The sequence below is a fragment of the Salmo salar genome, chromosome 13, assembly GCF_965601325.2.
Source record: "Salmo salar chromosome 13, fSalSal1, whole genome shotgun sequence".
In the NCBI taxonomy this organism is placed as follows: Eukaryota; Metazoa; Chordata; class Actinopteri; order Salmoniformes; family Salmonidae; genus Salmo; species Salmo salar.
The window spans coordinates 71,870,133-72,014,311 of NC_138303.1; the positions used below are offsets into that span (position 1 = coordinate 71,870,133).

Here is a 144,179-nt window from a genome sequence, read left to right on the forward strand (position 1 = left end):
CATTAACATTATTTTGATTATTTTATTCATAATATTTCATCCTTCCACAAGATATAGACCCGACATAAGTCTAGGGTTGCTACCAAAGCCGGCTGGTCATTTGTTCTATTGGTTCTGTTGCTAGAGACGCGACCCAGTCGTTCAGTCTTTTTATTCTGTATCTATGGACACGACCCAGTCGTTCGTTCTAAATATTCCATTGCCATACTGGCTGGCAACGTTCTTATCCCTTGCTTGCTAGCTAGCTGTAATATTCACATGTGAATACATACTGAATTATAATTGGATGCATTTTACCGCCGTATCATACTGTGCGTGATTGGTTAAGACCACCCAGACTGTTAGGTCATGGCCAGTTGATCGTGGTTGGAGATAGGCGAACATGCAGTTGTAGCTAGTTAATAAAGAGTTATGTTAAGAAACATCCTGTAGTTCTGCGTTTTATTATTTTGTACAAAATAAGACATGGTGTCAGAGTAAATGGTCTTAAAATATGGATTTTTCTGGAGTAACTTCACCTCGAATGGACTGGGAGTCTACAAACTTACCCGATGCATGGCGTAAGTACAAACAGCATGTGGAGCTAATTTTCACGGGTCCTCTGAAGGCAAGAGGAGAAGAGGAAAAATGCAGCTACCTGCTCCTCTGGATCGGTGAAAAAGGGAGAGATATTTACCACACGTGGACACTTACCGAGGCTGAATCAAAGGTACTGAAAACATACTACGATCGTTTTGAAGCATATGTTGTGCCGAAGACTAATACAATTTTCGCTAGGTACAAATTCCATGAGAAAGTACAGGGAGCTAGCGAGTCTTTTGAACCGTTTGTGACTGAGCTGCGTCTGCTTGTGAAAGACTGTGATTATGCAAACAAGGATGAGATGATGGTCAGGGACCGTATTGTATTTGGAATACACTCACCGCGAGTGAGAGAGAAACTTTTGAATGTTGGGTCTGAGCTAACGCTGGACAAAGCTATCGACATAACCAGATCTCACGAGCTAGCACAGGCTCAGATGAAAACCATTTCGCGCCGCAGCACGAGCGCATCACGTGAACAAGCAGTGCACGCAGTCAGGCAGACATCAAAGCACACCTCTGGTGCCCAGAGAGCGCGTTTCAGAACGGAGAGAGACATAACTCCAAAACAGAGCGACACAGACTCAAAACGCCCCAAAACATGTGGATATTGTGGATACAAAGTGCATGGCGAACAAGGAAATTGCCCAGCTAAAGGCAAACAGTGTACTAAATGTGGTAAATGGAATTACTTTGCAAACGTGTGCAGAGCTTACCGAGTGAAGATGAAATGTCAATCAAAGAGTCAAATGATGATGAACTGTTTATTGATTCAGTGACACAGAAAAGTCACATATCAGAGACAGAGCAAGCCTTTGCTGACATTGAGATAGGAACACAAGGCACAAAGCTAAAGTTCAAACTAGACACTGGTGCACAAGTAAACATTATTCCTCTGAATAAGTACCGCAGCTTGACATCTGAGTGTGAGCTACAGCCCACCATGCGCAGACTGACTGGTTATGGTGGTGAACAGCTCCCAGTAAAAGGCACATGCACTTTCAAATGCAAATACAAGGAAAGTGACATGATGTTGGACTTTTACCTTGTTGACACTAGAGCACCTGCAGTGCTAGGTCTTAACCTCTATGGGCTAGGTGGGACACTTGCGTCCCACCTACTCAACAGCCAGTGTAATCCCGTGGCGCGATATTCAAATACCTAAAAAATGCAAAAACTTCAATTTTTCAAACATATGACTATTTTACACCATTTTAAAGACAAGACTCTCGTTAATCTAACCACACTGTCCGATTTCAAAAAGGCTTTACAACGAAAGCAAAACATTAGATTATGTCAGCAGAGTACCCAGCCAGAAATAATCAGACACCCATTTTTCAAGCTAGCATATAATGTCACATAAACCCAAACCACAGCTAAATGCAGCACTAACCTTTGATGATCTTCATCAGATGACAACCCTAGGACATTATGTTATACGATACATGCATGTTTTGTTCAATCAAGTTCATATTTATATCAAAAACCAGCTTTTTACATTAGCATGTGACTAGCATTCCGACCGAACACTGCCGGTGAATTTACTAAATTACTCACGATAAACGTTCACAAAAAACATAACAAATATTTGAAGAATTATAGATACAGAACTCCTCTATGCACTCGATATGTCCGATTTTAAAATAGCTTTTCGGTGAAAGCACATTTTGCAATATTCTAAGTAGATAGCCCGGCATCACAGGGCTAGCTATTTAGACACCCAGCAAGTTTAGCACTCACCAAAGTCAGATTTACTATAAGAAAAATATTAATACCTTTGCTGTTCTTCGTCAGAATGCACTCCCAGGACTTCTACTTCAATAACAAATGTTGGTTTGGTCCCAAATAATCCATAGTTATATCCAAACAGCGGCGTTTTGTTCGTGCGTTCAAGACACTATCCGAAAGGGTAAATAAGGGTGACGAGCATGGCGCATTTCGTGACAAAAAATGTCTAAATATTCCATTACCGTACTTCGAAGCATGTCAACCGCTGTTTAAAATCAATTTTTATGCCATTTTTCTCGTAAAAAAGCGATAATATTCCGACCGGGAAAGCGTGTGTACGTACAAAGAGAGAGAAAATAAAAACATCTCGTGCACGAGCCTGAGTCTCAGAGTACTCTGACCAGCCACTATCCAAACGCGATAATGTGTTTCAGCCTGGGGCTGCCTCGATATCATTCAGCTTTTTCCCGGGCTCTGAGAGCCTATGGGAGCCGTAGGAAGTGTCACGTTACAGCAAAGATCCTCAGTCTTCAATAAAAAGAGCCAAGATGAACAACAACTTGTCAGACAGGCCACTTCCTGTTCAGAATCTTCTCAGGTTTTTGCCTGCCATATGAGTTCTGTTATACTCACAGACACCATTCAAACAGTTTTAGAAACTTTAGGGTGTTTTCTATCCAAAGCCAATAATTATATGCATATTCTAGTTACTGGGCAGGAGTAGTAACCAGATTAAATTGGGTACGTTTTTTATCCGGCCGTGTCAATACTGCCCCCTAGCCCTAACAGGTTAAAGCATGTTTAGACATGGACCTCATCAAGCTAGTTTTATCAGTAACAGCACCAGTAGAGACAGGAAATGTACTGGAGGAGTTTGCTGATGTCTTTACAGGAATAGGATTATTCCCAGGAGAATGTACCATTCACCTTGACCCAGACGCAACCCCTGTGGTCTACCCACCGAGAAAGATTCCCCTTGCTCTCCGTGCCCGTCTGAAGAAAGAGTTGGAGAGCATGGAGCAATCTGACATAGTCACCAAGGTTACAGAACCGACTGACTGGGTAAACGCGTTAGTGGTGGTGGAGAAACCACGCACAGGCAAGCTCCGAGTATGCCTCGACCCAAGAGACTTGAACAAGGCTATCAAACGGCCCCATTACCCTTTACCGACGCTAGATGGTATCACACACAAGCTAGCGGGAGCACACTACTAAAGTGTCATGGACGCTAGATCAGGCTACTGGGCTATCAAGCTCACAGAAGAGTCATCTAAGCTCACAACATTCAACACACCGTTTTGACGCTACAGGTTCCGTCGCCTGCCTTTTGGGATTATCTCAGCCCAAGACGAGTTTCAGCGAAAGATCGACGAAGTGTACGAAGGCCTCGACGGAGTTGTGGCAATTGTGGATGACGTCCTTGTCTATGGTCGAACCAAAGAGGAGCACGACCGAAACCTCCGCGCGATGCTGCAAAGATCCCGCGAGAGAGGAGTCCGGCTCAACCCAGAGAAGAGCAGTTGGCGCTACAGAGGTCAGCTACTTCGGACATCTTCTCACAGCGAATGGAATCAAGCCAGATCCACAGAAGATCTCAGCCATAAAAGAAATGGAGCCACCAAAAAACCGTGCAGAGCTGGAAACAGTGCTTGGCATGGTCAACTACTTATCCAAGTTCGCACCCAGCCTCTCCAATGCTAATGCACCCCTGCGTCAACTGCTAAAGCAGTCCAGTGAGTTTCTTTGGGACAAGCAACACGACATTGCTTTCCAGAATGTGAAAGACTTGATCACGAGAGAACCAGGACCAATCCTTGCCTACTACGACCCCAACAAAGAGCTCAGACTCCAAGTGGACGCGTCGAAGTATGGACTAGGTGCAGTGCTACTGCAAGAAGGAAAGCCCATCGGCTACGCTTCCAAATCTCTTCTCTGAGATTGGTAGGAATAATGATATTCTCTCACAGACTGTGAAATCAACTACGCTCAAATCGAAAAGGAGCTCTATGCCATTCTGTTCGGATGTAAACGTTTCCATCAGTACGTATATGGACGACAAGTCATTGTGGAATCCAACCACAAGCCCCTTGAGTCAATCATGAGGAAACCACTAGCTGCAGCCCCGCCAAGTCTACAGAGAATGATCCTTCAACTACAAAAATACGACTTCACAGTCACTCACCGTCCAGGCAAAGACATCCCTGTCGCAGACACACTCTCCAGGAAGTTTCTTACCTACAAGGACAGCAGCCTCAGTGAAGGCATGGACATGCAAGTACACACTGTGTACAGCAACTTACCAGTTAGTGACAGAAAACTGAAGGAGATCCAAGCAGAAACAGAAAAGGACTCTCAACTCACACAGCTGAGGGAAGTCATACAGGATGGATGGCCTGAGGAGAGGAGAAAATGCCCTCAGAGCGTCTCAGAATTCTGGAACCATGGTGATGAACTATCACAGATCAACGGAATCATTTTCAAAGGAGAGAAAATCATTATTCCTACCAGTCTCAGAGAAGAGATTTTGACAAAGATCCATGCTGGACACATGGGCATGGAAAAGTGCAAACAGAGAGCACGGGACATTTTGTTTTGGCCTGGAATGTGCAAACAAATAGAGGACATTGTTGGTAGATGCACCATCTGTCTTGAACGACGCCCCTCAAACACCAAAGAGCCAATGTTACCTCACTGTATCCCAGACCGACCCTGGCAGGTCGTGGCAACCGATCTGTTCACCTGGAACAACGAGGACTACATCATAACAGTGGACTACTACAGCAGATACTTCGAACTCGACAAGCTTCACAGCACCACATCTGCAGCTGTGATACACAAGCTGAAAGCAGCCTTTGCCAGGCATGGCATTGTAGAGACTTTAATATCTGACAATGGGCCCTGTTACAAATCAAATGAGTTTGAATCCTTCACAAAAGCATGGGAGTTCACACATGTCACCACAAGCCCACATTACCCTCAAAGTAATGGCCTTGCTGAAAAATCTGTGCAGATTGCTAAATCACTCATGGACAAAGCAAAAGCAGACAAAAGAGACCTCTATCTCAGTCTCCTTGAATACCGCAACACTCCAGTTGACAACTTTAAATCACCAGCACAACTGTTGATGAGCCGCAGACTTCGCTCAACCCTTCCCAGCACCAACCAGCAGCTGCAACCTGAGGTCGTCAGCTACAAGGAAATGCATGGAAAACGTGCACAGAGACAACAACAACAAAAGCGATACTACGTCAGGTCAGCTAGACCACTGCCACCACTGATCGACGGAGAGTCAGTTAGAATCCAGGAGCATGGCCTCTGGAAACCAGCAGTCGTCATCCAGCCAGCTGACACTGAACGTTCATATCATGTCCGCACAGCAGAAGGAGCGGTGTACCGCCGCAATCGTCGTCACCTACTGAACACAAAAGAATAACACACTGATGAGATGAACTGTTCCCCTGAAAGAGAACGTGATGGACTAAACACACATACAGCACAACATACACCACACTTACCTGCAACACCACAAGAACAGTTGACTGACACAGAAGCATGCGCAGCATCATATCGCACAAGGTCAGGAAGAGAGGTCAAGCCCAGAGCTGTCCTAGACCTGTGAAATGTCAAAGGGTGTAGGCGGATCGCTGCCCTAAAAAAGTTCCAGACTGTAAACTTGTTATTGAAAGTTAATTTGACATGCTTTGGTATTGTATTTATTTGAAATGTTAAGATGTCATTTATACAGTGAAAGCTGAGTTGCTGAGAATCCCTTGTTTGAAAAGTAACAGTATGTTGGATCATTGTTTCAGAGTCTATGTTGATTCAGTTGGTGTATTATGCAATATAAATGGTTACTTACCTTGAGTTCAAACTACAGAGCATGTATCCAAAAGAAAAGCTTAGAATATGTAAAACATTTGTATTTTGTTTAAAAGAAAGGGGATGTAATATTCATATGTGAATACATACTGAATTATAATTGGATGCATTTTACCGCCGTATCATACTGTGGGGTGATTGGTTAAGACCACCCAGACGGTTAGGTCATGGCCAGTTGATCGTGGTTGGAGATAGGCGAACATGCAGTTGTAGCTAGTTAATAAAGAGTTATGTTAAGAAACATCCTGTAGTTCTGCGTTTTTATTATTTTGTACAAAGCGTACAAAACAAGACACTAGCCAACTACGGCTAACTTACAGTCACGTCAAAAAGAATAACAATAGCTGTATTTGCATTTGTTTAATCAGTTTTCTAGTGACATGTATTTGGATACATCCATAACAATGCGCTAATGAGGCGCGATTTCGCCTGGCATAGAAAATGTGATCACGGGGTCTCCTGAGTGGTGCAGTGGTCTAAGGCACTGCATCACAGTGCTAGCTGTGCCACTAGAGATCTTGGTTCAGGTCCAGGTTCTGTCGCAGCCGGTCGCGAACGGAAGACCCATGGGGCGGCGCACAATTGGCCCAGCGTCATCCAGGTTAGATGAGGGTTTGGCCGGGAGGGATGTTCTTGTCCCATCGCGCACTAGTGACTCTTGACGGGCCGGACGCAATGCACGCTGACACGTTCGCCAGGTGTACAGTGTTTCCTCCTACACATTGGTGCGGCTGGCTTCCGGGTTAAGCGGGCGTTGTCAAGAAGCAGTGCAGCTTGGCTGGGTTGTGTTTCGGAGGACTCACGGCTCTCGACCTTCGTCTCTCCTGAGTCCGTACGGGAGTTGCAACGATGGGACAAGACTAACTACCAATTGGCTACCACGAAATTGGGGAGAAAAAGGGGTAAATTAAAATTAAATTTAAAAAATAAAGAAAATGTGCTTACTCGTCAGGAGTGACACTGTTGTTCAGAGGCGCTAACCAACAACACTTCACTTCAAACTGAAGCTGGAAAGACTGCAAACTAGCTGCACTTCATTTCGTTTTACCTTTTTTTAAAGTAAATTTCTTTGTGTGTGTATATATATATTTTATTATTATTTATTTATTTCAAAAATATATTTTTATTTTGGGGGGGATATATCCATAAAAATGATGCCAGCTGATTCATGATTTCGACTGGCTGAAAAACGCTGCCTGACCTCCTGTCTGTCTCCTCCCGACCCCTACACGTTCATTACTATTGGACAGCTGGAGATCGAATTTGAATATTAAAACAATGTTGCAAATGTCAGAGAGACAGGTGGCAAGGTTTATACAAAGTTCTGCTGTTGAAAATGAAATGTTAGTCTAAAAGAAATGTGAGATAATGTCTAGATGCTTTTTATAGTGGAGATCAAATTTATAAAGTGCCTGGCTGGGCTGATGAGACAGTGTATTGCGCAGTCAGATGGAACGGAGTAAATAGGTATTTTAACGTCATAGATTTAGCCGGTGGTAATTTGTGGAATAGACACTGGCTGGAATGCGCTTTTAACCAATCAGCATTCAGGATTAGACCCACCCGTTATATAATTCGCAACAAAACTGAAGTGTGCGCAACTTTGGGGCCAAACAGATGGGTTTGGTTTAGATTGTTGACAACATGTAAACTATATTTCGTCAACAATGTTTATTGAAAACAAATACATTTGCACAATGAGCACTTGTCTATCAAATGCATCGTTACAGTTGTTGGTTAGCTAACTAGCAAATTTTTGCCATATTAGCATTGACATGAAATCAGTCAAAACAAAGCATGGTATCAAGAACAAGATGAAACGAGCCACTTACGTTTCCCCACGTCAGTTTATTGTCATTCTTGCTCGCAATCTGGCCATCCAGAATCACAACACAGCAGACTTCTGCCCCATGGAAGCCTGCACATTGTTTTTGTGAGGTTGTCAGCTAAACCATGTATGGGACTTGTGCTTTACTGTTCTAGTGTGTGTGGTTGTGAACTAGACAATTTGAATTAGCTATTCAAGAGCAATTCTCCTAAAAGGAAATGTGTGCCATGTGTTACAGAGTACATATGGGTGCCATTCTGTTCAATAGCAATTATGTAGCTTGCCAGTACCTGGTCCATAACAGGTTGGAAAACACTGTTGTAAATGTCTGATTATTTGTTCTCCCTGAAAGGAGCCCAGAACAAAGAGAGGAGGGTAAGGATCTATAAGTTCCAGCTGCAGCACTTCAGACACCTAGTGCTTTAACATCACCATCAAGATCACCTAGAACATCCTAGGTAAGAGCAACAACTGTGGTACATTGCAGGGTTCTCCCCGAAGAATGTAAGAGGGGCGCTGTTACACCTTGTGGACTGGCTGCATCACTATGTAAATACAAATACATATATATTGCATTTTTTTAACTTGATTTGTTATCATTTAAGGACATTTTGTTTACTCTACATTGCAGGAAATGTCAGTTAGTTGCAACATCTGAGTTCAAATGTATGCTTTGTGGATGGGGAGCTGCCCCTGGAATGTGATGGGGCGGCGGTGCTAGCTGAGACCTTTTGGGATCCTCAGCCTCAAGGAGATCAAGCCGTCAGCGCTGAGTGGGGCGGCAGGGGCTGGTGGCAAACGAGTAGATTGCCATGACCAAGGTGGACCAGAAGAAGGTGGTTTCATAGGTACGTTAAACTTTGAATATTGGTACTAGTAAAAATAGATTATGATATTTGTACTAGTAAATAATACAAAAGGGTACTATTTGGTTGCAATTGAAGCTTTGTTTAATTATTTACTTTTACAAGCAACATGTCTTAATAGTACACACACTGTTGTATTATTAAAAAAAATTGTAGTAGTGATAATATTGATGATATCACTCTTTATGTCATTTATATCCAGTTGTTGTAGTAGTGATAATATTGATGATATCACTCTTTATGTTATTTATATCCTGTGACTTACAATAAACATGCATTTGTCCCACACAGTACTTAAAACCACAACTTGTGTTCCAAGCCACTAGAGGGCGCCAATGGCTAACTGACAAACCCCCATCCATCCTTTCATCCACCCACATCCAGAAGAAAGATTTCATCGATAACATGATTCCCATCATCATCAATCTGAAGAGCATGCTGAAACAGAAGCGCTGGCCAGTTCTGAAGGACATCATGGGCTCCCTCCAGGTAAGGCAGAGAGAGAGGACAGCCATCATCATGACATGGAGTCCATTGTCAAGGATAATGTCCCTCATAACGACCTTAGAAATTATACTGAACAAAAATATAAACGCAACATGCATCAATTCATATAAGTTACAATTCATATAAGGAAATCAGTCAATTGAAATAAATAAATTAGGCTCTAATCTATGGATTTCATTCACATGACTGGGAGTACAGATATGCATCTGTTGGTCACAGATGCCTTCAAAAGAAAAGGTAGGGAGACATCGGTGGCATTGTGTTGTGTGACAACTACATATTTTAGTGGCCTTTTGTCCCCAGCACAAGATGCACCTGTATAATGATCATGCTCTTTAATCAGCTTCTTGATATGCTACACCCATCAGGTGTATGGATTATCTTGATAAAGTAGAAGTGCTCACTAACAGGTATTTAAACACATTTGAGAGAAATAAGCTTTTTTGTGTGTATGGAAAATGTATTGTATGTTATTTCAGCTCATTTACATTTATTTAACTTTTTTTGTTCAGTGTAGAAACATAAAGTCAATTTAAACTTCAATGTTTAAAACACATTTTGAAGAGTAAAACTTAAGACTACGCATGGTTTGCCATACAAAATGTATTCCGGACTACCGCAGCAACACAGGGACATAATAGCCTACACACAGTCCGGAGTCCCACTCTTGATAATACCGTCATAGAACCCCAACCCCACCCCACTTTGAGCTATGCATTCTGCAATCCCCATTCTGTACTCCCATCCAAGTCTCCAACCACTACCTTGTATCCTTTTCCCTCTCGCTCTCCTCCAACACTTCTCACTCTGCCCCTACTCGGATGGTATTGCGCCGTCGCAACCTTCGCTCTCTCTCTCCCGCTACTCTCTCCTCTTCCATCCTATCATCTCTTCCCTCTGCTCAAACCTTCTCCAACCTATCTCCTGATTCTGCCTCCTCAACCCTCCTCTCCTCCCTTTCTGCATCCTTTGACTCTATGTCGCCTATCCTCTAGGCCGGCTCGGTCCTCCCCTCCTGCTCCGTGGCTCGACGACTCATAGCGAGCTCACAGAACAGGGCTCCGGGCAGCCAAGCGGAAATGGAGGAAAACTCGCCTCCCTGCGGACCTGGCATCCTTTCACTCCCTCCTCTCTACATTTTTCTCTTCTGTTTCTGCTGCTAAAGCCACTTTCTACCACTAAATTCCAAGCATCTGCCTCTAACCCTAGGAAGCTCTTTGCCACCTTCTCCTCCCTCCTGAATCCTCCTCCCCCTCCCCCCCCTCCTCCCTCTCTGCGGATGACTTCGTCAACCATTTTGAAAAGAAGGTCGACGACATCCGATCATCGTTTGTCAAGTCAAACGACACCGCTGGTCCTGCTCACACTGCCCTACCCTGTGCTTTGACCTCTTTCTCCCCCCTCTCTCCAGATGAAATATCGCGTCTTGTGACGGCCGGCCGCCCAACAACCTGCCCGCTTGACCCTATCCCCTCCTCTCTTCTCCAGACCATTTCCGGAGACCTTCTCCCTTACCTCACCTCGCTCATCAACTCATCCTTGACCGCTGGCTACGTCCCTTCCGTCTTCAAGAGAGCGAGAGTTGCACCCCTTCTGAAAAAACCTACACTCGATCCCTCCGATGTCAACAACTACAGACCAGTATCCCTTCTTTCTTTTCTCTCCAAAACTCTTGAACGTGCCGTCCTTGGCCAGCTCTCTTGCCATCTCTCTCAGAATGACCTTCTTGACCCAAATCAGTCAGGTTTCAAGACTGGTCATTCAACTGAGACTGCTCTTCTCTGTGTCACGGAGGCTCTCCGCACTGCTAAAGCTAACTCTCTCTCCTCTGCTCTCATCCTTCTAGACCTATCTGCTGCCTTTGATACTGTGAACCACCAGATCCTCCTCTCCACCCTCTCCGAGCTGGACATCTCCGGTGCGGCCCACGCTTGGATTGCGTCCTACCTGACAGGTCGCTCCTACCAGGTGGCGTGGCGAGAATCTGTCTCCGCACCACGTGCTCTCACCACTGGTGTCCCCCAGGGCTCAGTTCTAGGCCCTCTCCTATTCTCGCTATACACCAAGTCACTTGGCTCTGTCATATCCTCACATGGTCTCTCCTATCATTGCTATGCAGACGACACTCAATTAATCTTCTCCTTTCCCCCTTCTGATAACCAGGTGGCGAATCGCATCTCTGCATGTCTGGCAGACATATCAGTGTGGATGACGGATCACCACCTCAAGCTGAACCCCGGCAAGACGGAGCTGCTTTTCCTCCCGGGGAAGGACTGCCCGTTCCATGATCTCGCCATCACGGTTGACAACTCCATTGTGTCCTCCTCCCAGAGTGCTAAGAACCTTGGCGTGACCCTGGACAACACCCTGCCGTTCTCCACTAACATCAAGGCGGTGACCCGATCCTGTAGGTTCATGCTCTACAACATTCGCAGAGTACGACCCTGCCTCACACAGGAAGCGGCGCAGGTCCTAATCCAGGCACTTGTCATCTCCCGTCTGGATTACTGCAACTCGCTGTTGGCTGGGCTCCCTGCCTGTGCCATTAAACCCCTACAACTCATCCAGAACGCCGCAGCCCATCTGGTGTACAACCTTCCCAAGTTCTCTCACGTCACCCCGCTCCTCCGCTCTCTCCACTGGCTTCCAGTTGAAGCTCGCATCCGCTACAAGACCATGGTGCTTGCCTACGGAGCCGTGAGGGGAACGGCACCTCCGTACCTTCAGGCTCTGATCAGTCCCTACACCCAAACGAGGGCACTGCGCTCATCCACCTCTGGCCTGCTGGCCCCCCTACCTCTGAGGAAGCACAGTTCCCGCTCAGCCCAGTCAAAACTGTTCACTGCTCTGGCACCCCTATGGTGGAACAAGCTCCCTCACGACGCCAGGACAGCGGAGTCAATCACCACCTTCCGGAGACACCTGAAACCCCACCTTTTTAAGGAATACCTGGGATAGGACAAAGTAATCCTTCTAACCCCCCCCCCCAAAAAAAGATTTAGATGTACTATTGTAAAGTGGTTGTTCCACTGGATATCATAAGGTGAATGCACCAATTTGTAAGTCTCTCTGGATAAGAGCGTCTGCTAAATTACTTAAATGTAAATGTAAAAATGTTCCCCTCACATAACCCACGCTGTATTTTAAAAGCTATACATTCTAAAAACATTTAACAAGACGAGCTAGGCCAACGAAAGAGGACATGGACGTTAACATTTTAAATGTAACATTTTAAGAATATTTAGCTCTCCCAGCTGACGGACCTCCACATGGGGTCTGTACACCACCGTTGGGTTCGCGTGGCAGAACAGCAGTGGATACCTCTCATAGAAACTGGACCGGAACATCAACTAGGCTATACTCGGATTCAGGTTGATCGCTGTAGGTTTTAGCCTGATTCATTACGTAGAATAGAGGAGCACGCTGTGTTTACACACACTGATAAAGCTTAGCTAATCAATTTGCATGTCCAAGAACACGCTACAACGCGCAGCGCGATCTGTTCATAAATGCCGGGGAGAAGGCTCGCACTCCTAGCAACCCCACTATCTTGGTTACCCAAATTCCTCCGCACTACCTGTTTTTGTCGCCGGCTGCTTTACCCAGCAGCGAACAGCAACCTCCCCCCGTTGAGGTGAGTGCAATGCGGATACTTGCGAAGGCTATATGCCTAACATTCATCAGGAACTGCCTGAGCGCTCTGCTGTGCCTTATCAGTTTCAGAGTCTTGCAAGCAAAAAGTTCATGATTTAGTGACATCATCCCTTACAAGCTGTCACACAGCTTCACCACAATATGTTGGTTGTTTTTATGTTTTCTAAACCCAGAGGCACAACATCGCGATACTTCCAGGAACGCTTTCGAAATAGACCAAACAGACCAGGCCAAGGTTTTAGGTTTGAGAAGTCAGTGAGAGAAGTGAAAGGTTCTTCCTTAGTTGTTCATTTTCTCAATCTAAAGGCACAACCTAGATTCAAGCCAATGTCTGAAGTAGTTGAACATGTTACTACTCCAACCTCGTGAAAGTGACAAACTGACACGTTTTCATTTGTCAAAAACAATACATTTATGGATTCTTTCAACCCGACTGCCACCCACCCGCCCTTCATCCACACAAGGTTTCAATCCACACAACGTTTCATGACCCTAAACCCGTCCGGGGACAACAGGTTATGAGTCAACCTGTGCATCACTAATACATCTAAACAGGGCTGAAAAGTGGCTGGTAGCAGGAATATATAACTACTTATGGTAATATATACATGTGAACAGGAGTAATATTGACCAGTAGCAGGATAAATACTAATGTTAATGGAAATCAATTAATGTGTAATGGAGTAATACATCTAATCAATTACCATTTTAGCAGCAGCATAGGTTGTGTCTGAGTGGGTAGAGACCTGTGGATGGGCATAGAATCCGTGTGGATAGTCTGAGGGAGAGCAGTAGTTTCGATCCATTTAAGTCTGTTTGTCTAGCTGAGCCTTGATGCACCGGTACCGCCTGCTGGACGGGAGTATGGAGAACATCGTTTCATGATGAGCATATGGACACATGTAGCCCACATGGAGGGTTTTTTACGTACGTCCAAAACGGAAGCTGGCGAAAATAATGTAGGCCTACACAATACCTAGATAAAAAGGCGATGTCCGTTCACTGTTTTGCTGCTTCCAAACTCGATCTTTTGAATTTTGAATTTTCAAAGCAGTCTCAAGAATCATAACCTTTATTGCTAGGCCTCTCTACTTGGCGAACGCAAGTAGCCTTCATTGAGGGAGGGGTTTTTAATGAAATGAGAGCAAATGGTAAAAAACATGATTTTTTTCCCTGTTTATTAATACGAGGGTTATAGACACACAAAAAAACACCTCTCTTGTTCCATGAGCATAAGGGCACTGTGTCACGGCTGTATAGGTTGTGCTTCCGGCTCACAATCAATTTTTGCCAACCATGTTACCGCTAAGATCTGCTTTTCATTGGTCTAAAATATCCCAATATGCACTGCATGGAAATGTCACCTTTGCACTTGTTTCAAAGACACACCTTATTAAATATTGCCATCCCTCCCACCTCAGCACAAGCGAGCTGATATTAGACAGGTAAATTGCTGAACCTGGCGCATAGGGCGGAAAACACCAAAGTACAATTTTTTTACATGCTGAAATTGCAAAGTAATGTGTGTTTGGCACTTGTGCCACTGTAGCGGCAGCTGAAAATAAAGCCCTAAGTGAAAATGAAATAGAAGTTATGATTAGCTCCCAACAACAGCTCAAACGGCTTCCTATTTCGCAACAAAGAATCCTTCACTCATGCTGCCAAACATACCCTCGTAAAACTGACCATCCTACCGATCCTCGACTTCGGCGATGTCATTTATAAAATAGCCTCCAACACTCTACTCAACAAATTGGATGCAGTCTCTCACAGTGCCATCCGTTTTGTCACCAAAGCCCCATTTACTACCCACCACTGCGACCTGTATGCTCTTGTTGGCTGGCCCTCGCTTCATACTCGTCGCTAAACCCACTGGCTTCAGGTCATCTACAAGTCTCTGCTAGGTAAAGCCCCGCCTTATCTCAGCTCACTGGTCACCATAGCAGCACCCACTTGTAGCACGCCCTCCAGCAGGTATATTTCACTGTCATCCCCAAAGCCAATTCCTCCTTTGGCCGCTTTTCCTTCCAGTTCTCTGCTGCCAATGACTGGAACAAACTGCAAAAATCACTGAAGCTGGAGACTCATATCTCCCTCACTAGCTTTAAGCACCAGTTGTCTGAGCAGCTCACAGATCACTGCACCTGTACATTGCCCATCTGTAAACAGCCCATTCAACTACCTCATCCCATACTGTATTTATTTATCTTGCTCCTTTGCACCCCAGTGTCTCTACTTGCACATTAATCTTCTTCACATTCCAGTGTTTAATTGCTATATTGTAATTACTTCGCCACCATGGCCTATTTATTGCCTTAACTCCCTTATTTTACCTAATTTGCACTCACTGTATATAGACTTTTTGTTTTCTTTTTATCTACTGTATTATTGACTATGTTTTGTTTATTCCATGTGTAACTCTGTGTTGTATGTTTCGAACTGCTATGCTTTATCTTGGCCAGGTCGCAGTTGCAAACGAGAACTTGTTCTCAACTAGCCTACCTGGTTAAATAAAGGTGAAATTAAAAAAATGCAGTTTATTTTTTCTTCAAATATAGAAGTATCTATCCCTGTCAATCCTGGTATTACAAATGAATTTTGAAAGATATCTGTCTGTAAAAGAGAGAATATGAAGAAATGTCTGAATCAGAATTTCAATTGTCTACAAGCTACATATTTAATTTGTCACATGCGCCGAATACAACAGGTGTAGGCCTTACAGTGAAATGCTTACTTACAAGCCCTTAACCAACAATGCAGTTTTAATCTCTCTGGGCCAGTGGGATGTTAGCGTCCCACTCTATTCAACAGCCAGTGGAATCGCGTGGCGCGAAATACAAATACCTCAAAAATGCTATAACTTCAATTTCTCAAACATATGACTATTTTACACCATTCTACACAACAAGTTGGACATAAGTGGTTTGGAAGGAATCAGTGGCAAACTGCAAGCTTTGCAGCTTTGTCCACAAGAAGGACTGCCGTACCACCTTCCTGTTCAAGTGACCACAGCAAAGTAAGGTGAGTTCAAAAATGTATTGTATGCTGCTGCATAAATTATGCCAGGGAGATATGTATACTGTAGCTAAGAAAGTAATACTAAGTGTATGTTGTGTAGTAAGCTGTTAGTAGCCCATGTAATAATAACTTGGTCCCCTTCCCCTCTCATAACTTAGCCTACTGTTCTGACTGGGTGGTGCACATGTAGCCTACAGCCTGTTTGAGAAATGCAATCATCGAATATTGTAAGATTTTTAATTGTCTGCTTATATGCCCCTTATATGCAGTAAATTAGTCTGAATGAACTGTTTCGCTGCCAGACGAGGCTCCGCTGATAGCCAGGTGTAGCGGTGGTAAGTATTCACTCCATGGTGCTGAAAAGAAAGCTCTGCTGTTGAGACAGCTTTATGTAGGCCCTAACAGTTTGTGGACACCGTTTGTCACCATTATAGCGCAATTAATGTATAGTCTTGTGGCTTTGCTGGCATGCATTGGTGATGAAATAAAAGTTTGCCTCACCGAGATTTACATAGTAAAATCACCACTGGTGGTGTTTTCAGGTACTGTCAACAATTTACTGACTAAATGAAAGGTCCTTAATGTAGAGAGAAAAGTGCTGCCATTGAGTTACAAGTCAATGGCTGGCAGCCCCATGATAAATCCCACCAAGAACAGTGTCCGGAGGTGGCCATTTCCCAGTCACTAAAGTCATCAGTTGGCACTAAGCTGCAAAGCTAGAAGTTCTATCTTAAAAGCTGCTAACCTTATGTCTAACGTTAAAGACCAAAAAGCTAATTTCCCAACATAATATCCTTGTTACATGTTACATTCGGGAAAGGAGTCAGCACCATCTTCAGTGACCGGAGAACAGGTTTGCTACATTTTGTCTTTCGACAGATGCCATTTGATCATAAGAACATTGTGATAATGTGTTTGGTTTGACTTTTTTTTCTTCACAGGTTCAAAGACTGGAGAAGATGTCACCTGATCAGCAGTAAGTAAAAATTGTAAAGCGATAAACCATTAATGGGCCGAATGTTTCACCTGATTATTCTCTTGTATTTTCAGAACTCGTGTCAAGGCAATGGAACTTGCTCAATAATAGTCCCCACTATTATTGATATAATAGTCCCCACTCAATAATAAAACAAGACAAATCCAGCAATAGTTGTTTATTTTTCTGTCTTTTTCATGTTCTCTTCTGTCCATACTGAACACACTACACTCAATGTCCTATCGAATATTTTCTGTGTTTATTTTTGTAAAATAAAATCCACCGCACATGTCAGAATATTAGAAGTGAGTTTTATTATTCATAGACATACGGTTTAAGAATTCTCAGAGGATTTGTACCTGGCCTGAGATGGGTGTTACATGAGTTTGGTTCAGAAAATGTAATCCATGAATTAAACATGTGAACACATGAAAAGCTTGAACCTTTACATGACCTCAATGCCAACCTCCAGCATTGGAGAAATTAGAGGAAGATTTTCAACACTGGATAGATGCAACCTCGATCTTTGGATTGGAGGAAACATAATTGGCAGTTAGTATTTGGCTTAGCTAGCCCCAACCACAGAACATGTATTGGAATACATCTTTCACTGTGTAGTTACAACTAAATTGTAGGTTTTAAAGAAAGGGCTTGTAAATAACATCTATTTTAAATGCCATGGAAGTTGCAGGTGTTTTCTGGCTTTATGGTAAATGTAGGCCACATGCTTTTGTGTTTCTCCATCTATTTAGTCTGTTAAACTTTGTGTATATGTTCTTCTGTTTGTGTACTAGTGCTGTGTCTTTACTCTTTACCAAAAATAATTCCCACTATATTTAGGCACTAATACATCTCTATTTCTACTCCAATGGAAAAAAGTTGAATCCTTTAAAGAATGTAAAACGAAAATCTATTTACAAAGCAAAGCAGATATGTACAAATTATTTGGGTGGGAAAATGTTACACTATTCTTGTCTTAAGAATAGGTGGCAATGTCATCATTCCTCTCAAACGCTGTTTGTAGAGTTAAAAATTGTATTAAAGTTTTTGTTAAAAGAAAATTATGTTGAAGCTGATCTATTGTTGTAATGGCAGAAGGCACTTAAAAGGAATGATCTTTATCAATGTACAAATGAAAACCTTCAGTACCTGTTTTGTGAAAAACAGTATCAGGCAATTGTTGTGTATGTATCTTAATGTTTTGTAACGCTTGGAAATGTCTGAAATAAATTAACTTGGGAAAATGTCAAATACCATTTGTCTAAGTCGTTTCCTTCAATTTTCTATTTCAAATTCAGTTATTTTTGCCTGGGGTAGAGATGATTGAACAGTATTGATATCTTCCTATGAGCAAACATTTGGCAGATCAGCTCTACCATTACCATGTCTTTTTCAAGCCATGGAAAGAGTTTCATATTGCCTCCTTTTGTTAGTTTTACATCTGCTTATTCTCCAATGTTTTTCACCATAGTCTTGATTGGTGGGGGTGGGAGGGAACAAACAATTATCTATATACAATCAGTACAATTTTTAGCCAACATCAACCCTGTATTATTACAAATACTGAACATATTCCTGACATACAGCAAAAACCCCAACCTGGACAATATATTCAAAATATACAGGATAAACAGAAAGCACAGAAGGACACTTAAAATCAAGGATATGCAGCACTAATTGTGTAGTGTTTCCTAGCTTTTGGCTGGTACTCTTTGAAGCCTCCTACTGTCTAAGACTATATCTACAATACAAACATCAACATGTAACTTTCTTTCAATATTAACATGGAAATCCCAGCAGTAAATAAAATATCTAAGACCATTCTAGAGGAAAACCTTGATATGCTAGGTTTTGTAATTAGATTTTTTTCATGATCAGGAAAAGTGACTGTTTACAGCTGAATACTGAGTGGTTGAAACGCATATATTTTTCCCAAAACCAAATAAAAAAAAAACGGTTAGTATTTTACAAATATTTAAAAAAGTAAACCTTTATCTATAGACGTTTCAAAATATATTCCATCAAAAATAGACTGACATTTCGCTGGTAGAAAAAAAAAAGGTTTTTGAAGCAAATGTTTACAGTAGAAATGTGTTATGTTAGATTTACTTCAGAACGTAGCTAAATACTTTTTTTTCCTCCTGGCAGAACATCTTACATAAATGTTTTTTTTCCCAGCAGATGTTAAAAACCTTTTAAAACATGCAATAACTGTAACTTAACTCCATAATTTAGCAAAATAAGTTGATAGGTGATGAAAACGGTCAACAAGTTGGTTTCAAAACTTGTCTGGATCTAACAATGGTTAACAGTTCTATATAGATGTGAAAACTTGTCACCTTTGGCAAACTTCAATCGTTTCAGACATGCTGAGAGCTCAAGGCACGTACTGTGGCAGCTCACTGGTCATCTCACACACTTAATGAGTTCAGTCCAAAGTACCACACCTTTCACTTCCATGCCCTTCGTCTTCCTCTTCAGATGACAAACGAAGATTTGTGTCGGAAGTCGCCCTGGAATACAAAGGGAAGAGCAAGTAAGCTAAAGTTAAAGGACTGCCTAGTTGAACTTTTTTGAGTTTAAAAAATCTTCGTTTTTCTTTACGCACCTCGTCCTCGGTTCTGACGTAGTCCACCCCTTCTCCTTTGGCTGGTGCTTTGTAACTGAAACACAATGGAGACATGATCAGAAGGCATTTATGCTGTTGCAAAAACAAAACATTTCTAGAAAGAATTGTTCCATGCATGTTATAATACCTTGGGCCGTAAGTTAACCAGGTCAAGTTGTGAAGTCAAGCTTGTTCATAAAGTCTAAATTGGCAAATGTTAAACCTCAATGAGCCATAACCCATCCCTATTGCCGCTCAAGTTTCACTCACTTGTTTCCAGTCTGTTTCTGGCTGGCGAAGTAGCCACGCTTGTACGCAAAGCAGAGGCCCACTGTTATGCACAATAGCACCACCACCAGCACTCCCAGGATGATCCTGGCAATATTGATATCATCTGGGGAAAAACAACAGGAAGAATGAAGAATTGAAGTTGAGATACCTTCAACTGGCTCTTTATGAATTGAATACAGGACTACTGGAATGACATGCTTCAACAAACAACATGCGTCTTGTGTACAACTTTGTCAGCTGTCAGACAGACTTACAGATTTCCATTGTCTGCGGTCCACACTCTGAGTGGCCCGCGTCGTTCTTTGCTCGGCAGAAGTACTCTGCTGAGTCGTTCATTCTGACAGCACTGAATTTCTGCAGGGGAAAAACCAACAACAGCAAGTCTCAATTACATTCCATATAACCGGAGTCCTTTCATTCTGGTGTATTTACTGCATGTGGGAAAGTGCGGGCTTATAACGAGGTTCAATTTGAATTACATTGGGGGTGGAACTGTCCCCAAAATGAGTAGCTTTACTCTTCAACAGATATCCCTTCAGTTCTCGTTGTATGCTGTCTCCCATCGGATTTTAACCCACATTAATGACGGTCTCGTCCTCTAATTATAGTCCTGTTAATAATTAGTTGGCTTTCAGTTGGATATGAAAAGCAGATTTGGCAGCATGTGCTGGTGGTCTTCAAGGACAAGCGGCCAATATGAACAGTAGTAGGGTGTGACTCCCTGGAAGTAAAGTATGTCAGTGACAGCCAGGCCAACCTTTAGAAGCCAGTGTAAAGGTTGAGTGGAGTGAAGGGGCCGAGCCACTGACTATCTAGGGGAGAGGGAGTTCAGGAATGTGCCAATGATGACAGCAGATTCCCCTAATGGCTCAAGCCCCCTCACACCGTCACCCCAAAATATCTGCCCCTACCGCTGGGGGCATGGCCACCACCCCCACAGCCTCGCCCTGCACTACAGTGTCCCCTTCCCTCCCAGTCACCGTACACAAACACACACTCACCAGGGTGCCTGTTTCGGCGTTGAGCGTGTAGGAGGAGTTGATGAACTTAGAGCTGGTCTTGGGGTCATCTGGGATTTCCTCCTTGTTGCGGAACCATTGGTACTGAGACTTGGGGAAACCCTGATCCTCCACGCATCGCAGCTCTGCCGCCGTCCCTACAGGCACCGATTTGGGGACAGCACATTTCGGCACCACTGGCTTCACTGTGGACACAATCACACATTTAGCAATGGCAACACTCAGCATCTGATTGTGTCAAAAACAGCATAGCCCATAATACACACTGAATTATAGTTACTAGGCCAATGAATGATCTCGGAGGGTGGGTATGTGTTTTTTGCCCCGTGCCAAACCCTGCCAACACTTTCCATCTTTAGCACTGCGATTTAGCGGGGATGCAGTTTCAGTGGTTTCCCCATATAGCCCAGAACACGCCTTTGGAGCAGAGCTGCCCCACAGTCAAAAAGCATCCTCATACAGTACGTGTGCCAAAAGGTTGGCGTGACCTAAAACACGGTTTCAGCTTACAGCATCGATAGTTATCACTATTGCAGCTCGGTTTTAGTAAAACAGAGGAAAAACGAGTTCCTGTAAACTGATATGGCTGTTTTAGGTACAAAGACTACATGTTCATTGTGTTTTGTATGTTATGTTTCATAGCAACTTTCAAAGCTTCAAGGTTAAAGAATAAGGGCAAACATTTTAGCAGTGAAATGAGATGCATTAAAGAATTGCAACGCAAATGACTGATGGCAAACATGCAATTTCACAGAGGTAGCGGCAATGCTCCCTTCCCCAAACATTTCAGTCATAGCCACAAGGTGATGCATCTTCGTGTGGGTGTACAGTCTTGAATTTCTTCTGGTTTCAATATTATACCACAGTTTACTGTAGTAACACAACTAATGATGTGCTTCTGGTGCAAAAAGCTGGTGATTATGTGTTGAGCAGATATGAAGAAATGCGGCTGGGTGGGATGATAGACCTACCTCTTATGACAAGGTTGATCAAAATCTCATCAAAGGATTTAAGGTCAGTCTGGGCGCTGACCTCGCAACGATAACTGGCTGAGTCTGATCTTGTGGCGTTGGTTATCACCAGTGTTGCAGGCTCTCTGATCCTTGCTCTGCCCTCCAAATCTCCTGCAGGAGTAAAAAACATGCTTTAAGTTCCCATTGATTTAATACAGGCATAATTGATGAGTATAAAACGGAATGTCATTCCTTCATTAGTCCAAGTTGTTTGTGTCTGTAAGAGGATTTGAATTTTTTGGGGGGGTTTTGTCACTTTGATATTGATGTTGGAGATATTAGTGAAGACGCCATTACGACAAAGCACTCCGTTGAATCTGCGTTACCTGAGATTTTCTTCTCAAAGTAGACATAGCTGGGCTCCCCATCCTTAATTTTCTTCCATTCGATTCTTGGGTTTTTTGTGGAGATGGACTCTATCAAACAGGACAATTCGATAGCTGCCAGAGGAGACAAGAGGGAATTAGATGTACGTTTTTTTTTTAAAGGAAGAAGCAAAGGATAGATGTTATCTAGTTCTGGTTCCTTAGTGTCATGTCAAGGTCAAGCAGGAAATGTCTGTAACTGATTGTCGTGTTGGTGTATACATTACGACATCTCTATTGGCTCTTACATTCAAACTCGTTGGCCCATGGTGCATCATTCGTTGTTTTCAGTATTACTGCCAATACGTTGAAGTAGCCTGCAAAACAGGAAAGGAAGAAACATGAGCCTTACTGCCAAACTTTGCCATTACACACACGTGCAATGTCCATTGGTGGCTGTTTGCAGGGCTGTGGTTTGTCAGCTGGCTGTTATGCCTGCATTAGGGATGTTTCTAACCAGTCAGTTCATCCAAAATTCCAGAAACTCAATTAACATCAAACCCCTCCATCCCCTTGCTCCCAGTCTACCACCCCACCCAGACGCATTCTTCATTCTTTCCAGCGTACCATGACCTGGATCTGTTACCTTCCATTTTTAGTCTGGCGCGGCAAACCAATGCGGGCATACGCAAGGCGAGCTCAGTTTCTGCGCACGGTGGGTAATTGTGCAGGGAGACACGTGCCCTTCTCGGTGCGAGCTCTCCCGTGCCAGTGGCAGCCTAGCCGCTGGCTGACACGTGTGCCCATGTAGCAGTAATGGGCCTTGAGTGCCCTGGAAACACACCCGCTTTGGTTTGTGACAGAGGGATGTACTGTAAAAAGTTAAATCTAAGCAATCTTAAATATCTTATATTAGTGATAATTTACTAGTATTAGTGTTTTCTTCTGACCAAACTAAATTATCGAACATCAATGGCATATAATTTCACTTGTTTTAACGAAAAAAAAAAAAAACTTAATACAAGTAATTTATCTTACATGTATTTCAAGATATTTTACCTTAAATCGTCTTATCTTTAAATAAGATAAATTAATTGCAACTCCATCACTTTTCAACCTCATATTCATTATTTCCAGCACCAAACCAGTGTCTACATATGTGAAAACGGTGTGTTTCTATGATCTGTGGTTAAAAAGATAAGTGTCCAACAAAATGCTTCTCTATGACATCACAGGGTGGGATTAAAAGTTTTTATAAAAAGATTTTCAAAACCTGCAACAACTTTCTAGCCAGAGGGAGGGTATTTTCTTGCTCCCTACATCACCGTGAATCTCATAGTGTTTCAAAATCACAGTTTTCAAAATGTTTTAACTTACGATGATATAGAACTTAACATTATTGTTTTCTACCAAACGTACAAACGTAGAGACACTGGTTTGGTGCTGGCCTTTTTTAGGTTCAAATAAGCACAATTATCTGCCAATGATAGTAGATAATTTAGCTTGGTATGAAAACCCCCCACTAATTTTAATAAATGAATTATCACTCTATAAGATATTTAGTCACGATTAGATTTCACATTTTGTAGTGTGCACTGCAGAATCACACAGAAAGGCCATGCTCCCACACATGCATCCCAACCCAGTCATACACCCATGAATAGTCTCCCTGAGACTAAAGCTTAGGCTCAAGTAGCTGCTAGAGGCCTAAGCCCCCCAATCCATTAAAAAGACAGGAGCACATTTAGAGCCTTTTACTGTTTTAGAGTTCACCGGGCCTCTGCTGACAGTGAATTAGCAAAGCACCACACAGTTCTTTCACACAGTAAGGCGAGTCGGTGACCTGAAGAGACAAGTCTGTCTGAAAGCGTAAGGTCACGGATCCTTTGGTAGACCATTCCCCAGGAAATTCTACTCACACCCAGGCATTAAAGTAGGTGTATTTTCTGTGACACTCACCCACTTCCTACTAAGTCAAGGTCAGCTTGCTTTGGTATCATACCAGTTCCCTGCTATCCAATACACTATCCAATGCACGCATGGTTGAGGGAGCTGTCTGGGGTTGCCTTCTAAAGCAGACAGGGTAAGCTGCTTACCCTAATGTCTCTGAGATCATTACTAGATCACAGCTTGTTTACCTTATGTCGTCAGTTTAAACACCATGCTATACATTGTCCCACATGCTGAAAAAGGTGATTATCCGCCCTCTTACATCAATATAAGATTAAACAATTAATCAGATGTAGTAAGGGAGTGATCTGTTTACCCTCACTACTTGGACAGACCAGAGCCTTAGATATGCAGTTTTAGAAACTGTTCTTCGTCCTGTCAGCATTACATGGCAACACAGGAATTTTGATAGCGCACAGGGCTGCGGGCCCGAAGGTTGTGGGTTGGCATACCACTGTGGACAAGAGTAGGGGTAGAAAGATCACCTTTATGGTAAAAACATTGCATGAATCTATCATCGTATTTGCAGGTCAGAGAAAAAAAAAAGCCTTTTAGAAACATTTCACACAATTGTACTTCATTTTACATATTAGGAGAATATTTTTTAATACCACACAAATTACTGAAATTGCAGGCTAAGGATGGACAGAGAAATAGGCCTGTGTGTTTATCTTACCATATTTCTGCAATGCCAAATCAGTGTGTCTTGTTTGCAACGAACCTGTCCCTGTTTGTAAACATTTTTATCTGAGCATGGTACTTTCAAAAGTTAGGCCTACCTTTCCACCCTAGGCCGACCAACGCAGAAAAATGTAAGCTTTAACTGCTGGCTACTCTTCTTCTGTGGCTTAACCCAACAAAAAAAAGGTCACAAGTGTTTACCGAAAAGCTGTCTGGGTTTAAACAACAACATTATATTGTACAGAAAGTGAATAGCTTAATCAATTGACAGTGACAGAATTAGATTACTTCCCAAGAAAAGTACATTTTTTGTCTCCTCGGTTAAAGGTTGTAGCTCAGCCTCTGAATGTCAAAGAAAATTAAACAATGAAAACCCCATATCCGTCAGAGTCACATCTTTCCCAGTATTTTACAACTTGTTTGTAGCGTAAAGCATCGCCGACCAAAGCACTGTTATAGATCACTTTATATAAATCGGAACCATTTTATTTTCTTCAAAATGTTTAGCTAACAAGGGGTAGGGCTGTGCTTTTTGCCATTTTATTTATAAAAAGGTAGGCCTATGGCATACCCTCTCATACCCCCTCAATTCAAGTCTTGGTTTTAACTTAACAGCCCGTCACTAACACAGAGGTAAGCTATTTGAAGAGTGCGAGGTGAGTGTAGCATTGACCTACAAATCTATGGATATAGCAGCTTATAGCCTCATTTCACCTGTCAAACAGGTAAGCCTACCTCTTATTTTTTAAATAGGAAGAAATAGGCTCCAACACAAAGTCCTCTTGCTGTTAGTAAAGTCTAATTAAAATGAATTATGCCTACTCGAATTTGCCTACTTTCAGCACCATGAGCTGTCCATTTCCGATTGATTTTGCTGCGGCTGCTGCTTCAAGTTTCTGCACCACAATGCAAGTTAGGCTACTCGGATCTGGCTTATTGTGAGGTCAATAACTCTGATAAATACATCTTGAGCAAGAAACAAATTATTTTGAATAAAATCAACTAAATTAGTAAGTTATCAAAGTTCACCTCCAGTCCTCATCTTCGTGCTCTCTTTCTCAAACTGAACAGAAAATAGGCTAGTCCCTGCGCAAGATAGTGCATTTTTTGGACTAGACCTAATCAACAACAAAAACATTGTAAGAAGCCTTTGACTCTCCTTCTGAAGTCCCACCCTAGGCCTACACAGCACAGCCATTGGTTAGACAGGACACACATTTATTTTTTTATCAGCAAGATCAGAGCAGGTCGAGGCTCAGGGTTGGAATATTCATTGCCGTGTTAAATGCAGCCTAGTTGTATTTACACCGTCACAGCATCTATGTTAGAAATGTAACTTTGCTCTGTGCTTCTCCGAGCATGGACTTCGTAAACTATAGCCTATAGGCTATTTGATTGAGAACACACCAAATAGCCTATAGGTGCACATGATATTGCGTGCCCAGTGGAGAATCAGAGATGAGGGGTGGCATCGGGCACACATCGATATATAGCCGAATGTGGCAGGGGCTACAGTCCATTACGGATTACAAAGAAATCCAACCGTGATCTGCCCAACGATGCCTCTCTACCAGACAAACACACATCAATATATGGCCTAATATAGCCACGTGGCAGGGGCTACAGTCCATTACGGATTACCAAGGAATACCCAACCATGATCTGCCCAACGATGCCTCTCTACCAGATGAACTCAATGCATTGTAGGCATGCTTTGACAACAACTATTGAGCCAGGTGTGAGGGCTGTCAACGACCCAAAGGATTGGGTGATCTTGCCATCTCTGAGACCGACATGAGAAGAGTCTTTAAATCAGGTCAACACCCGCAAGGCCGGGGACCCCGACGGTATTCCAGGGAGCGTTCTCAGGGCATGCGTAGAATAGCTGGCAGGCATATTCACAGTCATTTCTAACCTCTCCTGGTCCCAGTCTGTAATCTCCACATGTTTTAAGATGACCACCATCATTCCTGTTCCTAAAAACTCTAAAGCTTCATGCCACAATCACTTCTGTAATCATGAAGTGCTTTGAGAGGCTGGTTATGGCACACATCAACTCAATCATCCCAGACACCCTAGACCCACTCCAATTTGCATACTGCCCCAACAGGGCCATAAACGATGCGATCTCAATTGCTTTCCACACTGCCCTCACACACTTAGATACGAGGAATACCTGTGAGAATGCTGTTCATTGATTACACCATTGTCCCCTCCAAGCTCATCACCAAGCTTAGGACTCTGGATCTTAACACCGCCTTCTGCAACTGGATCCTGGACTTCCTGACGGGCCGACGCCAGAAGGTGAGGGTAGACAACGTCACCTCCGTCACACTGACCCTTAACACAGGGGCCGCTTAGTCCCCTTCACCCACGATTGTGTGGCCAAGCACGACTCCATTATCAAGTTCACTGATGAAACGACGGTGGTAGGCCTGATCACCGGCGACGATGAGTCAGCCTACAGGGAGGAGGTCAGTGACCTGGCAGTGTGGTGCCGGAGCAACAACCTCTCCATCAACGTCAACAAGACCAAAGAGTTTGATTGTGGGCGGGGCGATGGGGCAGCAGTGGAGCAGGTAGTCAGCTTCAAGTTCCTCTGTGTCAAAAACACTAAAAACTTAAAATGGTCCAAACACACACGCACAGTCGTTAAGGCGCGACAGTGCCTCTTCCCCCTCAGGAGGTTTGAGGGTTGTGCGGACAGCCCATAACATCACTGGGGCCGCGCTCCCTGCCATCCAGGACCTCTATATCATGCGGTGTGAAAAGATGGCCCGAAAAATTGTCAAAGAAACCCACCACCCAAGCCATAGACTATGATTTCTGCTGCAGCATGGCAAGAGGTACTGGTAGATCAAGTTTGACACCAACTGGCTCTTGAACAGCTTCTGTCCCCAAGCAATATGACTGATAATTTCATAACAAAATAGCTACACGGACCATCAGAGTTAACCATGCATCTTTTATTTCAATCTTTTCACTGTCTCTATGCACACTCACAGACACACACTGTCACTACAAAACACACACACATACACACACCATAATGTTCTCACTCACACATAATATGTACATACGTTTATACTGACTCCACATACGCACACCCACTCACATACAAGCTACTGGTACTCTGTTTCTCTTCTATCTTGTTGCCTAATCCCCTTACCCCTATACATATCTATCTCCATCACTCCAGTATCCCTGCACATGTAAATATGGTATTGGACCTGACTTTTTAAATATTTCCTGTATATAGTATGCTTACTTAAATACACAAAAGTATTTCATATTTCTTAATCGTATTTCTCGCGTTTTTTTCTAGTAATACATTGTTATTGATTATTGCATTGTTGGGTTTTGAGTTTGCAAGAAATGCATTTTACTGTACTTGTGCATGTGATATTTAAACTTTAAACTTAATAAGCAACTAATTCTAAACCACTGAGAAATACAGAAATTGAATCAATTACAAATGACATGATCCTCCCCTGGACTAGGTTTAAAAAAATACTTAACCCTCCCCTTGACTGAAATTGAAAAAGCACGACCCTCCTCCATTTTCCTCCAGGTAACCATTCGGTAAATTTCGATTTATCACTAAAGTTCAGGAGTGGGAGCGATGGAAAGGAAGGACTATGAGTAATTCTTCTTTAGTGTAAACCTTTGAAACTTTAATGTTCCCCACATTGCTAATGTTAATGGCTATGAATCTTTAATAACAGTATTTTGGGCTTTATCTCTCGAGATGTGATCCATTTCATACAGTTCTAGTTCAGACAGACAACAAAAGTTAGACCCTGAGAGGAAAAAGTTTTTCATTTTGCCTTTTAAAAAGCCCACAAGCATTAGAAGTGACAAGGAATAAAAGCAGTATAAAATACAGTATTTTGTTAATACTGTAACAATGCTTGACTGAAAAGCTAATTACTATGTTTCTAAACTGAAACATCAAATTGTTTTGTCAAAGCCTGAAACATATTCCTCTATTCCAGAATATCAAGGGACACGAAGACATGCCCTTGGTTATGAAAATAGAGCTCTTTGGCCACGCAAACCAGTGGTGGGTTTAGCGTCGAAAGAAGGATGCATATCCAAAATGGAACCTCATACCTACTGTAAAATATAGAAGGGGAAAGGGGATACCTAGTCAGTTGCACAACTGAATGCATTCAACCAAAATGTCTCTTCCATATTTAACCCTACCCCTCTGAATCTCTGAAGGGGGGCTGCCTTAAATCGACATCCACGTCATCGTCACCCAGGGAGCAGTTGTTGTGGGGGTCAACTGCCTTGCTCAAGGGCAGAACGGAAGATTTTTCCAACTTGCCAGCTCTGGGATTTGAACAAGCAACTAATCGCTAGGCTACCTGCCTTCCCCAGGTAGTGGTGAATCTTTGAAGTTATGGGGCTATTTTGCTTCCACTGGTCCTTGGGTCCTTGTTAAGGCCAACGACATAATGAACTTTACCCAGTACCAGGATATTTTTGCGAAAAACCTGGTTGTCTCTGGCAGGAGGCTGGAACTTGGCCGCAAGTGGATTTTCCAGCAAGACAATAACCCAGGGCATGCATCAAAAATCCACAAAGAAATGGTTAATTGACCACAAAATCAACATTTTGTAATGGCCCCCAGAAAACTTGTGGTCCATAAGCACAGACAAGGACATCAAGGACCTGGAAAGGTTATCTATGGTGAAATTGTCTAAGATCCCTCCCAATGTGTTCTCCAATCTCAATAAAACATTTTAGAAAAAGGCTCAGTGCCGTTATACTCACAAGGGGAGGGTGCCGGGAGTATTGAAAACAGGGTTGCCAATCATTTTGAACCCTTTTCTTTATATAACGTTTTGTTGCTTATCTTTATCAAGGGTGCCAATGATTTCAGTCGTGACTGTAGGTAGGAGTGTATGTTAATGAGGTAATTATAGGAGGCCAAGTATCTCATGGTACAACTTGATAAAATAAAAACCTGTTGATGATCGTGTGCACATTAAAGCTAGAATCCTTGAAACAGCCACATCAGTTTGTGATTATTACAACAACAAATAAGTTACTGCAAACAACGAACACTGTTTTTCCCCTTCGGAAATCATTGGACTCATGACACTCGACAGAAACAATAACAATAGTGGTGGGGCGGCCAGTAGCGCGGTTTCCCCCCTACTGCCGTTTCCATCTTTAAGACAATAAACCCATATCAGCTTGCCTAAATATATTACTAAGCATTACTTTGTCTTTGATTTCACCAAAAAGCTTTATTTTGAATTTACTGGCTAAAAGGCTAGCTAAGGCTGTAAATAAGACAGTATTAGGTTGGTGCCCCCCCTTGGGTTGTGCCGTGGCGGAGATCTTTGTGGGCTATACTCGGCCTTGTCTTAGGACGGTAAGTTGGTGGTTGGAGACATCCCTCTAGTGGTGTGGGGGCTGTGCTTTGGCAAAGTGGGTGGGGTTATATCCTGCCTGTTTGGCCCTGTCCGGGGGTATCATCGGATGGGGCCACAGTGTCTTCTGATCCCTCCTGTCTCAGCCTCCAGTATTTATGCTGCAGTAGTTTATGTGTCGGGGGGCTAGGGTCAGTCTGTTACATCTGGAGTATTTCTCTTGTCTTATCCGGTGTCCTGTGTGAATTTAAATATGCTCTCTCTAATTCTCTCTTTCTTTCTTTCTCCCGGAGGACCTGAGCCCTAGGACCATGCCTCAGGACTACCTGGCATGATGACTCCTTGCTGTCCCCAGTTCACCTGGCCGTGCTGCTGCTCCAGTTTCAACTGTTCTGCCTGCGGCTATGGAACCCTGACCTGTTCACCGGACGTGCTTGTTGCACCCTCGACAACTACTATGATTATTATTATTTGACCATGCTGGTCATTTATGAACATTTTAACATCTTGACCATGTTCTGTTATAATACCCACCTGGCACAGCCAGAAGAGGACTGGCCACCCCTCATAGCCTGGTTCCTCTTTAGGTTTCTTCCTAGGTTTTTGGCCTTTCTAGGGAGTTTTTCCTAGGGAGTTTTTCCTAGCCACCGTGCTTCTTTCACATGCATTGCTTGCTGTTTTGGGTTTTAGGCTGGGTTTCTGTACAGCACTTTGAGATATCAGCTGATGTACAAAGGGCTATATAAATAAAATTGATTTGATTTGTGCATATTTGGTGCTTAAGTTAGCTTGAAACTCCGATAAAAGGTTGTGAGGTCTGGCCTAGAAACAACTGTCCAGGAAAAAAACTTGCAAAAACCCCAGTCAAAAGGAATAACATTACATTCCCATCTACATCCAGAGCATAATATTAAAGCCACAACACAGTCTTTTGGAGTGCAGAAGACAGCATTTTAAACGTCATACTAAATAATACTGTGAAAATATACTGTCCCCGACGAGTCCCGACGTTTGGTAATTTACACACAAAATAGACTAGTCTGCAGGCAGGAAGTCTGAATTCCTAATCATTTCCCTGGGTTGGCAGGCGAGGCTAGCTGAACAATACAAGAGATAGAGCGGATCCAGCAGGCCGGGCCCTTGCTTGAACATACATCCTCTTAACAATGACATCCTCCTTAGCGTTTGCACAGCAACAGATGGAGCTTTCCTGATGGGGGCATTAGCGGATCGGCGGCAGTGGCCAGTAAAGCATTCGGAGTCAGGGCGACAATGAGGAAGTGATGACTGTGCACTGTGGGACAGGTATCTCCCGTCTCTCTTCCCGTCTGCCACATCCTGCCCTATGACGCCTCTGTCTTCCTGTCTATTCTCTCTCCGCCTTGCTCTGGGAGAGACTCTTCCCAGTGCCATGACGCAGCCCCTGACACCTGCGCCTGAGAGGCTGCTCTAGTGTTTCCCACTGGGTTCATATACAGTGGACGGACAGATCTTTGCAGTGTGTGTGCCTTTGTGTGTGTAGTTTAAGCCCTCAAACCATAAAAGTGCTTGTGACCTATATTACCCTGTCTTTCCTTCTCTCTTTCCCGTCTTCCTGGCAGGGCACAGCCGTGTGCGATCTGGCAATTTACATGAATGTTTTTTAATATCCCTCGCCCTCCTCAAGAGGGAAGGCTGGTTCTTCTCGGTAATCTTAGAGTAATGCCCTGCTAGAATCCCAGGTTTAGCAGTGCTGAATAAAACAATAGCAGAGCAACTGGAGAAAAAAGCCGTCCCTTAGCTTCATTTCGAATTATACATGCAGATGACATGGAGCGATGGTGATTGAACTGATGACTAGAGAAAGGATGCCTGCATGTGAATTGGATCCTAGCTTTCTATGGTATTTTCCTATTGGGAATTTCACAAATATTTCCCCTTCTGGTAGTAAAAGAAAGTTATAGAGGAGTGTGAAGTCATAAATGGAGGGTTCCAATTAAGCTTCCCAGTGAAATCCCCAAGTGACAACGCTGCCTAGCACCTCAGCAAGATACTCCCATGCCCCTTTGAAAAACCGCAGACATTAAAGTACCTAGTTTGCAAAGTATCTTCTAGTTGTTGTCTTCAAACATTTTTTGTGTGTAATGCACACAAACACGTGATTAGCAATTTGACACATATCCTCAGTGAACATTCAACAGCACATGAAGCGGATAATATTCCTCGTTATTTTTAAACTGCTCCATTGATTCAGTTCCCCCAGGAGGAGGAGGCTGTGCGTTCGCTGAGCAAGTGGTGCCCACAGAGCAATTCATTATCCTCCTTAATTAGCAATGGCATTGGATGGGATGTGTTTCTGTGCTCTGCAACTTCCACTCCATATTGTGTTAAACTTGGCTCTAGTGCTAAGAAATACTGTCCAGTACAACACTCCTCAAGACTTAAGCCCTCTTCTCCCTCTACTGCTCTTAAAAGTTCTGCATGGCTGCCTGTTGGCCAAGGTGTAGAAAAGGTCATACATTCTCCAATTCAGCCACTCGGGTAACTGCACTTCTGTACCTCCACAGTGTCTTGGCCTGCAGAGAGTTTAACTTGTAGCCGAGGGAGGCTATGTGAACACTTGGAATGCCTCCAAAGAGAGTAAATATTTATCTTCGCAAGCAAAACTAGGTTACAGTTTTTGTCACCACATACAGTGAACTACAGAAGTATTGGCAGAGTGACACATTTTATGTTGTTTTGGCTCTGTACTCCAGCACTTTGGATTTGAAATGATACAATGACTAGGAGGTTGAAGTGTAGACTGATTATGGATAAGGCTGAATGAATCGTGATTAATAATAATAATAATAATAATAATAATGAGTGAGAAATTTACAGAGGGTATTTTCATCCATATCGGTTGAATCGTTGAACCACTTTTTGTACATAAATAAGTAGCCTTGCACAAGCCTTGGCGTGTGTGAGCTGGAATGGCTCATAGGAGCAGGAGCCTATCTCCGGTTTCTGTAGTGTGAGGCAGCTTGAAGTACAAGTACACCCCCTGGACAGGATGCTAGTCTATCGCAGGCCTTACCCCCAATCTATCTACTTAATGTTGCGTGCCAAGCAGAGACGCATCGGGTCCCAGAGATGCATCTGGTTCGCATCGGATCCCATTTTTACAGTCTTTGGTATGATTTGGCCGGATCGAACTCACAACCTTCCAATCTCAGGGTGGACACTAACCACAAGGCCACTGAGTTGGTCATAGTCCCCCAATTTTAGAGGACCAAAAGTATTAGGACACAATTCACTTATATGTGTATTAAAGTAGTAAAAAGTTAAGTATTTGGTCCCATAGTCATAGCACGCAATGACTACATCAAGCTTGGGAATCTCCAAATTTGTTGGATGCATTTGCTGTTTGTTTAGATTGCGTTTCAGATTATTTTGTGCCCAATAGAAATTAATGGTAATAATGTATCGTGTCATTTTGGAGTCCCTTTCATTGTAAATTAGACTAGAATATGTTTCTAAACACTGGATGCTACCATGATTACAGAATATTGAATAATGATGAGTAAGGAAGTTAGAGGCATAAATATCACCCCCCCAAATAAATTGCTAACCTCCTTATTGTAATGGTGAGAGGTTAGCGTCTTGGGGAATGTTTATTCACAATTCATTCAGCATTATCCATAATCATGGTAGCATCCACATTAATGTAGAAGTGTTTAGAAACATATTCTATTCGTATTTACAATAAAAGTGGCGCCAAAATGACACAATACATTATTTACCATTCATTTCTATTGGACACAAAATAACCTGAAACAACCAAAACAAACATCAAATGCATCCAACACATTTGTAGAGTAACAAGCTTGATGTAGTCATTGTGTGCTATGAATATGGGACCAAATATAAATTTGAGTACTTTAATACACATAAGTGAATTTGACCCAATACTTTTGGTCCCCTAAAATGGGAGGACTACATGCATGTACAAAAAGTGCTGTAATTTCTAAACGGTTAATTCGATATGGATAGAAATACCTTCAAATTAAAACTGACAGTCTGCACTTTAACCTCCTAGTCAATGTATAATTTCAATTATTCAGTGCTGGAGTACAGAGACAAAACAAAAACAAAATTGTCACTGTCCCAATACTTTTGGAGCTCACTGTACTTGACCACTAGCTAGGTTTCCATTCAATTGGTGACAGATTTTCATGCGAATATTCAAAAATGTGCATGAAACAATATGTACATTTTCCCACCAGAGATGTGTTTCCATCAAACTGACTTATTGCGGATAAAAGGCTGTGCGTGATGACGTAGTGCACGTAATTTTTTTTATTTTTATGTACTGAATAAAAAAATACAAGTTAAAATGGGTTTCCATCACATTTTCAACTATACTGATGGTTTAGTCAGAAAAACTGTTGCATTACAGTATATAGCCAATGTGCCCACTCTGGTCTTGGCACGTGCTCTAGCCAACAGCTTGCAGATACAGTGCGGGTAAGCTACCTACATGATGAGATTATAATTTTTTATTTGTCAAACGGCAGCCAAGCATCGATCAACATGTCACCACAATAAGACCCTTGATTTTATTGGATAGGAGCATCAAGCTCATCACCGTGCACTTTGACCACCCTGTTAAGTTCATCATCAATTATTTCATCTGTAGCCTAATAAATTGCATGCTTTCCCCGAGTCGTAGGTGGAGGACCACACATCATCACTTGACTCTAAGATTACTTTGATATGATGGTAATTGTATCAATATTTGCGCATAAAGGCATTTCCACTGCCATTTCTCGCATAATTAATTTTACTGAAACAAAAAGATCCCACCATGTTGAACAAACAAATTGTCTGTCGACATTCATAAAATTGTACCAGAATTTCCTGTTTCTGTCCGCCCAGTCGTGATTTTTTTCACATGTCAGGTAATTCCTTCGAATGAAATGGTTGGATAAAAACCTGGTTACAGAGAGTGTTTTTCTTTGGTCGGTGCTGCGAGAACTTTTCTGGGAGGCCCTTCATGAAATGTGCAGGCTAAACCACATTGTGGTTTGAGTTACTTTTATCCCACTAAAACCAAATGCTTTCACAATACTGTTAGACAGGATAGTGTTCAACAGAAGTAAAATAAAAATAGCCTAATCTCAGTGGCATGCTTTGCTTCCTCTCAAAAATACGAATCTGATTTGTTTTAGCCTTAGGAGATGCCAATTCCCACGTAGCTTAGCTGCAAATATATACACTGTCTCTGGACTTAGACTAATGAATTCATAAATTGACATTTATATTCCATATAGAATAAACTCCTTTCTAAGAAAGGATTAGCACTGACCCCAAACAAAGCATGTTCCAGTTTCCACAGTTTCTATAGCAAAACATGAAAATTCCTGGACCTCTTTCCCTTCCCCCACCAGTAACCAGGAGCGCTGGTTGTCAGGGTTGGGGAGTAACTGAATACAGTTACTCTTGCATGTAATCTGATTACAAAACAAATGTAAATGTAATCTGTTACCAGAAGGGAAAAAAATTGTCATCAGATTACAGATACTTTTGAATACTTTTAAATTCAGAAAGAATGTTTGCAAAAAAATACATTATGACACATTTCTGTTTTCTCAATAACATTAAATTCAGCATTGAAAAAAGGTGCAAGTTTAAGTTTGTTCCACCTGAGGGAGTCTGACCACAAGTCAAATGCGTTTGATGGATAATTTTTGTTATTTTCTGCTTCTTGTGGGAAAAGTAATCCAGTAGTAATCAGATTACATTACTGAGTTTGGGTAATCCAAAAGTTACGTTATTTACTGATTACACACGGTAAACATCTTTCATTCTGCCCCTGAACAAGGCAGTTAACCCACTGTTCCTAGGCCGTCCTTGTAAATAAGAATTTGTTCTTAACTGACTTGCCTAGTTAAATAAAAGGTTAAATAAAAAATAAATAGAAAACTACAGTTTTGGATCGGTAACTAACAGATTACATTTAGAAAGTAACCTACCCAACCCTGCTGGTGGTAGCCCACCTTTTTTATGAACTGGGGGGAAAGTGGCTAAATGGGGGTTTTCTATTACAGCACCATTGTGTCGCCAGTGATTATGTTAATGCAGTGTTATTTTTTGGGAACTGTGTTTCCATATAGCTTAGGCTGACACTGAGGACTTGTGAAGAGCAGATTCAAAAACCACTGCATCATCAAGACAGTTCTTTGTGAGAAAGTGTTAACCGTGGAAGGTGTTCTTAACCCATGTTCACAGTTAGCCAATTATGTAAATCCCAGCTGAAAAGTACCAGTGGCTTGGGCTTGGCCCCAGGTTAGACTAGGTCCGCCGGAGCAATGGCCCATTAGATGGAAACTTAGATGGAAACAGAAAAGTCTGAGCCTTTTGGGGAAAACACTGGTGGTAAGTCCTTAGTGAAAATGTGCCAAACTGACCTCAAGTCTTCAGTGAGAATAACAACAACAATAGCAGGGACCGGTTTTAGGGCAAAGCTTGCAGGCCGAGTGACCGCAGGTTATGTTGTCACAGCTGAGGTCATCCAGCAGTGTCAGTGACCTCCAGCTCCTCAGTGGAGGTCACTCTCGACAGCTGACTTGACGGGTCAACTTTGTCATCCCCCCTCACCCCTATTTTTACGCTTCAGGTCCAACACAGTTTAACATTGTTGTGGGGGATACATAGTGGTGAGGGCACACTGAAGCCTCTTTATATAAGAAGTGAAGATTACCACCGTGGGCCGACTAAGACCATTACCAGAGGTATTTAGTTTAATTTTCATCTCGTTTCTTAGACGATAAGCAAAATCGCCCACCATTTGCTTTAGTAAAGTGCCACTTCTGTTCTTATTGGATGAAACAAATAACCTCTGGTTTCAATCAAACACTGGATCCATCTGTTCATCCTCCAAGCTTGAGCTCTGACAGGATATTCTGAAATTAAAGGTTTGTCTGCTGTCACAGATGGGCACAGATGAAACCCGAGGAGCAATATAAGCATCTGTGCGTAGGCGGCAATGAAATACAATGAACAAAAATATAAACGTGGATGTTGGTGTAAAGTGTTGGTCCCATGTTTCGTGAGCTAAAATAAAAGATACCAAAAAATTTCCAAAAGCTTATTTCTCTCCAATTATATACACAAATGTGTTTACATCCCTGTTAGTGAGCATTTATCCTTTGTCAAGGTAATCATCCACCTGACAGGTGTGGCATATCAAGAAGCTGATTAAACAGCATGATCATTACACAGGTGCACCTTGTGCTGGGGACAATAAAAGGCTACTCTAAAAGGTACAGTTCTGCCCCACAACACAATGCCACAGATGTCTCAAGTTGAGGGAACATGCAACTGACATGCTGACTGCAGGAATGTCCACCAGAGCTATTGCCAGAGAATTGAATATGCATTTCTTTACCATAAGCCGCCTCCAACATCATTTCAGAGAATTTGGCAGTACGTCCAACCAGCCTCACAACTGCAGACCACATGTAACCACGCCAGTCCAGGACCTCCAGATCCGGCTTCTTCAGCTGCGGGATCGTCTGAAACCAGTCACCCGGACAGCTGATGAAACTGTGTTTACACAACCAAAGAATTTCTGCACAACTGTCAGAAACAGTCTCAGGGAAGGTCATCTGCTTGCTCGTCGTCCTCACCAGGATTTTGACCTGACTGCAGTTTGGCGTCGTAATCGTCTTCAGTGGGCAAATGCTCACCTTCAATGGCCACTGGCACGCTGGATAAGTGTGCTCTTCACGGATGAATAGTGGTTTCAGCTGTACCAGGCAGATGGCAGACAGCGTGTATGGCGTTGTGTGGTCAAGTGGTTTGCTGATGTCAACGTTGTGGACAGAGTGCCCCATGGTCTAGGTGGGGTTATGTTATGGGCAGACATAAGCTACGGACAACTAACACAATTGCATTTTATCGATGGTAATTTGAATGCAGAGATAAAGTGACGAGATCCTTATGCCCATTGTCGTGCCATTCATCCCATCACCTCATGTTTCAGCATGATAATGCACAGCCCCGTGTCGCAAGGATCTGTACACAATTCCTGGCAGCTGATGTGCCACGCTGCATGAGGCAAATGATGGTCACACCAGATACTGACTAGTTTTCTGATCCACGCCCCTACTTAAAAAAAAAAAAAAATCGGTGACCAACAGATGCCAGTCATGTGAAATTCATAGATTAGGGCCTAATTTGTTCAGTGTAATTAACCCTAGGCAACTTTAACATTTGACCACTATTGCTATGCTGTGATTGCACAATATGTTGTGATAGTACCCTAAGATTCACACATCATCTTTGTGCCTCATTTCCTCGAATCACAGGTTGTCGCTAGACTTGCCATTGCTGTTTTTCCTCTCTCTTTTCAGCATTGGGTAATAACTGAACAGGCTAAATATGGCACCGGCGGAAAGTCCTTTTGTATCCAGGAGGCTGGGGTTGCTAGTGGATACCAGATCAGGGAAAGTCCTTTTCTATCCAGGATGCTGGGGTTGCTAGTGGATACCAGATCAGGGAAAGTCCTTTTCTATCCAGGATGCTGGGGTTGCTAGTGGATACCAGATCAGGGAAAGTCCTTTTCTATCCAGGATGCTGGGGTTGCTAGTGGATACCAGATCAGGGAAAGTCCTTTTCTATCCAGGATGCTGGGGTTGCTAGTGGATACCAGATCAGGGAAAGTCCTTTTCTATCCAGGTTGCTGGGGTTGCTAGTGGATACCAGATCAGGGAAAGTCCTTTTCTATCCAGGATGCTGGGGTTGATAGTGGATACCAGATCAGGGAATGACGTCACATTGGCTGCATCGATATGATGATTGAAACAGTCACTGGAGGAATGTTAACTCTTGTCATAAAATGATTCAATATCTAATGGTAATGCATACAGGCAAATTCCAAGTTCAGAAATGTACATGGGCTTTGTGGTCTTCCCTCATTCCATTGCGACTAAATATAGTGCAGTTCAAACAAAGATAACGCAAGCTTCTCAAAGAAAATACCTCAGAGTCCTTCAGCTGCCGAGCGAATGTCATCAGGCTTGATATGGGAGAGGAGGGCTGAGTGTTGTAACAGTGCAAGAGAGCAGCAAACTTCAATTGTATATGCAATATTTAAGTGATAATGCTCAAGAAATCAGTGTTTGGAGGAGATATTGTCATGGGTGTTGTTGCAAATCGTGCCATACAAGGGGTTACCAACATATTTCCGTTAAAAACATTGTTTTGATGAATTTATTCATACTATTTAATCCTTCCACAAGATATTAATTAGGCAAGTCAGTTAAGAACAAATTCTTATTTTCAATGACGGCCTAGGAACAGTGGGTTAATTGCCTTGTTCAGGGGCAGAACAACAGATTTTTACTTTGTCAGCTCGGGGATTTGATCTTGCAACCTTTCAGTTATTAGTCCAACGGTCTAACCACTAAGCTACCTGCCGCCCCATATAGTCCTGACACAAATCTAAGTTTGCTACCTAAGCCGGCTGGTAGTTTGTTCTGTCACCCAGTCATTAAGTCTTTTTGTTCTGTATTTTGGGCAGTAGGAGTGAATGATAATGCCCTCGAAGCCCAGTCGTTCTTTCTAAATGTTCCATTGACATACTGGGTGGCAAACATTCTTATCCTTTGCGTGCTAGCTAGCCAACTACGGCTAACTTTGATGTGACTAACTGTGCAGCCAGAAAAACAGTAGTAAGTAGCTGCATTTTGTGTTTGTTTAAGCTGTTTTTAGGGACATTTATTTGGATGCATCCATAATGAGCTAATGATGCATGATTTCACCTGGCATAGAAAATGTACTCTTTTCAGAACACTTGTTTAGAGGAACTAGCCAACAACACACTTCAAACTAAAGCTGGAAAGACAGCAAACTAGCTGCATTTCATTTCATTTTACCTGTATATATCCATTAAAATTATGCCAGTTGATTCATGATTTCGACTGTCTGAGAAAAGCTGCCTGCCTGTCTGTTTTGTCCGGACTCCCGACATGTTTATTACTATGGGACAGCTGGATATGAATTTCCATATTGAAACAATGTTGCAAATATCGGAGAGACAGTCAGCAAAGTTTATCCAAGTCTCCACTGTTGAAAACCAAATGCTAGTGTAAAAGAAATGGGAGATAATGTCTGGATGCTTTTTATAGTGGAGATCAAGTTTATAAAGTGCTTGGCTGGGCTGATGAGACAGTGGATTGCACAGTGCCAGTGAGATGGAACAGAATAAATAGGCATTTCAACATCATAGATTTAGCTGGTGGTAACTTGTGGAATAGACACCAGCTGGAATGCAGTTTTAACCAATCAGCATCCAGGATTAGACCCACCCGTTGTATAACATGCTATATCCAGTAAGATACCTACTGCTGAGAAGACACTGTGTGCGCTGTGTGTGTGTGTGTGTGTGTGTGTGTGTGTGTGTGTGTGTGTTTATATATATATATATATATATATATATATATAAGTGAATATATTATATTATATATATATATATAATAAATATATTATATATATATATATATTATAATATATAAAAGGTCACTGATTAGAAGTTGTGGTTGGGAATCAGTAGTAAGCTCATTTACATTCCATCTTCTCCAGGTCGACTCTGGCAGAGTTCAGTTTTACCCGGAAGGGCTCTTTACGCATTCATTTATTCTGCATTTGCATGTGTGGCTGCGATAAGCCCCGCTTCAGGGCAGCCCCCTGTGCTTTTACGGCAGGGAGGGGTCCTCTTGATCTACGCAGGTCAAAGAGTAGGCCTGACTAGAACCAATGAGAGAGTGGAGGGGTTAGGGGGCGACGGTGTCACCGAATGCCTGGGAACCTGTCACTTTGCATCAGTGTTTTCATCTGGCCACTATCACTTTGTCCTCCAGCTGAGTAGTTACTAACTCACAGGGCTGGTCCACAAAACTTCACTCTTCACCTTTGGTCGCGCAGCCATAGCAGTTGTGATCTGCACTCGCTTAACATTAGAATACGGGATGTCAAGTGCTCTAAAATGTGCTATTCAATTGAATTATTAACTAAATGCAAAACATTTCTGAATGGTCTTTGAGGAGAATATTGCCACCCTCATTCATCGAGTCATGTGCAGCGTCTTTGCATGATAAAATCTTTCCTGGATTAAAATAGTGCTCTTGTTTGGTGTCCTACTGGTGTTTCACATGGTCCAGGCCCTCGTGCATGCCAATTGAGACCATTGTTTTGTGACACAGTTTTAGGCAGTAGGAGTGAGTGAATGATAAATTCAACTGAACAATTGTTGATGGCTATTGTGTGCCAGGAATAATGGCATTCCAGCTTTACCCAGTAGAAAAGCATAACTAAAACTTGCATCCCCCGGCCTACAGGCCTTATCTGAAATAAGAGGTCCAGAGATCTCTCTGGAACAAAATATGCCTGACCAGATTTACATCTGTAAAGTTGTTAACAGAAACATTGCTGCATTAACTCCTATAAAGATATTAAATATTTATGTTAAATTCAAGGTTGTTAAGAATGTAATCATGTTGTGATAATTTAATGCACTCTTTATTCCTCTTGACTTAATATGACATCAGATCTCAACACTCAATATTCCCTAGACGTAAAGAAACAGGCACTTGATTCACATTATGTTACATCACACTCATCTGCACCAAACAGACCCCTCTGTATACATAGACTTTACAGTCAGACATCAGTCCTACTCACAATTACCAGCATTTATCCTTACTTTTGTCCATAAACTATTCCGCTGAGCTACAGAGAAAAATGTCATACTGTGTGCTACCTACAGTGCATTTGTAAATTATTCAGACCCCTTCACTTTTTCCACATTTTGTTATGTTACAGCCTCATTCTAAAATTGATTAAATAAAAATGTTCCTCATCAATCTACACACACCTACACACACAATGACAAAGTGAAAACAGACCTTTACAAAGTATTCAAACCCTTTGCTATGAGACTCGAAATTGAGCTCAGGTGCATCCTGTTTCCATTGATCATCCTTGAGATGTTTCTACAACTTGATTGGAGTCCACCTGTGGTAAATTCAATTGATTGGACATGATTTGGAAAGGCACACAGCTGTCTATATAAAGGTCTCACAGTTGATAGTGCATTTCAGAACAAAAACCAAGCCATGAGGTCAAAGGAGTTGTCCATAGAGCTCCAAGACAGGATTGTGTCGAGGCACAGATCTGGGGAAGGGTACCAAAAAATGTCTGCAACATTGAAGGTCCTCAAGAACACAGTGGCATCCATCATTCTTAAACGGAAGAAGTTTGGAACCACCAAGACTCTTCGTAGAGCTGGCCACCCGACCAAGCTGAGCAATCGGGGGAGAAGAGCCTTGGTCAGGAAGGTGACCAAGAACCTGATGGTCACACTGACAGAGCTCCAGAGTTCCTCTGTGGAGATGGGAGAACCTTCCAGAATGACAATGATCTCTGCAGCACTCCACCAATCAGGTCTTTATGGTAGAGTGGCCAGACGGATGCCACGCCTCAGTAAAAGGCACATGACAGCCCTCTTGGAATTTGCCAAAAGGCACCTATAGACACTCAGACCATGAGAAACAAGATTCTCTGGTCTGATGAAACCTGAATGCCAAGCGTCACGTCTGGAGGAAACCTGGCCCCATCCCTCCCGTGAAGCATGATGGTGGCAGCATCAGGATGTTTTTCAGCGGCAGGGATTGGGAGACTAGTCAGGATCGAGGGAAAGATGGACGGAGCAAAGTACAGAGAGATCCTTGACGAAAGCCTGCTTCAGAGCACTCAGGACCTCAGACTTGGGCGATGGTTCACCTTCCAACACGACAATGTACCTAAGCACACAGCTAAGACAACACTGGAGTTGCTTCAGGACAAGTCTCTGAATGTCCTTGAGTGGCCCCGCTAGTGCCCAGACTTGAACCCGATCGAACATCTCTGGATAGACTTGGAAATAGCTGTGAAGCGACGCTCCCCATCCCACCTGACTGAGCTTGAGAGGATCTGCAGAGAAGAATGGGAGAAACTCCCCAAATACAGGTGTGCCAAGCTTGTAGAGTCATACCCAAGAAATGTGATATCCGTTTTTATTTGTAATTAATAAGGAGTCATTTAAAACACGTGATATCAGTTTTTTTATATATATATACACATTTGGAAACATTTCTAAAAACCTGTTTTTGATTTGTCGTTATGGGGTATTGTGTGTAGATTGATGAGGGGGAAAAAAAAATCGATATAATCCATTTTAGAATAAGGCTGTAACGTAAGAAAATGTGGAAAAAGGGGCCTGAATACTTTCCGAATGCACTGTAGTCTATTCCCTGTGTTGTATTAAATGGCAAGCATACTGTTTATATTACTACCTCTTAGGTAATCTCTTCGTACTTGCCAAGGGCAACATGAAATTCAAAACAGCCAGTGCTATAAGTCTGATAACATCAATAGAATTATGAGAGGGTGTTCTGATAACAGGTAAAATAATCTAAGCTTGGAACTGCTAATCTACATATTTATATCCAGGCATATTTACACAGGAAGCATTATAAGTAATGCACATTTTAGTGGGTATGAAAGTGAGAATGGAGAGGAGAGGTGCGCCAGTTCGACATTCTGCTGTGCATAAAGTGAAGCCACCATGCTATATGGGTTGTGCATAGCCTGTTCTGGAGTCAATACTGTACATTAAGTGCAGGTTAGTGGTGAAAAATCAGAGATAGCGGGTCTGGTAGGGTGAGAACAGGTTAGCGTTTGAGAAGCCTTGCAGCTATAGTGGCCCCCATAGTTCGCTAAATGGTTGCACTCTCAAGTAAGCATAGCAGCACTACATCTCCTGATATTTTACATGCAGCTGGGGAAGCCTTGACCATTCTCCCTTAAGATCAATAGGTGGCTGATTTTTCAACCCCCGGCTGGCCCGTGTAAGATGCTGAAAACACCTTCTGTCAAGGCAAATTGAGTGGACGGCACCCCTGATGTAGCACTCCGGTGCAAACAATCTGACACGCCACACATTTCGGATGTCAAAATAAATTGGGGAGCTCCCTCAGACCGTGTAAGGGCTTAAGAGATCCATGGGCCTAATTCAGCTCATCACAGAGTTTTGGCAAAGGATAGAGTCAATCCCATGCTCGAAGCGAAGCTCCTACAACAAAAATCTGTGTTAAATCGTGTTGCTCTCGGGTGCCAGAATTAGCTGCTCACAGCACTCTGCACAGATGGCATCTGCCCTGCTCGCTGCAAATGCCTCACATTCTAGTCCAAGCAGACTGACCTTTTCCTAAATCCTAATTAGGAATGTAATTTCCACCCCAGCCTTTCCAACTGCAATGAAAATGTCTATGCTTTGTCGAGAAAAGGAAAATAGCTTTGTGGGTTTAAATAGGTTTCTGGGCCAAATATGGTCACAAATTGTGATTGTGATGACATTTTGAAATATAAACTCAAGCAACGGGGTTGAAACATGGGTGTTGCTAGTTCACTCCATAACCCCTGACAGTGTTCATACACAGATAGATAATACTATTGTGGTTAAATCTCTAGACAGTTCCTGAGACTAAGAGCTACATATGTATAACGTCATCCTATAATAATCCCAGCTCCCACAGACATATGCACAACACCCCACATGTACTTCTCATCCTTCAACTCCTGCGATAATAACTCTTTCCTAAAGCTTCCCATCAACATGATACAACTCCTTAATAATTCCTCACAAGCATAAAGAGATACCAATGCGTGAGTTTCCGGAATGTTGCCTCAGCATTTAGTTTACGTCAAAATGGCCTATTTGGCCCGATACACTGGGGTAGGTTCGGCCACATTGGCCCGAGCTACAGCGATAAGCGGCCATTGTTGAGAGTGCCAGCCAATGTATGCAGCAGACACCGGTGAGCTAAGGCTTGTCTGACAGCTGAATAATAACGCCACACTGCTAGCAGAGACGTGTTGATTTAGTGGGGGCAAAAGCCTTAATCCGCCTCACTTCCTGGTCCAAAGGATGCTCGCTGTGCGCTGAAAAAGGGCTGAGTTGACAGGGCGTCCCGTGTGACACTGCCTCTGGGGACAAGGCCATTGGCCAGACTTCACTGGCTCGCTTGAGCTTTTCACAAAACTGAGACTTTTCACAACCTACATATCTAAATCTAGCAAAGTGGTTTGGCATTATCTATTCAGCTCTCTGTGTTTCCCAATGGAAGTTATCTACTACGTAGGCTTAGATCCTGTTGGAAGTGAGTGGAACAGGTCAGTTTTCTATTGGACAGTGTGACAATGGCTGAAACACATTGTAGCACAGCCAGAGATAGTCACTTACTGAACTCTTTAGCCACACAATCATGGTGTTCACAGGGCAGAGTCTGTGAGAACGCAGCAGGAAGCTCATGAAGTCTCCATAATGGGCCTCCCGGTAGCATTCAGTCCACTCATCGAGATGCTATCAGCCCTGGAACAGCAGCCCAAGCACAAATCCCATCGCCCCCACTGTCTTCCTCTCCAGCAGTGGCCCCCCATAGCCAATCCCATTAATTGCCTTTTGTTTGCACTCCTGAACAAAAGCCATCTTGTGCGGTGGGACAGCAACTTCAAATGACTGGACAGTCAGGCTAGTTGAATGGATAAATAGCCGATACATCCCCCTAGTCACCTCTCTATTCTGGACACTGTTAAGCGGTTTCTTTTTTCATGACATACCCTGGTTTCATATCAGGGATTTCATGACATGTCATGGTTGTCAACAGCCATTTTACTTGATGAGATAGTGTGTTGTAAGGTATGCATTTTAGAATGGTATTCTCACTGGCATTAAAAGAAAAATGAGCTAGCACTTCTATATAAAGAATAGTGAAGGGTGGGGGGAGGGAATTGATACAGTTACATATTGCAATGTCATTTTTGGACGATATGTCTATATTCGACTCAATTTGTTAAAAAAAAGATATAGTGCCATCAGAAAGTATTCATACCGCTTGACTTATTCCACATTTTCTTGTGTTACAGTCTGAAATCAAAATTGATATTTTTCCTCACTCATCTACACACAATACCCCGTAATGACAAACTGAAAGCATGTTGTTGTTTTCTTGCACATTTATTGAAATCTCATTACCTACAGTGAGGGAAAAAAGTATTTGATCCCCTGCTGATTTTGTACGTTTGCCCACTGACAAAGAAATGATCAGTCTATAATTTTAATAGTAGGTTTATTTGAACAATGAGAGACAGAATAACAACAAAAAAATCCAGAAAAACGCATGTCAAAAATGTTATAAATTGATTTGCATTTTAATGAGAGAAATAAGTATTTGACCCCCTCTCAATCAGAAAGATTTCTGGCTCCCGGGTGTCTTTTATACAGGTAACGAGCTGAGATTAGGAGCACACTCTTAAAGGGAGAGCTCCTAATCTCAGCTTGTTACCTGTATAAAAGACACCTGTCCACAGAAGCAATCAATCAATCAATCAGATTCCAAACTCTCTACCATGGCCAAGACCAAAGAGCTCTCCAAGGATGTCAGGGACAAGATTGTAGACCTACACAAGGCTGGAATGGGCTACAAGACCATCGCCAAGCAGCTTGGTGAGAAGGTGACAACAGTTGGTGTGATTATTCGCAAATGGAAGAAACACAAAAGAACTGTCAATATCCCTCGGCCTGGGGTTCCATGGAAGATCTCACCTCGTGGAGTGGCAATGATCATGAGAACGAACGGTGAGGAATCAGCCCAGAACTACACGGGAGGATCTTGTCAATGATCTCAAGGCAGCTGGGACCATAGTCACCAAGAAAACAATTGGTAACACACTACGCCGTGAAGGACTGAAATCCTGCAGCGCCCGCAAGGTCCCCCTGCTCAAGAAAGCACATATACATGCCCATCTGAAGTATGCCAATGAACATCTGAATGATTCAGAGGACAACTGGGTGAAAGTGTTGTGGTCAGATGAGACCAAAATGGAGCTCTTTGGCATCAACTCAACTCGCCGTGTTTGGAGGAGGAGGAATGCTGCCTATGACCCCAAGAACACCATCCCCACCGTCAAACATGGGAGGTGGAAACATTATGCTTTGGGGGTGTTTTTCTGCTAAGTAGACAGGACAACTTCACCACATCAAAGGGACGATGGACGGGGCCATGTACCGTCAAATCCTGGGTGTGAACCTCCTTCCCTCAGCCAGGGCATTGAAAATGGGTCGTGGATGGGTATTCCAGCATGACAATGACCCAAAACACACGGCCAAGGCAACAAAAGAGTGGCTCAATAAGAAGCACATTAAGGTCCTGGAGTGGCCTAGCCAGTCTCCAGACCTTAATCCCATAGAAAATCTGTGGAGGGAGCTGAAGGTTCGAGTTGCCAAACGTCAGCCTCGAAACCTTAATGACTTGGAGAAGATCTGCAAAGAGGAGTGGGACATAATCCCTCCTGAGATGTGTGCACACCTGGTGGCCAACTACAAGAAACGTCTGACCTCTGTGATTGCCAACAAGGGTTTTGCCACCAAGTACTAAGTCATGTTTTGCAGAGGGGTCAAATACTTATTTCCCTCATTAAAATGCAAATCAATTTATAACTTTTTTGACATGCGTTTTTCTGGATTTTTTTGTATTCTGTCTCTCACTGTTCAAATAAACCTACCATTAAAATTATAAACTGATAATTTCTTTGTCAGTGGGCAAATGTACAAAATCAGCAGGGGATCAAATACTTTTTTCCCCTCACTGTAAGTATACACACCCCTGAGTCAATACATTTTTGAATCATTTTTGGCAGCGATTACAGCTGTGAGTCTTTCTGGGTAAGTCTAAGACCTTTGCACACCTGGATTGTACAATATTTGCCCATTATTCTTGAAAAAAAAAATATTCAAGCTCTGTCAAATTGGTTGTTGATCAACGCTGGACAACCACTTTCAAGTCTTGCAATATATTTTCAAGCAGATTTAAGTCAAAACGGTAACTCAGCCAACATTCAGTCTCCTTGGTAAGCAACTCCAGTGTAGATTTGAACTTGTGTTTTAGGTTATTGTCATGTTGAAAGGTGAATTCATCTCCCAGTGTCTGTTGGAAAGCAGACAGAACCAGGTTTTCCTCTAGGATTTTGCCTGTGCTTAGCTGCATTCCATTTATGTTTTATCCTAAAAAACTCCCTAGTATTTAACGATTACAAGCATACCCATGCTTGAAAAATACCAATTTGTAAGTCGCTCTGGATAAGAGCGTCAGGAGGCAGACTTGTTTACGCTGCTGTGCGTTTTGTTGCCGATCTTACTTTGCTACCTGACGGTTTTTTACTTTTTCATTACCGTATATTTTTACTTTTTCCCTCACTCAACTTTTTTCATTCATATTTTTACTTTTTCCCTCACTCAACTTTTTTCATTCAACTTTTTCACCCCGGAGGTTTTATCTGGACATGGTTCGTCAGGACTTCAAACAGCCGAAGCTAAGTAACATTAACATGATGCCTTCTAATTGCAGTCGTTGTACTTATAATATACAGGAGAACGATCGCCTTACGGCAAGGATAGCTGTGCTGCAAGCCCAGCTTCAGACGCAATCGTTAGGCAAGGGTAATTTCAGTGTAGGAAAGGATGAAACAGCGTCTGTGCCACCAGTAAGTACAGATAGTAACGTTAGTATAAACCCCCTCGCACGGTCCCCGCAGCCGGACAACTTTCTCATGGCTTCTGGAGGGAAACGCTGTAGGAATGCTCAACCGGTGTCGCTTATTCAGCCGACAGAAACTTTCAACCGGTTCTCCCCATTAAGCGAGTCGGAGTCGGAGGCCGAGACTTCTCTGGTCTCTACTCCTCCCGTTGTGGGGTCTGAGACGCCGACGGCTCCCACCATTAGCTCTGACAAATTGAAAACCCTAGTCATTGGCGACTCCATTACCCGCAGTATTAGACTTAAAACTAATCATCCAGCGATCATACACTGTTTACCAGGGGGCAGGGCTACCGACGTTAAGGCTAATCTAAAGACGGTGCCTGCTAAAGCTAAAACTGGCGAGTGTAGAGAGTATAGAGATATTGTTATCCACGTCGGCACCAACGATGTTAGGATGAAACAGTCAGAGGTCACCAAGCGCAACATAGCTTCAGCGTGTAAATCAGCTAGAAAGATGTGTCGGCATCGATTAATTGTCTCTGGCCCCCTCCCAGTTAGGGGGAGTGATGAGCTCTACAGCAGAGTCTCACAACTCAATCGCTGGTTGAAAACTGTTTTCTGCCCTGCCTTACATTGCACTCCACGAGGAGCCTGCGTGTTAGGCTGACTACCTGTTACGCGAGGGCAGCAAGAAGCCAAGGTAAGTTGCTAGCTAGCATTAAACTTATCTTTTAAAAAACAATCAATCTTAACATAATCACTAGTTAACTACACATGGTTGATGATATTACTAGTTTATCTAGTGTGTCCTGCGTTGCATATAATCGATGCGGTGCCTGTTAATTTCTCATTGAATCACAGCCTACTTCGACAAACGGGTGATGACTTAACTTGTTATGGATAGGGGGCAGTATTTTCACGGCCGGATAAAAAAACGTGCCCGATTTAATCTGGTTATTACTCCTGCCCAGAAACTAGAATATGCATATAATTAGTAGCTTTGGATAGAAAACACTCCAAAGTTTCTAAAACTGTTTGAATGGTGTCTGTGAGTATAACAGAACTCAAATGGCAGGCCAAAACCTGAGAAGATTCTGTACAGGAAGTACCCTGTCTGACCATTTCTTGGCCTTCTTTGTCATCTCTATCCAAAACAGAGGATCTCTGCTGTAACGTGACACTTTCTAAGGCTCCCATAGACTCTCAGAAGGCGCCAGAACGTTGAATGATGACTCTGCAGTCTCTGGCTGAAAAACAGTAGCGCATTTGGATAGTGGTCGATCTGAGAACAATGAGATGGGCGTGCACGTGAAGAGGCCATTTTACATTTTCAGTCTTTGAACGAAAACAACGACTCCCGGTCGGACTATTATCGCTATTTTACGAGAAAAAAAGCGCATAAAAATTGATTTTAAACAGCGTTTGACATGCTTCGAAGTACGGTAATGGAATATTTTGAATTTTTTTGTCACGAAACGCGCCGGCGCGTCACCCTTCGTTACCCTTCGGATAGTGTCTTGAACGCACGAACAAAACGCCGCTATTTGGATATAACTATGGATTATTTGGAACCAAACCAACATTTGTTGTTGAAGTAGAAGTCCTGGGAGTGCATTCTGACGAAGAACAGCAAAGGTAATCCAATTTCTCTTATAGTAAATCTGAGTTTGGTGAGTACCAAACTTGGTGGGTGTCAAAATAGCTAGCGTGTGATGGCTGGGCTATCTACTCAGAATATTGCAAAATGTGCTTTCACCGAAAAGCTATTTTAAAATCGGACACCGCGATTGCATAAAGGAGTTCTGTATCTATAATTCTTTAAATAATTATGTTTTTTGTGAACGTTTATCGTGAGTAATTTAGTAAATTCACCGGAAGTGTTCGGTGGGAATGCTAGTTCTGAACGTCACATGCTAATGTAAAAAGCTGGTTTTTGATATAAATATGAACTTGATTGAACAAAACATGCATGTATTGTATAACATAATGTCCTAGGAGTGTCATCTGATGAAGATCATCAAAGGTTAGTGCTGCATTTAGCTGTGGTTTGGGTTTATGTGACATTATATGCTAGCTTGAAAAATAGGTGTCTGATTATTTCTGGCTGGGTACTCTGCTGACATAATCTAATGTTTTGCTTTCGTTGTAAAGCCTTTTTGAAATCGGACAGTGTGGTTAGATAAAGGAGAGTCTTGTCTTTAAAATTGTGTAAAATAGTCGAGGAGTTTGTCTTTCGCGCCACGCCCTATCATTGGATATTGGAGCGGTGTTCCGCTAGCGGAACGTCTAGATGTAAGAGGTTTTAACAAGCGTTGCACCAATGTACCTAACCATAAACATCAATGCCTTTCTTTAAAATCAATACACAAGTATATATTTTTAAACCTGCATATTTAGTTAATATTGCCTGCTAACATGAATTTCTTATAACTAGGGAAATTGTGTCACTTCTCTTGCATTCCGTGCAAGCAGTCAGGGTATATATGCAGCAGTTTGGGCCGCCTGGCACATTGTGAACTGTGTCAAGTCAATTTACTCCTAACAAAGGCTGTAATTAATTTGCCAGAATTGTATATAATTATGACATAACATTGAAGGTTGCACAATGTAACAGCAATATTTAGACTTAGGGATGCCATCCGATAGATAAAATACGGAACGGTTCCGTATTTCATTGAAAGAATAAACGTTTTGTTTTCGAAATGATAGTTTCCGGATTCGACCATATTAATGACCTAAGGCTCGTATTTCTGTGTGTTTATTATATTATAATTAAGTCTATGATTTGATATAGCAGTCTGACTGAGCGGTGGTCGGCACCAGCAGGCTCGTAAGCATTCATTCAAACAGCACTTTCGTGCGTTTTGCCAGCAGCCCTTTGCAATTCTTCAAGCATTGCGCCGTTTATGACTTCAAGCCTATCAACTCCCAAGATTAGGCTGGTGTAACCGATGTGAAATGGCTAGCTAGTTAGCCGGGTGCGCGCTAATAGCGTTTCAAACGTCACTCGCTCTGAGACTTGGAGTAGTTGTTCCCCTTGCTCTGCATGGGTAACGCTGCTTCGAGGGTGGCTGTTGTCGATGTGTTCCTGGTTTGTGCCCAGGTAGGAGCGAGGAGAGGGACGGAAGCTATACTGTTACACTGGCAATACTAAAGTGCCTATAAGAACATCCAATAGTCAAAGGTATATGAAATACAAATCGTATAGAGAGAAATAGTCCTATAATAACTACAACTTAAACCTTCTTACCTGGGAATATTGAAGACTCATGTTAAAAGGAACCACCAGCTTTCATATGTTCTCATGTTCTGAGCAAGGAACTTAAACGTTAGTTTTTTAACATGGCACATATTGCACTTTTACTTTCTTCTCCAACACTTTGTTTTTGCATTATTTAAACCAACTTGAACATGTTTCATTATTTATTTGAGGCTAAATTTATAGTATTTATGTATTATATTAAGTTAAAATAAGTGTTCATTCAGTATTGTTGTAATTGTCATTATTACAGATAAATAAAAAATAATAATAAAAAAATAAATATGGGCGATTAATCGGTATCGGCTTTTTTTTGGTCCTCCAATAAATCGGTATCGGTGTTTTAAAATCATAATCAGTCGACCTCTAGTGTGGACCATGTTAAATCCTTAGTGATGTGGACACTGAGGAACTTGAAGCTCTCGACTCGCTCCACTACAGCCTGTCGATGTGGTTGGGGGAGTGCTTGGCCCTCCATTTCCTGTAGTCCACGATCAGCTCCTTTGTCTTGCTGACATTGAGGGAATGGTTGTTGTCCTGGCACCACACTGCCAGGTCTCTGACCTCATCCTTATACGCTGTCTCATCATCGTCGGTGATCAGGCCTACCACCGTTATGATGTCAGCAAACTTAATGATGATGTTGGATTCATGCGTGGCCTCGCAGTCATGGGTGAACAGGGAGTACAGGAGGGGACTAAGCACGCACCCTGACGACCCCCGTGTTGAGGGTCAGCGTGGCGGATGTGTGGTTGCCTACCCTCATCACCTGTGTGCGGCCCGTCAGCAAGTCCAGGATCCAGTTGTAGAGGGAGGTGTTCAGTCCCGGGGTCCTGAGCTTAATGATGAGCTTGGAGGGCACTATGGTGTTGAGCGCTGAGCTGTAGTCAATGAATAGCATTCTCACATAGGTGTTCCTCTTGTCCAGGTGGGAGAAGGCAATATGGAGTGCAATAGCGATGGCGTCATCTGCGGATCTGTTGGGAAGATATGCCAATTGGAGTGGGTCCAGGGTGTCTGGGATGATGGTGTTGATGTGCGCCATGACCAGCCTTTCAAAGCATTTCATGGCTACAGATGTGAGTGCTACACATCTTTTTTTTATGACTCAAAGATGAAGGTTCACACCTCTGTATATTTGTAGGTAAAAATAACCCCAGTTAAGTGTTTCAATAAAAGTTGTTATTTTAAATATGCTGGCCATGTGCTCTATGGCAACCCAATGAAAAATGGGTCCTGGCAACAGAACCCATTTTGATGAATGACCCATGAATAGACTCCTGAAAATGATTGAGTGTTACGAACGACTTTACTCAGAAAACAACTAGCATGGGGCGAGGTTGGAAGATATAGGCTACCTAAACATTGTCTGAGGCATTCAAACAGACTATTCAGACTTTGCATGTTTTCTTTTTTACCTATTATTTACTGACAAAATAGCAGTGTCAACACTTTTATTCCGGTGGAGAGCTGTCCACAATCACTACTATCGATTGAGGGACTCAGTGGTCATACGAGTTATATACTGCTTCAGCTAAGAATATATATTTTTACCAGATTTGAAGTAGACCTGGACTCAATAAATATGGTTATATATTTTGTGAAATGCTGTGGGCAGCAGTTCTGGCGTATTTCATTATTCCTTAGTAAGCAGTTAGTGTGGAGTGAGTGTGGAGGAGTGTAGAATCTGAGGTCACCCAAAGCGTTTGACACAGTGGGGACAACCGGTCACAGGTGATGCAGACTTTTGACAAGCGTGGACAGGGACAAGGGTCCCTTTTTAAAACTCATCCAAATTCTACCCATAGACTTTCAGTGGGAGAAAGTCCTCCCAGGGCAAAGTCAACTAATGACAACAATCATAACTTCCCCCGTTCATTTGTTTACTGTCCCTTTTTATAATCCTCGCTTGTTAGTGTGAATACCCTTGTCCAACATATAAAAAGCTGATTAAAGTTCCTTGCTGAGGCAAATACATTGCTCTGCTATGATATATTCTATGTAGTAAATGTTAAAGTCTTCACTATAGTAGGGTTTGTATTTTCATGTTTATTGACATTACAGCGGACCCCATTTAGTCGACTGGTCAATTGTTTGGTTGATAGATTGTTGGTCGAGATTTTTTTTAGTCGAGCAGTGGCAAGTGTATAAAAACAAAATGATGGCACACGAGATATGTCGGATTCATGCCTGTCTGAGTGGACTAATCCATTGGAGGCCGCGGGTTCGGCACACCAGTAGTACAGTTACCGTTAATTCACATAACTTCTAATCTGCAATATTTATTTGGTTACATTAATTTCTGTTAATGCATTCAACATATTTTTACAGTTTTATCGTGGTCATTGTAGGAGTGGACACGTTTGCAGAACCTAGGCAACGCTTGTTTTTATTTTCATTTCATTTAGGAGTTCTCAATTTATTCATTGGCTTTTGCTTGGAGCGCTCCTGTCAATCTTGATTAAGGATATAAAAGTAGGACTAGTCCACCTGGCCTGCACGCAAATGTAGGCCTATAAAATGTGCCCATTTGGGGATCTAATACTACTGCTGATAGTATTAACTCACCATCACTGTAAAGCTTCAAAGTGATTTTTTCTTCATCTCAAACAGCAAGTCAACAGTCTGTTTTTACATCCATTGAACATGACAATAGTTCCTCAACGTAGCCCATTTGAAAATTCTTTCCAGCTCTCTCCCTTTCGATTACCACTCAGCATTAAAAAAAAGGGGTCTACCTGATTACTTTTTATCCCTTTCGCAAAATAGCCTACAGCTGTGTATGTCTGTCCGGAGCTCACTGGCATGGGAAACTCTGAGGACCCAGAATATTTTATAAAATGTTGCAAGTTTGCTATCATGAGCTTAGGGCAGGACCAAGTTAATACAATGTTTCCAGTTCGTTGCAGACAGGCCATGTGTAGCCAACGTGACTTATAGGATATTTATTTTCATCAGGATATTTACCTGTGGGCTGCAATATTTTTATTTGTTGGTTTAACAGTACATTCGGAAAGTATTCAGACCCCTTGAATTTTTCCACATTGTTACATTAAAGCCTAATTCTAACACTGATTAAATCGTTTTTTCCCCCTCCTCAATCTACACACAATACACCATAATGACAAAGCAAAAACGTGTTTTAAAAAAACCAAACTGAAATATCACACTTTTACTCAGTACTTTGTTGAATCACCTTTGGCACAGATTACAGCTTTGAGTCTTCTTGGGTATGATGCTACAAGTTTGGCACACCTGTATTTGGGGAGTTTCTCCCATTCTTCTCAGCAGATCCTCTCAAGCTCTGTCAGGTTGGATGGGGAGTGTCGCTGCACAGCTATTTTCAGGTCTATCCAGAAATGTTCAATCAGATTCAAGTCCGGGCTCTGTCTGGGCCACTTAAGGATATTCAGAGACTTGTCCCAAAGCCTCTCCTACATTGTCTCGGCTGTGTGCTTAGGATCATTGTCCTGTTGGAAGGTGAGCCTTCACCTCAGTCTGAGGTCCTGAGAGCTCTGGAGCAGGTTTTCATCAAGGATCTCTCTGTACTTTGCTCTGTTCATCTTTCACTCGACCCCGATTAGTCTCCCAGTCCCTGCCACTGAAAAACATCCCCACAGCATGATGCTGCCACCACCATGCTTCACCTTAGGGATAGTGCCAGGTTTCCTCCAGACATGACGCTTGGCATTCAGACCAAAGAGTTCAATCTTGGTTTCATCAAATATTGCAGCCCGCGAGTCCTTTAGGTGCCTTTTGGCAAACTCCAAGTGGGCTGTCATGTGCCTTTTACTGAGGAGAGGTCTCCATCTGTCCTCTCTACCATAAAGGCCTGATTGGTAGAGTGCTGCAGAGATGGTTGTCCTTCTGGAAGGTTCTCCAATCTCCACAGAGGAACTCTGGAGCTCTGTCAGTGACCATCGGGTTCTTGGTCACCTCCCTGACCAAGGCCCTTCTCCCCCGATTGCTCAGTTTGGCCGAGCAGCCAGCCCTAGGAAGAGTCTTGGTGGTTCCACACTTATTCCACTTAAGAATGATGGAGGCCACTGTGTTCTTGGGGACCTTCAATGCTGCAGGCTTTTTTTGGTACCCCTCCCCAATCTGTGCTTCGAAACAATTCTGTCTCGGAGCTCTACGGACAATTCAACTGTGGGACCTTATATATACAGGTGTGTGCCTTTCCAAATAATGTCCAATGAATTGAATTTACCACAGGTGGACTCCAATCAAGTTGTAGAAACAGCTCAATGATGATCATTGGAAACAGGATGCTCCTGAGCTCAATTTCGAGTCTCATAGTAAAGGGTCTGAATACTTATGTAATTAAGGTATCTTTTTTTATTTTTAATACATTTGCAAACATTATGGGGTATTGTGTGTAGATTGATGAGGAAAACAATTAATGTAATCAATTTTAGAATAAGGCTATAACGTAACATGTGGAAACAGTCAAGGGGTCTGAATACTTTCCGAATTTTTATATATTGGCAATAGAAGTTACTTTTAGATTTGTATCATTTTAATTTAGAATTTTGATTAACCACATGACATTGATTTTGAGATATGAAGACTATTAAAAATTAAGTTAAACTCATCCACGAAAATGGCATATTAAAATCATAACTGGCACACAGATCAGTAGGATTACTTGGCACTCCAAATGGAAAAGGTTGCCGACCGCTGGCGTTCCACCAGACTTTTCTGGTGGAAAAGGCGTCCTTACCACCAACTCTCCCAACTCTAAAGTCTCCCAAATTCCACAGCATAAGATACATAACTTAATAAATCAGGACTATTTCAGAACCATTTCCAGACTAGACACTAACACAATGCTCTCATATAACAAAAAAAGAATTGAGACTTCAAAGTGCGCAATTCCCCGGTGAGCAATCCCAGCGACTGACCCAGTGAGCAGGCCTTCAAAACAACAAAGGCATACTCCAGACTGAAATAGTTAGCATAGGCTGTCTGAAGAGCAGGACAGGGAATGTTACCACTGACCTCCCCCAGTACCCCTGCTTCCATCACCTGCTCGGGAGGAATCCCCCACAGGTTTCTATGGGGAATGCCGGATAAACGCGCTGCATAGCAAAACCGCTGCCCGCTCCGTGCCCCCCATTCCATGGCCGGCTTTAGCACTAGAAATGCAGTCACTCGCATGCCGTTACAGGAAGTAAGACATACTGTACAATGTTACAATGCAACCTGGATGTTGGGACACAATGGTCAGCCATGGAAGTGCTTTCATGGCAAGAATAGAGGAGAGCTGTTGACCTTTGTCACCTGCCGGTCTTTGCTTGCATCAAACGTAAGTCCTCTGTGGTGTTCTGTTTGATAAACAAAAGTGCTCCACCATCAGTAGCCCTCCTTTATGTTTAGCCTCAAACATAAGGGAGGAAAAAGGGGGAAACATCAAGATTAAAGTTGCATACAAACGTGAAATTCTGCCACAGTTGCCTGGCAGGGACTTTATTTAAGTAAACAGTATGCCTTTCCCTGAAGCTCTGAAAGACTGAACGATATAGTTGGCAGATTAAGCAGTGTTTACATGTCAAGACAGAGTCACAAAAAAGATCTGGACCTTTCTAAACCCGCAGGTAATCCTCATTATTTATTCACTACACAGATGTGCAGTGCACCGCTGAGGTGTGCTCATAACCATAATCTCTGTCTGAGGGTTTCTTGCTATGCTTGTTCTCATCTTCTGTGTCTCATGCAATGGAGAATTCCTTTGTATATGCACTTTAATGATACAGTTTAACCTATTATTACAGTACTAGCTGAGTAATTGTAGCATGACAGCTAACCCGAGAGGGAAAAAAATTGCCCTTTAATGGGAAATAATTATGGCCAAGCTCATTAGTCACACTGAGGAGAATATCCCCAGTAATTGAGAATATCCATTACTGGGGAGTGTCACTGGTCTGCATACTGCTTTCTATTTATTTTTTCAAATATTATTATTTATTTGTATATTGTATTATGCATTGTTGGGAAGGACCCATAAGTAAGCATTTCCCTATTAGTCTACACCTGTTGTTTACGAAGCATGCGACAATTAAAATTGTATTTGATTTGAATGTCCAGATTCTGATGGACTCTTTGCACCTGCAATTACAGTAGCCTCACCGCCGATAAGTGATGTCTCCAACTGATTGGCCAACTGCTGCCTCTAGTCAAGCGCCAAGCTAAACTGAGGGGAAAACAGTCAAATTGAGTGGGTATCAGTATGTTTAACCTACTGTACATACAGTACTCTACACTACCTTCATTGCTCAAATCTGGGGCCTCCTGTAGCTATATGCTTGATCACAAGGCCTTCCACGAGGCCTTCCACGAGGCCTTCCACGAGGCCTTCCAAGCCCTGTCATTCCCAGCGCAACGGAGGTCGGTCTCAAAACACTGCACTAACAATCTCCCTGAAACCACGGGATGCTGCCCACGGACATATGCGGGATGATCCTGTGTTGATGATCTGAAATAAAACTGCATGGTTGGCCAGTTCCGCATGAATGACCGTCAGTGCGGGGAATTAATTACACTGAGCAGGAGGCTGTTTAAACGGGACTCGTCAGCCAAGAGATATACTGTAGATTCCCTCAAAGTGTGGTTGAAAATGCACAAACCCATAAGATCCTTATTGTGGCTCAAACCGGATATAGACAGAATGTGTGGGTCCGAGGAAGCTGGGGTTCAACTTTTGGGGGGTGAGAAACTTTTGTTTTTCCTCTTCTCATCCAACAGGCACACTTTGAAGCCCCGTGTGAGCACTAACATAAGTCGTCCTACGTAAAATGCTTTTGTTCTTGTGTTTTCTACCGTTCTTATTTATTCAATCAATAAATTATTTGTGTGCTCTATTCCTTCTCTCTGCTGTTTTATGCGTTGAATATTTCAGGAGACGCACAGCTGTGCTCTCATTGTTCTTTCGGAAAGACTAAGTCTCGTCTTAATCATACCAGCAGTGCATATTGGAAATGAAGAACACTGGTCAAGCCCCTGAAGACATTTGACTCTTTCTTTCTATATTACTGCTATCAGCTCAGTGTCTTAACTTCCTGATCGTGACAACTCTTCTACTGGTGCAGGTTGACCAGATGTTCCATCAGGGTCATAGTACTTTCATCTGATTTAACAGGACTGTCAGGATATATCTCTCAGAACTATTTAATTTCATGGTTTGTTATCAATATGCTACATTGCAATGCAGGAAGTCTTTGTCTGAAGATCAGGGTTTGTACAGTGAGGGGTGTCATTTCAACCAATAATCTCACAATTTATGACATTTTGGGATTTAATAAGCCTATGTAGGCCTGCAGACTGACTCAACATGGGTCTGACAAGTCACAACACAATTGTCTGTGTCGGGGATTCAGGGCAACTAAAGTCTGCAATGGAAACCCGTGGGTGGATGGATGAATCAGAAGTTCTATATTAATCTTAGCTTTAATCCATGCAGAGACTATGGAAATGGGGAGGGTATGACAGAATGATCCTGTACAGCTTGCAGATAATTGTGACACTGTGTGTGTGTGTGAAATGTGCATTCATGCATAGAGGGTCTTATGACTTAGAGCATTGTTTTTAGAAAGGAATATTATTCCAGTGGAGACTTGATAAATGCTGCATCTAGGTTTAGTGCTTCGTATTCATAATTTGGGTTTTGGCCATTACAAAAATGGCATGTTTTCTAAGAGCTAGAAAACATGCCATTTTCTATCACAATCTATTGTAATACTGACTTCAAAAGCATTATTGTTGCTTCTATTGGGATTAAATAGGTTAAGAGGAAAGTTTGTGGACCTTCGCACTTCAACAAGCAAAGGAAAAAAGGGGTTTTAAAAGGGACAAATTTTATCTGTCTTTTATCTCACCTCCCATGTTGCTTTGCTCACAAGAAGTCGTAATTTCTATATCTCTGCCATTCATCTAGTGGTCTTGAATTCCTTCCAGCGTTACTCTTCTCGTGTCCAACTTACATGGCCATCTATGGTGAATGTACCAGTATCTTTGTTGTGATATCTTTCCACATTGTGAGGATCTCTTTTAAGCCGCATAATCCCCTCCAATAATACTGTCTGATTATTCTGCCTGTGTGAAACCCCTCCAAGGTCTTGGTGGCTCCTTTTAAGGTAATCTTGTAAGCCGTGATCATGACCATTGTGTAAACATGTTCAACTCGGGAAGTGCGACTAGCAGATGAGATAGCGTGGTCATTTTGGGATGTCTCCGTTGCATTTAACATTAGAAACACTAGTTTCATTCCAACCTTCTTGCTTTAGAAAAATCGAGAAATGCCTGAGCTAAATGTGACACATTTGACGACAGTTGTCTACTTTTCTCTCCTATTCGCTTTTTCTTTCCCCTCCTCATCCCTGGCTGATGCAGCAGTGTTTATGAAAATGTATCGAAATGACTGCACTTCCATGCGTTGGTCTTTTTTCTTCTTTTTTTTTTTACTTGCCAATGTCACCAGTTCAGGCAAGCACCCTTATCAGCCCATATAAGCTCTGCTACTAAAATGGACTCTTAAGCAAGCTTCACACATGAATGATTAAACCCTCTTTCTCCAGCTCTGAGGCTACGGCCTTGTCCAGCATCCGGTTACAGCCATGACAAATGTCAGCCAAAGCTCTGTTGTCACAATGAAAATATTTTTCTATAGCTTGCTGTAACATAGTTGACAGGCAAATACTACAGAATATACACCCTCTACTGGAGCTCAGTCGAGGGCCACCATGGTACAAACTCGTCAACAATTTCTGGCATGTCGACAAATATCTCAGGCACTTACTTACCCAAGGTATGCACTCACACACGTGTGACAGCTGTACTGTGTACATACTGTATCTGGGCTTCTACCGTGTTCTCAGGCACAACTCATGGCAAACCTGAAAACATGGGTCGCCTACGTCCCTGTGATACATTCTGACAGGATTAGGAAATGCCATTAATGTCGCTGGAAATGAAACATTTCAGTGCTCATTAAGTATTTACTGTATACATGCTCTGTTCGAACACTTTTCTCAGGCTTTTTTCCCTACTTAACTGATGATGTTTTAATGGATGTGCTCCAGACTAGGTCAGCTGAAAGCCATCGTGAAGATATGTTCTTATTACTGGCTATACTTACAGTCCTGTTTCTGTCTATATTTACCTGGTATGTACTAATGAAATTATGTGATGACAATTAATACTTTTTGGTCCTTAATTCAAATAAAGCAATACTTCAAAACACTATTACCTGGGCCCAAATGCTGGTGTTTTTTTCAATTAACCCCAAATAAACCAAACAACGTTATTAAGCTATTATTGATTATTTATTACAATTTCACCAAGTACTAGGTAAATAGCATACTGTAATATAAAGAGTATCCGTGTTTAGAGCATTAATAGGACAAAGGAATTACTGAGGTCATACTTGCTCAGTTACACTGTGGCATCTCTGCCGCATCAAATCATCCTTTTTACCAGTTAATACAGTGGCCCCTAAGTGTTAGCCCTAATGCCATATGGTCTGGTTACAAATCTTCCAACACTATCTGACCAGTCAGCTAAATTAACATTGCAAGTCTGATGCTAATGGTGGATTTAACAGTAAAAAAAGGCTACTGATTCTAATAAGGCATTCCTTTGTTTGACACAAATTATTTATTGTAGCTTGTCTGTTCTCTGTCGCCTACTCACCATAATTTTAACATTTAGTGGAGAGAGGCTTTATTTAAGCAATAAGGCCCGAGGAGGTGTGGTATATGGCCAATATACCATGGCTAAGGGCTGTTCTTATGCACGAATGGCCAATATACCACGGCTAAGGGCTGTGTCCTAGCACCCCGCGATGCGTCGTGCATAAGAACAGCCCTTAGCCGTGGTATATTGGCCATATATCACAAACCCCCGAGGTGCCTTTTTGCTATTATAAACTGGTTACCAATGTAATTAGAGCAGTAAAAATAAATGTTTTGTCATACCCGTGGTATATGGTCTGATAAACCATGGCTGTCAGCCAATCAGCATTCAGGGCTCGAACCACACAGTTTACGATGTGAAATATAGTGTGTGTTTGTAAATTCAATCTGGAGTGCCAGAGTGTGCTCAGAGTGCGCTCTGTGCGCTTGTAAATTCAGAGAGTTGTCAGATTGTCAGTTCGTAAATTCAGAGTGTTTCGCTCTCGGAGCATTCTGGGCTCACAACGGCAGTCAAGCCAACTGGCTAACGTTGGCTAGCTACTTCCAGACACAAATGAGAGTAAAATCTCACTCTGACCATTTTATGTGTTTTCATGTCATCCAGAGCGTTGGTGACTGTAACCGTGCTGCTGGCAACAATTGAATTGTGCTTTTTTGCCGACATTAAACTGACACCGGCCATTTTCAACCGGTGTTCAGCGTTCGTAAATTCATCAGTTATTCTGAACTCTGGCACACTCAGACGAGAGTGCTCTGAAATCGGGGTAGACAGCCAGAGTGAATTTACGAACACATCCATATCAATTGGGAACTGTACTGTAGTTGTAGGTTGTAGGCCTACCTATCAGCTGCCCAAATACAGGGCTTGATATACAGGGCTGCCCACTGGCCCGGGGAGATTTTGGAAACTCTCTGGGCCAATCAGTGGCCCGCTTGGGCCAGTAAAAACAACATGGTAATCATGCTATTTTTAATCTAGGTTATATCATTGATGAAAAAAAAACAGATTCCCGAAGCTGTTATTTCGTTTTTGTCGATTACTTATCACCAGTACGTCGTACACATATAGTAGGCCTATATCTGTCGGGCAGAGAGAACATGCACATCTAAAACGGCTGGTTGTTGCATGGACTTATGATCTCTACCAGTAAATGGTAAGGCAAGAATGGGTATGCAAACCAGGTATTTAAAAAGTTCAAACTGTTGGTTGAATATGTACAATTCAGTCATGATGTAATTGCCTACTTTGAAAATCAGACATTTCCTCTTGGCTATTTGCTCCTTGAAAAATCCTTCAAGTTACGGCAGCCAATTTAGAAGTTCTACTGCAACAATATAATTATTCTGTGATTTCATTTCTTATCAGTTTTTATGAGCGTTTCAATTGACAGGTGTTCTGCCAGTCTGTTGCTTTCGTTGCGCTAAAACCATGTGCGGTTATTATGAGCAAGACAACATTGAACGCATTTCATTACAAAGGGAACCCGGTTTTTGGTTGCTTTCTCGTTTTAAAACAATAACCCCTCAATGGCTCTTCAACATCTCCAATGGCAAGACTGACTAGCTACCACATGGACAGACTTCATTAGTGTTTTTGTCGGGAGCATGATGTCTGTTTAGTCAATGCCCACCTTATTCTTACATCTTTTATCATGTGAATGTCAATGCATAATGCCATTGGAAAGGCCTATTAAAACATGCATTATTCTTAGTGGTAATTAGGGTTGCACATTTTGGGGAATATTCATAGGTGGAAACATTCCATGGGAATTAACGGAAATATATGCAAATTAATATTAATACCGTTTAAATGTAGATGTTTTTTGCATTGGATATATTTACCATATCATATGGAGACAGAAACAAACATTTTACCTTATAAGTAGACATAATTTCAAATGATTAAATCCTTCCAATAGAAAAATAAAAAACGAATTTAGATACGAACTGAACTTTAAAATGAGTTGACTCTTCACATGGGATGATTTCGCTGAACAACAAAAGAAAGTGAATATTGAATGATCCATCGCATCTCCCAAAAACATTTTCAACATACATCTGTAAAATGATAACCAAAGTTTTAGTTTCTTGGCTGTCTTCCTCTCAGGCTTCCATGTCTTCTCCCTGGACCTCCTCAATGTCCACCTTTTGAACATCAGACTGATTCACTGTCACTTTCCAACCTTGTTGAGATGGCTCGTTGTCAGGCTCAAAAAGCAAAAAGTTTGCCCGGATGGCCACCAATTTTTCAACCCTTGTATTTGTCAGCCTGTTGCGTGCTTTGGTGTGGGTGTTCCCAAACAAGGACCAGTTGCGCTCTGAGGCGGCTGATGTTGGTGGGATTTGGAGGATGATGGAGGCAACAGGGGAAAGAGCCTCAGATCCACAAAGTCCCTTCCACCAGGTGGCTGATGAGATATGTTGGCACGAATGCCATATTGCATCTCAATCCCAAAGCCCTTGCTTGGAAGTGTACTTCGCCAGACCGCCAAGAAACTTGCCCTCATCCAGGCCAAGGTGGCAAGACACAGTAGTGATGACACCATAGGCCTTGTTGATCTCTGCAGCAGACAGGATGCTTTTGCCAGCATACTTGGGGTCCAACGTGTATACAGAGGCGTGTATGGGCTTCAGGCAGAAGTCTTCAGCTTTTTGATGCATTTCAGAACTGTAGTTTCCTCTGTGGTAGATTGATGACCCTTCACATACCTAACCATTTCCTTGGCTCTCTTTTAGAGTGGATCCATTGTTTTCAGTGCCATGATGTCCTTGAGGAGCAGATTCAATGCATGAGCAGCACAGCCAATAGGTGTTTGCAGCATTGTCTGTCACCAGTGCAAATACCTTCTGTGGTCCAAGGTCATTGATTGCTGCCTTCAGCTCATCTGCAATGTAGAGACCGGTGTGTCTGTTGTCCCCTGTGTATGTGCTCTTGTAGAATACTGGTTGAGGGGTGGAGATTATGTAGTTAATTATTCCTTGCCCACGAACATTCAACCACCCATCAGAGATGATTGCAATACAGTCTGCTTCCTCTATGATTTGCTTGTCCTTCACTTGAACTCTGTTGAACTCTGCATCCAGCAAATGAGTAGATTAAGCATGTCTGGTTGGAGGGGTGTACGCTGGGCGAAGAACATTCAGAAATCTCTTCCAAAACACATTGCCTGTGAGCATTAGAGGGTAACCAGTTGCATCTACAGCTTGAGCAAGACATTAAATCAGCATCTCTGACTACGTTCCTCCATTGAGTCAAAAAACCTTCTGATTCGAGGAGGACCATGAGCTGTTGCTATCGATAAGGTGTCTGATTCATCATTTTCTCCTCGAATAGAAGTAGAGGGACTTTTGTCAGAGGTTGCTTGTTGTGAGCGCTGAGGGAACTTTATGCACTCGGCCAGATGATTCTGCATCTTTGTTGCATTCTTCACATATGATTTGGCACAATATTTGCAAATGTACACAGCTTTTCCTTCTACATTAGCTGCAGTGAAATGTCTCCACACATCCACACCGTGGCATTTTCCTGTAAAGATTAGGAAAGAAAACGAGTTACAAAAAATACAATTCTATGTACAGATAAATAGTTAAGTAGTTAGATTAAACAACTCCTTTGTAAAATAAATGTTTTAAAATGAAACATGTTTGGAAACTGGTTAATTAACACTCAGTTAGCAGGCTCAAGCAAACTAAAACCCACATGGCAGCAAACACTAACTAGCAGAAATTGTTAACAAGTTAGAAATGATTTAAACACTTTGCTGTAGGCTACCATTTACTAGTTAACAAAAAAAGCATGCATGTCATATAAAATATATTCACCTAACCCAGTATTGTAATCAAAACTTACCAGAAAGCATGTAGTCCTTGGCTCAGACAGTGTAGTAGTGTGGGCTCAATAGCATCTCATTAGTGTGCAAGATCTTGAGAATCAGCTGTGCACTGCAGAGTTCACTGCACATGTGATGGAAGAATGCACTGTGCATGCAGAGGGTTGATATTCCATTGAATTGGGGATAGTTTAACCAAAATATGCCACAAGACCTAGAATTGCCTTATGTGTATCCCACAAAAAAAGGGTCACTGTTATAAGCTAACTTTTTTAATGAATTTAAGCAAAATTCCCCAAATTCCTGGGCTTAACTTCCCATGGAAAATTTCCGGGAAAGTTTCTGACCCTTTGCAAACCTAGTGGTAATGCATACCTTTTGGAGAGTTTTTTTCCTATAGGCTATTACAACAATTCATATACATTTTGTAATTGAATTAAGTGCTTAAAAAAGTTAGAAATCTTTGAATTTGACTTGCCACTGTCTGTATGAACCATGTATAGGCTACTAGCAAATCAAATCACCTGCTATTGAAATTATGCACGCATCATTCGCTTTCCTGTCAGATTTTGAACTGGGCCCGTTTTATTTATCTTTTTCATTTTGGCCAGTAGCTTTCAGTTGCCATTGGCCAGTTGCCACTGGCCTGTACCTGAATGTCGAGCCCTGTGAATAAGAACCTCTGGACAAAATTGCTAAAACTGTGTAATACCAAACTTTGATGGACCAAAGAGTTATCTGATCAAAAATGTAATTTGCGATGGCATGGTAGTCTGCAGTAGACTACTGTACATTTCCTGAGCTTGAGATGGTCGTAAGAAGGATTTCTCCCTGATGATGAATAATTTGTGGTAAATGTGTCACTGGGTGGATAAAGCATCTGGGCCAATTACCTTGGATAGAAACATAAAGAAAAGTCACAGTAAACTCCCAAACACTTCCTTTGGATGACCACAAACATTTTTGCCAGGTCTTAGCGCAAGAATTGCACATCCCTCCCTAGAGGCCGTACAACCATGGCTCTTGCATACTGACATTTTTCGGTAAGAGAGAATGCCTCAGCGTGGATTAGTTACGGTCAACAAAATTATGGGAATGTCTTTTTTTATTACAATGCTGGTGTCATCTGCCCTTCATAGAGCAGAGTTCTTAAGTGTCTTCTAAGGGATTGGAGTCATCGTCACACCTGCAATTCACAGGAAGGAGAGTGTTTTGACTGTCAGCTTGGCTGTTGGTGATAGACTTGTTTTGGGACCTAACACCGCTCTCTCTGAAAGTGCCAAATTGCATTTTCAGAAGGGTAGAAAAGCAGTGATGATGGCGCTGAAGCTAGCCAGTTGTCGTCAATGTGTCTTTGATGAATTATTTTGGTCAAGGGGAATTTCTAATATGATTCAAATCTATTCTCCAATTCTGAAGAGGAGAAACAATTTGGAGATAGAATTTAAGATAAAAAAAATAAAAAATTCTGATAATGCCAATAGTTTCTATAGTAGTTTTATTATGGTTTAGATGTCAACACTATGCATATGTTTCAAGTTGAATCATATATTTAGAGTTGCTTGATTACAAGCCCAATGATTTGGAATAAACAGCGTTCAACACCTGAGGGTGTCTCATGATTCTGGCATCTGGCTATTTATAGAGAGAGTAATTGCCTTTGTGAAAGTATGGTAAATAGAGGATGAATCCAAAGCGATTATCTGGCTATGACTCCCAGCATGTAGCTCAGCCTTCCCTTGCCTTTTCAGACAGGCAGTTCTTCAGCAGCATTCACTTCATCTGTGCACTGTCATTAATTATTCTGTAATAATTTCACCAATTTGACAGCATCCCAATGTGTGATTGATGGCGGTTCCTCCTGACCTGTTGATGTGCTGGCTCTATCTGAATCCAGTGACTGAACACAGGGAGTAAAAATCCTCTGGTGCTTCCTCCCCTAGGGATCATGCGACCACAGATAGCCAAACAGGAAATCACCCAAGCACTGCTCAGACAGCCGATTGAAGAGCATTTCAAAGATTATTCTGCAGACACAGAATAAACATAGCATAATAATGTCTTAGTAAATCAAACAGCCTGCTATTGACAAGGGGAAATATCTCTTCCAGACTTAATGTTGACATATCTCACGACAGACAAAAGTGCAAGAAAGAGAAATAATTGTCATCCATAATTCCATGAAACTACATTGAGGCCTACAGTACCAATCAAGTTTGGACACACCTACTCATTCAAGGGTTTTTCTTTATTTTTACTATTTTCTACATTGTAGAATAATAGTGAAGACATAAAAACTGTGAAATAACACATATGGAATCGTGTAGAAACCAAAAAAAGTGTTAAACAAATCCAAATATATTTTAAATTTGAGATTCTTCAAAGTAGCCACCCTTTACCTTCATGACAGCTTTACACACTCTTGGCACACAATGTAGAAAATAGTAAAAATCAAGAAAAACTCTTGAATAAGTAAAATAAATAAATAAATAAATAAAATAAAAATATATATATATATATATTAGTACCAGTCAATAGTATATATACACACACATTCATGGTGGGGTTTGGCCAGTACATTCAGCTTATACAGCCAGGCTCTAGGCCTATTTTTTTTATCAGTGCTTCTTCCACATGATAGTCTTATTGACATTTGAAGAATGTACATGCTTGCCATTCCTGGAGCACACAGTAAGCATGTCATTTTCAACTTTCCCCTCAGCATCTGCCACTGCTTACCAAGAGAAGTGTTTTTTAAAGCATGATAGCACCGACTTCAATAACCTTTCAAGCTCTTTGTGTGAAGTTCATGTGGATTTGTATCTCATGAAAGACCATTCCATTTTTTATCCAGCTTTTATGTGTAACTCCTTCAGCTAACACAACTGTTATGCTTTCTTAGTCAACTCCCCTTTCATTTTCTTTAAGCCCAATTTATCCGCAGGGGTTTCCTTCTATCTCTTAACAAAACAGGTCAATCAAATCTAATTGTATTTGTCTCATGCTTGCTTCGTAAACAACAGGTGTAGAATAACAGTGAAATGCTTACTTACCTTCCCAACAATAGAGATTTTTTTTTTAAATAATAGAAAGAGAATAATACGAGGAATAAATACACAATGAGTAACAATAACTTGGCTATATACACAGGTACCAGTACAGAGTCGATGTGCAGGGGTACAAGGTCCTTGAAGTAGATATGTACATATAGGTGGGGATAAAGTGACTAGGCAACAGGATAGATAATAAACAGTAGCAGCAGCGTATGTGATGAGTCAAAAGAGTTAGTGCAAAGGGGGGGGGGGGTTCCATGCAGATTGTCCGGGTAACTATTTGGTTAACTATTTAGTAGTCTTACGGCTTGGCGCTAGAAGCTGTTAAGGGTCCTGTTGGTTCCAGATTTGGTGAATTTGTACCACTTGCCTTGCAGTGGCAAGAGATCAGTCTATGACTTAGATGGCTGGAGTATTTGACAATTTTTAGGGCCTTCATCTGACACCACCTGGTATAGAGGTCCTGAATGGCAGGGAGTTCGGACCCAGTGATGTACTGGGCTGTACGCACTACCCTCTGTAGCGCCTTGCGGTAGGATGCCAAGCCATTGCCATACCAAGCGGTGATGCAGCCAGTCAAGATGCACTCAGCTCTTTTGTCTTGCTGACGTTGTTGTTGAGTGGGAGGGGTATTGTAATTCCCTGTACATTAGAATGTTTCCCCCCCCTCCATATGCTTTTGATTCAGAATGCCATATGTGCTAACATACGGCGTCTGAGGTTTGGGAGGGACGCCACAGATATTTCTGGTCACCCATGCAGTCACACCAAACACCTCCACCCACTCCTGCTCAGCTGTTTCAGGGCATTCCACTGTAGGAGGTATGTGCTGCGCTGCCTTTATCCCACGCATAGACCTTTGTAGTGCAGTTATCGTCTTGTTGTTGTCCATGGATTAGCTTCAACTTGAGTGTAACTTCTCAATTCTGAAATGAATCTGCATGTTTTGTGCACATCACATAATTCAAAATGACATTTCAGATTGTCAAAACCTAACCCCAGAATAGGTCAAATGTAAACAGCTTTACATGCAAACTAGAAATGTAGGCTGGAGCTGCAAGCCTTATTATAGGAAATGGATACCGTGCTAGTTTAAATGGACAGTGGGTGTACCATTCTCTCACAACTGCTTTGTCTGTTGGGAATAACTCTTAACTCTTTAAACAAACGAGCGCTGAGTGGCAGCAACTCCTCTCAGAGCGTGCTCTTCCCTTTTTCCCTGCCATTTACTGTCTTTCCACTAAAATATCAAGCTGGATGTGACTCGCCAGGAAGGGTCCAGCATGCCATTTAGGGAGTGCTCCAAACATTTGCTCACAAGCTGTGGGTGGGAAGGGAAGCATCTGATAAAAAGCACCTCCTGGGGGAAGCACTAGCAGCACTTTCCCTGGGGCTCACTAACTCCTGCCTACCCCAGTAATGCCACACATTTCAGACAATGAAGAAAGCACCTGTCATCTGGCACTTGTTTAAATGGATGCTTGTAGTTATTAAAGGCGTCAGCATGCTTCAGTTTGGGTGGCGCCTAGCCGGGCTCGGCTAGCAGAACCAAATGAGTGTGCTCGCATACCCCCTTAAAAGACCTTCGCTTGAATATAAAAAAAGCAGCAATAGTACTGTTTGTCCGTTTTGAGACGCCGTAGCCAGTATACATTTTCTCAAAATAGTCCGAATTAATCTAAGATAAAATGAATGACAGATTTCTTGAGTTAACGGTTTTGACGAGATCTAAGGGCTCCCGAGTGGCGCAGTGGTCTAAGACACTGCATCTCACTGCAGTATCTGGTTCGAATCCAGGCTGCATTACATCTGGCTGTGATTGAGAGTCCCATAGGGCGGCGAACAATTTGCCCAGCGTCGTCCGGGTTTGGCCGGGGTAGGCCTTCATTGTAAATAAGAATTTGTTCTTAACTGACTTGCCTAGTTAAATAAAAGAATTGTAGTGCAATTTTGCATCTGACTAGGATGTCTGGTGCAGTATTTCTCAAGTGAAAAAACGTGCATAAGGACGAGTAGTCTCTCGTTGAATGACAACAGGCACTTCATTGAAGAATCCCTACTTTTGACCATTCACTGGCGAGGGGGGGGGGGGGGGGACGTAGACTTCGGCTACCATCTTTGGTTTTTCTTCGGCTACTGTCTTCGGTTTGCCTCGAGAAGAAATGCTGTGTGCCTGAACAGCCGAAAAAATCCTTGCCGAAGTCCAAAACATCACAAAATGTCATCATAATATATGCATGAACTTAACGCCTTAAGTCAAAGAAGACAGACGTCTTATCCTTCATTGTTTGTGTGTTTCTGTGTGTGCGTCGTCTTTTCTTTACATACAGTATCTCCTCAAATAAGGGACTTCTCTTCTCACCCAAAGAGGCATGAGGCTTAAGCAGACTTACTGTGAGCTGGCATAGAGCAAAAAAAGAACTAGACCAGAGTCAATCATTTCAGTTGGCCAAGCCTCCACGAGTAGCCTAATAAATGTCCCACATTTGCTAAAAGGTCATTTATCAAGTCTGAAATGACATTTGCCACAACCATGCTTTTAAGAAATACATGGTAGATTGTAATGCATGTTTCTTTCACATTTATTCAGACTGGAAACAAGTTCTATTGCAATCAATGAACAAACTTGCATTTTAGAAAAAAATAATTCTCGAACTTCAAATAGGAGTGACTGGACCTAAAGGGTTGTTTTGCCCAGGTGCTTTTTCTATGCCTATTAAGGAAAGATCAACGTTTATATTGGCTTGGCACTGTTCCACTTTGAGCATTGTTCAGCTCCCACATATCTTGGCACTTCTAAGTGTTGGCAGGAGTACTTAGGCAAAATGCATTCCTGAGTGCTTACACCTTTCTTAGAAAATTTGATGTAAAACAACTTATGTAAATCCAACAGCAAAATGTCAGCCTGTTCTCTAAGATCTGTGATGAATAAATACACAATAGCTACATTTCTCATAACTATTCAAAGTAAATATAAACTACGACATGAGTTCAAAGCAGTTCTTTAACAATGAACAAACAAGCCAATGATGAGTTAGCCTAAAACCAACGAAAGAATATGCATAGCAAGAGATGTAATTAATTTTAGATTCAAGCAACAAAAATACATTAAAAAGTGTTTAAAATGTACAAAGCTGATTAAAGGTATTTTCCTCAGAAATGTTTAATTATATTTTCTTTCAGAACTATAGTTGTGGTCAATAGTATTTCCAACAACAATCAGGGTTAATTAACCAGCTCTTACTATATAGCCTACAGACAATAACAACTGGATAAGCTGTAAAATAATATACCACTTAAAGCAAACTAAATCAGATTGTCAGTAGGCCTAAGTCCAGAGCAACAGAGAAAGAAACCAGCAACATATTTGGAAGCAGCCTTCTTACTATTCCTAATTAAATCCATATAGAATTAAGCCAAGCCACACACTTGGATGATCAGAGGGGCTGAAGGCAAACTGAAGTCTGTGCCCCCCCTTTCTTGTGTTTCTGTCATCATGAAGGGTTCAACCAGGCTTAAAGTACACCAGGAAAACAGTTAAACCAAGCCCTTGCTCAAAGCAAATGAGCACCACCAGTCCATCACATGTGGTGCTGTATAATAAGATCCTGCTATGATCTAGTCTTATTTACTGTGTATGCGAGTAGCCTTAACTTAGTTATCATTAACTAGTGATTATACTTCTCATTACAATACACACAAGATCAATTTGACATAGGCTATACTATAACACCTGCTACAGGCTATTAGGAACCATTTGGGAACAATTCTAAATGTTTTGGTTACATTTCTTATTCTGAGTTCTATTTTGTTTAATTAAGCATAGGCCTATCAATGACAACAGTTGTGAAAGTTGATACAAACGTAATTCTAAAATGTCAACATAATGATTAAACGTTCTTTCCGAGGATCTGACCATGCATGAGTTGTCTAAAACACTAGGGAACACTTTTCCGGAACAAATTGCATCATACCCTTTCAGAAACATAGCCCAATCAAAACATGAAAAAACGACACAATTGGGCCAGGTGCAGAGACATATCGCTTGATCTGAGATGGCTAATAAAAAGTTACAAATCAACGTTTTAGAACGATCTTCAATGAGTTCTCAACGCTTGCAAAGCGCGCTGCATGCTGCTTTCAGGCAGGCTCCTCACTCGGACTGTCTTTATTCCCGAATGGAAAAAAAACGTTCTCGCATCACTGAATATTGCCAGTCTTAACTTTTATCAACCACAATTCAAACACGTTAAAAAAAAACGTTTGAGCAAACGTATGTTACTATCAAATACGTATTTACTCAACGCTGTAACACATTTAGAGTTGAATTGATAGTTGACAACTTTTGAATGTAAGTAGACGGACAAAAGGGTCTCGACTCATCCCCTTGAAACAACACGCCTCTAAAATAATTGATACATTTTATATCTTCTTGCTATTTCATAATGTAAAGTTTGTAGCAAATAAACATGCGCTATCGATAACTAACTGTATGTAGAGCAGTTTGCGGGGATTTCTATCTCTGAAGAGTTCGAGAAGCTAGACATGCCGCCAAATGCCATACAGAAAAACGGTGCACTGTCAGGCTCGCAACGGATCAAACATTCCAACGAGCCGACAAGGCTTGAGCCTCGTGCGTTACCAAACTATTTCTTACTTCTGGTCTTCGATTGCTTACTTTATAATGTAATACATCTCCATTTAAAATCAGAACATCATCTATGAATAACAAGATAGCTGGTTGGCTATAGCTAGTTTGCTGAGTTTAGTTAGGTCGGGAAGAATCACTTAGGTTATATCCTAACGCAGATCACATTGTAGCTCGAAAATATCAAAGTAGCTCATTCTGAATAACAAAAGCGAATGTCACGTCCAGAACGTATCTGAGCTAGGGAAATCAAGCGTGGTCCTCATGCATTTACTTACAGTGAGTTGAGAGCAGGACCAGAATGCAAGCCAGACGTGTTAACGCCATCTTGGAGTCGATGCAATGTTCAATTTGGCCGTACATGCGCAAAGTTAAGAGCTTTTCAGTAGATGGATAGAGGAGGACTGGCCGGGGAGAGAGAGGCGGGGAGGTGAATCAGGTTTCGGTGAATCAGGTTTCCATAGCTACCGAAAGCATCACTCACACAGTCAAGAATTTAGGGTTGACAATAAGTTGGAAGACCAGACGTTTTACAACGGTGGAAGCTGTGATTGGGGACTACTGTATTAGGCTACCCATTCTATTATATCAGACAAACTCTGCTGTGAGATTAAGATACAAATGACAAATTGATCATTTAAAAAAAAAATGGATTATCAGATATCCGAACAAATCCCATTCTTAAAAATAAACAATAGGCATCCTTCCTAAAACAAATGACTTTGAGATGTTTTGTTGACTATTCATGTTGTGTAGAGTAAACAAGGGATTAATGTGCATTGATTGGAGGCTCTTTTTACTGGCCTAATCCTGTCAATAGTAACTGCATTTAGGTACAACTCCACAGCTGTGTCATCAAGCAGATCAAGATTGAAAGGATCTGCTACTTATCCCAGTCAATCTCAATTGAGCTTGCATGCAATCGTTATTGCTTTTAGATAGCTAAGCCAACCATTGGAATAGTGTCTGCTAGAAAGTATTTGACTGGATGTGTGTGGATTGCGCGAATGTGTGTGCATGTGTATGCGCATGCGTGCTTCTGTGTGTGTGTGCGTGCTTGTGTGTGCGTGTTGGTGTGTGGACTAGGAAACATTGTCTGGATTGTGGTGTAAACACCTTAAGTATGATTTCTATCCACACTCATTTATGTGCCTCAAATATGTTGCTTGCAATTTTATTGTGACAATATCAGATTAAATGTGTATTGCTTTGATAAACTGGAGGGAATAAAAACTATTAATTCCATTACACTTTTCGGGTTGTCAGGCTGTCTTTTCCCTAATGAGTTTGTATGGTTTTTAAATATCAGACCATGTAAGTACTAAGTAGTAATACAGAAAATGGAACAATATTGGTCATTTTACTTTACTACTACTAATAACGTTAAATGTAAAACGCATTCCCATGTATGCAGCTAATGCACCAGTGTAGGAAAGTAACCCTTAAACCCCCCTACCCCCATACACGCACAAACAATATGTAACAGCTTCTTTTGTTTCCATTGTTTCTCTTATCTTTTGAATAATAGAGGTGCCTTGAGTCATTTAGAGACTTCCTGAATTCTCAGGTTTACTTTCAGCACTTAAGACAACATTCTTCGTTGCCATCCACTTTAAGTCCAAGTTTTTGGCTCTGAGCCCATATTGTATTCACGGCCATCATTCTTATCCCTGGGTTCCCCTTTCAGGGCATGTTTTAAGCAGAAGGGACGTATAGTCAGACAGAAACTTTGACTTGCATGGTTGGAAAAAAAAATAAAAAATAAATATATATATATATATATATATCGGGATTTTGCCTTGAAACCCATCTCTCGCATCCCTCCCTAAGTATACAGATTTATTTTATTTTTATATACTCGTGGCTGTTGCTTGTGGCCATCAAGGTCAGCGGCTATCTAAGAAGTTCACAATGAATGTCCTCCCATGAAAGTTTAGACACTTGCTATACGTATATACCGAACAAGAATATAAACGCACATGCAACAATTTCAAAGATTTTACTGATTCACAGTTCATATAAAGAAATCAGTCAATTGAAATGAATTCATTTGGCCCTAGTCTATGGATTTCACATGATTGGGAATACAGATATGCATCAGTTGGTCACAGATACCTTAAAGAAAATGGGCCTCACAATGGGCCTCAGGATCTTGTCACAGTATCTCTGTTAGAGGTTGACCGAGTATGATTTTTCAACGCCAATACCGATACCGCTTATTGGAGGACCAAAAAAAGCCGATACTGATTAATCGGCCGATTTTATTTATTTATTTATTTATAATAATGACAATTACAACAATACTGAATGAACACTTATTTTAACTTAATATAATACATCAATAAAATCAATTTACCCTCAAATAAATAATGAAACATGTTCAATTTGGTTTAAATAATGCAAAAACAAAGTGTTGGAGAAGAAAGTAAAAGTGCAATATGTGCCATGTAAAAAAGCTAACATTTAATTCATGTTAGCAGGCAATATTAACTAAATATGCAGGTTTAAAAATATATACTTGCGTATTGATTATAAAGAAAGGCATTGATGTTTATGGTTAGGTAGATTGGTGCAACGACAGTGCTTTTTTTGCAAATGCGCTTGTTAAATCATCACCCGTTTGTCGAAGTAGGCTGTGATTCAATAAGAAATGAACAGCCACCGCATCGATTATATGCAACGCAGGACACGCTAGATAAACTAGTAATATCATCAACCATGTGTAGTTAACTAGTGATTATGTTAAGATTGATTGTTTTTTAAAAGATAAGTTTAATGCTAGCTAGCAACTTACCTTGGCTTCTTGCTGCCCTCGCATAACAGGTAGTCAGCCTGCCACGCAGGCTCCTCGTAGAGTGCAATGTAAGGCAGGTGGTTGGACTAGTAACCGGAAGGTTGCAAAAACGAATCCCCGAGCTGACAAGGTAAAAATCTGTCGTTCTGCCCCTGAACAAGGCAGTTAACTCACCGTTCCTAGGCCGTCATTGAAAATAAGAATGTGTTATTAACTGACTTGCCTCATTAAAAATAAAGGTGTGTTACATGTTTTTTTTTTTTATCGGCAAATCGGTGTCCAAAAATACCGATAACCGATTGTTATGAAAACTTGAAATCGTCCCTAATTAATCGGCCATTCCGATTAATCGGTCGACCTCTAATCTCTATGCATTCAAATTGCCATTGATAAAATGCAATTGTGTTTGTTGTCCGTAGCTTATGCCTGCCCATACCATAACCCCATTGCCACCATGGGGCACCCTGTTCACAACGTTGACATCAGCAAACCAGTCGCCCAGATGACGCCATACACGTGGTCTGCGGTTGTGAGGCCAGTTGGATGTACTGCCAAATTCTCCAAAACAACGTTGGGGGTGGCTTATGATAGAGACATTAACATTCAATTCTCTGGTAACAGCTCTGGTGGATATTCCTGCAGTCAGCATGCCAATTGCACGCTCCCTCAAAACTTGAGACATATGTGGTATTTTGTTGTGTGACAAAACTGCACATTTTAGAGTGGCTTTTTATTGTTCCCAGCACAAGGTGCACCTGTGTAATAATGATCATGCTGTTTAATCAGCTTCTTGATATGCCACACTTGTTCAGGTGGATGGATTATCTTGGCAAAGGAGGAAAGCTCATTAACAGGGATGTAAAACAATTTGTGAGAAATAAGCTTTTTGTGCCCATGGAAATTATCTGGGATCTTTTATTTCAGCTCATAAAACATGGGACCAACACTTTAACTGTTGCATTTATATTTTTTTTCAGTGTACTTTGTTTATATACTGAGTATGCCAGGCCCACCGGTTTGTGTCAAGAACTGCAACGCTGTAGGGTTTTTCATGCTCAAGTTTCCCGTGTTTTTCAAGAATGGTCCACCACCCAAAGGACATCCCGCCAATTTAACACAACTTTGGAAAGCATTGGAGTCAACATGGGCCAGCATTCCTGTGGAATGCTTTCGACACCTTGTAGAGTCAATGCCCCTCAATGCTGTTCTGAGGGCAAAAGGGGCGGGGTGCAACTCAATATTAGGAAGGTGTTCCTAATGTTTGGTATACTCAGTGTATCTTCTCCATTGATGTTGAAATGTGTAATGCGTCAGGTTAGATTTTACTACTCAGCGTTGTTACAACCATCATCAGGGATTGTTACATGGCTCTATGCATTTCCAACTGCATCTAAGTAATAATACTAGCAATACCCTGATTTAACTTTCATTGGTTATTTGTTTCTTTTTCATGGAAGATTCTTTATCCATAAAATGAAGTGGGCAGAGAACAATCCCCTCTTCACATTAGTTAAGATATCATTTAAATATAATTTTGAAATGATCTGTAAATGTAAAAACAAAAAAGCAATACGCACAATAGAACGTTTTGACAAATTGAAAATGTATGTAATACCTCTGTCTGTTAGGTTTATGTACTCTTGTTTGTATATTTCTGTTTTTGTATTTGTTGTGTTCATAATAACAAAATATATATATATATATATATACATGAATTAAAAAAATCAAATAAATAATAATATTAATACTAGTAATCAATGATATGGACATTAGCAGATGCCTATCAGATAACACACATCACACACTCACCCACAGTTGAGAGGAGCACGAGGTCAGCTGCACTGCATGTTGTGGGGTTTAACACTCCATGGTACAATGCTAGGGGATTGTTGTTAGGATCCAGTCGCCAGATCAATTCTCACCATGTTTTACTGCCCCCACAACCAATGCCATGCTCCAGCTAACAGCCATCGGAACCACAATTTTGCTTCAGTCCTCTGGTTATGTAGCTAAGTCATTATAACACTGACATCATGTCCAAGCCCACTTCCCCTTTAACAGAGAAATTTAAAGATACAATTTTAAGTGCAAAATGATCTCATCATATAAATCTTAAATTACATTTTCCAGTGTGCACTGCTGTTTTAATGTATCACAAGACCCTTAGTTTAAATTTCCCTTTGACTCTGAGTGGCATTGGCTCACTTGCTGCTATGGTGACCATTCTCATGTTGTAAAACGCTGCAGACAGAAGACGAACTACCTCCCTTGGTCTATTTTACCCGGACGCTCTGGGTTCACCGAATCTGTCAGTGAAATTGTCTTTGGGTCCGGCGCTGCGACCTTGGCCCGTTAGCACTATAAACTGTGTGAATCTCAGGTGTCCTCTTTATGGCAGTGCAGTCACATGTACAGTACGACAGTACGTGAGCAAAGCCTTCTGGTCCTCTGTCCCTTCGGTCAAATAATCTATATGGCACTGTAGACTAAATCTCTTTTTAAGAGGGCCTCCACGGTATTCCACTATAGTGCAGTATTTGATTTGGATTCATGCCTTTGACACAAGGACATGTAGGAGAGTATATCAGATTTAAGTGGATAGATGGGTGGGTAGGTAGCTGCTCATCCAGGTAGATACTGTGCATACTGTATGTCAGTGGTATTCAAACTTTTTCACCAGGCACCCATTTTTTCCACCAGAATTTCTGGGGACCCCCACCCCAAATCTAATGACACAACCTTAAAATCTGTACATTTTTGGATCAACAAACAACCTTCAATTCATTGCATTTTCATCTCTTATCAAAATGAAAAGGAATCAATAAATATATTTACTCAATAATATTTTCTCAAAACGTTTGTATAGTATTCCGTACAATAATCTGTACTCAAAACATTTTCTTCTTAAAAACATTTATTTTCCACCCGTTTTTTTTTTTTAATTGGCGACCCAACTGCAGTTCAACCGCAACCCAACTGCAGATCCCCCGAGGAGTCACGACCTCGGCTTTGAATACCACTGCTGTAGGTGGATGGATAACATCTCTTGTATCATAGTTTGTAAAATCCCTCAAGGCACATGTCAAATTAGCAAATAATTATATACACTGAGTGTATTAAACATTAGGAACACCTTCCTAATATTGAGTTCCACACCCTATTGCCCTCAGAACAGCCTCAATTCGTCCGGCATGGACTTTACAAGCTGTCAAAAGTGTTCCACAGGGATGCTGGCCCATGTTGACTCTAATGCTTCCCACAGTTGTGTCAAGTTGGCTGGATGTCCTTTGGGTGGTGGACCATTCTTGATACATACGAGAAACTGTTGAGTGTGAAAAACCCAGCAGCGTTGCAGTTCTTGACATTCTCAAACTGGTGCTCCTGGCACCTACTACCATACCCCGTTTGAAGGCACTTCAATATTTTGTCTTGCCCATTCACCCTCTGAATGGCACACATACACAATCCATGTTTAAATTGTCTCAAGGCTTGAAAATCCTTCTTTAACCTGTCTCTTCCCCTTCATCTACACTGATTGAAGTGAATTTAACAGGTGACATCAATAAGGGATTATAGTTTTCACTTGGATTCACCTGGTCAGTCTGTCATGGAAAACGTGTGTGTTCCTAATGTTTTGTACACTCAGTGTACATAATCAATTCAACAGTTCCAGTGTAAAGGAGTTGGTTTGGTGAATAACCTCGCCTGAGACTTAACATTAGCTCCCAGAGATGACACCTAGACTTAGTAATGGTCGTTTTCGAATAACAAATCCTCAAAGAGAGTAGAAGAAGACAGGAGAAAGGAAAAGTATAATCAAATAAAAAGGGCCATATCTGTCCCCTCCAATGATGTATATAAACCCTGTATTACTATGTATTGGCCAATGAGAGGCTTTGAAGTCACCGGTCAGCCATATTGGCACCCCTCAGAAAAGCAGTCTTCCATAGGAATTAATGGAATTATACAGTATTTCATTTACATTTTTCTAGGACAAAATTACATATATTTAAGTATTTTGTTGTTGTAGTGGTGACAGTAACATTAGTAATTTCAAAAAAGTATACTTTAAGGGAAATGTTTTATGTTTAGCTCACATAATATAATTTAAAAGTATGCACTAAGGTGTCTGTAATAGAATAAACCTTACAAAAACAAATGTTGACATTTATAAATGCATTTCTATAGCTTCCAAAATATGTTTTACAGCGTTGGGGGAGTGCCAAGATGGAGGTGCAGTGGCTTCAAAACAGTGCCCCCTGAAATTCATCTAGTGTATATATAAATTATTTGTCCCCTCGGTCTTGGGGTTCAGCAGCAAAGCCATTACATTACCCTGCTGATGTGCGAACGTTACGGGCTTTCATCATTTGAAGCCTTTATCAGATTCAAGGATGCTCAAAGGAGAAATCTGAAAACCGCCACAACATTCAGTACTCAGACGGATCTCCAGTCTCCACTAGGGGTCGGGGAAGCAGGCACGCAATCAGGGCCCAATGTGACAGTTGATTGGCGAAGGGTGAAGGCAAGGGTATCAAGTCAGTAAATGTATTTATATCCCTGATGTTTCATGTGTTATATTTAGAATGTGATAGACAGGACAACTGAAAGCTTTTGTCATCCAAATTATCTTCATGCATCTCGCATAGAAAAAAAGATAACACTTTACTTGACATTCAGTGTCATAACACGTTATGACACGGTCATAACCATGTAATAATATGTCATAACAGCTGACATAACTTGTCCTAACCTGTCATAATATGGTCATAACACTTATGACCCATATATTTACACCTGATTTATGGCTGGTTATGACACGTACATAAGTGTCAAAACCCACGTTTATTCAAATTATTTTTTCCCCAGCCAAGATGTTTCCTTTCATTTGAAAGTCTGTTTCTTAAATCATTTGTTGTTGTTGTAATGAATTCTTTACAGTCATTTTTTTCATCATATTTCAAATAACTTTTAGAAAATACACTTTACTGACATGAAGCATTATGACCATATTGTGTCACTTTACTTGGACTAACAAAATACACTTTATGACACGGTCAAGAAGCGTTATGACCATCATAATCATAAACTCAGCAAAAAAAGAAACGTCCCTTTTTCAGGACCCTGTCTTTTAAAGATAATTCATAAAAATCCAAATAACTTCACAGATCTTCATTGTAAAGGGTTTAAACACTGTTTCCCATGCTTGTTCAGTGAACCATAAACAATTAATGAACATGCACCTGTGGAACGGTCGTTAAGACACCAACAGCTTACAGACGGTAGGCAATTAAGGTCACAGTTATGAAAACTTAGGACACTAAAGAGGCCTTTCTACTGACTCTGAAAAACACCAAAAGAAAGATGTCCAGGGTCCCTGCTCATCTGTGTGAATGTGCCTTAGGCATGCTGCAAGGAGGCATGAGGACTGCAGATGTGGCCAGGGCAATAAATTGCAATGTCCGTACTGTGAGACGCCCTAGACAGCGCTAAAGGGAGACAGGACGGACAGCTGATCGTCCTCACAGTAGCAGACCACGTGTAATAACACCTGCACAGGATCGGTACATCCGAACATCACACCTGCGAGACAGGTACAGGATGGCAACAACAACTGCCCGAGTTACACCAGGAACGCACAATCCCTCCATCAGTGCTCAGACTGTCCGCAATAGGCTGAGAGAGGCTGGACTGAGGGTTGTAGGCCTGTTGTAAGGCAGGTCCTCACCAGACATCACCTATGGGCCCAAACCCACCGTCGCTGGACCAGACAGGACTGGCAAAAAGTGCTCCTCACTGATGAGTCACGGTTTTGTCGCACCAGGGATGATGGTCGGATTTGCGTTTATCGTCGAAGGAATGAGTGTTACATTGAGGCCTGTACTCTGGAGCGGGATCGATTTGGAGGTGGAGGGTTCGTCATGGTCTGGGGTGGTGTGTCACAGCATCATCGGACTGAGCTTGTTGTCGTTGCAGGCAATCTCAACGCTGTGCGTTACAGGGAAGACATCCTCCTCCCTCATGTGGTACCCTTCCAGCAGGCTCATCCTGACATGACCCTCCAGCATGACAATGCGACCAGCCATACTGCTCATTCTGTGGGTGATTTCCTGCAAGACAGGGATGTCAGTGTTCTGCCACGGCTCAATCCCATTGAGCACGTCTGTGACCTGTTGGATCGGAGGGTGAGGGCTAGGGCCATTCGCCCCAGAAATGTCCAGGAACTTGCAGGTGCCTTGGTGGAAGAGTGGGGTAACATCTCATAGCAAGAACTGGCACATCTGGTGCAGTCCATGAGGAGGAGATGCACTGCAGTACTTACTGCAGCTGGTGGCCACACCAGATACTGACTGTTACTTTTGATTTTGACCCCCCCCCCCCCCTTTGTTCAAGGACACATTATTCAATTTCTGTTAGTCACATGTCTGTGGAACTTGTTTAGTTTATGTCTCAGTTGTTGAATCTTGTTATGTTCATACAAATATTTACACATGTTAAGTTTTCAGAAAATAAACGCAGTTGACAGTGAGAGGACATTCTGTTTTTTGCTGAGTTTATAAGCCAGATCGGCCTATCACGTACATGACCTTATGTCAGTCTTCAGTCAAAAAGAGGGTGTCTTGTCCTCAGCCTGAAATCTGCTCCTGCATTCAACCCAGTCATCAGCCACAGAGCATTGGAGTAGGTGCATGTCTGACATTAATTTGTGCGGAACTATAATGATAGTTTCATATGGTCAATTTAAAACAAATATATAGATGTCATAAACATACTGTTGACATGTTGGCTATGGTGTAATGGAGTGTTTTGCCATGTGTGGTAGATTTTGTAGGTTTTGACACTCTTATGTAGGTGTCATAACCAACTGTAAAATAACTACTGTGATAGGTTTTTGAGGGTTTTTACACTCCTATGTAGGTGTCATAACCAGCCATAAAATAATGCAATATATGTCACAACAGTTCTAAATATATGTGTTGACAGTGTATTTATTACCATATTATAACAGGTTATGAAACGTTATGTCAGCTGTTATGACATATTATGACATAGTTATGACCTTGTCATAATGTATTATGATGCTGGGTGTCAAGTAAAGTGTTACCGAAAGAAAATAGTTGTAAAAAAATACTAGCGTCCAGAAAATGATATTTTAGATGAAATGGTCTGTAATATTTTCCTCCTTTCATGCTCGTTTACAATTTCCACTTGGAACTGGCTAAAGGGAGTAAAAGGATTGAGGAAAGAAATAGAAAGCGATTGAGAATCCAGATTAAATAAATGGGGATTTTTTCCTAAGGGAATGCGATTTGTCTCAAGTAACCACTTATCATGCTTTGCAAAACTGTCACGGGCATATCGAGGATGCTTCCATACAGTTATTATTACATTTTAACTTGGAATGACCCTCAACTCCCAGGCACATAGTGCTTCATAGCACTGTAGATATTCTCCCTGCTATCACTAAATACTCATAGCAAACCCATATAGCACAAACCTTAGAGGAAACAAAGCACAAGTCGCTGCTCAAGTTAGACAGACAAAATTACTGTTAAGTGTTGAAGCCTTACACACATCAGAGTAGGAATTCACAAATGTATTTTTTCTAATTTGTTTTATTTAGTTGGGCTTCTGAAGCTGTGCCTTGATTAACAGAGGAACCCTAAAGTTGTAATTGTGCAAATCATGTAAAAAACGGTGACTAACTTTAACAAATGTCTTTATTTATACATTTTATTTAACCTTTATTTAACCAGGTGAATACTTACAATGAAATAGTTCATAACTATAAGAGAATACACATTCCATTGCTTTAAAACAGCCCGGCATTGAGCATGATTTGATCGTACACTAACAGAAAAGCTGTTATAGAATCCACCCCTTAGTTGTTTGTTTGTCTGTTGGTGCATATTGTCACGTCCTGACCAGTAAAAGGGGTTATTTGTCATTGTAGTTTGGTCAGGGCGTGGCAGGGGGTGTTTGTTTTGTGTTTTTCGGTGTTTTTGGTTTATGTTCTATGTTATCTAGTTCTATGTCTTTATCTAGTTTTCTATTTCTATGTTAGGTTTTTGGCAATGACCTCCAATTAGAGGCAGCTGGTTGTCATTGTCTCTAATTGGAGGCCATATTTAGTTGGGTTTGTTTTCTCTTGTGTTTTGTGGGTGGTTATTTTCTGTATAGTCTGTGTGCCTTATGGAACTGTTTCGTCATTTTGTTATTTTTGTTTAAGTGTTCACGGTGCTTTAAATAAATTAAGAAGATGAGCACTTTACCCGCTGCGCCTTGGTCCAATCCTTACGACGGCCATGACACATATGATGAAAAGAAAACGGACCAAATACAAAACTATTTGCACTCAAAACAGACAAAAACCAGAGAAGGATAAATTATTGATTTAATAAATCATAAGTACTGGTGCACGGCATAAGGTGCTCACGAGATGAATAGTGGGGAAGCGTTTTTCAGTGCTTCGCACACAATCAAACATATAAGAAAGCGGATCAAATACGAAACTATTTGCACTCAAAACACCCATCCAGGACATCTAGTTGAAACGGTGCCTGAGGAAGTCCCGCAGCATTATCAAGGACCCCACACAACCCCATCCACGAGCCGGTCTCTCTCTTACAGTCGGGGAGACAGTGTTGGAGCATGAGGTCTGATACCAACAGGCTCAGAGACAGTTTCTATCTAAGCCATCACTGCTGAACACTTGAACTGGACTGAGCACCTGCACTGACTTTTCGCACCTTAGCACACATGTTCTCACTCAGACACGCACAGACATACACACACACACATATACAGAACATTCATGCTACAAACAACATCACAACTGCTGCTACCAGTCTCTTATTTACTATTGCTAATACTGCACAATTTAAACACCTGCCGCCAAATCCCCCATTTCCTGATAAATGTCTAAATATTGGACTGTAAATTGTGCTTTCATGTATTATACTCATGCTAAAATGTTTATTATATTCTACTTAGCTATTTACTTTATATTTTTGTATTCTTATCTTTTAGAATTTCCTATTGTTGTTGCGTTGTCAAGAAGGAAGCTACAAGTAAGCATTTAGTTGGACAGTGTATACCATGTGTATCCTGTACATATGACTAATAAAACTTGTGAAAACTTGAACAGATGGCACTCTGGGTAGGTGCTCAGTGAGGTGGGCCCTGGGGAGAAAGGATGGGTGAACCCCCACCCCCTAAGAGGTGACATAACATCACCTCAGCAGACATCCACAAACCCTTACTCAAGAGAACCTCATCACAGCAAAAGCAGTGGAGGAACTTCTTTTCAACAGGCAAAATAATATATAACTAGTGAAACAGAAAGCATATTGATAAAGGTGTCTTCTGAACAGGGGGATGTGGGTGTTGGGTTTTTAAAAAAGGCAGGAAAGAAGAGGAAGGAAGCTGGTTGCAAGGGTGCCCTTGCAGGATATATAGAGGTTAGTGTTCTTAGTCATAGAATGGAGCTCTGTAACGCCCTGGCCATAGAGAGGGGTTTTTGTTCTTTATTTTGGTTAGGCCAGGGTGTTACATTGGGTGGGCGTTCTATGTTCCTTTTTCTATGTTTTTGTAATTCTTTGTTTTGGGCCGTGTGTGGCTCCCAATCAGGCACAGCTGAAGCTCGTTGTTGCTGATTGGGAGTCACACATAAGGAGCATGTTTTTCTTTTGGGTTTTGTGGGTAATTGTTTCTGTTAGTGTTTGCACCTGACAGGACTGTTGGCTGTCGGTTTTCCTTGTTTTCCTTGTTTTGTTTGCATAGTGTTCTTTAATAATGAAAAATGATGAACACTAACTCCGCTGCGTTTTGGTCCACTCTCTCTTCAGACAGCCCTTACAAGCTCAAACAAAACTACAATTTGTACCTACACTATGGTTACACTGAACTTGTCTATTGGCTTTGTAACTACCATGTACTGACAAAAAAATATATATTGTTTGGTAGACGTAAAAATAAAGAATCTTACATAAATGGTGTGTTCGTGAAGAGTATTTTAAGTCTTGAAAAAAAGCAGAACACCTTAAAAGCTGATAAAAGGGATAATATATTCATGAAATACGTTTTTTCAATCTTATTTTTCAGATTTTTTTGTAACGTTTTTCAACCATGTCAAGTTACTTCAGTAGGCTATCAGCCCACTTTCACCAAAACCATTATGCTAACATGTTAATATGCTATTGTCCACTGAACTATAACATGACAGACTGAAATCATTCCTTACTGTAACATACTGCCAGTGCCATGTGGCTAATTTTAGCTGAATGGCTTTTTAAAGGAATTATGCTGTTGTAATGATAGTCAGGACAGTGGTCCCTAACTGGTTGATGAATACATTCATTGAATAATGGCAACAGATGTCTGGTTAATACACAAGTGATTAATTTCTTTCTGCTGAGGCGAGTGCTTTGCCAGCACATAATCAGCCATTGGATTCTGTCCGGATGTATGCATTTATTGCTTGGGTAAGGGTCTGTTTTGCTGTTGTAACGGCTGTCATAGAGAGGGGACCAAAGTGCAGCGTGTTGAGTGCTCATGATTAATATTTATTTTAACTCAGAACACTAACGAAAAAATAACAAAGAGAAAACAAAAGCGCACAGTTCTGTCAGGTACATAAACTAAACAAAAGACAACTACCCACAAACACAGATGGAAAAAAACCCTACTTAAGTATGATCTCCATTTAGAGACTGTCACGACAGTGACGGATGGTGGCGCCCCTCCTCGGCCGGGCGGAGCTCGGCGGTCGTCGTCGCCGGCCTACTAGCTACCATCGATCCCTTTTTGTTTCACTTTCGTTTGGTTAGGTCTAGGTAGGCACGCACCTGTTTTGGGTTAGTCATTAGTAAGGGGGGGTTATTTAGGTTAGCGTAGGATGTATGTGGTTGTACGTGATTGTGTTGCTTGTCCGGGTTTTTGTGTTCGTAAAGAACGTGTACTGAGTTTTTCCTTCTGCCAGTGGTTTATTTTATTTGTGTACACCACCGCAGAATCTTTCAGGGCTGCGCCCCTATACCTTGTCGACCACGTACAGTGCTTCCAATAAAGAAGTGTGGTCACGAACTCTCTCTGTCTCCTGCGCCTGACTCTACAACGAGGACCAGCTGCCTCTAATTGGAGATCATCCCAAAAGAACAACATAGAAATAGAAAACTAGAACCTAAACATAGAGGGGGTGGGCATGTTTTGGCATGCCTTCTCTCGTGCAGTCTTTCCTGCTTTTCTGAAGGGACACCTATCCAAGACGGCTAATGACATGCACTTCCTCACTGGCACAAGCAATAGCTCCAACTTCCCTTCCATTGGAAACAACATGTTTTTCACAGATCTCAGGAAGTGGTCTTTGAGGTGTGTTTTGTATATATCTTATTATCAGACAGACGTTTTTAGCTATTAAGCTACACTTTGGAAGTTATAATTAAGAAAATCATTTTTGGGATATTGTCAAAGAAATTAGTTTTGCTGAGGCATTATTTACAGTTAATTTCATTGATATAGTGGCTGTTTAGGCCTATCTCAATGAAAAGATAAGACACATTGTATTGGGTGAACTTTAAATGAACTGGTGTTTTCTTCTTTTTCCAGAGTATGTAGGTCACTTGGTCTCATCACAACAGGTCACACATTTATTCCTTCTGCGAACCAAAGTGTCAAATATCAGTCACCCTCCTATTACTTTAACTGTACACTATCAGGATGGAATAACTTTATCTGGTCAAGGCAACACTGTAAATCACTTAACTTAGCTAGCCATAATATGATTGTTCCCCACTAAGGCAATCTTGTCTCTCTAGCCATAAGAGAAATGGCCTCAGTTTCCTCTGAGGTTTTCAAGCGTCTCTAACAATCACCCAATACGTTTTATGCCAAACATTACATCAGTCTGCACCCATAGAGATAGACAAACTTGTTCCTGTTAAGGAGAAGGAAACATGTTAATGGAGAGGAAATATAAAGGGAGAATCAGCCTCAAACTCCTCAAACCATCCTGCCTTGTGTCAAAAGAAGTTGTACCAATGTTTTTGGCCCATTTATGAGTCTTTCTCATGTCAGGTTTTCCTCCAATTGTTCGTATTTTTTTTATGTCAAGTGCCGAATACAACAGGTGTAGTAGGCTTTACTGTGAAATGCTTACTTACAAGCCTTTAACCAACAATTCAGTTCAAGAAATAGAGATAAGAAAATGCTTACTAAATTAACTAAAGTTAAAAAATAAAAAAAACGTATCAAAAAGTAAGAGAAGAAAATTACATAACAATAATGAGGCTATATACAGGTGTTACCAATACAATGTGTGGGGGTACAAATTAGTCGAGGTAATTTGTAAAGTGACAATGCAGCACGGTAAAAACAAATGTAAATGTATTTAATCCGGGTGGCCATTTGATTAATTGTTCAGTAGTCTTATGGCTTGGGGGTAGAAGCTGTTAAGAAGCCTTTTGGTCCTAGACTTGGCGCTCCGGTACCACTTGCCGTGCGATAGCAGAGAGAACAGTCTATGACTTGGGTGAAAGGAGTCTTTAACAATTTTTTGGGCCTTCCTCTGACACTGCCTAGTATATAGGTCCTGGATGTCAGGAAGCTTGGCCCCAGTGATGTACTGGGCCATATGCACTACCCTCTGTAGCGCCTTTGGTCAGATGCCGAGCAGTTGCCATACCAGGCGGCAATGCAACCGGTCAGAATGCTCTCGATGGTGCAGCTGTAGAGCTTTTTGAGGATCTGGGGACCCATGCCAAATCTTTTCAGTCTCCTGAGCTGAAAAAGGTGTTGTCGTGCACTCTTCACAACTGCCTTGGTGTGTTTGGACCCTGATAGTTCGTTGGTGATGTGGACTCCAAGGAACTTGAAACTCTCGTCCAGCTCCACTTCAGCCACGTCGATATTAATGGGGGCCTGTTTGACCCTCCTTTTCCTATAGTCCACGATCAGCTCCTTTGTCTTGATCAAATAGAGGGAGAGGTTGTTATCCTGGCACCACACTGCCAGGTCTCTGTTCTCCTCACTATAGGCTGTCTCATTGTTGTTGTGATCAGGCCTACCACTCAATCAATCAATCAAATTAATTTATAAAGCCCTTTTTACATCAGCCAATGTCAGAAAGTGCTATACAGAAACCCAGCCTAAAACCCCAAACAGCAAGCAATGCAGATGTAGAAGCACGGTGGCTATGAAAAACTCCCTAGAAAGGCAGGAACCTAGGAAGAAACCTAGAGAGGATCCAGGCTCTGAGGGGTGGCCAGTCCTCTTCTGACTGTGCTGGGTTGAGATTATAACAGTACATGGCCATGAATGTTCAAATGTTCATAGATGACCAGCAGGGTCAAATAATAATAATCACAGTGGTTGTAGAGGGTGCAACATGTCAGCAGCTCAGGAGTAAATGTCAGTAGGCTTTTCATAGCCGGGCATTCAGAGTTAGAGACAGCAGGTGCGGTAGAGAGAGAGAGTCGAAAACAGCAGGGACAAGGTAGCACATCCGGTGAACAGGTCAGGGTTTCATAGCCGCAGGCAGAACTGTTGAAACTGGAGCAGCAGCACGACCAGGTGGACTGGGGACAGCAAGGAGTCATCAAGGCAGGTAGTCCTGAGGCATGGTCCCAGGGCTCAGGTCCTCCGGGAAGGGAGGGAGAGGGAGAGGGAGAGGGAGAGGGAGAGAGAGAGAATTAGAGGCAGCATACTTAAATTCACACAGGTCACCGGATAAGACAGGAGAAATACTCCAGATATAACAGACTGACCCTAGCCCGCCGACACATAAACGATTGCAGCATAAATACTGGAGGCTGAGACAGGAGGGGTCGGGAGACACTGTGGCTCCGTCTGACAATATCCCCGGACAGGGCCAACCAGGCAGGGTATAACCCCACTCACTTTGCCAAAGCGCAGCTCCCATACCACTAGAGGGATATCTTCAAACTACCAACTTACTACCCTGAGACAAGGCTGAGTATAGCCCATGAAGATCTCCCCCACGGCACAAACCCTAGGGGAGCGCCAAACCCGGACATTGTTGTGTTGTCAGCAAACTTTATGACTGTTCACCACGCAGTCGTTGGTGAACAGGGAGTACAGAAGGTGACTAAGCACACACCCCTGAGGGGCCCCAGTGTTGAGGATCAGCATGGCAGAAGTGTTGTTGCCTACCCTTACCACCTGGGGCGGCCAGTCAGGAAGTCCAGGATCCAGTTGCAGAGGGAGAGGTTTAGTTCCAGGGTCCTTAGCTTAGTGATGAGCTTTGTGAGCACCATGGTGTTGAACGCTGAGCTGTAGTCAATGAACAGCATTCTCACATAGGTGTTCCTTTTGTCCAGCTTGGAAAGGGCAGTGTGGAGTGCGATTGAGATTGCATCATCTGTGGATCTGTTGGGGCGCGAATTGGAGTGGGTCTAAGTTTTCCGGCATGATGGTGTTGATGTGAGCCATGACCAGCCTTTCAAAGCACTTCATGGCAACTGACGTGTGTGCTACGGGTCGGTAATCACCTAAGCAAAAGGTCTTGCCCACTTCGGCTACGGAGAGCGTGTCCGGAACAGCTGCTGCTCTCATGCATGCTTCAGTGTTGCTTACCTCGAAGAGAGCATAAATGGCATTTAGCTCATCTGGTAGGCTCGCGTCACTAGGCATCTCGCGGCTGGGTTTCCATTTGTAGTCTGTAATAGTTTTCAAGCCCTGCCATATCCAATGGTATGGATGTTGCCTGTAATCCATGACTTCTGGTTGGGATATGTACGTATGGTCACTGCGGGGACGACGATGTCGATGCACTTATTGATGAAGCCGGAGACTGAGGTGGTATACTCCTCAATGCCATTGGATGAATCCTGTAACCTATTCCAGTCTGTGCTAGCAAAACAGTCCTCTAGCGTAGCATCCGCATCATCTGACCACTTCAGCATTGAGCGAATCACTGGTACTTCCAGCTTTAGTTTTTGCTTGTAAGCCAGAATCAGGAGGATAGAATTATGGTCAGATTTGCCAAACGGAGGGCGAGGGAAAGCTTTGTATGCGTCTCTGTGTATGGAGTAAAGGTGGTCTAGTTTTTTTCCCCTCTGGTTGCACATGTGACATGCTGCTAGAAATGAGGTAAAACAGATTTAAGTTTGCCTGCATTAAAGTCCCCGGCCACTAGGAGCCCCGCTTCTGGATGAGCATTTTCTTGTTTGCTTATGGCTTATACAGATCGTTGAGTGCGGTCTTAGCGCCAGCATCGGTTTGTGGTGGTAAGTAGACGGCTATGAATAATATACATGTGAACTCTCTTGGTAGATAGTGTGGTCTACAGCTTATCATGAGGTATTCTACCTCAGGCAAGCAATACCTCGAGACTTCTTTAATTTTAGACATCGCGCACCAACAGTTATTGAGAAATAGACACACACCCCCGCCCCTCGTCTTACCAGACGTATCTGCTCTGTCCTGCCGATGCACGGAGATGCACGGATCTGTGCACGGATCTGTGTTGTCGTTCAGCCACGTCTCGGTGAAACATAAGATAATACAGTTTTTAATGTCCCGTTGGTAGGATAGTCTTAATCGTAGATCGTCCAGTTTGTTTTCCAATGATTGCACGTTGGCCAATAATACGGAGGATTGTGGTGGTTTACCTACTCGTCTGCTAATTCTTACAAAGCACCCCGCCCTCCTCCCCCTTTTTCTCCGTCTATTATTCACGGGGATGATAGGGATTTGGGCCTTGTCTCGACAAAGCAGTATATCCTTCACCTCAGACTCATTAAAGAAAAAATCTTTGTCCAGTTCAAGGTAAATAATCGCTGTTCTGATGTCCAGAAGCTCTTTTCGGTTATGAAAGACAGTAGAAGCAAAATAATGTAGAAAATGAGTTGCAAACAATGTGAAAAAACAAACAAATTAGCACAGTTATTAAGAGCCCGTAAAACGACAGCCGTCCCCTCCAACGCTGATATTAATGCCCCAAAGATATGGAAGATGGAGGAGGAGAGAAGAGTGAAATAATCATTATTATCCCCCCAATGAACATGCTTCATTTCATGTTAGTACTCTTGTTTCCCTACAAAGCCTGTCTTCAAACACCTTGAAATATGGGTCATGTTGCCTGTAGTTTTCTGTCAAAGTTAATAGATATTAATGAGCTGTTTTGAATCCATTTCATGTAAAGGTCTATCTATAAAAAGAGTGACACGTAATCTGCCAGCCAAACATTCCCATCATTGTTCAAAAACATATTTTTAGTAACTAGGTTGGTTAAGGGGATAAAAATAAAACTAAGTACTGGCAACTATTTGTGCACAATTACTAGGACTCTCATTTTGATGCCAAACCCACTACTGGTGTGCGTGGCCAAAGAGCTTTATTTTCATGTCATCTGACCAAAGCACCGGTTCCAATCCAAGTGCCAGTGCCGTTTAGCAAACTCCAGGCACTTACATTTGTTGGATGACATGAAAATAGAGCTCTTTGGCCACGCACACCAGTGGTGGGTTTGGTGTCGAAATCAGAATGCATGAGCAGAAAATAACCCCATCCTGCTGAAAAATATGTTGTTGGATCTTTGATGTTATGGGGCTATTTTGCTTCCACTGGTCCTAGGGCCTTTGTTAATTTCAACAGCATCATGAACTTGACCCAGTACCAGGACATTTTAGCCAAAAATCTGGTTGCCTTTGAGGTGAATTTGAGGCAAAGTGGGAGCTGGAGCCCTGAACACCTCCACCAGGAGTGCAGTGCAAGCAAAAACCCGGGAAAGCTGCATCTCAATTCCAATTAGGTAATGGGATATGACAGCGGGTCGCCGCACCCAGGCTGAGACACAGCCAGGAGAGGGGAGTGGGGGCTGCAGCGGGCTCACACCCCCTGTCCTCAAAACCCCTAGGGGAGGATAGGGGGAGGTAAGAGGTGCATCAAAAATGAATAGAGCGAGAGGGATATCAAGAAAATTACGCGAGAGAATATGATCAATTGTGTAAGAGTGAAACGACGAGAGAGCACAGAGAGAAACGTTGTGAGTGAATCTAGAGAAGGGAGTGAATATCAGAGTGAGGTGGCTGTTGCAACAGATATGCAGGGAAAGTGAGAAAGGGGAGAAGAGATAAATGGAGAGAGAGTGACAGAGAGAAGGAGAAATTGACAGGAGGGGACTCATGAGAGTCATCTCCTGTTCGAATCTAGTTGAAGGCCAACAACAAGGAGAGAATCAATTCCTTAATTAATTTGGGTGGCAGGGTCATGGGAACATTAAGCCCTTGTTGTTTACGCACCTAAATTAAGCGGGATTAAAGGGAGCTGATTCAATCGGATGCTCTGTGCTTTGTGACATGGCGGTGCCATCAAGGCTCTTATGTAGTAATATCCAAGGACATACGAATAGCTTTCTCCAAAGAATTAAAGGCCTAAACCTCTTACACCGTTCTTCCTAAAGCTCTTAATGTGAAGCAGGGATTGTTTCTGGATTTCTCGCATCACTAAATGAAAGAAAGACGAATAACATTTCAGTAGTCTGTCCGTGTGTTCTCCTTGAAGGAGACGGCACAGTAGAAAAAGGCTTCTTTGGCTCATGGAAGTCTGAACTTGTCTTTATGGCTCAAAACCACAACGCATCTTTTTATTTCAGCAGTTGTTTAATCTCAGTTGACTTTCATTTTCACCTTATTTCACAGTATCACCCAAAACAAATGTTCAGACACTGTCAAGCAGGATTATACGTTTTCTGTCAAAGGGGGACTTCCTCCAAAGTCCTTTATCTATTAGGCCCAAGTGCCTATCTTCCAAGCCACTGACTTTACTCACTTTCAGGTATTAGTAACAAGTGGATTATCAAGTAGCCAGAGCTGCCATGCTTGGGATTTCTGGCACGTGATGTAAGAGTTAGGCTCTGGCCAGAGTGGCCCGCTCACCCCTCACACATGCGAGCCTCACTCGGATGAGCACTGCCCACCTGTCCCTCCCGGCCTGCCACGACTGAGCGACTGTCTCGCCATCTGCCCCACCATGCCATGCGTGCACTGGGCCAATCTGGCCGAGGAGGGAGAGCTGCCATTGGTCGGGAGGTTGTGTACTGTATCGGAGCAATGGCATGTAGTCTCTGTACCCTCCCCTCCCATGGCGGTGCACGGACAGATTTCAGGCCGCCCTCTTCCCTCCCAGGGCTCGTGACACGGTAACATCTGCACAGAGAGGAGAGTCGGCTGGGGGGAGAGAGAGAGGTGCTGGCCCCCTGCCTTGCTTGCAGATGCTCCAGTACAGTATGTTAGGCTAGAGCAGGGGTTCCCAAACTTTTTTGCCTCGTGACCCACCAATTGAGGTATCTTTTGAGTCGCAACCCACCGTAAGGGTTGAGCAGTGAAAAAACATACACAGAAAAAGTAGAACATAGATTAATAACATTTAACTGAATGTATATTTGAGTATGGGCTCTTGTAACCAATTTTAAGAAATGTACTATAATTATGCAATTATTTGTAAAAATTCTAAAGGATTTGGTGGTGCAAGTGACAGGGGGTGTGGCAATAATATTTGAGGCCCTCATCTTGGCAAAAGAGAGAACATTTTGCAATGTTAAACCTAATTTCCTGCAGTTCTACACATTTTCCAATGGAGCTGAGAGAAAATGTTGCAGTTTCCTAATTTCCTACTATTCTATTCTTTTTGACATGGTAATACTGTGTTCTTATGCTCAAACATAACACAATCAATGGTGGCCTGATTGTCTACATTTTATTTTGGTGATTGTAAGTTCACAAAGATTACAGGCTACTATTAAAAAATATATAGTTCCACTATATTTTCTACTTACTTTCTATTTGGTTTTAGTAGTTTAGTTTACACTGAAATCGTTTTTAAAAGACAGATTTTTTAAAATGTATTTTTATGCACAGAAAATGTCATCCCGCGACTCACATGGACCCCTTCAGCCACCCATAAGTGGGTCCCAACCCACAGTTTGGGAACCAATGAACATGGATTGTGTTTAGATAGCCTCACTCTCATCGGAGTGGATAGCCAGAGCGAATTTACCAGCTACGTCTATCAACAGTTGTCGCAGTGGCATTCTATTGAAATGGATACTTGCATAGTGGAGTCTTTTGTTTAGACATGTAGCTAGCTAGCTAAACAATTAACCTTAATCCCAACTCATGACGTTACTACCCTGCATGAATCTGCAGGTAGCTAACCAACCAGGTTCAATGTTAGCTAGCTAACGTTAGGCTATAACTAGCTAAGCAAATGGCTCTAAAATACGAATAATAAGATCATACACATAACGTTAGCTAGCGAGCCAGCCAGCTATCATTAGCTAGCTGTCTAACAGTACACTTTAACTTGAAATGAAAACGACTTTGTATAAATTAGAAATGTGTAATATCTGAAAATGTAGGTAGCTGGACTGTCTTATCTGTATACATCATGGTTGGACGCTTCTCCCTGTCACGGATGCCATAGTTGCCCTTTATTTGAAGATGTAATCTGGAGACAGGTGTTTTCTCCATCTCCTTAGCTATCATGCTCTAATTCCACTGATTTCAAAACTCGGTCCTTTAGAAAGTGGAGAGCAACACTTATGCAGTTCTACTAAGCAATATATATTTTTTAAAGCTGTGTTAGACAGGATTACCTACACATACTAACCAACTCAAATAGACAGAAGCGTGCTATATGGCAAACCAATCCGAACTCATTTCTCGGCATGTCCAGCCCACTCATAATCTCAGCCAATCATGGCTAGCAGGAAGGTTGCTGTCTTTTTCTGTGGCTAAACCAACTAGGCTCGAAATGTAACAATTGTATTCGTATTTACAGATGGCATACAAGTTTGTTATTAAGGCACTTGAAAGTTCACATGTTCCAGAAGGCATTTCTGACAAAAAATGCATTTAGATTAAAAAATATATACACTACCGTTCAAGAGTTTGGGGTCACTTAGAAATGTCCTTGTTTTTGAAAGAAAAGCACATTTTTTGTCCATTAAAATAACATCAAATTGATCATAAATACAGTGTAGACATTGTTAATGTTGTAAATGACTATTGTAGCTGGAAACGACAGATTTTTTATGGAATATCTACATAGGTGTACAGAGGCCCATTATCAGCAACCATCACTCATGTGTTCCAATGGCACATTGTGTTAGCAAATCATTAGAAAAGCCTTTTGCAATTATGTTAAGACAGCTGAAAACTGTTGTTCTGATTAAAGAAGCAATAAAACTGGCCTTCTTTAGACGAGTTGAATATCTGGAGCATCAGCATTTGTGGGTTCGATTACAGGCTCAAAATGGCTAGAAACAAAGAACGATCTTCTGAAACTCGTCAGTCTATTCTTGTTCTGAGAAATGAAGGTTATTCCAATGATGAAAATAATCATGGCCTCCAAACCCTCAAGCTGCATACTGGACCCTATTCCAACTAAACTACTGAAAGAGCTGCTTCCTGTGCTTGGCCCTCCTATGTTGAACATAATAAACGGCTCTCTATCCACCGGATGTGTACCAAGCTCACTAAAAGTGGCAGTAATAAAGCCTCTCTTGAAAAAGCCGAATCTTGATCCAGAAATTATAAAAAACTATCGGCCTATATCGAATCTTCCATTCCTCTCAAAAAATTTTGAAAAAGCTGTTGCACAGCAACTCACTGCCTTCCTGAAGGCAAACAATGTATACGAAACGCTTCAGTCTGGTTTTAGACCCCATCATAGCACTGAGACTGCACTTGTGAAGGTGGTAAATGACCTTTTAATGATGTCAGACCGAGGCTCTGCATCTGTCCTCGTGCTCCTAGATCTTAGTGCCGCTTTTGATACCATCGATCACCACATTCTTTTGGAGAGAATGGAAACCCAAATTGGTCTACATGGACAAGTTCTGGCCTGGTTTAGATCTTATCTGTCGGAAAGATATCAGTTTGTCTCTGTGAATGGTTTGTCCTCTGACAAATCAATTGTAAATTTCGGTGTTCCTCAAGGTTCCGTTTTAGGACCACTATTGTTTTCACTATATATTTTACCTCTTGGGGATGTCATTCGAAAACATAATGCTAAATTTCACTGCTATGCGGACGACACACAGCTGTACATTTCAATGAAACATGGTGAAGCCCCAAAATTGCCCTCGCTAGAAGCCTGTGTTTCAGACATAAAGAAGTGGATGGCTGCAAACTTTCTACTTTTAAACTCGGACAAAACAGAGATGCTTGTTCTAGGTCCCAAGAAACAAAGAGATCTTCTGTTGAATCTGACAATTAATCTGGATGGTTGTACAGTCGTCTCAAATAAAACTGTGAAGGACCTCGGCGTTACTCTGGACCCTGATCTCTCTTTTGAAGAACATATCAAGACTGTTTCAAGGACAGCTTTTTTCCATCTACGTAACATTGCAAAAATCAAAAATTTTCTGTCCAAAAATGACGCAGAAAAATTATTCCATGCTTTTGTTACTTCTAGGCTGGACTACTGCAATGCTCTACTTTCCGGCTACCCGGATAAAGCACTAAATAAACTTCAGTTAGTGCTAAATACGGCTGCTAGAATCCTGACTAGAACCAAAAAATTTGATCATATTACTCCTGTGCTAGCCTCCCTACACTGGCTTCCTGTTAAGGCAAGGGCTGATTTCAAGGTTTTACTGCTAACCTACAAAGCATTACATGGGCTTGCTCCTACCTATCTTTCCGATTTGGTCCTGCCGTACATACCTACACGTACGCTACGGTCACAAGACGCAGGCCTCCTAATTGTCCCTAGAATTTCTAAGCAAACGGCTGGAGGTAGGGCTTTCTCCTATAGAGCTCCATTTTTATGGAATGGTCTGCCTACCAATGTGAGAGACGCAGACTCAGTCTCAACCTTTAAGTCTTTACTGAAGACTTATCTCTTCAGTAGGTCCTATGATTAAGTATAGTCTGGCCCAGGAGTGTGAAGGTGAACGGAAAGGCTGGAGCAACGAACCGCCCTTGCTGTCTCTGCCTTGCCGGTTCCCCTCTTTCCACTGGGATTCTAACCCTTTTACAGGGGCTGAGTCACTGGCCTACTGGTGTTCTTCCATGCCGTCCATGGGAGGGGTGCGTCACTTGAGTGGGTTGAGTCACTGACGTGGTCTTCCTGTCTGGGTTGGCGCCCCCCCCTTGGGTTGTGCCATGGCGGAGATCGTTGTGGGCTATACTCGGCCTTGTCTTAGGACGGTAAGTTGGTGGTTGGAGACATCCCTCTAGTGGTGTGGGGGCTGTGCTTTGGCAAAGTGCGTAGGGTTATATCCTGCCTGTTTGGCCCTGTCCGGGGGTATCATCGGATGGGGCCACAGTGTCTTCTGATCCCTCCTGTCTCAGCCTCCAGTATTTATGCTGCAGTAGTTTATGTGTCGGGGGGCTAGGGTCAGTCTGTTACATCTGGAGTATTTCTCTTGTCTTATCCGGTGTCCTGTGTGAATTTAAATATGCTCTCTCTAATTCTCTCTTTCTCTCTTTCTGTCTTTCTCTCGGAGGACCTGAGCCCTAGGACCATGCCTCAGGACTACCTGGTATGATGACTCCTTGCTGTCCCCAGTCCACCTGGCCGTGCTGCTGCTCCAGTTTCAACTGTTCTGCCTGCGGCTATGGAACCCTGACCTGTTCACCGGACGTGCTTGTTGCACCCTCGACAACTACTATGATTATTATTATTTGACCATGCTGGTCATTTATGAACATTTTAACATTTTAACATTTTGACCATGTTCTGTTATAATATCCACCCTGCACAGCCAGAAGAGGACTGGCCACCCCTCATAGCCTGGTTCCTCTCTAGGTTTCTTCCTAGGTTTTTGGCCTTTCTAGGGAGTTTTTCCTAGGGAGTTTTTCCTAGCCACCGTGCTTCTTTCACATGCTTTGCTTGCTGTTTTGGGTTTTAGGCTGGGTTTCTGTACAGCACTTTGAGAATATCAGCTGATGTACGAAGGGCTATATAAAAATAAATTTGATTTGATTTGATTTGATTCCATGCGAGAAATTGCCAAGAAACTGAAGATCTCGTACAACGCTGTGTACTACTCCCTTCACAGAACAGCGCCAACTGGCTCTAACCAGAATAGAAAGAGGAGTGGGATGCCCCAGTGCACAACTGAGCAAGAGGACAAGTACATTAGAGTGTCTAGTTTGAGAAACAGACGCCTCACAAGTCCTCAACTGGCAGCTTCATTAAATAGTAGCCGCAAAACACCAGTCTCAACGTCAACAGTGAAGAGGCGACTCCGGGATGCTGGCCTTCAAGGCAGAGTTCCTCTGTCTTTTGCCCATCTTAATCTTTTCTTTTTATTGGCCAGTCTGAGATCTGGATTTTTCTTTGCAACTCTGCCTAGAAGGCCAGCATCCCGGAGTTGCCTCTTCACTGTTGACGTTGAGACTGGACATTTTCTCTGTTCACCTTTTCTAACCTGCTAGGTGGGCCAACCTACCTAAGTCTTTATGAGGCTGTAAGTTCTGTAAAGCTGGGCGGTCCAAGTCGTGTTCCTTCCGTAAGACAGAATTCGCAGAAGTGTGCAGCAAACCTGGTGTCCAGATGGTGAGTGCATAACACTCCCCTCACTAAATAAACTAGTGAGCCATTTAAGCAGTGCATTGTCAATTGTTTGGTTATGGTAATAACATGTGCTGGTTCTCTTACACAAAATGAAAATGGAGATGACAATACATTGTTGTCTGGAAAGAGGCCAGTTTTAAGAAATGTTTGCCCTGGTACAATAATATACATCTTATCCATGAAATAGTACTCTTATCCAACAAAAACGTAAATGGACTTGAAATTACTTTATTTAGAAAGCAAAGCATTACTTACATTTGACAACTTAATTTTTTGTGTCTTAAGGTAGACTGAATGTGTACCATGAACCATCGCAATTAAAATGAATGGAAATTGATTCACCTCTGAATGTAAACAAAACCACTGAATGCACAAAACCACTGAAGTCGTCTGATTGTTAACTATGTATGCTCCTCTGCTTCTTGGAAAGCTATTTTCTGTGCTAAATTCAACACATCGGGTTATAAATGTATGCATTTATCAGTAAACGTGTATGCTATAGTGCTAGTAAGAGACTAGGAAATGGTGTTGCTCTCTGGTCAACACCACTTTAGTATCCATACCCTAGTCGTTTGCTGCAAAGTAATAATATTTTAAATCATTGTGGATTAGGAAAGACAGTCTATGGCACTGATGTAAGTTCACTATGCCTGATAGTTTGAATATGCTTTGAAGATACAGTACTTTGTTTTCTTCTGTGGATTCATTCATGTTTTGGGTTCTCAGACATGCTTCGATTGTTATGAATTTGGTAGATCAATGAAGTTGTGCCGGTGTATGACATTGTAGCTTATATTGCAGTTTGTCAATGTATTTGTCCTGCTAATAATGTAGTTATTTGAATTTGTCCTGTGTAGCTCAATTGGTAGAGCATGGCCAGGGTTGTGGGTTTGATTCCCACGGGGGACCAGTACAAAAAAAGTATTAAAATGTAAGTCACTCTGGATAAAATGTTCATGGCTGTGTCCAGTAACTCCTCTCTGGTTTTGAAGAAAGTGTAGCATCCAGTTTTGCAAAGGAGAGTACTCTTTATCCTGGCAATCTTCAAAGTGGTATGAAAACAACATCACAGACCAATAAAAATGGATATGGTGTAAACAACTCCCACAAATCTCCCACTTGCATTCCAATTGTGAGTACAGAGGATATTGGAATAAAGTTAGATAATACCATGCTGTGTTAGAACTAAAATTATAATCTGAGAAATACAAATTCATACAATTTAGCTAATGGCACTCAAATCAGTCTTTTGGCTCCTTAAAATGGTGTCCGTACCTATTTTTCAGGGTAAATAAATTGATAAAACATTTTATTGCACTCACAACACTGTGAAAGAAAGAAAGAGTGAGCAAATGTGGAGGGAGAAGTGTGAGATTATGGTGGAATGCTGACAGTCCAGGTGAGACCCATAACAGCTCTGGAGCCACTACGGACCACTACATGATTCTACACACAATTTTTAGCTCCATGACACAATATGCAACTCCACATTCCTTTCTCTCTGTCTCTCCCCACTGGGCACAGACGTCAGTTCAACAACTAGTTTTGATGTACATTTGATTGAGTTGTCAACTAACGTGAATTCAACATGAATCAACAAAAATGTTAACCATGTCATTGGATTTATGTTAAAAGTTGGGTGACAAAAATCCCCAAAATATTTTTTCCACGTTGATTCAACGTCATCACATTGAATTTTGTGAACACCGTTGATTCAACCAGTTTGTGTGCAGTGTGTCTTTCTCCTTCTCCGTCACACCCATCCATCCATCGCTCACTCACCCCATCCTCTCTCACAAAGTTATTCACAAAGACACCGCCCTGTCAGAAGCACTTCTTCTCTCATGCCAAACACATTTTAATTATAGAAATGAAGTAAAAAGAGAATAATTGAGAGGTGGAATGGCTTCCATTTTGTGTCATGAACTTAAAAGTATGGATCCAGGCTGTATTACATCTGGCCGTGATTTGGAGTCCCACAGGGCGGCGCACAATTGGCCCAGCATCGTCCACTTTTTGCCTAGTTAAATAAAGGTTAAATAAAACATAAATAAAATAAAAAGTATGTCAGCGTCAGGCACTGTGTCCAGAAGAGTGGTGGTGACTGTCACGTCCTGATCAGTAAAGGGGTCATTTGTCATTGTAGTATGGTCAGGGCGTGGCAGGGGGTGTTGTTTTTGTGTGTTTTGGGGTTGGTTTATTTAGAGGGGATTTGTTCTAGTTTTCATTTTCTATGTTTGTTTTCTATGTGTGGCCGAGTATGGTTTCCAATCAGAGGCAGGTGTCTTTCGTTGTCTCTGATTGGAAGGCATACTTAGGCAGCCCTTTTTACTTTGGGTTTGTGGGTGGTTGTTTTCTGTATAGCTTGTGTGCCTTACGGAACTGTTTAGTCGTTTGTTTATTTTGTTTGAGTGTTCACTCTAAATAAAGAAGAAAGATGAGCACTATACCCGCTGCATGTTGGTCACCTTTCATCGACGCCTCTGACAGTGACAGAAGAGTGGGCTAATCTCCATTAGATGCCCCCTGCTACCCAGGGGTGGAAAAAGTACCCAATTGTCATACTTGAGTAAAAGTAAAGACACCTTAATAGAAAATAACTCAAGTAAAAGTCACCCAGTAAAATACTACTTGAGTAAAAGTCTAAAAGTATTTGCTTTAAAAAAATACTTAAGTATCAAAAGTAAATGGAATTGCTAAAATGTACTTAAGTATTGAAAGTAAAAGTATACATAATTTCAAATTCCTTATATTAAGCAAACCAGATGGCACAATTTTTTTTTTTTTTATTTTTTTATTGACGGATAACACTCAGACATAATTTACAAACGAAGCATTTGTGTTTAGTGAGTCTGCCAGATCAGAGGCAGTAGGGATGACCGGAGATGTTCTCTTGATAAGTTAGTGAATTGGACAATTTCCTGTCAAAATGTAACGAGTACTTTTGGGTGTCCGGAAAAATTGAGTAAAAAGTACATTATTTTATTTTGGAATGTAGTGAAGTAAAAGTAAAAGTTGCCAAAATATAAATAGTAAAGTAAAGTACAGATACCCCCCAAAATACTTAAGTAGTACTTTAAAGTATTTTTACTTAAGTACTTTGCACCACTGCCGCTACCAAAGTCAAAATGCCCTGTAGTACAAAAAGGTGGCACATTGCCTTAAACAGAGGGCACAGTTGAGGATTCTCCTTTAGTCTACTGTGGTGTGTCCTATGCATTGTCGTCAGAGGTAGTCTGAACAATCTAAAATGACAGGCTTCTGAGAGGTAGAATGACACAAGTGAAGGCCATTCACCACACACAATGACTTAATCAGGCATATGCATGCATTATCTATTTTTCCTGTCTCCCTTTAAATTAACTGTATTTTAATGTAATTAAGTAATTGCTTTGCCAGACAGCCTATTGCCTTTACAATGCATTTCAATGCATGAGAGTGCAGCCGCAGTGTGAATCATTTCACTCAACTGCTGCTGAGAACAATCGCAACATACTAGGTCAACAAATTTCCCACCCTATATTTTGGTCACTTGTTGACGTCCATTTGTTGGGAGTGTAGCGCGTGTGAAATCATCTCAAGTATTTTAGGAATAATCTCGAGTTCCATGCTTTTGCTATTTCATAAACATCATTGCCCCCTATGGTGGCGGAATGGAAAAGGAAAATCTAACATGATGTCATCACTATCCACAACAACATTACATCACTATTCCTCACATGTGCCACACGTGTGCAATATTTATTTTATGAGCGAATCCCATACAATTTCAAATACTATCTGTGCTTTTAAATATCAGTATTGCGTTCATGTAACTTGTCATAATAAGACATATTTTCCTCTAAAGTGCTTTCTCTATTTTCTCCTTTCTGTTACTCATACCGCCCTGGATCTAGCGTTTTTCACCATGGATCTTTATGTATTTTCAGAATGAGCCTATCGGCAAGGCCATAACCCTTTGGGTGGTTGAACTAATTTCTCCTAGCCCCTCGTGGTTGTAGTAGCACCAACACCAATGCAATGCCCCCCTCCCTCCCCTTAGAGCTCCACCCAACCTTTTATTTTTGCTAAATGCTTTAATGGCAGCCTAGCCCAGGGAACTCTGGGAAGGTGATTTAATTTCCCTGTCAGGTCACCCTGTACAGCTCACAGTGTACCTGTTAGTGGAAAATACCTGCCCACAGCAAAGTCACTTAAAGTCAGTCCTCTGTGAAACAGGCAAAGGGCCCACTAAATTGGCCTGACAGCAGAGGAATCATAGAGCAAAATGCCAGGCTGCAGTTCGCTGGCAGCCAAGCTTTTGACACACAGTAATAGCCCCTAGATGTATAGAGCTGCCTGTCTGCACGCTCCCTTTTTCTTCTTCGTGTGGGATTGCTCTCTAGTGTTTCGCTTCAAAGCGCTACTGCATTAAGCCTACGTTGTCTATTTGAAGTCTTTCTCAGCTTCTCTTCCTGACACACACTTCTTTTCTCATATTACTTTTTTTCACTGGCTCAAACATTTGTTTACCATCGGCTTAGAGCCTAACGGGTGTTGCATTCACATTGATAAACAGAAAAATGCATTTGAAATGGATCTTTCAAGAAATCAATCTGATCTTTCTCTATTCAATGAGTATACCAAACATTAAGAACACCTTCCTAATATTGAGTTGCACCCCCTTTTGCCCCCTTTTGACACCTTTACAAGGTGTCAAAAGTGTTCCACAGAGATGCTGGCCCGTGTTGACTCCAATGCTTCCCACTGTTGTGTCAAGTTAGCTGGATGTCCTTTGGTTGGTGGACCATTCCTGATACACACGGGAAACTGTTGAACGTGCATTTCTTGAAACCCAGCAGCGTTGCAGTTCTCGAAACACTCAAACCGGTGCGCCTGGCACCTACTACCATACCCCGTTCAATGGCACTTAAATATTTTGTGTTGCCCATTCACCCTCTGAATGACACACACACACACAATCATTTTTTAACTTGTCTCCTCCCCTTCATCTATACTGATTGATGTGGATTTAACAAGTGGCATCAATAAAGGATCCTAGCTCTCACCTAGATTCACCAGGGCATTCTATATAATGGAAAGCAGTTATTCTTAATGTTTTGTATACTCAGTGTATAACCAATGGTCCAGCTGTTGGGCCCCCACCTGCACCATCCTGTGTCTGCAAACTTGATGCCCAAACTTTTTTGACGCACTGTCTGGCCCAGATATTTAATTGGCCTTACCTGGTCAATCCAGACTGAAGATGGTCTACCCCGCTAGAGTCTGGTGCCTCACAAGGTTTCTTCCCATGTAGGGTGTGTTTACTTGCCACTGTGTCTCTGTGTGTTCTTTGGATGTTTGAGGCAGAGTTTCAGTTTTGCACTTTGTGAGATAAAATGTGACTGATCATTTTTTGAATCTTTCAAAGAAATGTCACTGATTTCAATGGAAAATTGAAAACAGACACTTGTGTGTGTCCCTTATTACAGTTGTGTCCTCTTTATGGTGAAATTCTGCCCTCTTGAGGCTAGACTGTAACCATATTCCTTGTACAGCGGGGCTTTTCAATTACAGTCATGGAGGACCAAAACATTTCGGGTTTCTTTCTGCTGATCAGGGAATGATTCAGTCATGGGATAGACCTACCAGATTAGCGAGCTCTGGTCAATCAGTGTCATTAATAAATTAATTAGATCAACTCCAGCAATACCTTGGCCCTTGAGGGCTGGATTTGAATAGTCCTGCAGTGGCTTATTATAATTTACATGAAGAATATGTGTATAGAATTAATTCCTATATTTTAATACTGTGTCTCAAAGATGGTCAGTGTTTATCGTAAAAAAAAATCTTATTTACCATTAATGTTTATAAAAAAGAGGGCAAGAGGAATAGGAGTGACTTATTTTTAAATTCAACCCCTGGTTGTGGTTATTCGGAATGTTCATGACCAATATTTCAAAAAGTCCAATTCCTCCATTCCTACTTTGTTGTGTGGTGGATGTATAATTGATTCTGGGATAAACAACAAAAATCATGCCTTTTCAGCAAATAATGGCAACCCCATAAATGTCAATAAATGAGTGTATATTGTTATGAGAGCGGTTTTATCTATTATCTACACTAGAGGGCAACCTTTGTTAATGATTATTAGTGTACTTGCTCAGTGGATATCTCTGCTTTTGTTTCAAGCCCCACATTAGTTGGTTAGATCCTGTGGAAAAGGATTCAAGGCCAGATATTGTTGAATCCCCCTGATGGTGAAAGCTAGGACTATCTGATCCTAGATCAGTCAACATTTACCCTTAGTGTGGAAAAGTGTGCAAATTATTGTAAGAACTAACCATATCATTTAGAAGTTCAGTTCTAATACTAAATCTCATGTCAAAACCACGTCTTTCCCTCTTTGTATTTGTGTTCTAACAATTGGGAACAGTATTTGTTATTACTTTTTTTGTCGATTACAAAGGCCTCTTCCTTTATATTGATCTAGGAATTGGCTGCAGAGAATGTGTGAGGTGTTGAAATGATCATCATAAGCAGCGGATGGCTAGATGGCCATTGTTAGTACGAAGGACCAGGTTAGGAATTTAGCCAGGACTTCAGCAACACTTCAGCACATTCCAGGTGATCTTGAATGATCATTGAGAGTCAGGACCTACTTTGAACTGCAGGAGGGCACCCTTTGCAAAGAAGTGTGTCCAACCGCTGTCATGGAGCTTTAGGGTCTCATTAGCTTGTCCACAGGCTTTCCCCTCACCTATGAGAACAATGTGAGTGAAGCCTGGAAGGCGAGCCTAGGGTACAGACCAAATTGAGGAGTACCCACTATATGTGACTGTAAAGAGTACAGATGAAATACTGTAGCCTATGAACTCGAGGTTAACTTTGTCAGTGAATCTGCAGAGCAAATATATGATGTAATCCCATTGTGTAGTCTCAGTCAGCAAGTGACAGTAATCTGTGTTGATAAAATCACGGTGCCAGAATCACGATGAATTTTAATGAGGTGCCAGCCTGCCACCCAGAATACTTCTGAAGTGTGAGAATGAGGCACAAATGTTGGTGACATCATCGGTCACATTCCCATGTAGCGAGTAGAGGCGCTGTAATGGGTGTAATGCTCTTTTTTTAAAGCCTGTAGTGAGAACTCTCGCTTGCCCAACCTCTTGCTTTTCAGAATTCTTGGAGTTATTATACCAGGGCGGATCAGTGATTCAGCGCTAGCTACTGATTAAGTTTTCTTTAGGTGTGATGTCCTCCACAATTCATTTTAAATGACCTCCAGCACATGTTCACACCAGTATATGGTGTCCATATTAGGACAGCCTTAGCCTTAGCATACTCAAGTCTTGGGGATGCAGAACCTGTGCTCAGAAGATTTTGTTTGGATGATTTCATGCATGTAGTTGGTTCCACTTTACAACAACAAAAATAATTCTAAGGTGAGAGCTTTTAAGGATCATCATAACACTTGAAGTCTACAGGAAAGCTGTTCAATAACAGGTTCTTACTGAAGTTAAATTTCAATTCACTAAATGTTAGGGCTAGAGGTTAAGGTTAGGGTTAAGGTTAGGAGTAGGGTTAAAGGGTTAAGGTTAGGGTTAGGGGAAGGGTGAGCTAACATGCTAAGTAGTTACAAAGTAGCTAAAAAATAATAAGTAGCCTAGTGGAAAGGTTGCTAATGAACGAAAATGCTAAAGTTGTCCGTGATGAGATACGAACATGCAACCTTTGGGTTGCTAGATGTTCACATTATACATCCCTTCATCCACTCCAACCAAGCACCATCCTTTCCATTTTGCCTTAAGTTACCTTCTACACTACATGACCATAAGTATGTGGACACCTGCTTGTGGAACATCTCATTCCAAAATCATGGGCATTAACATGGGTTGGTCCCCCCTTCGCTGCTATAACAGCCTCACGTCTTCTGGGAAGGCTTCCCTCTGGGTGTTGGAACATTGATGTGGGGACTTGCCTCCATTCAGCCACAAGAGCATTTGTGAGTTCGGGCACCGATGTTGGGTGATTAGGCCTGGCTTGCAGTCGGCGTTCCAATTCCCCAGAGTCCAATAATGGCGCTTGGCATTGCACATGGTGATCTTAGGCTTGTGTGCAGCTGCTTGGCATAGAAACTGCTCATGAAGCTCCCGAGGAACAGTTATTGTGCTGACATTACTTCCAGAGGCAGTTTGGAATTCGGTAGTGAGTATTGCAATCAGGGACAGATTATTTTTACGCGCTATGCGCTTCAGCACTCAGTGGTCCTGTTCTGTGAACTTGTGTGGCCTGCCACTTCGCGGCTGAGCCGCTGTTGCTCCAAGACGTTTGCATTTCACAATAACAGCACTTACAGTTGACCGAGGCAGCTCTAGCAAGGCAGACATTTTATGAACTGACTTGTTGGAAAGGTGTCTTATATGACGGTGCCACGTTGAAAATCACTGAGCTCTTCAGTAAGGCCATACTACTGTACTGTCCATATTTGTCTATGGAGATTGCATGGCTGTGTTCAACAGGTGTTGCTGAAATAGCCAAATCCACTCATTTGAAGGAGTGTCCACATACCTTTGTATATATAGTGTATTTTATGTAACCATACCATACCAAACGTAACACATGATACTCATTTGAGTGACCCCGATTTACATTTGCTATGTTACGTCTAGTCTATGAGACCAGTCTGCAAACACATTCACACACCACACACACCAGCCATCATTGATAAATACATCTACCCTGCTAACCCAAATATCATTGGGTCTTATGACATTGTGTCTCTCACTGTTATTCCAATCCCCTAACCTGTAGTTAGTTGCCATTGCCGACCTGTGTTGCCAGGCAATGCAATCCCCCTGGATCCCACTGTTATGAATAGAGACTTATGACCTTTCTCTCTGGGGAAGCAAAGTGTTCAACTACACACTTGTTGTGAGAACAAGGTTGCCACTGAGTAGCTCCAAACAAAAGTCTCTTCATGTTGTTTTCCACGGGGCTACAACGGCTCTCACTCACTGTCAGCCTCCATCCAATCCTCAATGAGACCTTGAACAGATCAATAAGATCAAGGGAGTGTTCGTAAAGTCAATCTGGAGTGCCAGAGTGCGCTCAGAGTGCCCAGTGGGCATTCGTAAATTCAGAATGTTGTCAGATTGTCCTTTTGTAAATTCAGAGCGTTTCCCTCTCAGAGTGTTCAGAGCGCACACTTGATCCGAGCGTTCTGGCCTCACAACAGCAGTCAAGCACCCAAGCTAACTGGCTAACGCGCACCCCTAAGTGCTTAGTAAAGCAGTTTGTGTGAATCTGGGCTTTCTTCTGAGCATGGAGCTCACGACTCACATGGCTCTCCATTGTTAATGATGTTCAAAAGCGTTGACTCATCACTTTTCAGGAAGCACACCTCTCTACAAACTTTTCAGGTTGATTGTATACACTTGAGTGTATGGCTTTGTGTGGGCGAGCGGTTTGCTGAAGTCAACGTTGTAAATAGAGTGCCCCATCGTGGCAGTGGGGTTATGGTATTATTATTGGCAGGCATAAGTTACGGATAAGGAACACAATAGCATTTTATCGATGGCAATTTGAATGCACATAGCTACCGTGACGAGATCCTGAGGTCCATTGTCGTGCCATTCATCCGCCACCATCACCTCATGTTTCATCATGACAATGCACTGCCCCATGTCGCAAGGATCTGTACACAATTCCTGGAAGCTGAAAATGTTCCAGTTCTTTCATGGCCTGCATACTCACCAGACATGTCACCCATTGAGCATGTTTGGGATGCTCTGGATCGACATGTATGACAGCATGTTCCAGTTCACACCAATACCCAGCAACTTTGCACAACCATGACTGTAAAGTGTGTAGGTAGAGTTGAGTAGAGTCACCAACAGTGTGACAGTCATGACCTTTTCCTCCATGTCATGATGTCACAAGATGACCAACATCGACAGTGGGGCCTGAGATTATTGACACCCTTGACAAAATTTGCAAAAATAATAAAATGTCACACCCTGACCAGTAAAAGGGGTTATTTGTCATTGTACTTTGGTCAGGGCGTGGCAGGGGGTGTTAGTTTTGTGTGTTTCGGTGTTTTTGGTTTAGGTTCTATATTTTCTATTTCTATGTGTATATCTAGTTTTCTATTTCTATGTTGGGTTTTTGGCAATGGCCTCCAATTAGAGGCAGCTGGTTGTCGTTGTCTCTAATTGGAGGCCATATTTAGTTGGGTTTGTTTCACTTGTGTTTTTGTGGGTGGTTATTTTCTGTATAGCCTGGGAGCCTTATGGAACTGTTATAGTCGTTTGTTTATTTTTGTTTTGAGTGTACTTTAAATAAATTAAGAAGATGAGCACTTTACCCGCTGTGCCTTGGTCCAATCCTTACGACGCCGATGACATAAAATAAATTATTCACATAATGATCTATATTGTATGCTCCAACAAATGGAGAAATTACCCTTAACAAAAATGCATTCAAATAAATTACCGTAACCAAAGTAGCAAACATTGTAGATTAGAAATTATAGGAATTAATGTTAAATGTACTACTGGTGATATATGTAATGGGGAATTGATATACATTAACAATCCAACGCAAATAATTCACAAAACGAAGTGATGAAAGAATGAATGTGCACAAATTGGAGGGAGAGAGCGCATTCTGGAGCGAGAAGTGCATTGTGCATCTGGGCACATGGACAAACTGAAGTCTGCATTGGCCATGCAGCATTTAAGCTGTAGACCACACTATTCAACAAGAGAGTTTCCATCTATATTCTTCGTAGCTGTCTATTTACCACCACAAACCAATGCTGTCACTAAGACCGCACTCAATGAGCTGTATATGGCCATAAGCAAACAGGAAAACGCTCATCCAGAGGTGGGGCTCCTAGTGGTTGGGGACTTTAATGCAGGGAAACTTAAATCCGTTTTACCTTCTACCAGCATCTTAAATGTGCAAGCAGAGGGAAAAGAACTGTAGACCACCTTTACTCCACACAGAGAGAAGCGTACAAAGCTCCCCCTCGCCCTCAATTTGGCAAATTTGACCATAATTCTATCCTCCTGGTTCCTGCTTACAAGCAAAAACTAAAGCAGGAAGCACCAGTGACTCGGTCAATAAAAAAGTGGTCAGATGAAGCAGATGCTAAGCTACAGGACTGTTTTGCTGGCACAGACTGGAATATATTCCGGGATTCTTCCAATAGCATTGAGGAGTACACCACATCAGTCACTGACTTCATCAATAAGTGCATCAATAACATCGTCCCCACAGTGTCTGTACGTACATACCCCAACCAGAAGCCATGGATTACAGGCAACATCCGCATTGAGCTAAAGGGTAGAGCTGCTGCTTTCTAGGAGCCAGACTCTAACCCCACTAATACCGCTATACCCTCTGATGAACCATCAAACAGGTAAAGCGTCAGTACAGGACTAAGATTGAATCGTCTGTAATACCAACATGTTTCAAGCAGACCACCATAGTCCTTGTGCCCAAGAACACAAAGATAACATGCCTAAATGACTACCGACCCGTAGTACTCACGTCTGTAGCCATGAAGTGCTTTGAAAGGCTGGTCATGGCTCACATCAACACCATTATCCCAAAAACACTAGACCCACTCCAATTTGCATACCGCCCCAACAGATCCACAGATGATGCAATCTCTAGTGCACTCAGCACTGCCCTTTCCCACCTGGATAAAAGGAACACCTATGTGAGAATGCTATTCATTGACTACGGCTCAGCGTTCAACACCATTGTAACCTCAAAGATCATCACTAAGCTAAGGACCCTGGGACTAAACTCCTCCCTCTACACTGGATCCTGGACTTCCTGACAGGCCGCCCCAGGTGGTAAAGGTAGATAACAACACATCCACCACGCTGATCCTCAACACAGGAGCCCCTCAGGGGTGCGTGCTCAGTCCCCTCCTGTACTCCCTGTTCACTCATGACTGCATGGCCAGGCACGACTCCAACACCATCATCAAGTTTGCCAATGACACAACAGTGGTAGGCCTGAAAACCGACAACGATGAGACAGCCTATAGGGAGGAGGTCAGAGACCTGGCCATCTGGTGCCAGGACAACAACCTCTGCCTCAATGTGATCAAGACAAAGGAGATGTTTGTGGACTACAGAAAAAGGAGGAAGGAGCACACCCCTATTATCATCAAAGGGCTATGGTGGAGCAGGTTGAAAGCTTCAAGTTCCTTGGTGTCCACATCACCAACAAACTATCATGGTCCAAACATACCAAGACAGTCATGAAGAGGCCACGACAAAGCCTATTCCCCCTCAGATCCTCAAAAACCTCTACAGCTGCACCATCGAGAGCATCCTGACTGGTTGCATCACCATCACCAGCAACTGCTCAGCCTATGACCGCAAGGGACTACAGAGGGTAGTGCGTACAGCCCAGTACATCACTGGGGCCAAGCTTCCTGCCATCCAGGACCTCTATACCAGGCAGTGTCAGAGGAAGGCCCTAAAAATGATCAAAGACTCCAGCCACCCTAGTCATAGACTGTTTGTTCTCTCTGCTACCGCACGGCAAGCGGTACCGGAGAGCCAAGTCTAGGTCCAAAAGGCTTCTTAACAGCTTCTACTCCCAAGCCATAAGACTCCTGAACAGCTAATCAAAGGGCTACCCAGACCCCTCTTTTACACTGCTGAAACTCTGTTTATTATCTATGCATAGTCACTTTAACTCTACCTACATGTAGAAATTACCTCAATTACCTTACTAACTGGTGCCACCACACATTGACCTTGTATATAGCCTCGCTAATGTTATTTTACTGCTGCTGTTTAATTATTTGTTGTATATATATATATATATATATATATATATATATATATATATATATATATATATATATATATATATATGTATACATATATAGGTATATATTTGTTATTGCTCGAATAAAACAATCTCGGTCGATCAACAGCGTAACAACCAAACAATCGACCATTCGACTAATTGGGGTCAACCCTAAATGGTCTACGGCGCCTAGCCCAAACCATTATTCCTCCTCCGCCAAACTTTACAGTTGGCACTATGCATTCGGGCAGTTAGCGTTCTCCTGGCATCCACCAAACCCAGATTTGTCCGTCGGACTGCCAGATGGTAAAGCGTGATTCATCACTCCTGAGAACGTGTTTCCACTGCTCAAGAGTCCAATGGAGGCGAGCTTTACACCACTCCAGCCGACGCTTGGTATTGCGCATGGTGATTTTAGGCTTGTGTGTGGCTGCTCAGACATGAAACCCATTTCTTGAAGCTCTCAACGAACAGTTATTGTGCTGACATTGCTGCCAGAGGCAGTTTAGAACTCGGTAGTGAGTGTTGCAACCGAGGACAGACTATGTTTACTCGCTGTCCTGTTCTGTGAACTTGTGTGGCCTACCACTTCGAGGCTGAGCCGCTGTTGCTTCTAGACATTTTCATTTCACAATAACAGCACTTACAGTTGACCGAGGCAGCTCTAGCAGGGCAAACTTTTTACGAACTGATGTAACAGCTGTCTTCAAAAATGGACCAAGGCGCAGCGGGAATGTGGATACTCATATTCTTTTAATGAAACACGCAAAGCATCCACAGGGAAAACAATAAACCGTACTCATGACAACAGGAACAGTTTTGCAGGCTCACAAAAAGCAGTGCAAAAACAACTACCCACAACCCCAAAGAAAAACACACACTACTATATAGGATTCCCAATCAAAGGCAACTCAACACACCTGCCTTCAATTGGGAGTCCTAATCACCAACACAACACTTAACACACAAAAACCTGCCACGTCCTGACCAAAACGAATACAATTGCTCCCTCTGCTGGTCAGGACGTGACAGTACCCCCCCCCTCAAGGTGCAGACCCCGGAATGCACCTTACAAAAAAAATAAACACAAAAAAAATCCCCAATACCCTAACAAAACCCATAAACAATAACCCCTAAACAATAAGGGAGGGAAGGGAGGGTGGCTGCCGTCAACGACGGCACTGTGCTACACCCTCCCTCCCCAACCCACCTATCCTGGAGGTGGCTCAAGTGTGGGACGTGGACCTCGCTCCACCTTCGGCGTCGCCCACTTCGGTGGCGCCGATAGCTGCGCCGGGCAGACGGGCCGCTCGGGCTGACCCTGGCAGACGGACCGCTCTGGCTGGGCCGGAGGGCAGGCGGGCCGCTCGGGCTGGGCCGGAGGTCAGGCGGGCCGCTCGGGCTGGTCCGGAGGGCAGGCGGGCCGCTCGGGCTGGGCCGGAGGGCAGGCGGGCCGCTCGGGCTGGGCCGGAGAGCAGGAGGGCCGCTCGGGCTGGGCCGGAGGGCAGGCGGGCCGCTCGGGCAGATCTGGAGGGCAGGCGGGCCGCTCGGGCTGGCCCGGAGGTCAGGCGGGCCGCTCGGGCTGGGCCGGAGGGCAGGCGGGCCGCTCGGGCTGGGCCGGAGGGCAGGCGGGCCGCTCGGGCTGGGCCGGAGAGCAGGAGGGCCGCTCGGGCTGGGCCGGAGGGCAGGCGGGCCGCTCGGGCAGATCTGGAGGGCAGGCGGGCCGCTCGGGCTGGCCCGGAGGACAGGCGGGCCGCTCGGGCTGGGCCGGAGGACAGGCCGGCCGCTCGGGCTGGGCCGGAGGACAGGCGGGCCGCTCGGGCTGGGCCGGAGGACAGGCGGGCCGCTCTAACTGATCCGGGCAGTCGGGCAGCTCTGGCGACTCTTGACTGGCGGGCAGCTCTGGCAACTCTTGACTGGCGAGGCTGGGCTGACGCACTAGACGCCTGATGCGTGGAGCTGGTACTGGACGTGCCAGCCTGGAGACACGCACCTCCATGCTAGTGCGTATAGCGGGAAACACCGGACCGTAGAGGCGCACTGGCGGTCTTGAGCGCAGGGTTGGCATCACCCCTTCCGGCTCGATGCTCACCTCACCCTGGCACATGCGGGGCGCTGGTACTGTGCCTACCGGCCTGAAAATCCCAGGCCTCACCACAGCCCCAACCCCAAAGCACGGGACCTGTCCAGTCTGTCTCTGCCCTACAAGGGTACGGGGAGCTGACCTGGGGCTCCAATCTTGCCCCGCCAAACAGCCCTTGTGCCCCCCCCATTTTTTTTTTATTGGGGCTGCCTCTCGGGTTCCCTTAGCTCCCTTAACTTGTCCTCCCAGAATCTTCGCTCATCCTGCCAAGTCCATCCATCCACGCTGTTCTCCTGTGGCTCCCTCCTCTTCCGCAGCTTGGTCCTTTTGTGGTGGGTAGTTCTGTAACAGCTGTCTTCAAAAATGGACCAAGGCACAGCGGGAATGTGGATACTCATATTCTTTTAATGAAACACGCAAAGCATCCACAGGGAAAACAATAAACCGTACTCATGACAACAGGAACAGTTTTGCAGGCTCACAAAACGCAGTGCAAAAACAACTACCCACAACCCCAAAGAAAAACACACACTACTATATAGGACTCCCAATCAAAGGCAACTCAACCCACCTGCCTTCAATTGGGAGTCCTAATCACCAACACAACACTTAACACACAAAAACCTGCCACGTCTTGACCAAAACTAATACAATTGCTCCCTCTGCTGGTCAGGACGTGACAACTGACTTGTTGGAAAGGTGGCATTATATGACGGTGCCACATTGAAAATCACTGAGCTCTTCAGTAAGGCCATACTGCTGTCAATGTTTGTCTATGGAGATTGCATGGCTGTGTGCTCGATTTTCTACACCTGTAAGCAACAGGTGTGGCTGAAATAGTCGAATCCACAAATTTGAAGTGGTGTCTACATACATTGGTATATACAGTGCATCTTAGGTAACCATACCAAACGTAACAGTGACCCGGATTTACATTTGCTATGTTACGTCTAGTCTATGAGACCAGTCTGCAAACACAGTCACACACACCACACACACCAGCCATCATCATTAAATACATCTACCCTGCTAACCCAAATATCAATGGGTCTTATTACATTGTGTCTCTCACTGTTGTCCCAGTCTCCTAACCTGTAGTTAGTTGCCATTGCCGATATGTGTTTCCAGGCAATGCAATCCCCCTGGATCCCACTATTATGAATAGAGACTTATGACCTTTCTCTCTGGGGAAGCGAAGTCTTCAACTACACACTTGCTGTGAGAACAAGGTTGCCACTTAGTAGCTCCGAACAAGAGTCTCTTCATGTTCTCCATTGTTTTCCACGGGGCTACAACGGCTCTCAAAGGGGAACACTATCAATCCCGAAACAAGCCCCATTGTTCATTCACTGTCAGCCTCCATCCAATCATCAATGAGGTCTTGAACAGATCAATAAGCTCAAGTGCTTAGTAAAGCAGTTTGTGTGAATCTGGGCTTTCTTCTGAGCATGGAGCTCACGGCTCACGTGGCTCTCCATTGTTAATGACGTTCAAAAGCGTTGACTCATCACTTTTCAGGAAGCACACCTCTCTACACATTTTTCGGGCTGATTGTATGAAAATAGTAAGAATGTTGTAATTTGTATAGTGTTTATATAATTGATGTTCTTAGCTGTGTTTTCGCTAAATGCTTTATTAAGACCACAAATCTGTGAACTCATAGAGAATAGTGAAAAGAAAATTGCATGAAAAGGGACTCTTTCATGCGTCATTCCTCACTATGACTGTAGAGTGTGTAGGTAGAGTTGAGTAGAGTCTCCAACAGTGTGACAGTCATGACCTTTACCTCCATGTCATCGACAGTGGGCCCAAGATTATTGACACCGTTGACAAAATTTGCAAAAATAATAAAATAAATTATTCACATAATGAGCTCCAACAAATGGGGAAATTACACTAAAATATAAACACAAAATGTAAAGAGTTGGTTTCATGTTCCATGAGATTAAATAAAAGATCATAGAAATGATCCATACACACAAAAATGAATCTCAAATTTTGCGCACAAATCTGTTTACATCCCTGTTAGTGAGGATTTCTCATTTGCCAAGATAATCCATCCACCTGACAGGTGTAGCCTATCAAGAAGCTGATTAAACAGCATGATCATTACATCGGTGCGCCTTGTGCTGGGGACAATAAAAGGCCACTGTAAAATGTGCAGTTTTGTCACAAAACACAATGACACAGAAGTTTTGAGGGAGTATGCAGTTGGGACGCTAACTGCAAGAATGTCCACCAGAGCTGTTGCCAGATCATTTTATGATCATTTCTCTACCATAAGCCATTTGTCATTTTAGAGAATTGTGCAGTATGTCCATCCAGCCTCACAACCGCAGACCACGTGTAACCATGCCAGCCCAGGATCTCCACATCTGCGGGATTGTCTGACACCAGCCACCTGGACAGCTGATGAAACTGTGGGTTTGCACAACCGAAGAATTTCTGCACAAACTGTCAGAAACTGTCTCAGGGAAGCTCATCTGCGTGCTCGTCATCCTCAACAGGGTCTTGACTTGACTGCAGTTCAGCGTCGTAACAGACTTCAGTGGGCAAATGCTCACCTTCGATGGCCCCTGGCATGCTAGAGAAGTGTGTTCTTCACGGATGAATCCTGATTTCAGCTGTACCAGGCAGATGGCAGACAGCGTGTATGGCATTGTGTGGGCGAGCGGTTTGCTGATGTCAACGTTGTAAACAGAGTGCCCCATCGTGGCAGTGGAGTTATGGTTTTGATTGGCATAAGCTACGGACAACGAACACAATTGCATTTTATCGATGGCAATTTGAATGCACAGAGCCACCGTGACGAGATCCTGAGGCCCATTGTCGTGCCATTCATCCGCCACCATCACCTCATATTTCAGCATGACAATGCATTGCCCCATGTCGCAAGGATCTGTACACAATTCCTGGAAACGTGTTCCAGTTCTTTCATGGCCTGCATGCTCAGACATATCACCCATTGAGCATGTTTGGGATTCTCTGGATCAGCGTGTTCCAGTTCACGCCAATATCCAGAAACTTTGCACAGCCATTGAAGAGGAATGGGCCAACATTCCACAGGCCACAATCAACAGCCTGATCAACTCTATATGAAGGAGATGTGTCACACTGCATGAGGCAAATGGTGGTCACACCAGATACAGACTGGTTTTCTGATCCACGCCCCTACCTTTTAAAAAAAGTATCTGTGAACAACAGATGCATATCTGTATTCTCAGTCATGTGAAATCCATAGATTAGGGCCTGATGAATTTATTTCAATTGACTGATTTCCTTATATGAACTGTAACTCAGTAAAATCTTAGAAATTGTTGCATGTTGGGTTTATATTTGTGTTCAGTGTATATTATATCAATACAGTTGCTCAGAGAAGAGATTTGTTGAACAAGTAATGTATCATCGCAAGGTGAGGTTTTGAAAGGTATTGAAAACAGGGGTGTCAATAATTTTGACCCTTACGTTTTTGAGAAAAAAAAAATATATTACTTGTTAAACAAAATCTCTTTCTCTGAGCAATTGCATTAGTATAAAATAATGTCGTTTCCCAATTTTTTCGAGCATAAAATATAGTTTATTTTGAAAATATTCAGACCCCTTGACTTTTCCCACATTTTGTTGCGTTACAGCCTTATTCTAAAATGGATTAAATAAAACAATTTCCTCAGTAATCTACACACAAAACCCCATAATGACAAATGGTAAAACTGGTTTTTAGAAATGTTTGTACATTTATAAAAATAGAAATACTTCATTTACATAAGTATTCAGACCCTTTGCTATGAGACTCAAAATTGAGCTTAGGTAGTTAATGTTTCCATTGATCATCCTTGAAATGTTTCTACAACTTGATTGGAGTGCACATGTGGTAAATTCACACACCTGTCTATATAAGGTCCCACAGTTTACAGTGCATATCACTGTAAGCCCCGAGTGTTGATATGGGGGAACCTTCCAGAAGGACAACCATCTCTGCAGCACTCCTCCAATCAGGCATTTAGTGTAGAGTGGCCAGACGGAAGCCACTCCTCAGTAAAAGACACATGACAGCCCGCTTGGAGTTAACCAAAAGGCACCAAAAGACTCTCAGAACATGAGAAACAAGATTCTTTGGTCTGATGAAACCAAGATTGAACTCTTTGGCCTGAATGCCGAGCGTCACGTCTGGAGGAAACCTGGCACGATCTCTACAGTGAAGCATGGTGGTTGCAGTATCATGCAGTGGGGATGTTTTTCAGGGACTGGGAGACTAGTCAGTATTGAGGCAAAGATGAACAGAGCAAAGTACAGAAAGATTCTTGATGAAAACCAGATCCAGAGCGCTCAGGACCTCAGACTGGGGTGAAAGTTCACCTTCCAACAGGACAACGACCCCAAGCACACAGCCAAGACAACGCAGGAGTGGCTTTGGGGCAAGTCTCTGAATGTCCTTGAGTGGCCCAGCCAGAGCCAGTACTTGAGCCTGATCGAACATCTCTGGAAAGACCTGAAAATAGCTGTGCAGCGACGCTCCCCATCCAACCTGACAGAGCTTGAGAGGATCTGCAGAGAAGAATGGGAGAAACTCCCCAAATACAGGTGTGCCAAGCTTGTAGTGTCTTACCCAAGAAGACTCGATGCTGTAATCGCTGCCAAAGGTGCTTAAACAATGTACTGAGTAAAGGGCATGAATACTTATGTAAATGTGCTATTTCTTTTTTTCATATATAAATTTGAAACATTTCTACCTGTTTTTGCTTTATCATTATGGGGTATTGTGTGTAGATAGATGAGGGGGGAAAAATGATTTAATCAATTTTAGAATAAGGCTATAACATAACAAAATGTGGAAAAAGTCAAGGTGTCTGAATACTTTCTGAAGGCACTGTATACTAATCTTCCTTGGGTTGAAAAACTGAATGTGGCAATTTTCAGAATGAATCAAAACACAGTTTTCTTTCGTGCGTAAAGGCTTTTTTATGATTCATAAATACTTTCCTAACTCTAAATAACCAACAAGATCAGATTATTAAAACTACCAATTGGTGTTGAACAAAGACGAATATGCATATACACTACATGACCAAAAGTATGTGGACACCTGCTCGTCGAACATCTCATTCCAAAATCATGAGCATTAATATGAAGTTGGTCCCCTCTTTGCTGCTATAAAAGCCTCCACTCTTCTGGGAAGGCTTTCCACTCGATGTTGGAACATTGCTGTGGGGACTTGCTTCCATTCAGCCACAAGAGCATTAGTGAGGTGGCACGGATGTTGGGCGATTAGGCCTGGCTCGCAGTCGGCGTTCCAGTTCATCCCAAAGGTGTTTGACGGGGTTGAGGTCAGGGCTCTGTGCAGACCAGTCAAGTTCTTCAACACCGATCTCAACAAACCATTCATGTATGAAAATCGTCTGTTCTTTCGACCAATCGATTGGTCTAAGTTGTTAAATGTGTATTTTTCCATATTGACACACCCTATGTGTTTTAATAAAATCAACGACATGCATTTAGCTTGTCTGATGCTTTAAGCTTACAGTTTGATGAAATAATAAAAATGCCTCAAGAGGGCGCCAGAGATCTTGATAACCAGAAGGAAAAAAACCTTATCCTGACCCAACTATTCTCCTCCAGCTCCTGCTGGCTTTCACAGATTCTGCCATTACACTCCTGAAGTTGCTGGTAAAAGGCTACATGGGGAGTCTGCAACTTTTATCATGTGAAATGTCAATTTATCTTACCATTTCTGCTGATCTGTGTGCCAGTTTTGGTTTCATATGCATATTTTCGTGAAACAGTTTCATAAAAATAATTCACGTCTTCATATCTCAAAATCATTGTCATGTGGTTAATAAAAATTATATTCATATCTAAACTTAAATGAAAGTAACTTCTATTGCCATTGCCAACTATGTAAAAATAACATACATAAAGTCAACAAATAAAAACATTGCAACCTGCAGGTAGAAAATATCCTGATTAAAAATAAATATCCCATAAATCACAATGGCAACAAATGGCCTGTCTGCAAAGAACTTGAAATTATTGTGTAATCTATTAATTTGTGTCCAGCCTGAAGCTTGTGCTAGTGAATTTAAAACATTGTATACAGTGCCTTGCAAATGTATTCATCCCCCTTGGCGTTTTTCCTATTTTGTTGCATTACAACTTGTAATTTAAATGGATTTTTATTTGGATTTCATGTAATGGACATACACAAAATAGTCCAAATTGGTGAAGTAAAAAAAATAAATAAAGAAAAATAAAAAAATAGCGTAAAAGTGGTGCGTGCATATGTATTCACCCCCTTTGCTATGAAGCCCCTAAATAAGATCTGGTGCAACCAATTACCTGCAGAAGTCACATAATTAGTTAAATAAAGTCCTCCTGTGTGCAATCTAAGTGTCACATGATCTGTCACATATATATATATACACACCTGTTCTGAAAACCCCCAGAATCTGCAGCACCACTAAGCAAGGGGCACCACCAAGCAAGCAGCACCATGAAGACCAAGGAGCTCTCCAAACAGGTCAGGGACAAAGTTGTGAAGAAGTACAGATCAGGGTTGGGTTATAAAAAAATATCAGAAACTTTGAACACCCCACGGAGCACCATTAAATCCATTATTAAAAAATGGAAAGAATATGGCACCACAACAAACCTGCCAAAAGAGGGTCGCTCACCAAAACTCCCGGACCAGGCAAGGAGGGCATTAATCAGAGAGGCAACAAAGAGAACAAAGATAACCCTGAAGGAGCTGCAAAGCTCCACAGCGGAGATTGGAGTATCTGTCCATAGGACCACTTTAAGTACACTCCACAGAGCTGGGCTTTACGGAAGAGTGGCCAGAAAAAAAGCACACTCAAGTTTTCAGTTCTTTTGTGTTATTTCTTGTTAATTTTACAGTAAAAAATATTTAGCATCTTCAAAGTGGTAGGCATGTTGTGTAAATCAAATGATACAAACCCCCAAAAATCCATTTTAATTCCAGGTTGTAAGGCAACAATATAGGAAAAATGCCAAGGGGGGTCAATACTTTCGCAAGCCACTGTAAAATATTCTGGGCCCTCAGAGTTTCCTGGCACCCGGTGTGCTCGGGACAGACACAGCTCAGGTTATGGATGTGTCACTGCAACCTTAAAGGTCCTCAATGATGTCACCATTTCCCTTGATTCTAAGCAATGTTGTGCTGCTATTTTTATTGACTTGGCCAAAGCTTTTGATACGGTAGACCATTCCATTCTTGTGGGCCAGCTAAGGAGTATTGGTGTCTCTGAGGGGTCTTTGGCCTGGTTTGCTAACTACCTCTTTCAAAGAGTGCATGGAAAAAGTCAGAAAATCTGCTGTCTCAGCCACTGCTTGTCACCAAGGGAGTACCCCAAGGCTCAATCCTAGGCCCTAGTCTCTTCTCAATTTACATCAACAACATACCTCATAGCTCAGGAAGCTCTCTCAGCCATTTAAATGCTGATGATACGATCTTATACTTAGCTGGCCCCTCCCCAGATTTTGTGTTAAATGCTCTACAACAAAGCTTTCTTAGTGTCCAGCAAGCTTTCACTACCCTTAACTTTGTTGTGAACACCTCCAAAACAAAGGTCATGGGGTTTGGTAAGAAGAATGCCCCTAACCTCACAGATGTGATTACTACCTCTGAGGGTTTAGAGCTTGAGGTAGTCACCTCATACAAGTACTTAGGAGCATGGCTAGACGGTACACTGTCCTTCTCTCAGCACATATCAAAGTTGCAGGCTAAGGTTAAATCTAGACTAGGTTTCCTCTATCATAATTGCTCCTCTTTCACCCCAGCTGCCAAACTAACCCTGATTCAGATGACCATCCTACCTATACTAGATTACAGAGACATATTTTATAGATCGGCAGGTAAGGGTGCTCTCGAGCAGCTAGATGTCCTTTACCATTCGGCCATGAGATTTGCCACCAATGCTCCTTATAGGACACATCACTGCACTCTATACTCGTCTGTAAACTGGTCATCTCTGTATACCCGTTGCAAGACCCACTGGTTGATGCTTATTTATTAAACCCTCTTAGGCCTCACTCCCCCCTCTCTGAGATATCTACTGCTGCCCTCATCCTCCACATACAACACCCGTTCTGCCAGTCACATTCTGTTAAAGGTCCCCAAAGCACACACATCCCTGGGTCGCTCCTCTTTTCAGTTCGCTGCAGATAGCAACTGGAACGAGCTGCAACAAACACTCAAACTGGACAGTTTTATCTCAATATCTTCATTCAAAGACTCAATCATGGACACTCTTACTGACAGTTGTGGCTGCTTTGCGTGATGTATTATTGTCTCTACCTTCTTGCCCTTTGTGCTGTTGTTTGTGCCCAATCATGTTTGTACCATGTTTCGTGCTGCTACCATGTTGTGTTGCTACCATGCTGTGTTGTCATGTGTTGCTGCCTTGCTATGTTGTTGTCTTAGGTCTCTTTTTATGTAGTGTTGAGTTGTCTCTCTTGTCGTGATGTGTGTTTTGTCCTATAGTTATAATCACAGCCCCCATCCCCACAGGAGGCCTTTTGCCTTTTGGTAGGTCGTCATTGTAAATAAGAATTTGTTATTACTTCATATGGGTAACTGGGATGGTAGCGTCCCACCTGGCCAACATCCAGTGAAATTGCAGAGCGCGATATTCAAAAATATTAAATTGAAATATTTAACATTCTTGAAAATATGTGTGTTATCTCACTGGGCTAGGTGGGACGTGACCGTCCCACACTATTCAACAGCCAGTGAAATAGCATGGCGTGAAATACAAAACAGCAAAAACATCATAATTTCAATTTCTCAAACATACGACTATTTTACACCATTTTAAAGATACACTTCTCCTTAATGTAACCACATTTTCCGATTTCAAAAAGCCTTTACAGTGAAAGCAAAACATTAGATTATGTTAGGAGAGTACATAGACAAAAATAACCACACAGCCATTTTCCAAGCAAGGAGATGTGTCAATAAAACCCAAAACACAGCTAAATGAAGCACTAACCTTTGACGATCTTCATCAGATGACACTCCTAGGACATCATGTTACACAATACATGTATGTTTTGTTCGATAAAGTTCATATTTATATCCAAAAACAGCATTTTACATTGGCGCGTGATGTTCAGAAAATGTATTCCCACCAAAAACTTTGGGTAAATGAGCACATCAATTTACAAAAATACTCATCATAAACGTTGACAAAATACATAACAATTATTTTAAGAATTATAGATACAGTATTCCTTGATGCAACCGCTGTGTCAGATTTTAAAATAGCTTTTCGGCGAAAGCACATTTTTCAATATACTGAGTACATAGCTCGCCATCAAAGCAAGCTATACAGACACCCTCCAAGTTCTGGGGTCACCTAAACTCAGAATTAGTATTATACATATTCTCTTACCTTTGCTGATCTTTGTCAGAATGCACTCCCAGGACTGCTACTTCCACAAGAAATGTTGTTTTTGTTTGAAATAATCCATATTTACGTCCAAATAACTCCGTTTTGTTCGTGCGTTCAGGTCACTATCCAAAGGCATAATGCGCGAGCATAAATCAAGACACGAAAAGTCAAAATGTTCCATTACCGTTCGTAGAAGCATGTCAAACGTTGTTTACAATCAATCTTTATGGTATTTTTTACGTAAAAATGCGATAATATTCCAACCGGACAATAGCGTATTCATTCCAGAAGAAAAAGAAGGAGGGGCGCGCTATCAGGCTCGTGCATCACCAAGTCCTTGGTCCTCAGGCAGTCCACTCATTGACTGAGCTCCTATTCTCTGCCCGGTTACAGGAGAATGATGAAAAAACTTTCTGAAGGCTTTTGACAGCCAATGGAAGCCTTAGGAAGTGCAACGTGACACCACAGCCACTGTAGTTTCGATAGGGATTCAAAAGAAGATCTACAATTCTCAGATCTCCCACTTCCTGGTTGGATTTTTCGCAGATTTTTGCCTGCCATATGAGTTCTGTTATACTCACAGACATCATTCAAACCGTTTTAGAAACTTCAGAGTGTTTTCTATCCAAATCTACTAATAATTAGCATATTCTAGTTTCTGGGCCAGAGTAGTAACCAGTTTAATTTGGGTACATTTTTCATCCGGCCGTGAAAATACTGCCCCCTACACCTTGACAGGTTATACATCAAAATAAATCGTTTTGTTTGATAAAGTCCCTCTTTTTATCCAAAAACCTCAATTTTGTTGGCATGTTTTGTTAAGTTAACAAGATAGAACAGCCAAAGGGGGCGGTGTTGCAATCTATTGTAGAGATAGCCTGCAGAGTTCTGTCCTACTAACCAGGTCTGTACCCAAACAATTTGAACTTCTACTTTTAAAAATCCATCTCTCTAAAAACAAGTCTCCTACCGTTGCCGCCTGCTATAGACCACCCTCGGCCCCCAGCTGTGCTCTGGACACCATATGTGAACTGATTGCCCCCCATCTATCTTCAGAGCTCGTGCTACTAGGTGACCTAAACTGGGACATGCTTAACACCCCAGCCATCATAAATTCAAGCTTGATGCCCTCAATTTCACACAAATTATTAATGAACCCACCAGGTACCACCCCAAAGCTGTAAACACTGGCACCCTCATAGATATCATCCTAACCAACTTGCCCTCTAAATACACCTCTGCTGGTTTCAACCAAGATCTCAGCGATCACTGCCTCATTGCTTGCATCCGTAATGGGTCAGCGGTCAAACGACCTCCACTCATCACTGTCAAACGCTCCCTGAAACATTTCAGCGAGCAAGCCTTTCTAATCGATCTGGCCCTGGTATCCTGGAAGGATATTGACCTCATCCCGTCAGTAGAGAATGCCTGGTTATTTTTTTTAAATGCCTTCCTCACCATCTTAAATAAGCATGCCCCATTCAAAAAATGTAGAACCAGGAACAGATATAGCCCTTGGTTCTCTCCAGACCTGACTGCCCTTAACCAACACAAAAACATCCTGTGTCGTTCTGCATTAGCATCGAACAGCCCCCGTGATATGCAACTTTTCAGGGAAGTTAGAAACCAATATACACAGGCAGTTAGAAAAGCCAAGGCTAGCTTTTTCAAGCAGAAATTTGCTTCCTGCAACACAAATTCAAAAAAGTTCTGGGACATTGTAAAGTCCATGGAGAATAAGAACACCTCCTACCAACTGCCACTGCACTGAGGATAGGAAACTCTGTCACCACCCATATACCCACTATAATTGAGAATTTCAATAAGCATTTTTCTACGGCTGGCCATGCTTTCCGCCTGGCTACCCCTACTGCAGTCAACAGCACTGCACCCCCCACAGCTACTCGCCCAAGCCTTCCCCATTTCTCCTTCTCCCAAATCCATTCAGCTGATGTTCTGAAAGAGCTACAAAATCTGGACCCCTACAAATCATCCGGGCTAGACAATCTGGACCCTTTCTTTCTTAAATTATCTGCCGAAATTATTGCAACCCCTATTACTAGCCTGTTCAACCTCTCTTTCGTGTCGTCTGAGATTCCCTTAGACTGGAAAGCAGCTGCTGTCATCCCCCTCTTCAAAGGAGGGGACACTCTTGACCCAAATTGCTACAGACCTATATCCATCCTACCCTGCCTTTCTAACGTCTTCGAAAGCCAAGTCAACAAACAGATTACCGACCATTTCGAATCCCAATCTGGTTTCAGAGCTAGTCATGGGTGCACCTCAGCCACGCTCAAGGCCCTAAACGATATCGTAACCGCTATCGATAAGAAACAATACTGTGCTACCGTATTCATTGACCTGGCCAAAGCTTTCGACTCTGTCAATCACCACATCCTCATCGGCAGACTCAATAGCCTTGGTTTCTCAAATGATTGCATCGCCTGGTTCACCAACTACTTCTCTGATAGAGTTCAGTGTGTCAAATCCGAGGGCCTGTTGTCCGGACCTCTGGCAGTCTCTATGGGGGTGCCACAGGGTTCAATACTCGGGCTGACTCTTTTCTCTGTATACATCAATGATGTTGCTCTCGCTGCTGGGGATTCTCTGATCCACCTCTACGCAGACGACACCATTCTGTATACTTCTGGCCCTTCTTTGGACACTGTGTTATCAACCCTCCAGATGAGCTTCAATGCCATACAACTCTCCTTCCGTGGCCTCCAACTGCTCCTAAATACAAGTAAAACTAAATGCATGCTCTTCAACTGATCCCTGCCTGCACCTGCCCGCCTGTCCAGCATCACTACTCTGGACGGTTCTGACTTAGAATATGTGGACAACTACAAATACCTAGGTGTCTGGTTAGACTGTAAACTTTCCTTCCAGACTCACATCAAACATCTCCAATCCAAAGTTAAATCTAGAATTGGCTTCCTATTTCGCAACAAAGCATCCTTCACTCATGCTGCTAAACATACCCTCGTAAAACTGACCATCCTACCGATCTTCGACTTCGGCGATGTCAATTACAAAATAGCCTCCAATACCCTACTCAACAAACTGGATGCAGTCTATCACAGTGCCATCCGTTTTGTCACCAAAGCCCCATATACTACCCACCACTGCGACCTGTACGCTCTCGTTGGCTGGCCTTCACTTATAATCATCGCCAAACACACTGGCTCCAGGTCATCTACAAGACCCTGCTAGGTAAAGTCCCCCCTTATCTCCGCTCACTGGTCACCATAACAGCACCCACCTGTAGCACGCGCTCCAGCAGGTATATCTCTCTGGTCACCCCCAAAGCCAATTCCTCCTTTGGCCGTCTCTCCTTCCAGTTCTCTGCTGCCAATGACTGGAACGAACTACAAAAATCTCTGAAACAGGGAACACTTATCTCCCTCACTAGCTTTAAGCACCAGCTGTCAGAGCAGCACACAGATCACTGCACCTGTACATAGCCCATCTATAATTTAGCCCAAACAACTACCACTTCCCCTACTGTATTTATTTATTTATTTATTTTGCTCCTTTGCACCCCATTATTTATATTTCTACTTTGTCCTTTCTTCTACTACAAATCTACCATTCCAGTGTTTTACTTGCTATATTGTATTTACTTTGCCACCATGGCCTTTTTTGCCTTTACCTCCCTTATCTCACCTCATTTGCTCACATTGTATATCGACTTATTTTTCTACTGTATTATTGACTGTTTGTTTTACTCCATGTGTAACTCTGTGTTGTTGTATGTTGTCGAACTGCTTTGCTTTATCTTGGCCAGGTCGCAATTGTAAATGAGAACTTGTTCTCAACTTGCCTACCTGGTTAAATAAAGGTGAAATAAAATAAAAATAAATAAATAAAAAGTAATCCAATGGCACAAGAGGCAGACAAAAATTCCAAATAGTATCCGTAAAGTTCGTGGAAACATGTCAAACAATGTTTATAATCAATCTTCTGGTTGTTTTTAGCCTAAATAATCAATAATATTTCAACCGGACAAAAGCTTTGTCAATATAAAAGGAAAACAAGAAAGACGTGGTCTCGGTCGCGCGCAGTAACCAGCTCTGAGGACATCCCAGGGTCCACTCACTCAATGTTGTCATTCTCCCTCATTTTTCAGAATAAAAGCCTGAAACAATGTCTAAAGACTGTTCACAACTAGTGGAAGCCATAGGGAATGGAATCTGGGTCCTATCCCTTTAAATGGTGGATAGGCTTTCATTGGAAAAACAGCCATTTCAAAGTAATGGCACATCCTGGATGGATTTTCCTCAGGTTTTCGCCTGCCATTTCAGTTCTGTTATACTCACAGACATTATTTTAACAGTTTTAGAAACTTTGGAGTGTGTTCTATCCTAATCTACTAATTATATGCATATCCTAGCTTCTGGGCCTGAGTAGCAGGCAATTTACTTTGGGCACCCTTTTCATCCGGAGGTGAAAATAGTGCCTCCTACCCTAGTGAGGTTAACTGACTTGCCTAGTTAACAAGACATTTGTGGAGTGGTTGAAAAATAAGTTTTAATGACTCCAACCTAAGTGTATGTAAACTTCAGACTTCTGTAGCTATAAATACTGTAAATACACCATATATACAAAAGTATGTGGACACCCCTTCAAATAAGTGGATTTGGCTATTTCAGCCACACCCATTGCTGACAGGTTTATAAAATCTAGCACACAGCCATGTGTCGTGTCTTTGGGGTACCATTAAACTGAAGACATGTTTATCAATTAACTCCCTGTAATTATTATCACGCGATTAAACTGATTAATCGTTTAATTGTAATTAACTAGGAGATCGGGGCACCAAGGAAAATATTCAGATTACAAAGTTATAATTTTCCTAATATAACTTTCCTATATTATAACATTATATATTATATTCTATTATAGTATAGGCCGATTATCTTCTGGTTTAAATGGTGTATTTTACCTCGCGTCCAGTCTCATTCCAAACGTTGTAAATTGTTGTATCTGCACGAACCCAGTCTTTACTAAGAGTCATCCATTCATCAATTGTCTTAAAATAATTTATTTACTAAACTAAGTAATTCACATAAAGTATACAAACAGTAATTATCGTCACAAAGAATTGGTAGAGTAATGTGCCCTAGTGGTCTAAAACAGGCATGGCTGGTGTCTTGTAGAACAATGGGTCATAAAATGTTCAGCTGAGGAGGTACACAGAGTTCATTAATATTAACAATTGACAATTGAACGCTCACTCATTCGGGAACAATTGCAATCAATATATATTTACGCTCAGTGTGTCGTCGGGATCCTTGTTGAAGCGTCGTTCGGTTGGAGAGTTCTCTCTCTCTCTCTCTCTCTCTCTCTCTCTCTCTATCTCGGTTAGAATGGATCTTTCAAAGTGACATTCATTAATGTCGTCATAGAATGGATGTTTCGTTGGTCTTCGCGTTCAATGATATAAGTTACTTAGCTGCAGACTAATAATTAATATCAAAGACTTGTTCTTATTCTGTCGGTATCAATAGTCTAAAAGTTAACCACGTGGTATAGTTCACTTTCAGTAGAGTACTTGGATGGTCAAACCTATTGGCCAACTCGCAATGGAGTGGAGGCCGGGTCTGTTAGACTAGTAAGTCGGGGGGGGGGTTTATAGTGAACATAGAACATGACGCCTGGTCCTGTCTGTGTCCCTGGGGGCGTGCCGATGACTGAGTTAAGCTTGGTACAGGAATACAATTCTATCACATTAACATCAGTACATAGCATCTCAATGTATTACAAAAGCTTTATCCTTATTAATACATTCTATACAACCATGTGGATGCAACTCTCATCACTGAGGCTATTATATAAACAGTTTTATGGTAATATGGCTATATTGTCTCTTCTGAGTATCACAAAATTGTACCAAGCGGACCAGTTCGTAGCTGGATTCTTCACCAATCTTCCATACCTTCTCCAGAACACAAAGGTCGCTTGGCTCCCCAATTCTGTGAGTTGGAAGAATTTCCTGTGTCTCTCTATGGGCCATGTGGCAAGAGATTCTCCTCTTAGAGTTTTTACAACCCTTTCACACAGGGCCTGGGTGGGGGAAGGTAGGTTGGGGGATGGTGCAAGGGGGGAGGGGGTCAACTGTCCTCCCTGTACTCAAAGAGGCCAACGTCATGACATACCCCCCCTGGTGGTTTGGATCTTGTTTATCCTGCAAGTTACAAATCAACATAAAATCATGACCACGTGATGTCCCATTGGTAGATCATCGTTGCAGTCCCCTCTGGTGGTTGAATTGTTATAGGCTCTCTGGAAGCGGAGCAGTCCACCACAAGGATGGGCAGTTGATGTCCGGTTGGTGATCGCCGTTGCGGTCTCCTCTAGTGGTGTACCTTGGTAGGTTCCCTGGAAGCTGCAAAGTACCCCAGGAAGGGCCAGGGTATGTCCTGGTTGGTGATCGCCGTTGTGGTCCCCCCCTCTGGTGGTTTACCTTGGTAGGCTCTCTGACAGCGGGCATGCCGCCACAAGGATTGGCTGTGGGAGTCCGGATTTGGGGTCGCCGTTCTGGACCCGTCGTCCAGACTGGAAGATCTGGGCAGTAACTTAGGCAGATGTTAACAACGCACACACACTCATGAAATATATATAATTACATTAATTCCCCAATGAGCGGTGTTGTGGCACTAAGTGATGGTTGTATGGGGACTTTGTTTATGGCTCTATCACTTCCTAAGTGTCAAAGGAACTGAACCGAAAAGGAATGAAAGCATAAACAAAACAAAAGATATACAAAATATAGTTCTCACACAAAAAAATCATCTAATTGGACTGTATTCTATATACGTCCAATGTTCTGGCAAAATGATTATCATGGCATTGTCTCTAATGCCATATCTAGGGTTTTTCCTACTTGGTGTGTTGCTTAGGCGCTATCCTAAGTTGATAACTATATGATAAGTCTACAGCTGTAATGCACTAGTTTTGGGCAGTCTACAGGGATGACCTATGGACTTCTGGGAAGAAAACTGGTGCTGTAGAGAGTCAAAGGCCTAGAAGTAAATGTTCAACTTTACTAAGGCTGGTATATTGCTTGGGCCCTTAAGTGGTCCTAGCATAAATCCTAATTGGATGTTCCGTTGTGCATGTGCGCTTATGCTTACACAAGCACGCATGTCAAGGGAAGAAAACCAAGTATCCGGGCAGATTACAACTTGTTCAGAATGAGTCTGACGTAGTCAGGTAATTTTCAGGTCAATGCCTGGAGGTCAGTCAGAATTGGTGTCAAGGGAGTCTGTAGTAGTTTTTCTACAAGTCACTGTGTCTTCCGCTACTGTAGTGGCGATAGGTATGTAGTCTATTTCATAGCTATGTTATCCACGGAGGAGCTAACCTCACGACGGAAGTACTCTTTAAGTATTGGACCCGTCATACGTGGTGTGATCATGGTTCATGACTTCTAATAATTTTACTCCTGAATGGAGGGTCCTATTTATTAGTGACATGTGTGTTAACCATTGGAAGAGTGCACTGGAGATTCCCCTCCACGTGTTGCACTCTGAGTGACTCCTATGTCGCTGTTGTCAATGGTAATTTGATTGGTTAAGTCTCTAACCTTCTTACTGATTGTAGCTGGACTGACTGTTGCTAGTATTGGTACTGGTACTCAAGGGGACCAGTTATCCTACTGATTTATTCTGAAATATTATCTACTGGAACATGATTGGAGCATATTACTAGTTGTATTGTAGTTGAACCTACACATGGCAAAGAATGGTTTATTGATGCCATTTGTTTTGGAGGTGGACAAGTCCACTGGACTTCCTTTACGACCAGTGTGGTACACCTCAGCACTATCTTAGATGTCTTCTAAGATAATCCCCATCTAGGGGCCTGTCTGCTCCTCACTGTTCTCATAGGGGAGTTTACAACTAGATTTGATTTATGCTCTGGCGGCCTCGTACGGTGTTGTCCGTAGTCTTGACCCCCCCACCGGCCTCGATGAGGCTCATCATGGGTCTGGGCTACTATTCCCCCCCTTTGTGCCTCGGGACCCCCCCACCAGCGGGTGGTGTTGGTGTCCGAGGCGCAAACGAAAAGGTCGGACCCTATGTACGAGTTGTCAGCGGCCGCGTTGTTATGAGAATGGCCGTAACCTTTCAACCAAATCTCCTGGTGTTTGTGCTTCAAAACGCTCAGTGGCTGTCGAGGCATGTCAGTCACCACCGCGTCCGCGTGTGGCAACCTCTTCATTACCTGCGAACTGAGACGAGGATATCGGTCTGTGATATCGCAAAGTGTTTCACCAGTGGGAGTCATCGGGTCAGTTGCTGGACTGACGCCATTAGTGTCATTGTAAGGGGTGACAGTCCCCAACACAGCGGAAGGTGTATCATTGGAAGCAGAGTATACTCTGCGCATCGATGTTTTTCTTGCTGAGACGGCCGCAGTGCTTGCGGAAGTGTCCAAAGGGCAAGAGAAGTTCATCTCAGCTATCGTATTGCACGACTGCAAGGAGGAGGGAAGTTGCTTATTCACAGAGACAGCTGGCTCGAAATCATGAAAAGAATGGTCGGCTGATGGAATGTGTCGAGATATCGTACTATCTCCGTGGATCGGATTCTGTACCAAGAGGTTTCTAAAGGTCTTTTTCCCAAGGGGTGCTTTCGACAGATACCCCTCGTGAAGGACTGCGTTGCAGCTAGCGTTAGGGGGAGACAGTGTGGTCAGTGGAGAAGGCACTGTGGCCTGTGACCATACCTGGTTGGTTTTCCAATCCATCAATGGGAGTAACCGATCCATCAAGTCTACTCCAAGTAGCAGGGGTACAGTTTCGAGGCTGGTAACATATACAGGGTGAATGAGCGATACGTCCTGGCAGTGTAGTTTCAGCATGACTCTCAATGTGAGAGGCGAGGTAGTCTGAGTGACCCCTCGAAGTTTAGTGTCGCATCGTTCCACTTTTACCAACGTTTAGTTGGCTTCAAAGCCCTTTTGAGATCATCAAACAATGTTTGAGAGATGAGTGATATTGTCGCACCCGAATCAATTAGAGCATGACAAGCTAAGCAGTCCTCCAGGACTGTTTCCAGGTATGGCCGTTTAGATTCGTGGTTAGTGGACATATTCCCCACAAAGTGGAGTGGTCGTTCGCAACGACGTGATGTGCCATGTCTGTTCAAGATGGAAGCAGATTGACTTTTCAGATTTTGAGTGGGCTTGGCTTTAACGAAGCGTTTGACCTTTTTCTTCGCAACTTTTGTATCAGAGTCTATAGACAGAGCCCGGGGGCTTGTTTCTTGATCAAGCGGGCCCTGGATAGGGTCTTGAATGAGAGCGGGAGAAATTTGAACTTTAACGTCCTTGCTATGGGTGTTAATTCCTGCGGACCTGGTGTCCGGTAATTCCCCGTCTAGTCCTTGTGACTTATCTTTTACCCTTTTCTGAAATTGTTTTCGCTTAAGTTCTTCCCGTAGTGGGACTTCTGGAGAACATTGGTTTACGTTTTGATCGTCCTTCAACCCTTTGTTACCCTTGTGCTCTGACACTTTTTGTGGGTTGGGTGCAGGAACGTAGCGAACGGGTCGATTGTAGCGGTAGTCATGTTGATGGCTACGTACTTTACAGTTATTTCGACCGCGGAGGTTATTGGAATCATGGTTTCGTGGTAGAAACTGTTGTTGTGCGTCAGCTCTCGACGCTCCAATACCTGATAATGTACCCTCTAACTGGAGTGAGTGCTCCTGGTCAAACTTCAAAACCGAGTGGTCAGGGCTCTTAGCGTTGTGAGCTTTTGATGCCTCAAAAGCTGTGCTTGCAAGCTCTCTGAGTTGTAAGATAGGCAAGCCAACGTGGGCGGCAGGGCCCAAGTAGGTAATGAAGGTGGGATACATGTTCGACAGAAACATTTGTTTGAATGGTAACAGCTCTTCCATTCCTGTTTCTGTGAGTAGGCCAAAGTAAGCTGAACGAAGCCTATGATAGTAAGCTTGTGGGTGTTCGTTCCGAGCTTGTTTGACGGTGTCAGCCAGTGAGCTATCGTGTTTGCGAGTCGCAGAACCACTGAATTCTAATATCAAAGCTGTGGCAAGTTTAGCGTAGTCATTTAGCACATGTTGCTGTTGTAGGCGAATGAACCTCGTCACGTGTCTATTCGACGTTCGCTTCAACAGGTAAACCCTGTCAGAACCCGTAGCGTTCAGGTAGCCATCCAACGCATCCTCTATGTCAGCTAGGAACGTCTCAGTATCGTTTGGCTGACCTGGAACGGGGTCAAAGGTGGGGAAACTCTTGACGAGTTTGTCAAGGTATTCCGCGCCAAGCGGGCGGAGAGGGTTGGCTTCATCCTGTGGAGAAATTGGGGCCGAAAGGCCAAGAGAAGAAGCCAAGCCTTGTTGTTGTTGACCAAGAGTCGCCATATTACTCAGTGCCGAAGGGCCAAGAGGAGAAGACTGAGGGACACATGAGGGAGGCAAGGTCTGAAACCTATTGTCTTCACTCCTGTGAGTACAGGGCTCTGGTTGCTTGGATGGGTAGTCGCGCTGTAGAGCGTGACCATTCTGGATTTCCTCCAGATAGTACCTAAGGGTGGAATTCTGCTGCATTGCAGAGTCCACTTGAGCGCTTAGAGTACTGATTTTGGACACGTGAGTGTCACACCTGCTCCTTTCGGTCTCAAACTTATCTGTCATGGTTTTCAGATAGAGGTCTTGAGTACGGAGCGAGTGATTCAGTGATGAGATTTCCTCTGCTTGCTTAGAAATCAATATTTCCATCTTCATCACCTGAATTCTCTCATCATTCATTTGGTCAGCGACTTCAATAAGTTCTGCTGATTTATCATCCAACTTTGTCACTGAGTTCATTAACTGATCGTCTTTGGTCTGCAGCGCTTTGAGGAGAACCGTGTTATTTTGAGTAACATTCAACAAAACAGCATGCATGTTGTCAAGTTGAGCGCTCCTGTTTGTAGATAACTCTTCAGATTTATCTAGTTTGGCGTGGACATCATCGTATTTAGTTTTGGCTAAATCGAGTTGTTCCTGTTGCACATGATTTTGTTCCTGTAGAAAACTATTTTGTTGAAGAGCTTGTGCTTGTTCATCGTCATATGTTTTTGCAATTACATTTAATTGTTCAGTTTTCGAACGCATTGCCATAGCTAGCAGAATTTTTCCCTTGTCTGCATTGGTCATTGGTTTCCCGGTTCTCTCTACCTGTCCCTTTATGTCTACCGTTACCTGCTCATGCTTCAGCTGTGCACTGCGGTATTGGACAGATGGCAATCTCAGATGGCAAGACATCAGAGCTAGACTGGAGAGAACCTTTACAAGGCCTGCGCCCGATGGTTGATTTTGGAAAACATTGTTGTCTGCTTTTCCACTAATGGCATAATTAGGGTTGTTATCGCTGCTGAGGTCAGAGATCAATCCATTTACGGGTGGAGGTTCACTAATTAGCGGGCGAGTGGGGACCACCCCCTCTGATAGCTTGCACATTATTAGAACATTTGAAAGGATAAAATGTTTTTCCTAATTTTCCAAAATTTGGTTTTGGAATGTGGGGAGCTGCAAAGACGATTTCAATCTATTTATAGACGTTAATGAACCATCAGTACTGTACAGTACTGTGGAAGTTGGACGTGAATGAATTTGCCAAAGCAAATTGAATTAATCAATGCCAATGATTAGTCCTACCTGGGTAGGCTATCTGGGTATTAAACTTGAATTACCTGAGAGGTTGCTTCATCCAGGTTAATATGCAAAGTTTAAGTTGTCTCATTTAATTGGAAGAACCTAGAAAGGTATGTTCGACAATTGAACTAAATAAATTGAATGAGGCAATGATACCCAAGCAATTCAGATTGCGGGGTTATCATAACAGTAATGTCGTTTAAATGTTTAGGGTACATTCACCACTATACTTTCCCTTAAGGCCGAAGCCACATGGGCTTCACTCCAGTCAGTAATGGGTTTTATTGAATGTGCTTTGCTAAAGCAGATTTTACTGATTAATCTATTTATGATATATCAAACCTGTATAGGCTATCTGGGAATTAACTTTCAATTAACCTGTTAGGGCTAGGGGGCAGTATTGACACGGCTGGATAAAAAACATACCCGATTTAATCTGGTTACCACTCCTACCCAGTAACTAGAATATGCATATACTTATTACATATGGATAGAAAACACCCTAAATTTTCTAAAACTGTTTGAATGGTGTCTGTGAGTATAACAGAACTCAAATGGCAGGTCAAAACCTGAGAGATTCCTTTACAGGAAGTGGCCTGTCTGACCATTTCTTGAACTTCTTTTCCATCTCTATCATTTACTAAGGATCTCTGCTCTAACGTGACACTTCCCACGTCGTCCATAGGAGCTCAGAGCCCGGGAAAAAACAGAATGTCGTCATTCCAGCCCCAGGCTGAAACACATTATCGCCTTTCTCAAGTGGCCGATCAAGGGACACTGGGCTTAGGCGCGTGACCCGACCGCCCCCGCCTTTGGGATTTTTTCCTCTGTTTGCCGAAAAGGAGATTCCCTGTCGGAATATTATCGCTTTTCTACAAGAAAAATGTCGTAAAAATTGATTTTAAACAGCGGTTGACATGCTTCGAAGTACGGTAATGGAATATTTACAATTTTATTGTCACGAATTGCGCCATGCGCGCGACACTTCTTTACTATTTCGGATAGTGTCTGGAACGCACGAACAAAACGCCGCTATTCGGATATAACGATGGATTATTTTGGACCAAACCAACATTTGTTATTGAAGTAGCAGTCCTGGGTGTGCATTCTGACGAAGACAACAAAAGGTAATCAAACTTTTATAATAGTAAATATGATTATGGTGAGTGCTAAACTTGCCGGGTGTCTAAATAGCGAGCCCGTGATGCCTGGGCTATGTACTTAGAATATTGCAAAATGTGCTTTCACCAAAAAGCTATTTTAAAATCGGACATATCGAGTGCATAGAGGAGGTCTGTATCTATAATTCTTAAAATAATTGTTATGCTTTTTGTGAAAGTTTATCGTGAGTAATTTAGTAAAATGTTAGCGAATTCCCCGGAAGTTTGCGGGGGGTATGCTAGTTCTGAACGTCACATGCTAATGTAAAAAGCTGGTTTTTGATATAAATATGAACTTGATTGAACAAAACATGCATGTATTGTATAGCATAATGTCCTAGGGTTGTCATCTGATGAAGATCATCAAAGGTGAGTGCTGCATTTAGCTGTCTTCTGGGTTTTGGTGACATTATATGCTGGCTTGAAAAATGGGTGTCTGATTATTTCTGGCTTGGTACTCTGCTGACATAATCTAATGTTTTGCTTTCGTTGTAAAGCCTTTTTGAAATCGGACAGTGTGGTTAGATTAACGAGAGTCTTGTCTTTAAATAGCTGTAAAATAGTCATATGTTTGAGAAATTGAAGTAATAGGATTTTTAACGTTTTGAAAATCGCGCCACAGGCTGCCAGTGGCTGTTACGTAGGTGGGACGCAAGCGTCCCACCTAGCCCATAGAGGTTAACCTGAGAGCATTGCTTCATCTAAGTTAAGTTTGGAAAAAGTTAATCATGTCTCATTGTAGACGTCCAATCAATTTTGGATATTATTTAAAAGATCCACTTGAAAAGGTAAATCTGGCAATTTCACTTGTTAGTTAAATTGAATGAGACGTCATATCCAGTCAATTGCGATTGTCTGGATATCTTACCGTGCTCCACGTTTGGATTTCCCCTAGAGATGTACTGGCAATTCTTCACCACCAGGTGAAGTACAAAGGTCGGGACTTCCGTCGCGCCAGGCGGAGAGATTAAAACGTGGCACAGGGAGAGGAAATGTTCCCTCTCTGTTAGCTTGCCCGTAATGCTAAGCTATTGCTACTTGGTTCAGGAGTATCCTTCCAAGCACCAAAATAGGGTCCTTTCACTATGGAAAGGGTGGGTTTTCTAGTGACGTCTCAACTTAACCCCATTCAGCATATTCTGCTAGCGTTTATGCTGACCGGAGCGACACGGTACTTAAATACAGATACGCATACGGTCTGCCCACACTGTCTTAGTGCGGTAGGCAAATTATTCGGCTCGGTTACCGGACAGTTAACTTCTAATTTCTAACCTTACTCTAGAAGTTAATATTGACCGACAGAAATGGTACCGTTTGGCCTAACGGACTAAATCTGGAATTTATCCCTCACTGCTATCAACATAAGACCGGAGCCACTCTAAATAGCTTCTCCCAATGGAAAATACACAATCACTTTGTTTAGATAGCAGGCTGTTTGTACAATTCTGTTTGCACAATTGATATATAGAATTTCACAGCAAAGTCCAATTCTATCTTAGATTCCTCGCACGGGGGCTCCATATATGTTCTGTCTTTGGGGTACCATTAAACTGAAGACATGTTTATCAATTAACTCCCTGTAATTATTATCACGCGATTAAACTGATTAATCGTTTAATTGTAATTAACTAGGAGATCGGGGCACCAAGGAAAATATTCAGATTACAAAGTTATAATTTTCCTAATATAACTTTCCTATATTATAACATTATATATTATATTCTATTATAGTATAGGCCGATTATCTTCTGGTTTAAATGGTGTATTTTACCTCGCGTCTAGTCTCATTCCAAACGTCGTAAATTGTTGTATCTGCACGAACCCAGTCTTTACTAAGAGTCATCCATACATCAATTGTCTTAAAATCATTTATTTACTAAACTAAGTAATTCACATAAAGTATACAAACAGTAATTATCGTCACAAAGAATTGGTAGAGTAATGTGCCCTAGTGGTCTAAAACAGGCATGGCTGGTGTCTTGTAGAACAATGGGTCATAAAATGTTCAGCTGAGGAGGTACACAGAGTTCATTAATATTAACAATTGACAATTGAACGCTCACTCATTCGGGAACAATTGCAATCAATATATATTTACGCTCAGTGTGTCGTCGGGATCCTTGTTGAAGCGTCGTTCGGTTGGAGAGTTCTCTCTCTCTCTCTCTCTCGGTTAGAATGGATCTTTCAAAGCGACATTCATTAATGTCGTCATAGAATGGATGTTTCGTTGGTCTTCGCGTTCAATGATATAAGTTACTTAGCTGCAGACTAATAATTAATATCAAAGACTTGTTCTTATTCTGTCGGTATCAATAGTCTAAAAGTTAACCACGTGGTATAGTTCACTTTCAGTAGAGTACTTGGATGGTCAAACCTATTGGCCAACTCGCAATGGCGTGGAAGCCGGGTCTGTTAGACTAGTAAGTCAGGGGGGGTTTTATAGTGAACATAGAACATGACGCCTGGTCCTGTCTGTGTCCCTGGGGGCGTGCCGATGACTGTACAGGAATACAATTCTATCACATTAACATCAGTACATAGCATCTCAATGTATTACAAAAGCTTTATCCTTATTAATACATTCTATACAACCATGTGGATGCAACTCTCATCACTGAGGCTATTATATAAACAGTTTTATGGTAATATGGCTATATTGTCTCTTCTGAGTATCACAAAATTGTACCAAGCGGACCAGTTCGTAGCTGGATTCTTCACCAATCTTCCATACCTTCTCCAGAACACAAAGGTCGCTTGGCTCCCCAATTATGTGAGTTGGAAGAATTTCCTGTGTCTCTCTATGGGCCATGTGGCAAGAGATTCTCCTCTTAGAGTTTTTACAACCCTTTCACACAGGGCCTGGGTGGGGGAAGATAGGTTGGGGGATGGTGCAAGGGGGGAGGGGGTCAACTGTCCTCCCTGTACTCAAAGAGGCCAACGTCATGACACATGCTATTTCCACAGGTCATTCTACTGGCAATGTTTGTCTATCTGAAGAGCTCAGTGACTTTTCAATGTGGCACCGTCATAGGATGCTACCTTTCCATAGGATGCTACCTTTCCAAAAAGTCAGTTTGCCAAATTCTGCCCTGCTAGAGTTGTCCCGGTCAACTGTAAGTGCTGTTATTGTGAAGTGGAAACGTCAAGGAGCAACAACTGCTTAGCTGCGAAGTGGTAGGCCACACAAGCTCACAGAGTAAAAATTGTATGTCCTTAGTTGCAACATTTCCTACCAAGTTCCAAACTACCTCTGGAAGCAATGTCAGCACAATAACGGTTCGTTTCCAGCTTCTTGAAATGGGTTTCCATGGCCGAGCAGCCGCACACAAGCCTAAGATCACTATGTGCAATACCAAGCGTCGGCTGGAGTGAAACACGTTCTCAGGAGTGATGAATCACGCTTCACCATCTGGCAGTGCAATGGACAAATCTGGGTTTGGTGGATGCCAGGAGAACACTAACTGCCCGAATGCATAGTGCCAACTGTAAAGTTTAGGGGAGGAGGAATAACGGTATGGGGCTGTTTTTCATGGTTTGGGCTAGGCCCCTTAGTTCCATTTAGGGCTGACCCCAATTAGTTTTGTTTGGTTGTCAGACTGTTGGTTGACCGAGATTGTTTTAGTCGAGCAGTAACAGATATATATATATATATGTGGGTCCATCTTACTGAACTAATCCAGGCCTAGACTATAAGCCAATTTATGTTTGATCTGAAGATGTGGTCAGAGGCTCCGTATGGAGGCTGTGACGCAATTGCGGATTTTGTAACAATGAGGAGGGCTCTGTATAGCTCCACATTGACATGATTGGTTGACGGTAGGTGGGGGCAGTACATCCTGTGTAAATACAAACTCACTTCCTTGACAACAGCTCTGCACTGCTCTATGAAGCATGAATGCCCTGCCTTTTACTAAGGCCATATTTATTTTTTATTTTACAAGGCAAGTCAGTTAAGAACAAATTTATTTTCAATGACAGACTAGGAACAGTGGGTTAACTGCCTTGTTCAGGGGCAGAACGACTGATTTTTACCTTGTCAGCTCGGGGATTCAATCTTGCAACCTTTCGGTTACTAGTCCAATGCTCTAACCACTAGGCCCTAGGCCAATGCAGACTTCGCTTTGTCCCTTTGCCCAGATGCACAATACACTTCACTCTCCAGAATGCACTCTAAACTGCCAATTTGTGCAATTTGTGCACAGTCATTGTTTCATAACTTCATTGTATATCACCTACATTTAACATTAATTCCTATAATTTCTAATCTACAATGTTTGTTACTTTGGTTATGGTAATTTATTTGAATGTATTTGATATAATTATTCCAGTCTTCCCAATCTCATTGACGGAGTGGACACATTGTTTGCAAGGTGCACAACCTATGCTACACTTGAGAAACAAGTTTTGGTTTATTTAATTCTATTTACTAGTTTTGTCAATTTAGTCATTGTCTTTTGTTTGGAGCACTCCTGTCAATGTTGAGTAAGGATGCGCATGCATAGGAGTACGCCTATAGGCTACCTGGCCTGTGCGTTAAAATAGGAATATGAATGTGCCCATTTGGGGATCTGATAGTATTTCTGATTGGCTTAACGCACCAACACAAATTTTTATTTATTTATTTTTATTTCAGCTTTATTTAACCAGGTAGGCAAGTTGAGAACAAGTTCTCATTTACAATTGCGACCTGGCCAAGATAAAGCAAAGCAGTTCGACACATACAACAACACAGAGTTACACATGGAGTAAAACAAACATACAGTCAATAATACAGTAGAAAAATAAGTCGATATACAATGTGAGCAAATGAGGTGAGATAAGGGAGGTAAAGGCAAAAAAGGCCATGGTGGCAAAGTAAATACAATATAGCAAGTAAAACACTGGAATGGTAGATTTGTAGTGGAAGAAAGTGCAAAGTAGAAATAGAAATAATGGGGTGCAAAGGAGAAAAATAAATAAATACAGTAGGGGAAGGGAAATTATAGATGGGCTATGTACAGGTGCAGTGATCTGTGAGCTGCTCTGACAGCTGGTGCTTAAAGCTAGTGAGGGAGATAAGTGTTTCCAGTTTCAGAGATTTTTGTAGTTCGTTCCAGTCATTGGCAGCAGAGAACTGGAAGGAGAGACGGCCAAAGGAGGAATTGGATTGGGGGTGACCTGTGGAGCTTCTCAAAGTAAATGTTATCTTCACCTCAAACAGCAAGCAAACAAAGTCTGTTTTTACATCCATTGAGAATTACAATAGTTCCTCAATGTATTTGAAAAGTCATTCCAGCTCTCTCCCTTTCGATAACTACTCAGCATGAAAGGGAAAATGTCATGCCCTGATCCAGTGGAAACGTCACAAAATAGGCCTACCTGATTACTTCTCATCAGTGCTTGACTTGGACTGAAATAGGTTACGGTACTCATTTTGGGTGTTGGTACGGTTTATATTTAGGTGCAGGAGCTCCACAATACATTTGAGCTAATATTCTATAAGAGGAACAGGAGCTCAAGCAATAGAATATTTGAGGTGTCGGTACTCAGCTCCAGTGGGCTCCTGCCCAAATCAACCACTGCTTCTTAGCCCTGGCGCAAATAACCTACATGTGACGACCGTCGTAAGGAGGAGACCAAGGTGCAGCGCGGTAAGTTCATGATAAATATTTATTATAACTCAGAACACTAAATCAAAACAACAAAGGAAAACAAACGTCACATTCTGCAGGCTTTACTGAGCTGTACAAAAACAAGATCCCACACTGAAGGAGGGAATAGGGCTGCCTAAGTATGATTCCCAATCAGAGACAACGATAGACAGCTGCCTCTGATTGGAAACCATACTCAGCCAAAACAAAGAAATACACAAACTAGATTGCCCACCCCACATCACACCCTGACCTAACCAAACTAGAAGAAATAAAACGTCTCTCACAGGTCAGGGCGTGACTGTCACGGGATACTAGGAGTGGTGGTTGGAGTCAGGCGCAGAGAGCAGAGGTAAAGTACAACGTCTTTATTTTCTCCGGCACAAACCGGTCACGCCAAAACAGACGGGCGCGTAAAATAAATGATCAACCCAAAACACAGGGCAAACAGTCCAGAGAGAGAAATAAGGCGTCAGCCAGCACATCCAAAATAACACGACAGTGAAAATAATCCCGCACAAACCTGGGCGGGCTAAACAGGCTTAAATAAACACAAATCAAGAAACACAATAGGGAACAGGTGCAACCAATAAGACCATACAAACCGAAAAGGAATAAGGGATCAGCGGTGGCTAGTAGGCCGGCGACGACGACCGCCGAGCGCCGCTCGAACATGCAGGGGAGCCACCTTTGGTGGGATTCGTGACAGTGACACTACATGTCACACCCTGATATGTTTCACCTGTCTTTGTGCTTGTCTCCACCCCCCTCCCATCTGCCCAATTATCCCCTGTGTATTTATACCTGTGCTCTCTGTTTGTCTGTTGCCAGTTCGTCTTTTCATGTCAGGTCTTACCAGCGTGCTTTCCTGTCTTCCTGTTTCTCAAGTTCTGTTTTCTAGTTTTTCCCGGTTCTGACCATTCTGCCTGCCCTGACCCCGAGCCTGCCTGCCGTCCTGTACCTGCCTGACTCTGACCTGACTACGAACCTCTGCCTGCCCTGACTCCGAGCCTACCTGCCGTCCTGTGCCTGCCTGACTCTGACCTGATCACGAACCTCTGCCTGTCCTCAACCTGCCCTTTGCCTGCCCCGTGTTTATAATAAATCATCTGAGAACTGTACTATCCGCATTCTGTGTCTGCATCTGGGTCATATCCTGAGTCGTGAAACTACAGCTTTTATTTTATTTCATTTATTTTTATTTAACATTTATTTAACAAACTATAGTTTTCACAAGTCGGTTAGGACATCTACTTTGTGCATGACACAAGTCATTTTTCCAACAATTGTTTACAAACAGATTATTTCACTTATAATTCACTGTATCAAAATTCCAGTGGGTCAGAAGTTTACATACACTAAGTTGACTGTGCCTTTAAAAAGCTTGGAAAATTCCAGAAAACTATGCAATGGCTTTAGAAGCTTCTGATAGGCTAATTGACATAATTTGAGTCAATTGGAGGTGTACCTGTGGATGTATTTCAAGGCCTACCTTCAAACTCAGTGCCTCTTTGCAAGACATCACAGGAAAATCAAAAGAAATCAGCCAAGACCTCAGAAAACAAATTGTAGACTTCCACAAGTCCAGTTCATCCTTGGGAGCAATTTCCAAACACCTGAAGGTACCACGTTCGTCTGTACAAACAATAGTAGGCAAGTATAAACACCATGGGACCACGCAGCTGTCATACCGCTCAGGAAGGAGAC

At 42.4% G+C, this 144,179-nt stretch overlaps 2 protein-coding genes and 1 long non-coding RNA gene across 3 annotated transcripts; 2 read left to right on the forward strand and 1 right to left on the reverse strand.

The window, feature by feature from the left end:
* Positions 1 to 330: 330 nt before the first annotated feature.
* On the forward strand, positions 331 to 11,403 carry LOC106567658 (uncharacterized). Its single transcript, XR_006758615.2, has 5 exons — positions 331 to 709; positions 8,369 to 8,474; positions 8,648 to 8,864; positions 9,174 to 9,371; positions 10,878 to 11,403. It is a non-coding gene; the product is annotated as an uncharacterized LOC106567658 (long non-coding RNA).
* A 17-nt stretch (positions 11,404 to 11,420) lies between these two features.
* On the forward strand, positions 11,421 to 18,098 carry LOC106567735 (uncharacterized). The gene is made up of 2 exons (XM_082960291.1): positions 11,421 to 17,037; positions 17,112 to 18,098. Exon 1 carries the CDS (start codon positions 11,598 to 11,600, stop codon positions 12,345 to 12,347), a length of 750 nt encoding a protein of 249 aa, XP_082816417.1. The 5' UTR covers positions 11,421 to 11,597; the 3' UTR covers positions 12,348 to 17,037; positions 17,112 to 18,098.
* LOC106567734 (junctional adhesion molecule 3B) lies at positions 17,335 to 73,787 on the reverse strand. Its single transcript, XM_014137400.3, has 9 exons — positions 73,645 to 73,787; positions 22,582 to 22,650; positions 22,295 to 22,408; positions 21,927 to 22,079; positions 20,938 to 21,140; positions 20,191 to 20,290; positions 19,916 to 20,039; positions 19,646 to 19,700; positions 17,335 to 19,550 (listed from the first exon to the last, which is right to left on the reverse strand). The coding sequence occupies exons 1-9, from the start codon at positions 73,727 to 73,729 to the stop codon at positions 19,515 to 19,517; spliced, it is 939 nt and encodes a 312-aa protein (XP_013992875.1). The 5' UTR covers positions 73,730 to 73,787; the 3' UTR covers positions 17,335 to 19,514.
* Positions 73,788 to 144,179: the final 70,392 nt, after the last annotated feature.

Excerpts from the sequence above, each read along its gene's own strand:
- LOC106567735 (XM_082960291.1), top strand. The coding sequence starts at position 11,598 with ATGACGGATCACCACCTCAAGCTGAACCCCGGCAAGACGGAGCTGCTT.
- LOC106567734 (XM_014137400.3), bottom strand. The coding sequence starts at position 73,729 with ATGTACGGCCAAATTGAACATTGCATCGACTCCAAGATGGCGTTAACA. Across the intron at positions 22,409-22,581 it reads ATGGGCCAACGAGTTTGAAT|CTATCGAATTGTCCTGTTTG; the intron begins GTAAGAGCCAAT and ends CTCCTCTGGCAG. Across the intron at positions 19,701-19,915 it reads CAGAAACAGACTGGAAACAA|TTACAAAGCACCAGCCAAAG; the intron begins GTGAGTGAAACT and ends ATTGTGTTTCAG.